A 142012-nucleotide genomic window follows, 5' to 3' on the forward strand; every position below is an offset into this window, starting at 1 on the left:
GTTCTTTATGCAAATAAGTTGATGTGAAGCTATAAAAGATATAAATATTCCAGCTCTGAATCCAACTGTGTAAAACCAAACTGTAATATTGTTTATTATAGTATAACTCATGAGAAATAATTGATAGGAATTCTGTACATTACTAAATTCTAACCCAACTCACTCATAAACACCTCACATAAAGTATTCAGTGCACAACAGTGCTATAATGGCCCAAATTAATCTCCCAAGTCCATGCTGGTTTTCAGCTTTTTGTCTGAGTGTTCTTAGTAGAGGAAATTCTTAGATCCTCAATTGGGGAGGGGGGTTTCAAGAGCACTTTATTCTAAAGTATGTCAAACAAGAATGTCAAAAGTGTCATAGGTAATATAGGAACTAATACTGGATCTAGTCTTAGCTGCCTCTCCAGCCCTAACACACCTAGCTTTTTACGTGGGTACTGAGGATTAAACTGGGGTCATAAGCCTGTGCCAAAAGAATTTTACCCATCAGGTCACCTCCCAGACTCCAAAGTTAAATAAGAAACAAGCAACTAGTGTAAAAGTGTCCTGATCAATACAGCTAAATTTATCAAATAAAAACACAGGATATTCGGGTAAATGTGAATGTCAGATAACTATTCCCTGGGCTACTCTCGCTACTCATTTGAAATTCACTTTTAACGGGAAATTCTATATTTTTCCCGCCCGTTATAAACTTAGAAGAGTGACAGGCAATGGTAATTCTGTCAGGGCCACTTCCGGCCAGTAGGTGGGGCTTCCGGAGCCCAAAGGCCTAGGTCAGCCACACTGGCTTGCCCCGCCCCGCCCCGCCCGGGGAGCCCCGCCCCTCGCCGGAAGCCGCGGTGGGTGGAGGTAGGGCTTTGGTCACCCTCGGGACCCGGGCGGCCCGGTCCGCCCCGGGTAGCGTCCCCCGGGTCCCCCGAGCTGGCTTTCCCAGGAGGCCGGGACGAGTTTCGGGCCTCCGTGCCCCGCGGGCGGCCCAGCTCCAGAGCTGGGGCCCGGGCTGCTGGGGCCCGCTTCCCGCCTCCAGGGGCCGGCGGCGGCCGCTGGGTACCGGCGCGGGCGGCTCAGCACCTCAGACCTTGCTCTTCCAGTCGCCGAGGTGGCGGGCCGACCCCTGGGCGGCCAGTGCAGACGGCCGCCATTCCCGTGTCGCTGCGACCGCGGGGGCCGCCCGAGCCGCCCACCATGCCGCTGGGCCTGAAGCCCACCTGCAGCATGTGCAAGACCACGTCGTCCTCCATGTGGAAGAAGAGTCCACAGGGCGAGATCCTCTGTCATCACTGCACCGGCCGGGGCGGCGGGGGCGGCGGCGCGGGAGTGGCGGGCGGGACCGGGGGCGGAGGCGGCTTCGGCACTGCTACCTTCGCCACCACCTCGGCCGGTCCGTCGCAGAGCAACGGGGGCGGGGGCGGCAAGCAGGTGAGCGTTCGGCCTCTCTGGCCAGTGGAGAAGAGCTTCGTGCGGTAGACAGGGCGGTGTGTGACAAGCTGCAGAAAGGGGTCCCGAACGCACGGAGTCAGCCGAACGAGACCATTCGGTTGTAGGCCGAGGACCGCTTGACCATTAAAGTCCTTGTCGTTACGTTAATAAATTGTTAGGTTGCTTAAAGTGACTGCATTGAAATTCTGCTATGAGATATGCAGGGAACTTTTGGGGTGGGGGTAAAATAGATATTTTACTTGTGCGATAAGCTCAACAAACGAATAATAGTCCCCGCCTTGGCCTCCACCCACTCCTGTCCTCTTCCCTCTGGAAAGCAGAGCCACCTCTTGGGGAGACCCTGCAGAGTTTGACATCTCAGCCCTCAGTCTTTTAAGTATTTTAACCAAGTGCATCCTCTGATCATTGTGCGATCATTATATTGGCTTTTCTTCTGAAGTTCTGATTTCCTTTTCTCTAAATTGTGTAACAGAGTAAGCAAGAAATTCACAGAAGGTCTGCTCGGCTCAGAAATACCAAGTACAAATCTGCTCCAGCTGCTGAAAAGAAAGTTTCCACTAAAGGAAAAGGGAGAAGACATATTTTTAAGTTAAAAAACGTAAGATGAATGTGGACCTTGTGTTTCTTGATCAGAGACTGGGTATGGTGGGATTTGCCACTGCTTTCTCTAATTCATTATTGAACTCAGTGTACCTCTTGGGAGCCCTTATGCCTTATTCTGGAGGGAAGGCAAGGTTTCCCAAAAGATGAGCTCTGTTGTAAGAAGCTTGCAATTTCTGAGGTTAGAAAAGCAGTTTCTGTTTTTTTTTTTTTTCTTCAGCTTTTATTTTTTCATCTGGAAAATATAAAAAAAAGTCTAAGAGAAATGTGTAATTTAGGTCAATGTGTCACAATATCTATGCAAAGAGAAATTATGGTTCCTTTGTAAATCGGTTAAATTTGTTCATTGACAATTACATGAAGTCAGGGCTCTTGATTAAAAACATTTTTTTGCTGGGTAGTGATGGTGCTAACATTTAATTCCTGTACTCAGAAGGCAGGTACAGGCGGATCTCTGAGTTTGAGGCCAGCCTGATCTACAGAACGTATGTTTCAGGACAGCCAGGGCTACACAAAGAAACCCTGCCTTGAAAAACAAGGAAAGAAAAAAAGCCAAACATTCTTCTGTCTTTTAAAGAGCGGGGCAAATAACATAATTCATTAATACCTTTATGTTATGGTAGCCCCAGGGGAAACACTGTATCTATTGGTTCATAATGAATTTGGTGATTATAAATACAAAATTTTTTCTAAACCTGATGTATGAAAGTTGTTTGAAGTCTCATGCTAGAGTCTGTTTGATAAGGATTTTTTTTTTGTTTTTTTTGTTTTTGTTTTTTTTGTACCTCTGGGACAGTGAATGATATTGTAGATATTTTGTTTATCTCAGCTTGGTTATTACTTTTGGAACAAAATGCCTCACTGGCCAGGAAACACCTTCTAAAGTAGACATATTCATTTGTAAAATGGGCCCAGGAGAAGAGTCGTAAAGATTGTAGACTCTTATTTAAATATTTATTTGTATTTTATGTGTATGAGTGTTTCTCCTGCATGTGTGTACCAGGTAGGCTCAGAGGCTAGCAGGGGCATGGGATCCCTTGGTATGGGATTTCAGACAGTTATAAGCTGCCATGTGAGTACTGTGGACTGGACCTGGGTCCTCTGCAAGAGCAAATGCTCTCCCAGGCCTCGTTCTTGTTTTTATTTCCTTTTGAGTGTATTTTTATTGTGTACATGAGTACAGGTACATATGCCAAGGTACATATGTGGAGGTCAGAGGACAGACTTCAGGAGCTGACTCTGCTGCCTTGGTTCCCACTGTCCAGCTCAGGTTGTGAGGCTTGCATGGAAGACTGTTCTCTTCCGTTTCGTCATTATCAATTTTTCTGCATATCCATTCTTGGAGAATGGCAAAGTCATAGGAGAGGCCATTTTTAGGTTGTGATAAGGTTTGTGTTGCAGTTCTAAAAAGGGATTTTAATGGTGGCACAGTGTGGCAAAGAACCCCAAAGAGTTCAGGCTTGCAACAAAGTTAAATTTTTCATTTTATATTTACCTGTACATTATTTTATGATTTCCATCCTGGCATGCACAGACTTTTAGAGCCACTGTATTTCTGTACTTGGGATGTTAATGTCTGGAAGCACTAGAGAGCTTTGTGTGTTAGCTCCTAGCAGCATAGTCAGAAACTTCACCTTTTGTTTTTCAGCACTTTCAAATTAGTAGTAGCAAAAGTAGTGGAAATATTCACCTGCTTCACATGGTGTGTGTGTGTGTGTGTGTGTGTGTGTGTGTGTGTGTGTGTGTGTGTGTGTTGTGTTGTGTAGTTTCTGGCACCAAATAACAGTGTTTTGGTTTTTTTAAACTAGATAATTCTCGTGTATATGGGGAAATGCCCATACATACTCGATAGGTACAAATGCTTTTGCATCTGTTTTCTCGTAGCCTATCAAAGCTCCTGAGTCTGTTTCTACCATAGTCACTGCAGAGTCAATCTTCTACAAGGTAAGCCTCTGGAGTCACTGAGAAAGGGCAGCTGGGCTCATTGTAGGAAAAGTCTCTGACAGGTGTGACGCTGCCTTAAATTAGAAGCAAGAACAGTAACGGCAGTAGGCATCAGGTCCTCTGTGTATATGTTGTGCTGTTAGCTTGGTGCTCTGTGGGACTCCTAGCAGTGGGAATGGGTGTGTCTCTGGCTCTTCTGCCTGCTCCTGGTACTCTTTTCTTCCTATTGAGTTGCCTTGTCCAGCTTTGATATGAGAGCTTTTGCCTTGTCTTACTTTATCTTGTTTGGTTATTGTCCCTCAAAGCCTGCACTTTTCTGAAGGGAAACAGAGAGTATATCTAGGGGAGAAGGGAAGTTTGGTGGAGGGAGGGGAATCTGTGATTCTGATGTTTTATATGAGAGAAGAATCTACTTTCAATTTTTTTTTTTTTTTAAAAAAGTCTTTAAAAGTTGACCTGGAAGGGGTTGGGGATTTAGCTCAGTGGTAGAGCGCTTGCAGGCCCTGGGTTCGGTCCCCAGCTCTGAAAAAAAGAAAAAAAAAAAAAAAGTTGACCTGGAGAGATAGCGCAACAGTTAAGAGCACTGGCTACTCTCTTAGAGGACCCAAGTTCAATTCCCAGTACCAACATGGTGGCTTACAACTCTGTGTTCCAGTTCTAGGACAACCAAAGCCACCTTCTGGCCTCCTTGGGCACCAGGAGCACACACATAGTATACAGACTTACATGCAATCAAAACAGCCATACACATAAAAACAAAGAAAAAACTTAATAAAAGTTTACTGAGTCTAGGAAATATGCTTCTTCCAGGGATATATCAGTTTATATCTCTAATATCATTCACTCTGTCTTTGAAATACATCAATTTTTATATGTAGACTATGTAAATATAGATATAGCCCGATTAGTGTGTAGATTGGCACAGTCTGCAGAGCAGGCAAACAGGCAGCTTCATAGTATCTCTCCTACAAGAAGCATTAGAGTATTAAGGGCAAACATTCACAATAAGGGTGTGTTTTTCTTTTCCTTTTTTTAAATATTTATTTATTATGTGTACAACATACAGCTTTCTGCCTGCATGTATGCCTGCAGGCCAGAAGAGGGTATCAGATCTCAATACGGATGGTTGTGAGCCACCATGTGGTTGCTGGGAATTGAACTCAGGACCTCTGGAAGAGCAGACAGTGCTCTTAACCTCTGAGCCATCTCTCCAGCCCCCAGGGTGTGTTTTTCTAATATAGTTCTTTACATAATAAAAATTAGCCTTGTAAATCAAGTTGAGGGAGTATGCAGTTGAACTTCATCAACAACAAAAAAGCTGAACAAGTATTCTCAGTTCACTTGTATTCTTAGTTCACTGTCCATATTTTTGTTGATAAAGTAAGGTCTTCCTTTGGGCCAAGCTTATAGATAGCTCTGACTTCAGTGAGGGATGTGACATCTCATTACTGTTAGGTTGGAAGACATAAAAGGAGAACAGAGATAATGCCCCTAAGGCTGGCAGGCCTGCTGTAGGCAGCAGCCATTAAACTGTCATGCAGGAGGCAATAGTGCATCAGAGCTTTCTACCTGACCCAACTGGACAAACAGCTTTGGGCACTCAAACGGGTTATGACCTTTGAGTGTGCTTATTTTTGTTAGTTCATGTGTTAGTAAAAAGGAAAGTCTGTCACAGGGCAGAGTTTCCCTTACATTTCTAGGATTTCATGTATGGTTAATTGTTAATCATAAGATAAAGTTGAGTGTGTGTGACTGAGCACACACGTGCCTGCGTGTGTGTATGTGTACTTGCATGCTTGCACACACAAGCATGTATCCTGTGGGTCAGACAGTGTGCTGAGCGTCACTGTTTTCCTCATGTTATGGATAAGGGCATTGGCTCATACAGACATGAATTAGCTTGTCCAAGATACTATGGTAAGTCACAGAGCAAGGCAGTCGTGCCAGAACCTAAGAAGATCTTGGCTTCATTGCTTTGCCAGCTGATTATGTTACTAATCTCTAATGTTTCTTCATCTGTAAAATAAAGTTTGTAAGTAGTAATTACTTCCTGATATTGTGCATGTTAAATATTTAGCAAGGTTACTAATGGATGGACGATCCAAATGGTCACCATCGCAGCTTCAGATTTGTATGACTTCTCCAGCAGTTTTAGTGTACTAGTGATATCTGTGTGTGTGGCAATGGAAAAGCATGTGGGCCATGTTATTACAAGGATCAGTTTTATTGCTATCTACTGCTGAGTTTATTAAATATAAAAGTAAAATACAGCAAAATATTCAAGTAATGTTGCAGAGAGCCAACATTTTGAACACTCTTGACAGCAGAGCTGACATCATGGTGGCAAGTTCAAGAGGTCAGTGTGAGCTTCTAAACTGAGCTGGAGCCCCAGATCAAACATGAGAGGAAGGGACTGGAGAGATTGCCCAGTGGTTAAGACTACATACAGAGGACCTGAGTTCAGTTCCCAACACCTTCATCCAGTCAGTCACAACTATCTATACTCCAACTCCTGTGGCCTCTGTGGCACCTGCATTGACCTGCTGCATTAATTAGAGTGACCATTCCTAATCCTGTGTTCTTTGACTTTTCGTGTTCACCTCCTTTGCTGCCAGCAAATGCAAACTGCTTACGTAAATGTCTTAGTGCAGTTTGTTAGGTATTTCTATTTTTCCTTATCTGCAGTTTCAGTTGTTCTGTTTTATTACTAATTATTCTATTACTAGCTATTGCTGTTAATCTCTTACCCAAATTATAATTAAACTTTCATAAGTATGGATATATAGGAGGAAAATTTGGAGTGTGTAGAGTAGCAGTATCCAAGGTTTCAGGTACTGACTAGTGTGTTACATTGTATCTCCACAGTTAAGGGAACATTGCACATGCTAGGTGTACTTGCATTGAAATTTCCCTAAGACCTTATCTTTGCATGGCTGCTTTATTTTCAGTTACATACTTGTGATTCATAGTCAGCATATGTCTGTGTGCCAGTGAAATACAAATACAGTTGTCTGTAATTTGGGAGAATCGACATTTGTGAGCAAAGCAGATAACAACACAGACTTTACCTGATAAGGATGTAGAACAGACTTGGAGTAGTAGGGCAGAAAAGGACCAGTTGATGATGGGTTTGCACTAATAAGTAGACTGTCACCTGCAGAAACAGTGTGCATTCATTGTCACCCAGGTGTCAGTCACCTCAGATACGTGAAGAAGCATCCACTAGGAGAAACTCTAGATCTGTCAGATGCCCATAGTGCCGCTGAATTACTGGAAGTATTTATCCATAATCATTTATGGTTAAACTGTATGTATCTTAGTACCTTTGGCTACTACAAAGGCCTTGTTTCAAGTAAAACACACATAGTTCCTACAGTTGAGGACCACGTGGCCCGTTGAAGATGGCACCCACTTATATGGAAGTTTTACATGTCATAAAGATCAACCATTATGATATTCAAAGGTGAAAATTTTCCATCTCAAGATCAGGGAGGAAGACCTGGGATGGATAGCAGAAGCATGGGGAGAATTCAGTACTGGGATAATCAGGTTAGTTAATTGCATATAAAGTAGAACAGGAAATGAGTATGTCATTCTGTTGTTGAGAAGATGTAAAACAGAGGACCATGGAGGAGACAGTTGTCAAGGAGTCTGGGAAATGTGGTAACACGTCCTGAATGCTGATTCTAATAAAAAGGGTTTTCATCGTGTCTTTTGAACTTATCATATCTATTTTCTTAGAATAGACAACTGGAAAGGGCAGTGTTGAGTCTATAGTCTCACCAAGCAAATGCTGATTTGTTTTTAAGGTGGTACAAGAAAACCACTGACCTAGTTAATGTAGGCACATAGCTTACAGTTTCTGCCTGGTGTGGACTTGAGCAACAAGTCATTTAACTTTTCTACAGCTTAATGACTATTAAAAGAAAAAAAAGTAGGGCTACTGTAGAGGACTTTTAGGCCAGTGGAACTACTCACAGTATTATAGCAATGATCATGGTGGATCCATGTTGTGTATGTCCCAAACCCTGGATTATAGGGCACCAAAACAACTAGGGTTAATTTGTGATGTTTGCGTCATCGTGATGTGCAGGTTCATCAGTCACCGTGAGTGTGTCACTAGATAATGGAGACACAGACAGGAGAGGATGCTGGACATATGACAGGAGAGGAGCTAGGGGAAACTCCCTAAATCTGCTTTCCATGATCTTACTGTGAATTCAGAACGCCTCTTAAAAATGAAGTCCTTCTTTTACAAGTAGTACTTTCATGATATAAAAATCAAAGAATTTGTATGAAGAAATATTTCCCCAGTTGTAAATTGTCATATATTGGTGTTATGTAATTATTTTTCATTTGGAAGGGAAACAACATCAACATAATATAAAACATTGATATTCAGACCTTTTTTTTGGAGCTGAGGACCGAACCCAGGGCCTTGTGCTTGCTAGGCAAGTGCTCTACCACTGAGCTAAATCCCCAACCCCCAGACCTTTTTTTTTTTCTTCTATTTTGAAAATTTGCTTGCTGATGAATGAATACTATTACTATATTAAATACAAGACTGTCCTGTTTTCCCAGGGAGTATATTACCAAATTGGTGATGTTGTTTCTGTGATTGATGAGCAAGATGGGAAGCCGTACTATGCTCAGATCAGGGGTTTCATTCAGGACCAGTATTGTGAGAAGAGTGCCGCACTGACATGGCTCATTCCCACCCTCGCTAGTCCCAGAGACCAGTTTGATCCTGCATCATATATAATAGGTAAGGCACAGCATCTTACATTTGGTTAATTCTTTAATACATTATAAATGAATGTGCTTGTTTGTGTGAGCTGTCATAGCAAAATGTCACAGACTGTAGGGCTTGAGCAACAGACTGTTCTGAAGGTCGGAAGTCAGATCTGGGAGCTGTTGACGATGAGCACGTGTGAGGCCTTGCTTCCTGGTGTCTCCCATGGTCTTTTTTCTGTGTGTGCACACTGAAATAGAGTGCCCCATAAAGTGTCTTTATAAGGACACTAGTCTTATCAGATAGGGGTCCACTAATTTTTTAAATTAAAATGCAATTATATTTTTTCCTTTTCTTCCTCTGACCCTCTCAGGTATACCCCACCCCATTCTTTCTCAAACTTTATGGTTCTACTTCTGTTATTGTTAATTGTTTAATTACTGTATATAGTAATGTATATTCTTAAATACGTAAATACAACTTGCTGAGTCCATTTAATGTTACTTTAAACATACAACTTCAGGGCTGAATAGATAATGGGGGTAAAGGGGGCTTCTTATTTAACTGTTCTGTTGCTATGAGGAAACACCATGACCAATTCCCTCTCAGTATTTCTTAGTTGCCTGTAGTTCTTTATCTGGAATTGAGGGAGCCCACTCTTTTGCTTTTATTTGACCTTGGTTACCTGTTTAATGGTCCCATCTCCAGCACATAACTAGACATCAGTATGTGAAATGAGGCGTGAGAACAAAGTTCAATCTAGAATAAAAAAAGGTGGGTTGAAGAGATGGCTCAGTGATTAAGAACACTGACTGCTCTTCCAGAGGTCCTGAGTTCAAATCCCAGCAACCACATGGTGGTTCACAACCATCTGTAATGAGATCTGATGTTCTCTTCTGGTGTGTCTGAAGACAGCTACAGTGTACTCACATATAGCAAATAAATATTTTAAAAAGAAAACATAAATATCATTACATACAAAAAAGTAAAGAGCATTGTAGGATATACAAAGACATTTTATATAGTTGATACTTGAATGTCATTTGTTACTGTGGGCTGGAACAGTATATACCCACTAACATGATGTGGGTAAGATGTGTTTGCGTGACCCAAGCCTAAACTGTGTGAAGAGGAACACAGGAACTAGGTTATATAGGTTAGTTATAGAAAATTACTCATGATTTCTAAAAGAACTTTCCTAATTATTTCTAAAACCTATAAATTCTTAGTATACGTCTTTCTACACAGCATACATGATATCTTATTCAAAAAATAAAATTGTTGATGGTTGAAATGGCATATGGTACTCGGTTGATCACTTTAAAGGCATTCAAAAGATAGAGTACAACTAATTCTTGAGAGACTCATAAAAATGACTAATACCATTTTGAAAGTTCAGTCTCCTTCAGTTATTTTGTACCTTCATTCTTCCTGAATTGGACATTTTCATTGTTCATTTTGTATCCTATAGGGAGAGTCATTTCTTAGTGAGAACTCTGAGGACAACTAACATCCCTCGTTATCCTCACTCACTCAAGCTTGTCATATGACTGAATTTGTGTCTAGAAACATGGACCATCAGAGGCCATGGTGTTCCAAGTGCTTTCTGGGCTCCTCACTCACTGCCTTTTCATGATCCTCAAAGTCTGGATGCTTCCCTGCCTAGATGATGTCACATGGTGACAGTCAGAGCACAGGCTCTGGACCAGACTGCTGGTTTCATAGCCCCTCCACTGGCTGCTGGTCAAGGAACTTCCCCAGTTCTTAATCCGGCTTTCCTCAGTGTGCGTGTATGTGAAATTGGAAAAACCAGCCCCACGAGGACGTTCTGAGGATTCAGAGTGTGGATATATGTAGAGTACCTAGAAGAGTACAGGCACTTCTTAAACTACAGAAATACTGGATATTTCAGGATCCTTTCTCAGTCGAGCACTGTGGGAGAGGATGCTGTATTCCTTAATCAGTTGAAGTAGAGTAGATAATGGAGTGTGACTTCCGAGGCTAACATCAGGTAGGTCATCCAAGAGTGCTTCTTCTACGAACGATAACATTTTATAAAGATGATACCTGTGTTCAAAACTGTATTTACCGTTTCACTGGCTGCCCCTTAGGGCCAGAGGAAGACCTTCCAAGGAAGATGGAGTACCTGGAATTTGTCTGCCACGCCCCTTCTGAGTATTTCAAGTCAAGGTCATCACCATTTCCCACAGTTCCCACCCGACCAGAGAAGGGCTACATATGGACTCATGTCGGACCTACTCCTGCAATAACTATGAAGGAAACAGTTGCCAACCACTTGTAGTTACAAAACCAAACCGGGGCATGCTTACTTAGCTAGTGTAAAGCTTCAGTTTTAATCCTAGAACATACATACAGATCCCAAAATAAAGCCGGATTTTCAGTTTTCTTATATTTATAACAAGATATGCCACACATTTTCTCTTTAAAACTTTTTTCTTTAAGTTTTTGAGATAGGGTCTCATATGTCGCCCAGGCTAGCTTGACCTTGAGATCCCCCTGCCTCATCCTCCTTGAGTGCTGGAATTACAGGTGTGTTAGACCATAGCTGGTTAAAGCCAGCTACTTCTTCATGAAGTTCTTACATGGAAATATGACTGGAGAAAAATTTTAACTACCCAGTAAGTATATTACCTTGCTTAGTATCTGTTGCTTTGAAAACCACAAAGTGAAAAAAGAATGAATTGCCGTCAAATACTGTTTAATGAATATTTTCCTAGGCAAAGTGACAGATTCCAGAGAAATCATTATAAACATGCAGTGTCTATTTTTCTTCATAATTTATTTCTAGGAACTCATAAAGTGAATTATATTTTTACAGGTATAAAAACATTAAGTTTTAGACTTTTTCTGTCTTTTATTTTTTTTTAACCCAGGATCTCACTATGCAGCCCTGGCTGCCCTGGAACTCACTCTGTAGACCAGACTGACATTGATCTTAAGAGATCTACCTGCCTCTGCCTCCCAAGTGCTGGGACTAAAGGTGTGCACCACCATGGCAGGTTTAAGTTTTAGATTTCTGATCAAGGACTAAACCAAAATGTGACCAGTATGTCTTACAAAGCCACACAGACTTTTTCCTTCTTTAGAAGCAGACCTTGTCTGCTTTAGTCCTACAGAAAGCAACTAGTGGGTGATTGATTAGCCCTGGCTCTGTATACTTTCATCTCACGCCATACCATTCAACTGCTTTCAGTAGACATGCCTTTGCCTGTCATCAGCTACTTCTGTGGGACTTCAGCCAGGCCTTTGGTCTACACACAGTATAGATATCCCTCCTCCTACTGAGGCAGCAGCAGCAGCCTCTGTGAGGGTAGCCTGACTATGGCTAAGACAGGGACTGGTGACTGGCTATCTTGAAAGTGACTAAAAGGTCATTAGTTTTGGTATGATGGAGGGAAGTGGGCGGGTACCTGCCTCTGTCCTGATCTATCCAGACAGACGTTTTTAGCTGTAGGAATTTATAAGGATTTGACTTGATCTTGATGATTTTCATCAGAATGCTTTCACCTTTTTCTTTGTCCCAAAGTTGGGAAGAAGCATCTTCATGTTTACATAAGGTATCAAATACAGTTCATTGTTTATACTATTAGAAATGATTTTCTAAATATTAATATTCCAGTTTCTCATTAAAAAACATTTTTACAGTGGGTTTACTTTGGATTTTTTTAAATATTTATTTATTATATGTAAGTACACTATAACTATCTTCAGACACACCAGAAGAGGGCATCAGATCTCTTTACAGATGGTTGTGAGCCACCATGTGGTTGCTGGGAATTGAACTCAGGACCTCTGGAAGAGCAGTCAGGGTTCTTAACCACTGAGCCATCTCCCCAGCCCCCTACTTTGGACTTTTAAATTTCACTTAAACCACTTAAGAAGGAAATGGGATGCTTCCCCCAGGATGGTATTAAATAGATACATCAATCTTTTGATTAATGACTCACCACAGTGCTACCTAGGAGGTTTACAGGCTTTAGTTCCAATGGTTATCCTGAACCAGTTAACGTTTAGGGGAGCCAACTCTGGGAAGCACAGCATATTTCATATGTGCTGTGACCCAAAACCACACCTAATACTAGAGCTGGAGAAGCCGAGGGAGGACTGTGCTGCTCAGGTTTTTGTTTTAGGCTGGAGGACAATTTTATTAGAGTTTAAAGAAAAACTGCAGGGCAGGAAAGCTGTAACCTGTGGCCAGCATCCAAAAGGAAGATACAGCAAGTTGTCTGAAACCTCGAAGCCCGTTATCAAGACTGCAGACAGGCAGGCATGCTGCATGTGTACCCACCCACATGCATCTCACGCACTTACCGGTATATTTTAATTACCTTCCTCTGTCTTCCTTTGCCAAAGCCAATTACTAGATATGAGACATACTGTTTGTGGTGATGGTGGCTGACTTTACAAGTTAATTCATGGATTAAGAGGATATCAAGATAAAAATCAAAGATTCTGGACGGGGGGGCTGGATCAAGAATCTAATCAGGCATTTTTGGTTGAAGGGATTAAATTTATTTGAATTATGTGTAAATGTTATGTTCTGATTAAAAACAAAAAAAAAGAAGATAATAGAATATATCTTTTTCCAAAACAGTCAAGAAGTTGCAAGGCATACAATCTGCCAGGAGCTAGAAAAACAGTGACTCTGGGTCTGTGAGTGCCAAGAAATGCATCCCTCTGAAGGAGAGCAAATGAGCTCTGCCACTGACATAAGACCATTGAGGACTTAATACAGACTGAGGGACAAAACACCATCTCTTACAAATAACCCCATTTAGCCTGCACTATTGATCTCAGATAGTCCTGAGCATTGTGCAATCACAGCACTTACCATTCTGTGATTTTATAGATTAACCAGATTTATTAAATTAAAATCTATACATCGTTCTTATAGTTACAACTTAGGGACAGACCATCAGAGCAGACACATCTAGAAAAATCAGAAGTGTATTTTATGCTAACGTTACTTTCTGTCCAGTTCGAAACACTGTTCCACTTTGATTTTTTCTCTTCTTCGGATTTTGAAAGTTTTCATACCTTAAAAAGAAAGATATTTAATGAATGAATAAGAAAGATAATAGATTCTTTTCAAATATACTTATATTTTAAGAAATGAAAAGAAAAACTAGAAAATTATAGACAATGTTAAAATTTTCAAAGTTTCAGTGTAGGAGGAAAAAAAGCCACTATATTAGACAGGATAAAATACAGATAACAAGGAACAATATGAAAATTATAACTGCTATAGTTTTTATTCAAAGACTAGGAAATTGCTAACCAGTACATAATGCATCTGTACTCAAATGGGCCATGGTTAGAACAGTGCACACTGAGCTATGGGAGGGCTTGCGATCTGGTCTGTTCTGCAGTGAGGGACACACTGCACACTAGAGCGAATGTGCTGCACTCTGAGCCTTAGAGATACCCGCACCCTGTGCTGCGGCGACTCCACTTCGGCACGGTGAACCAGGGAAAGGGTGAACCAGGGAAAGTGCAAACGCTTGGCTCCAAGCTGCTTATAGAACCTGAACCCTGTCACAGAAGTCCTCTAGAAACTGGCATTGAACACAACAAGGTGGCTCCCTACGTAGTCTACCAAATGGTGTTTAAGAAGGATGGATGGCTCAGGGGACAGTGGCTACCGGCACAGGTAAAGCACTCTACTTTAAAAATAGAAGTCACATGATTAAGGGAATTTTTGTTTCCTACTCTTCCTTTGTTTTTTTTTTTTTTTGTACAGTAAGTACACATTGCTGATGTATGTACACTTCCTTCCAAAGTGCTGCAAAGGTGAACAGGAGTTGAAGTATTTACTCTTAGACAAAACCAGGAACAAGTATTTTTTAATTAATGTTGAATCACTAACATGGAATGATGGCCAGTCATTCAAATATGCTTATATTTGAATGTATATATCATGACATACATGTGTGTGTGTGTGTGTATCACTAATACACACACATGTATATGTATTTGTTGTTTTTGAGATGTAGCCCTGCCTGTCCTAGAACTCAGTATGTAGACCAGGCTGGTCTCCATCTGCCTCTGTCTCTCTTAAGTGCTGGAGTTAAAGGTGAACCACCACACTCATTTAAAACCAGTATATTTTTAATAAATCTTATAAACTAAATAATTAGAATTAATTTAGACCACTATTCATTGTCCTATTTTTTCATTTTCTAAAACCAGTTCACTATAACTCACACACTCGAACAGATTAGTTAAGGGAAGTCTAGTGCATAGTTACTACAGTCTCTTCAGGTTCTGGGAATGGGATGATACAGGGTCTCACATATCCCAGGCAGATGCTCTGTCACTCATTTGCAGCCCCGATTTAACCATATATATTTTTAAATTAGCTTCCAAATTTAAAAAAATGTAAACCCTTCAGAACTGAAGTGAACAATATGTTTCTTACGGTTACTTACAGCTCAGCAAATTCCTTGCCTTCATCCTCATTAATGGACGGTCTCGTGTGGGCAAGCGCAGTCATTAAATGTGCCTGACTAATAGCAAAACTGGTTTTGATTGGTCCAGGCTGGTTAAGGGATTCATCCTCCTTAAATAAAAAACAGAGTAAGCAGATGTTAACTTAGGAATTCAAGAGAGAAGTGGCAGTCCCAGTGTTATTGTCAGGTTTTTCCTGAGAATACATTCTCTCTCATGAGACAATCATGGAGCAAGGATCGTCATTGGGCTGAGTCACTGGGCTGCAGCACATTGCTTATAAATATGGCTCAGTTAAAACCCAAAGAAACACATGTCAAAAAAGGAAAGGCAACTTTTAAAAGTTCTGAGAAGAAGGGAAAAGGCCATACTCCACTTTGGCTCTGGTATCTGCCTTTGATGATGCTGATGTCTGCTCTCAGCTGGTCTCTCTGCTCCTGTGTAAGGTCTTGGGAGCCTTCTTGGGAAGGTGTCCTGAACACAGGATGCTGTGTAAACAATGGGTCTTTCCCAGGAGTGGCAGGTAAGTCCTGAGTCATGGAGCTCGGTGCAGACAGACAGTGTGAGCTCTGCATGATGGGTAAAGACAAAGAGGTAGATGGAGAGAAGAGAGCAAGAAAGAGCCATGTCACTGAAGGTAAAAAATGAAAACTCTGTTTCCATCTTACATGAGAATTTCACACATGCACATAGGTATTTTTATCAAATCCATCCCATTTCCTGGCCTCTCTCTCCTGCCATATTCCCTCACTACTTTTCCTTCCAAATTCATGTCTGCTTGGTGCTGCTTGGTCTACTTGGTAGGAATACAGGCAGACTCTCAGGGATCATATCCCTCAAGCAGTAACCTTAAGTAAGTTTATGTTTTAATTCACTAAAGTTAAGCAAGTTTTTAAAAGACAATATTCTATAAACCAAGCTTCACTGATACCTGTGGTGTAAAATATCCATAGCAAAACAAACCAGCACCCATAAGATAAAGGTTTATTTCCTTTTAATGTTTTGGTACTCAGACCTACTACACTGACGGCAAGGACAGGTTCAACATGAGCCTTACTCATGTGTGCAGGGGTGTGTGTGTGTGTGTGTGTGTGTGTGTGTGTGTGTGTGTGTGTGTGTGTAAACGTGGAGGCCAGGGGTCAATGTCCGGCGTTTTTCTCAATTGCTTTGTGCCTTATTTTCTGAGATGGACCCAGACTTAGCAAACCTCAGTGATTCCCTGTCCATGTCTCCCCCAGGTTGGAACTGCAGATATGTGTCACTGTGACCAGCTGTCTACGTGGGTCCTAGGAGTCAGAGCTTGCTCATGTCTGTCTGTGCCAAGCACTTTAATGTCAGGGATCTCCCTAGCCCCTTTCTCTGATCCCCAGAAAATAGTTATGCTAATGTTCCCAGGTATTTCTAGAGAGGAGATAAAAAATAGAAAACAGAATAAACTTATAAAAAAAATTTAATACCTTCTTAGAGAAGTAGGTATTTTTATATTTTTAGAAACATGAATTATTAAAAACAAATATACAAAAGCAACCATATATGGAAAAATGTTATATACTAAAAATAGTAAGCTACTATTAATTTTAGTGTGTATATAGTAACTAAAGAGAAAAACAATGATGTTGCCCACATTTACTCTAAATGGCTTCCATGTTGATACATGTTAATTACTTCTTTTCATGCTTTCCATAAGATTCACAAATAGGCATCATTTTTGTTTCTTATGAATTTTAGACATTATTGTAGCAAATGTCCTAATATCCAGAAGTGCTTCATGACAATAAAGTTTACACTTTTAAAATCACCCAGAGAGAGAGAAAGTCCCGAGTGACCACAAGAGGGAGCCACTCCAGGTCCCTGTGGAAGCGACCCCCGTTGCTCCTGTTACAAATGTTTAACAAGAACGACTAATTGGCATAATTTAAGAAACAAACTACTTCCTTCGCAGACCGACCAAGCAGAAAGACAGAGGGGCAGGGTAGGAGATGGATGTCACTGCAGTACCACACCACATCCATCCTTACGTATGATAACAAAACTGAGCCACACAGCAACAAATGCACAGGTACCAAGTCACAAGAGGCTCCGTTTCCAAGTTCCGATTCATAGGAGCTGCCAAAGTACAGCCGGTACATATTGAATTTTGATTCATCTGGAAGGATCTCCGACATCTCGAGAGAAACGAGGGATTGATCTAAGCCACATTCTCCATCTCCAGCTGAGTCGTCGGAACCACTGCTGTGGTTAAGAAAGACCATTGAAGACAGACTGAGGTCACTGTCAGAGCTGGATCCTCCATCCTGAATGACACAGACAGTGCCAGTTTAAGTACTCCATAACTACACAGAGCAGCAGATGACATCACTCCACAGAGCATGGGAGCTTGTGCTTCCAAAGAGGCTCTCAATCCTCTCTAGATTGGGCTATACAATAGAAACATTCTTATGAGACAAGAGCTCATATAGCCTACAGCAGCCTTAGATCTGCTGTGGAGCTTAGGAAGACCCTGCTTTTCTGAGTCTTAGGATTTCAGGTGCACACCAGCATGGCTGACTTACCTGGTGCTGAGGGGCGAATCCAGAGCTCTGTGCACGCTAGGCACTCTACCAGCTGAGCTACGTGCCCACCCTTACACAGTGCAAATGTACCGAGTACCATAAAGGAGGATCAGGGTGAAGTATGGTGTAGAAAATCCACTGGCTATCCCAGTGATGACAAAACTAGGACTTAAGAGTCGAGGTTTTAGTTCATCTCCGTCTTCACTCATTTTTGCTTTTACTGTGAAATTATTTATATCTCTGTGTGTGTGTGTGTTAAGAAAGAAGAGACTTGTAAATTGGCTCTCCACCAAGCTGCCTTTCAGTGGCTCAGTGCAGCAGCTTCAGGCATTACCTGCCAAGGCCCTGGCCATCCCAATCTCTCTCTCTGTCTCCTCTCCTCCCTCATCTCTTCTTGTTCCCTATCCATCACCTTGCTCATTCTGTCTGTCTCATCTCCCCACTCCCAGTAAACCTCCTGACCTAGAGCTGTTGCATGATCGAACTTTGTGGAGTTCCTTGGCTCCAGCCTGCCGAAGAACTTTTGCCCTTTATCCTAATAGAAATCTTCAGGGCTGGGGTGTAGCTTAGTCATACCGAGTTTGTCTAGCATGAGTTAGGTCCTAGTTCAGTTCCTAGTGCCATAAAGAACAAAAACAGCTGTGACAATGGCTTGCTACAATAGCAAAACTTGACCTGGGGGCTGTGGGGATAAATGCTGTGCAAGCTTAGGGCCACAGTGCTGGAGTGCGGAGACATGTATGACCTAGATGCTCCCTGGCCAGCAAGCCCACCCTGTTTCAGACTAGTGAGAGACTATCTCAGAAAGGGCGGGGTGCTTGAGGAAGGCCACCCCACATTGCTCTTTGTCTGCTGTTGACTTGTACATGTGCACCCCTGCGTCCTCTCCACACACTTGGAACTACTTAAGAAATTTAGGACCCACAGAAATTCCCAACCAAAATTAGTGGGGGAAAATACACAGAAAAGCTTCTTAGAAAATATAGGCAAAGTCTATAATTAAACTGTCTACTGCAATAATTAAAATAAAATGCCATTGTAGAGAAAATGGTAATTCTAGGTCTGGGATATAGAAAATTCAAGATAAATGAACATCATCTTGTGTCAGAAGTAAGACTGCTGAAGAATGATGGGGTAAGAGAGGCCCCATGTCACCACAGAGACAGCCATAGGTAATGCCCGTTAACAAGCACAGAAGAGCTGAAAACCTTAGTTATCTCTATTTTTATGAATTCATACTCCTTCACTCTAACCTTTCTAATGCCAAATTGTTAATACTAAGGTAATGTTAGGGAAACATACCAAATCTTCAGAATTAAAATCTCTGTAAACCCCACATTCCACTTTTGGACTATTTACAATAGGCAGATTACAGTTTCGCCGCAGTCTGGCAGTAAGGTGCTCTCTCTCGGTGTATACCCTAGCAGCCTTCCCATGCAACTCACGTGGAGCCCGCCGGGCAGTAGCCGTCCCTGCAAGGCCTCCAGCTGTGCATTGTACAGCAGAGCTTTCAGATCCGCTCCAGTGAAGGACTCAGTGACAGAGGCCACGTGCTGAAGGTCCACGTCATCCGCCAGAGGTAGAGACTTGCTGAGGACAGTTAAAATCTCAAGACGAGACACCTGAAGGAAGGAGAACTATTACTAAACACACAACAAAGTGAACTATTACTGTAAATTGTGACTCCTAAGACATTTTTCATGCATTGACATGTCTAACAAGCTAAGCCTTCTGGGCAGTTTGTACTAGACATAAATCATCTTTCTCAGAATTGGACCCCTAAAAGGAGACATGGGTGGAGCCTTTGCTATTTAGTGGGGCTTTTCTTCCACCTTTGTCCACCCTTTCAACCCCCTAACACGAGATAAGAGAAAAAAGGATAGGGCTTCCTGCTGCTTAGGGGAAAGTTTAATCTTCCCGTCAGGATACTTAATTTCTTCTTTCTTCTTTGCACATGACTGTTTAACAAGCTGTAGCCAACAGTCCACAACAATCAAACTCTCAGGGCCTCCAGCATTTATGTGGCCGATGAAAAGTTCCCAGAATCCCAAACATCACACAATCGCAGAAACTATCTGCAGCTGGCAAAACCACACCCCTACTCGAGCACAAGGCAAATCATGGCTGCTATAACAATCTGAGGCAGCCCCACGTCTCCACACCTGGGGTTAATATGAAAGCATATTTCTATTTCTGTGTTTTTTAAAGAAGCCCAAAAGCCAACATTTGTAATTACTCAGTGTAAATTCACATACTGTGGCTATCTCCTAGATTTGGACAAGTGTGCCAACAAAGGAGAACCATTAAGAAACAAGCACACACACAAAATGGCCTATAGACTTTGACCTTTGGCCATTGTCTCTCATTCATTTATTTATTACTTTCTACAAGCGGGAGCAAGGACTGGCAGAACGAAACAAGAAGAGTTGGACCCCTTTCTCCATGAGACCTGGCCACATGCCCCCTGGCTCACTTGCTTGTGAACTGGAGGCTTCTTACAGGATATGGAATGCAGGGACACAGAGAATATTTTTTAGGTTTCTTGATTTTCTCCTACAGATCAACACAGGTACTCCTGAACAGGAGTGCATTGCAGGGGCCACATCAGACTCAACGTCTTTTATGCTCTGAGTAAACAGTGAACCAGCCTTTGCTTGCAAAGCTGTCTTCTTGTTTGTTTGCTTGTTTGTTTTTTAAAACAGGGTTTGTCTATGTAGCCTTGGCTGTCCTAGAACTCTGTAGACCAGGCTGGCCTCTAATTCACAGGGATCTGCCTGCCCCTACCCCTACCCTTGCCTCCTAAGTGCTGGGGTTAAAGGCATGTAGCACCACCACCACCACACACCACTGAGCTTCAAAGCTATCTTCTTAGGACAAAGCTATCTTCTTAGGACAAAGCTATCTTCTTAGGACAGTTGCTACCAAATGACCAGAGTAAAGAGTGTGGCATCTGCCGAGGAGAGAGTTCTGTCACCTGATCTGGAGGAGGGCAGTATACACATTTATCCAGTCGGCCGGGCCGTAACAAGGCGGGGTCAATCAAATCAGGGCGACTAGTAGCAGCCAACACATAAACTCCTGAGGGGGAAAACACTTTTAGCACGATGATTTAGTAACTTCTTTTATACTGTGTTTTTGTACAAACAGTGATTTACCCTGTAAGCCTTCTACTCCATCTAACTGTGTCAGCAACTGGTTAACTACTCGGTCTGTAACCCCTGTGTTGTCATGACCTCTTCGAGGAGCAATGGATTCAAACTCATCAAAGAAAAGAATACAGGGCTTTGCAGCCTGTGCTCTGAGGAGGAAAAAAAAAAAATCTATATTTTATCAGGGCTCCAGAGTTTTCAAACTACACACACACACACACACACACACACACACACACAGCATTGATTATAATATATAACGTAACAATGTGTGTGTGTACATAAGAAAATTATATGCGATTATCTTTATTTTCTGGCTATTTAAAAAAAAATTTTAAAGATTTATTTTAGTTATGTGTCTATACTATTGCTGTCTTCAGACACACCAGAAGAGGGCATCAGATCCCATTACAGATGGTTGTGAGCCACCATGTGGCTGCTGGAGTTGAACTCAGAACCTCTGGAAGAGCAGTCGGTGCTCTTAACTGCTGAGCCATCTCTCCAGCCCTTGGTATTTAAATTTAAACTGAGTTTTCTATTCATAATAGTGCTACTTATTTTTATGTTATGAAATCTCTGATAATTCCATATATGATATATGATAATTCCATATATTCATACAATATATTTGATCATATTTGCCTCCCATCTTCCTCTCTAAATTGATTCTTGAGAGTTTAAAATATTTGTTTAGTGATTCATACCTGTGTATAAGGTAGAGACTAAAACCCAAATCTTAGCCAATAGATTCTTATCGTGGGTAGCCATTTAAAGAAGATCTATGGGCTGGAGCGATGGCTCAGATCCCTTGGGGCTAGAGTTAAAGGTATTTGTGAGCCGCCTGACCTGGGTGCTGAGAACCAAATACTCTCTGAAGCCCTGAGCAACTCTCCTGCCCACGGTGGCCATTTTTATGTGCGCTTACTGGCTTCTGCTTCTGAGTTTCTGAGAATGCCTGTTTAATTCTTCAACCTGTTCAAAGCTAGAAAGCTCAGTATTTTTGCATTGTTTTATAGGAACACTCTGAAAAAGCTAGCATTATTAGATGCATAATATTTGGAATTATAACCTTTCTTTTTTTAACTTAACATTTTGTCAATATGTAGTCATAGACTTTTATAATAACCCTTTTTGAGACTCTATTTCTTAATTTGCATCGTAGATATTTAAATAAACATTTACCTTATTTTTACAAATTATATTAACATATTTACTATATATAGTGAAATGTTTAGAAGAATATTACAAAGTAAATTTTTACTTTAAAAATTTCCACAATTCTGTTCCCCTTGAATAATTATTTCAACTTTAAGTATTATCTTCTATATTAATATATTATCTTATGAACATTCAGAAATACAAGCATTAATGAAACTGGATAGATAACATTGATTTCTAAGAGCTATGTTAGGAGCAGGGGAACAAGAACTTAAAACTTAAAAATATATGGCGTGTATTAGGAATAACTATTTGCTTCATGTAAGAATCTAATTTGAAAGCAAAGTGTGGTGATGTAAACTTCTAATCCCAGCCATTGGGAAGCTGAGGCAGACGGACTGGAGTTCAAGGCTCATCTGTTCCATAGAGTGAGAGCTTGTCTCCACAGAAAGGGAGCAGATCTACTCTGACCTTTCCCTGAACAACTACTTAGGACTCTATGTGAGGAATATTACTATTGTAAATATAAAATAACCTCCAGAATTAACGTTGAAAGTAGTTTATTCTTGGTAGTATTTGCTGAAATAAAATCCTTGTCCTTTGATTTGTTAATTCACATAAACCATAGGTTTTAAATCCTGTTCTTGAAAAATTAGGTCACAAACATGAAGAATAAGTGCTATCAGTCAGTGTCCTCAAACACTCATAAAAGCCACCTGATGAAGACATCTCGAACAGCTTGCTCACTTGCTCCAATGTATTTGCTGAGTAACTCTGGTCCCTAGAATCAGAGGAGAGATGAAGCTGATTATAAACAACAGAGCCTTGGGTTTTGATTAAGCATGATGAAACACAGGACTTTTAAAATAGGATTGGGTGGATGTCTCGTACTTACAAACAACTGTGCTGGGGTAAGTGTCACTACTGTTCCTAGCCCTTGGCTTCTTTTGCCTGTAACATTGTCACAGATATTCTCGTGTCCTGTGGCTTTATTTCCTTTCCATCTGTGTCAAAGGGTCCCTCTTCTGAAGAGCTTCAGCTGACAGCACTGTGACCACCCCAGCTGCCCCATGCCTCCTGACTGCGGCTTTTTCCTGTTGTGCTTCCTCCCACCCAGCAGTGGGCTTTATGCTGGGTTTCTGTTTACCATCTCTTTCCACTATTAGCTTTGCTTTGCTTCTACCTAAAAACACGTTAGACCTTGTGTGCAGTAGGGACGGTGAAAGGCAGCCACAAGGGACGATAAAACTGGCCTTTACTCCTGTAGGTCTCTTCTCCCTAAAATACACTTTGCTTTTTCTCTTAATATTTACATAAAGTCTATTCACAATGGTGGTGATTTGCCTTAAACAAGAACATAAAAGGCATTCAGAAAGAGAGGTGATCAGCACTCAGTCCCTCCCAGCTATAAACCAATAAATGCAGCATTTCTCCTAGCTTCCCAAATAAGAGACACCCCACAACTGAGAAACACAGCCGCAACTGCGAGGACTGCAGGGGTGGGAGGCTATGGTGGCTCCTGGAGAGTTAAGCAGGAATTATCGTAAGACCCAGTGATTCTACTCATTACATACCAAAAGAAATGAGACCCTACGTCTACAGAAAATGTGTACCTGGTTGTTTATAACAGTGTTATCCATGCAGGCCTAATGGTAGAGCACTGTAACGATAGCTTGGAGGGTGCAGGCACCTGCCACAGGGCCTGGCAACGTGAGTTTTGTTGTAGAACCACATGGTGTGTGGAGAGAACCAATTCCCACAGGCTGTCCCATGATATGCTTGCTGTGGCACGAGTGCCCACACATATACACATACACAATTTAATGTTAACACACATGCATTGAAATGCAATGGTGAAATAACCCAAATGTTACCAGTGACGTGGCACAGGGAGGCAATGGAAGGCAATGCTCCCACAAAAGGGATGAAGAATTAACATACATGACAACGTAAAGCATTACGTGGAAGAAGCTAGGCACAGAGGGACACATGTTACCTGATTCCTAGCATACAAAATCCATAGACACAGGGATAAGATCAATGGCTACCAAGCAATGAGAGGACACGAGAATAGAATACATTAGCTTTGAGAACAGGAGGGAGAAGGCCCACTCCAGTGCCAATGAATCCTACCCTCTCCAGTGGCCAACTGGATGTTACATCAGTTTGCCTCAATTAAGAAGACAAGGGGGGAAGGCAGATGTCCACATACCTGAATACTAATAAAGTTCATCCCACTCTCTCTTGCAACCACCCCAGCGAGTAAAGTTTTTCCTGTCCCAGGAGGGCCATAAAGCAGTATTCCCGTCCTCTGTCGTATGGGTAAGTTTGCAAATAATTCTGGGTACTGAAAAATAGTAAAGTATGGCAGAGAGCAAAAATCTAAACAGAGACTGCAGGAACACAGTGTACAGAAAGTATCTTGAGGGTAATAACAGCCACCTCCCTCTATTAACAAGAACACAGCAGTAGAAAAGGGAATTCCCATTGGAGTGATTAATGGAATCCACAGAATGCATGTGTACACAGAAGACATCTGTCAGGGCATCAGAACTCCTTCTGCCTTGTTGAGTTTTGTTTGGTTTTGGTGGTAATAAAGTCGGGCAAGGCACAACCACTGAGCCACAGAAGTAAACCAGTCTTCCTTTTTCTTCAAGTGTGATTGATCAAAGGACTGTTAGGGAAACGGAGGCCAAACGCCCAGTCTTCCAACAAGCACAGTAGCACTTGTATGATTGAAGTGTGATAGCTGATACATTCAAGTATGCATCAAAGACAAGCAGAGGACGCACAGGCCATGTTACAGGCAGCCATGCCTCTCCCTGCTACACAAGTGATTAGTTCTTCTTAAATTACCAGCTTTTAAAACAACCAGCTGCCCAGAACACAGCATCCCATCTGACGTTAACTAAACATCAGCAGTATCTTTGCCTCCTCTCCTGGGCAAGCCTCTGTGGTTCATCCAGTGACAAAATCCCAACCTCACTTCTACATTCATACGAACTGGAGAGGCCTCAAGGTCAGCAGCTAGAACATGGTCTCCATATATTTGGGTATTAATGCCTGGTGCTGAAACTCAGCCTTTGATGTTGCTGCCTAGTAATTCTATGCCAATTTCTCCTCCCCTAGGCATAAACCTATGATTGTGCGCGGTACTCAGCCCATCCCAGGCCCTGACAACAACTCTTCCCAAGAGTTGCCATCCATCACAGCAACCCCAACCCTTAATCGTCTCTTTACTTTGCATGACTCCCGGATCTCACACAACTCATTTCTCAGTCTTCCTGATCTAACACACTATGCCCTAGACTCTACCTACAGCCTTCATCTTCCCAGCCACCTGGTTCACTGCCCGCTCTAAACTCTGCCCTTCCACACTAGTTCCCCGAGTCCAAACGTCTGCATAATCCCCGTCCTGTGTGCTCAGAGGACTCCGTGTCCTGCACTCTTCCTATCAGCTTCTGTTGAGATCCCAGCAGACGGACGGCTCACTGTGCTTTAGCAAATCTGAGTGACTTGAGCAAAACACAGTTAAGATATTCATGCCAAAATGGATTTACATTTACAGGCCAAGAAAATATCCAAATCCTGTTTGGTTTGGTAACTCAGTAAGTACTTGTCGATCAACTGGAAATTGGATGAGGTAACAAATAAAGCCATAGCCGTGGTTCAGGGTTTCTTCTGGCCATTGGTACTCTGTTCATGTGGGTCCATGTGTTCTCTTACCTTGGCTGGTAACTGGATAGTATCCATGAGTATCTGCCGAACTTCATGTAATCCACCGATCTTGTCCCAGCCCAGGTCTCTAGGTTTATGCAAGTTGACATTTCGCAGAGAAGCAGGAAGAAATCCACGGAGAGCCTTTTGGAAGTCTGCTGTTGTTAAAGTCAATCCTGTTTAAAAATAAACAAAATTTTTTAGGTAAGATCTCACTAGCTACGTAGCTCTATCTAGCATCAAACCCAAAGAAATGAGCCTGGAGCTCCTGAGTGATGGGGTTATAGGCACGTGCCTCCAAGACCAATTCAGTTTTAAATATACTGTCATACTGGCTGGCTACACAAAGACCCCGTGAAGCCGAATGTATGTAATTCTCGCTCTGCCCTGACTCTAGTCCCGGGGAGAAGGAGTCCAGGTTTGTACACATACCTTCCCTGGTGGGGTTCTGCTGGCGAGAGAGAGAGGAGTGTATGGCTCGGTCCACGAGAACTGTAAAGTCTCGAGCCACAAACGCCTCCGTCTCTTTAGCTATGCACTTCAGGTCCAAGTCAGGGGACTTGCTTATATCACAGCCCAGTTTATTCTTCACAACACTATGCAGAATTTCACATCTCTGTTCCTTAAGAAAAAACACAAAATTCAGATTATTAATTTTTCAAGGGTACATTTCATGAGTTCCATGTCACTTAGCGATGACATATAATCAGAGAATAGCCTCGGCGGGCAATGTCATCAGTGTGTGAACATCACAGAACGCACTTACACAAACTGGGACCGCACAGCCCTCTAGGCACCCACAGGCACTGCGGCAGGCAACTCTGTCCACTTGGCATAGCAGCTCCTAGCTGCCCTCACACAGCACGGGATCATGTACTCCCTCCCAGGTCTGAAGCACATGATGAAGAGCTCTCGAGTGGTTGAAGGTGGAGCTAACAGTCACTTAGATATCACGTGAGGCTGGGGCCCCTTCCCTTCAAAATCACAAATAAGCTCTCTGCTTCGTCCATGATCCTATCAAAGGGCTCTCTTTTTGTGTCTGGTCTAAAATTGTACTTCAAGCGTTCCTCAGTAAATTGTCAGAAACCACACTGATACAAGATTGCCATTTCTTTCTCTAATAAGGAGCATTTTAAGTAGCACTCTGATTGTTAACAGGTTTTTTTGTTTGGTTGGTTTTTGTTCCTATAACATTTCTAAAAACATATTCAGTAACCAAAGTGTAGGAGAGTTTGATGTCAACTTTACACAAGCTAGAGACATCAGAGAGGAAGGAGCCTCAGTCAAGAAAATGGCTCCATAAAAATCTAGCTGTAGGCAGGCCTACAGGGTATTTTCTTAATTAGTTGTTGATGTGGCAGGACTCAGGCCGTTCTGGGTGGTGCCATCCCTCGACTGGTGGTCCTGGTTGTGTAAGAAAGCAGTCTGAGCAGCCATGAGCAAGCCATGGGAACAAGACAGTAAACAGCTCCCTCCCTGTGCTTTTGAGGATGAATTGCTATATGGAAGTGTGAGTGAAAGAAACCCTGCTCCCTTCAAGCTACTGTAGCTCATGGTGCTTGATCCCAGCAGGAGTAGCCTTAGCAAGACAACCAATATCACTGCCATTCTTTCTTTGCTTTTTTGGTGCTGAGTAATGAATCTAGGGCCCTCACACATACTGGGCAAGCTCTTTATCACTGAGCCTCTGCTTTTTCAGTAATAGTTAAAGGGAAAGAGCTTGAATAGTAAAGGTAGAACCAGACAAGGATCGTAAAATTCTTATGTGTCTCCAGTGTGCTTGCCAGTCTGAGAATACGTCCTCCTGCTCCTGGTCACCAAATGCTTGGTGAGCGTAGGGTCCTGAAGTGGGCAGGGGTGCTTCGTCAAACTGTTAAATGATGTCTAGTTTTCAATTTCACTTCATCCTCATTTAGAAAAAATACTAACTCTAAGAAATCCATTTCCTTAGCAAGTACATAACATTTTAGATGATTATAAATTATAATTTGTGCCCTCAAACTACACGTGTTGCTCTTAAATAGCTACACAACCTCCTGGATGCAGTAACTATTAAAGTGAAAACAGTTTCCAAGAAAAAGAATATAGGGCAATAACCTGATGTGAGTTACCTGATCAGGAGGCTGGATGTGCTGGATGCACTGAAATGTGTGGACTCCTTGAGCAGAGACAAGGGAAGGATGGAGAGAGTGCTGGAGCTGGCTCGTGGCGATGAGCGCGACCAAGCTTCCCATGGAAACAAACTCTTTGATCATATTGTTCAAAGCTAGAATGAAGCAAAGGAGCATAAAGCTCGGAGCAAACCATGAGCATTTAACTGAATACTCATTAAAATGCTAACACTCATGTTAGCTACAGGACGGAACAGCTCCACCACGTATAAAACGCAGCCACTGACGTGCTGAGTCAAACGGAAGTGTAGGAAATCCTGTAAACTCACAACATTTCCACTGAGGTCGGGCACTCCTGGATCTTACAAAGTAAGTGAATCAAAACCAGAAGGACATCTTAGAAGTGAATGCTCTAGAAGGAGGGTAAATGCCCACGCTGTCATGGTTATTAGCAGAACAGGCTGTGTTCCTAACACTCCCTGAATAAACCTCTTTCTATCCAAGGCTTGGCGGACTCTGGCTGAGGAGAACTGAAATAAGCATTAGTGTAATGCATCTCTGAGTCCTGATCCAGAGAGCTGCGGCTTTCCTTTGAGATCAACTCTAGTTCATCTAATGGAAGCTACTCTTGCTATAGTTTGGTTGACCTCAGCTCTCTAGGACCGTGAGGCAATACTGTCAATTCTTTTTTTTTTTTAAAGGTTTATTTATTTATTTTATGCATATAAGTAACTGTAGCTGTCTTCAGACACACTAGAAGAGGGCATCAGATCCCATTACAGATGGTTGTAAACCACCATGTGGTTGCTGGGAATTGAACTCAGGACCTCTGGAAGAGCAGTCAGTGCTCTTAACCGATGAGCCATCTCTCCAGCCCAATACTGTCAATTCTTACAGCCCTTCCTCCCCACCACTTCCTCCTCACACTGTACGCTACAACCAACGGTGTATTCCTCGATGCAGTATAATCTCTTGCACCTTTCCCTGTGAACTGTCCTTCTTTTGCTGCCTGTTCACTTTCATCTTTCCATTAAAACTCGGTTCAGTCACCAGCATCTCTGGAAGTCTTCCTTGCAACCCTTGTGGCCTACTGCGCTCTCTTGGGGTTGGATGCTCACACACACCACACTGCACATCCCCTCACAGTGCATCTTACCACTGTCTAGTTGGTTAACCTGGCCCAAATCCTTATCTCTGTCACTTTCCATTTGCTGACTTATAACACCAGGAGATACCCGCAGGGACTCTCAAGGCACGCCCTCTGCATCCTACACAGCAGCCACCATTGCTGCCGCTATTCTGCATTGACATCGCTTCCTTTCATCTCCTGGACCTTGAGAAGGCTGAATACAAAGAAGTATTCAACAAGACCTGCCAGTGAAACAGACACAGAGGAAGTCTGTAACACAACAGCCTCCAGAAGTGAGGCAGAGCGGGAAGGCCAGTCATAGTCAAGGGATGTCCCTGCTCTTGCTCTGCCATTTTCTAATACAGAGCTGAGAATTGCTACCAGGCACTCAAAGGAACAAGCAATAAGCATGTACTGTATTCCCTGTGCCACCAAGCCTGGCAAGCTAAGGTCAGTCTCCAGGGCCTGCATGGTGGAAGGAGAGAAGGACTCCTCTGACCTCCAATAGATACACTCAGGCATTATGGGTGCCACCCCCAACTAGTGAATGAGTAATAAATAAATAAATAAATAAATAAATAAATAAATAAATAAATCTAATTAAAAATGTAAAAATTCACTTTACCACTAAGTCGAAAAATGTTGACTGACAACTGAAAAAGCTCCCAACCCAGTAGGGGACCATTACCGTGTGCAAGCCGTTGGCTCTGCACTGCTTCAGGGCTGTGCTCATGCTCTGGGGTGCTCGGTAATCCAGCAATGAGGTCCAGGTCATCCAGCAGAATGACGGATGGCTGCCTCCAGGCTGCCTCTGAGAAAGCCACCTCTAGGGCTTTTTGTATGCTTTCAAGCCTTTTTCCTAGACACACAAGATGTGGATTCAGTGTTATTGCAAGCATGGGAAGTTTAGGCTCCTCTTGAAAGCACTAGTTTATCTGTTGATATTAAACCCATGTTTTATTAATATACCAATCAAACAACTTGCTAATCATTCAATTCCTAAGTCTCCAAGGACACAAAATGCCAATGTATCACAAAGGACAGGAATGTGCTACTCTGACTCTTGTCTGTATGCACTCAGCCACACTCCAGGGCTTCAGACAGCTTATGGTTGTGAACTAAATGGGACATAGAAACATAAACCAGAGTAAGGGGCAGAGATCTGAATCAACCTAGCAATTGCCTGGAGACCCTAAAGTTCCTAGATTTCTATGATACATCTGGATTCAAGATTGCTTCAGGTGTGGTACAAAGTATTGATTTCCAAAAGACGGAAGGTTTACAGATCTGTAATCTAATGCATAAGTTTCCTGATACTTAGCTCTAAACTAAATTTTCCCCCATGGGGCTTCAAAGAAGATTGAAACCTCCTTTGTAGCAAATGAAATAAGGAGCTTTCAAAAGCTTTCTTTATCTTGCTTTAAAATATATTTTTATTTATTCTTTGAAAATTCCATACATCTATACAATGTTGTTTCTTCCTTATTATGCACTCAGAAAACACATAAGCTAAAAAGGCTGGGAACAGGGTGCTAGTGGAAACCCAGAAGCAAGTTACTTGTTCAAAGTAAAACAGTTCCAACCTCATGCTTTAACTAAACAGATAAGAACACAAACGCTAGACTTTAAAAAACACACAAGTGGGACAGGCAGGAGTAACATGTGTCTTTAATCCCTGTACCTGGGAGGTAGAGGCAGGTGGATTTCTATGAGTTCAAGGTCCTGGTCTATAGAGTGAGATCCAGGACAGCCAGGGGCTAACAGAGAAACCCTGTCTTGAAATATCAACTGCACCCCTAATACACACACACAAACCAACAAGTGTTCCAAGGTCAACTGCAATTCCTCTGGTTGCCACCCACCCAAAGCCACCCACTGACCCAGCGCATGAGTACTACCAGTTTCCAGCAGTTCATCAAAGGTGGACTCAAATGTAGCTGACTCTAAATGCTTGGAGCAGCACATGAGGTATTTCTACAGAGTTTTCACTTTAAAAAACGTGGCTTCCATCAGATTGTCGACAGAGTTTTAGGGATTTTATCACAAACATCAGGAAGACAAAGCCTTCAAGTTTCTAAAGATTTTCCTTTTTTTTTTAGCTTTTCGAGACAGGGTTTCTCTGTGTAGTCTTGGCTGCTCTGAAACTTGCTCTGTAGATCAGGCCTGCCTCAAACTCACAGAAATCCGCCTGCCTCTGCTTTGCAAGTCCTGGGATTAAAGACTTATGTCACACGCCCCGATACCCAATATCTAAGGATTTTCAATAACTAAAAGACAAAAATAAAAGTTTAAAAACCACATAACTGTATTAATAGCATTACTAATTCATTCCTGTCTACAAAAGGGGACTTGTGTGCACTCATTCCTACCTCGTAAAGCTTTGCAGTCGACCATCTCCACGTGGGCATCCAGAGCGTCATGTGCTTCCTTACAGATGGCTTTAGCTAACGTTGATTTCCCGCTTCCCTGGAAGACAGTCACTTCCTCAACACTCAACAGACTTAGTTACAGAGGTAGCTTCTGTCACTGCAGTGGCCACCAAGATTCAGCCTCATTGACTGATAGGCAGACACCAGTCCATTTGCAGTGTGGGATTCTGTGCTACTAAAATAAGGCTCTTAATCTGTTAGGCATCGTGTGTTCAAAAGAGTGCACAAATAGAAAAATAAACTCATTTCTACACTTGCCAGTTACTACTACTGATAGCATTTAAATAAAAAAACCTTTAAAAATAATACTTTGTTGATACAAGATATGATTAATATAAAATAATTTTTAAAATAAATAAATTATTATTTAATTTCAAATATTTTAAGAGAAAAGTAGATTACTTAATATCCCAATTACATGGAATAAATATTTTAATTACTCCTTTCTTAATGATTTGTGGCCATTACTGTAGCTACCAATTAATGTGGAGTACAACCTTCACACACTTTGTTTCCTGTGACAGATGATTATATGGCATGCAGTGGCTGGGATTACAGGCACATTCACTGCCCTTGAGAGACAATTCAGCTCCCAGATTGTCTACTCTGATAGAGGAACAAAAGACTCAACACTTGCTTACATTCATAATGAGCATTTTTTTCAAATACAAGCTTTGACTTTTTTTCATTCTAAAATAATTTGTAAAAATTAAAAACAAGTATACTTAGTAAAAAGGGTGAAAGACCTCAGGTGAAAACTCCCCCTACATCAAGTGTTTTCATCCTTCTAAGCATTCTGTATTTGTTACAAATGCATAAAAGCAGAACTGAAATAGGAATGTTCTTCTACTGGCTACGGTACTCTAGGAGGGACTTCAGAAGTCTGCTTTTGTAGACACAGAATAAGGTTTCTTAAGAATAGGTACTTTACCATGATAATGTAGTCTTAAAGAAGGACAAAGAATAGTTCCTATGTTTACATAAAATAGGAAAAAGAAACTAGACTAGAAACAAGAAAAGTTATTTAAATGGAGTGAAGAGAAATGAAGAGACTTTAATGTCTTTAATTGTAAAAGCATTATGGCTAACCAAGACTACACTTTGGGGCTTTTGTTTGTATTTAAAGATTATGTATAAGACTTGTTTTAATGTGTGATCTGTGTGGTGTGTGTGTGTGTGTGGTGTGTGTGCTCTGTGTGTGTGTGTGTGTGTGTGGTGTGTGTGCTCTGCGTGTGTGTGTGCTCTGTGTGTGTGTGTATGTGTGGTGTGTGTGTGTGTGTGGTGTATGTGCTCTGTGTGTGTGTGTGTGTATGTGTGGTGTGTGTGTGTGTGAGTGGTGTGTGTGCTCTGTGTGTGTGTGTGTGTGTGTATGTGTGGTGTGTGTGTGTGTGTGTGAGTGGTGTGTGTGCTCTGTGTGTGTGTGTGCTCTGCGTGTGTGTGTGTGGGGGGTGTGTGTGTGTGGTGTGTGTGCTCTGTGTGTGGTGTGTGTGTTGTGCTCTGTGTGTGTGTGTGGTGTGTGTGTGTGTGCTCTGTGTGTGGTGTGTGTGTGTGGTGTGTGTGCTCTGTGTGTGTGTGTGTGCTCTGCGTGTGTGTGTGTGGGTGTGTGTGTGTTGTGCTCTGTGTGTATGTGTGTGTGTGTGCTCTGTGTGTGTGTGGTGTGTGTGTGTATGTGTGTGTGTATGTGTGTGGGGGGGTGTGTAGTGTGTGTGTGGTGTGTGTGTGTGTGTGTGGTGTGTGTGTGTATGTGTGTGTGTATGTGTGTGGGGGGGTGTGTAGTGTGTGTGTGGTGTGTGTGTGTGTGTGGTGTGTGTGTGCTCTGTGTGTGTGCTCTGTGTGTGTGTGTGTATGTGTGTGTGTGGGGTGTAGTGTGTGTGTGTGGTGTGTGTGTGTGTGTGGTGTGTGTGTGTGTGTGTGTGTGTGTGTGTGTGTGTGTGTGCAGACCCCGTGGAGGTTGGAAGAGAGCACTGTGTCATCTGGGAGCTGTAATTACAGGTGGTTGTGAGCCACCCAATGTGGCTGCTGAGACTCAACTCTACACTCTGCAAAAGCATTGAGCATCTTCAACCAATGAAGCATCTCTCCAACAACCACACGCTGGCCTTTGGGTATGGGAAATAGCACAGCAGTGATGGAGAGTAAGACAGTAGGCCTTAAAGAGGTCAGGGATCTCAATCAAGACAACAGAAGTAAAAAGAAAAAACATCTCTAGTGTCAGGAAACAGGGTAGCACAACAGAACCTGCAGGAATCTGGAACTAAAGGAAAGTAAGAGAAAATAACATTATGCTCATAAATTTGACATTGTAGAAGAACTGGACCAAGTCTTTAAAAGCCAACAACTGTTTGTCAATCAAGATGAAACAGACATCTGAGCAGTCCTGTAAGCATTAAGAATATGCAGTCGATCGTTGCATTTAAAAAAAAAAAAAAGCTATTGCATTAAGGAGTCTCCATGCTTGGATGGGTTTGCTGCAGATATTGACAAAGCATTTAAGAATGAATCAATGCCAACTTTAAAGTCTCTTCTGCACAGAAATGAGGGGACACTTGACAGCTCATTTTATGAGCAAGTAAAACACTGAATGTCTTAGTTAGGGTTTGACTGCAATGAACAGACACCATGACCAAGGCAACTCTTATAAGGACATTAAATTGGGGTTGGCTTACAGGTTCTGAGGTTCAGTCCATTGTCATCAAAGCAGGGAACATGGCAGCATCCAGGCAGGCTGGTGCAGGAGGAGCTGAGGGTATTAAAGCCCATGCCCACAGCGACACACCTACTCCAACAAGGCCACACCTCCTAATGGTGCACTCCCTGGGCCACACCATCACACTGACTGTACATCTAGACAAGAAAGAACAGCAGCTGAAGCTGCAGACTAGTGTCTCCCATAAATGCAAACAGAATGCTAGTAAGAACACCACAACCGGGCTGGAGAGATGGCTCAGCGGTTAAGAGCACCCGACTGCTCTTCCAGAGGTCCTGAGTTCAATTCCCAGCAACCACATGGTGGCTCACAACCATCTGTAAGGAGACCCGATGCCCTCTTCTGGTGTGTCTGAAGACAGCTACAGTGTACTTATATATAATAAATGAATAAATAAATCTTTAAAAAAAAAAAAAAAAAAAAAAAGAACACCACAACCAAGTGGAATTTATTTTAAAAATATATATAGCAATACTACTAATAACCTTATCAGTAGGATAGCCACTAAAATCACATAATCTTATCAACTGACACAAAGTGGGGTTGAGAGGTGTGTTGCTGTGAACAGGAACGGCCCCCACAGATCCTGTGCTTAAGTGCTTGGTTCACAGAGAGTGACACCATTAGGAGGTGTGGCCTTGTGGGGAAGGTGTGTCGCGGAGGGGGTCGGATTTTAGGTCTCCTATGCTCAAGCTAGGCCCAGTGTGACTCACAGTCCCCTTTTGCTCGTTTCAGGTCACGATGTAGACCTCTCAGCTCCTTCTCCAGCACCGTTCTGCCTGCACACTGCCATGCTCCCACCATGATGATAATGGACTGAACCTCTGAACCTGTGAGCCAGCCCCAGTTAAATCGTTTCCTGCATAAGAGTTGCTGTGGTCAGGGTGTGTCTTCACAGCACTAGAACCCTAAGACAAGAGGGCAAATGAATTCATGATTACTTCCCTAGTTCCTAACAGGCACACATACCTAATAGGCACACACCTATTAAAAGATCTATAAAATATATAAGTAAAATCAAAAGAAAGCATAAAATGTGACTAGCTATTGAGGAGAAGCACATTTTAACTGAATACCTTTCCTCCAGTGATCAAAAGAGCCCCATTCCTCAGTCCGGCAACGAGGGCCATCAGCTGCCGAGACAAAGGGCGTCCCAGGAGACTGTGAGTGATGTGTTCCATGGCAGATACACTTAAGGAACTCACACCGCTGCAAAACACACAGATTCTTATGTGACAAAGACCAAGCACGCAAGACCTGGCTATAAAAGGCTGAAGCCTTCCTTCCTGGGCTAGTTAGTGATGTCACAGGAGTAAGGTCTGAGGAGCTTCCTTCACTTAAGCTGATGGTAGGAGACTCTCTGATGTGCAGCTTTCAGACATGTGCAACGCTGAAATGTCGCTAACGGCTGCTTGCGGGGTCTGCTAGCACACAGCAGTGCTCCCATCCCCATGGCTTTCAGTTTGGTAATCAACACTACCACAAACAGCCCCTTACTTACTGGGGTAATCAAAGCCTCAGCTCCTCTGGAGTTTCCCTTTGAAACCTAGCTTCACTGCGTCTTAGGCAAACTTGAATCTATGCTATTTCTTGAGCTCTACTATGATTTTGTTCATAAAAACAGAAAGGAAACGAAAACTCCTGAAAGTGGACTCCAAAGAGAGTCTACTTCACATTACTGCACACTGCTGCACCTCTTCACGGTTTAACTCTTTCACTAGAACAGTAGAGGTTAAAGGCTCTTCCACCCAGCATAAGCACAGAAGCTCTCATGCAAATGCGCCTGTGGCTCCCACACACAGCACATAATAAAGAAACAAGGAGGGCCACCATTTCAGGTTCATTTTTCTGAAAAGATGAAAAAAAATACCAAAAACTTGCTAATTTTTACAATAAAATAGTGAAAGGATAACTTAATTTGAAATATTTTTCACCACTCAACCAGATTTAGCTATTAAGATGCTTTTATTGGTTCCGATCACTACTGTTTTGGTCAAGTACAATGATCAGGTGATCTGGGCTAACTTTCATCTCACAAGTCAAGTCTCAAAGTAGAATCTCTAATAAAACCACTACCTAAGGAGACAAGGTCAGCTTCCTACCTATGTGAGGACAGGAGTAATCTTGACAGTTATCTCCTCATCTTTGGCATTCCTGGCCACGTAACACACGTGTACATGTGGCTGCCAGAGAGCACCCAAAGCAGTCTGTAAACATACTCATTGGACCATGGCCTCTTACCCCAAAGAGCTCAGTGTTAAAGAGGGAAGAAGAATGTCAATTTCCTCACTGTGTTCTCCGATCATGGGCTCTAGAAGGACCTACGGCAGCAAAGAAAAGTCAGTTTTACATTTCCAGCTTGTCTTTTGTTTGTTTCCTGAGTCCCAGAAAGAGAATCACCAACTTTGTTAACAGAGAAAGGAGCTGTCGAGCACCGAGAACATGGCCTGAGACCCCCTGATGGCCAGGGGCTCGAGCATGGAACACAGAAGCTCGCAGCAGGAGGACCGAGGCTGCTGGTGACACACGAGGGTGTGCACTCTTCCATTAGTGCCATAACTGTTCTTACATTTGCCCCCTTTCTGAAGGGCATCCCCTCGACCACATTTCAGAGATAAAGAAACAGTGTCTGGGTCCAAACCACTCAACTGCTAAACAACGGGCACAGCTTCGCTCCACGGCAGCAAGCAGACGTGGAGAGCAGTATTCTAAAACACTCAGACACTCCGGAAGAAAAGCAGTGTGAGCAAAGAATTTTAACAACTGTCAAAAACAATCTAACAAGAAGTGGATCAGGTGCTGCAGCGCACGTGTGGAGGGCAGAAGATTTTGGTGTGTGTGCATGTGTGTGCATGTGTGTGCACATCAATGTGGAGGTCGCTCATGAGCACATATGGAGATCAGAGGACAACTCGAGTGTGTGTGTGTGTGTGTGTGTGTGTGTGTGTGTGTGTGTGTGTGCACTTCAATTTAGAAGTGGCTTGGGGTTGGGGATTTAGCTCAGTGGTAGAGCTCTTGCCTAGCAAGCGCAAGGCCCTGGGTTCGGTCCCCAGCTCCAAAAAAAAAAAAAGGAAAAAAAAAAAAAAAGAAAGGAAAAAAAAAAAAAGAAGTGGCTCGTGTGCAACGTGGAGGTCAGAGGAGAACCTTGATGGGGCTGGCTCTCTCCTTCCAGCTTTAACATAGCTTCCAGGAATGGAAGGCAGGTCCCCAGGCTGGTATGGCAAACACATTTACCCACTGAGCCATCTCACTGGCCCCAAAATACGAACTTTAAAAACAAAAGAATCAGTCCTCTAAGACTAAATCTCCATTTGTTTCATTCGTAGAACTTTAAATCATGACCCATTTACCAGTTTATATAATCAGTGAAAAAATCTGACACTTAACAGTGCTTAACTGATTGTTTACATTTAGGATAGATCAGTAATTTGTTGAGATAAATTATAGAGTAAAATATTTAAAATCAAGTTATCCCTTACTCTTCTCGTGTGCTTTCTAATCTACTTCTGGATGTCAGCTTCCAGAGACACTCAGACTTTACTAGTCGCAGGGAAAAGCATGGCTTCATTACACATCAATAGAATAATTACTTGTACTGAGATCTTCTGCAGCAGAATGGGACTCAACACAAAAACAGTTCTTCCTTGTTCCTTCTCTTTTTCCTGAGAATGAACTATGCTCAGAGAGAACTCTTTCAACCCTATTAAGAAGAAAGTAACAAAGAGTTAGGACACAAAGAGAGAGGAAATAATTTGATTTGAAATATCAAACTTATTTAAGTTAAAGACATTCTTTGACACAGAGAACACTGTTATGTTTCACTGTTCATGTGTGACACAACTTGGAAAAACAATATTAAGAAATGTTTAGATGTTACAACTATTTCAGTAGGAAAAAACAAAGTCTCACTTTTACCCACCATCTTTAATTTCCAGCTTAATACATTCTTGCTTTGATATTATCAAAGGAAACATGGTGGTGGCAGACTCCTGTAGCCACGATGAGAACACAGCTTTTACCTCTTCTTCACTCACGTCTCTAGGCTGCCAGAGAAAAAGACAGAAGAGTAAATCAGGAATCCTAATATCTGCCGTGACCTCAACACACTTACTTTAGCATGCCTTCCCAACAACATGTAAACTCTTACCAAATACAACCGATGCAGTGTTCAGGTTCTACGCTGACGCATGATCTGCTGTGACACTTACAGGGGCTGAGGACAAACCAGCCCGAGGAACCATTTGTATAAACAGCAAAGGTTATGAGGGATCCTTTCCTGTCCACCCACTGGGACAAACACCAAACAAGCAGCTCGCCGTGGCCAGTGGTAGTCAGCAGCCACAGAGAGCCTCTCCCCAGTGAAAGGCAAAGGAACCCATCAAGGAAGCATGGGCCTTGCTTTGTTCTACTGGTCCATAGAATTCAGACAGGACATTCAGACTGCAAGTGTTTTGTATCTAAAGCAGCTGAGGATAGCAGGAGAGAAAATGCTACAGAACCTAGGTCCTTGACAACAAGGTTAACCACCCATGAGTACTTCAACCTTCCCTGAACGTGAGAAAAATTAAATAGCATATATGTTTAAGCCACTGTCCCTTTTCTTAATGCGGACCACAGTCTACCTACACACTAAATGAGTAGTGTTAATTGTTCAAAGCTCTAAAATAAATTATAGGAAAACCATTGCTAATTTTTAAAGTTTTAAAAGTTCAGTTCTTAAGAACTCATCTGACAATGAATGACACTCAGTAACATTACTAGAATAATAAAAATTCATAGAGGGTGGGGATGGTCATTTTCAAATGTGAGCACCTGAGCCCAGTCTTCAAGGTTTGGGGTGAGGAGACAGGTAGATCCTAGGGCCCTGGGCTAGCTAGTGTACCTGCCAAGTCCTAGGCCAGTGAGGGACTGTGACTCAGAAAACAAAGTGGGTGGCGTTTGAGGGATGACATCAAAGGTTATCCTCTGGCCAGCACGTGCTGTGCACATGAGCACACGCACCTGCTTGCCCACATGTGCACACATACAAATCATATAGAAAATATTGGTGCCACTTTTCCCGATATAGTAGACCTGTGCTCTCCCTTTTCTCAGACAGGTCTACTTCTGTTCTTTCCCTTCATATAGTCGCCTGCTCGTAAGCTCAGTTTAGAAGCCGATCACTACCAAGCGGAGGCTAACTAAGAAAAGGCACCATCTTCTCATGTAGCTAGGCTGGCCTTGAATTCTGCGGTGCTGAAGATAACCTTGAACTCCTCATCCTCCTGCCTCCACCTGCCAAGTGCTGGTATTAACAGGTAGGCAGCATCATTCCTCATTAGGCATCTGAGAATCAAACCCAGACTTTGTTGAAGCTAGACTAACACTCTCCCAACTCATCTCCATCCTTACTTCCAAAATATCAATTAAAAAAAAAAGAAGACAAAATACCCAGAGATGAACTGATACATTCATATTTTCTTACTAATGATTTATTTGCTTCTAAAATTAAACAGTTATTGACCCACAAACCCACATTATCACTTCTAGGTATATACCCACAGGAATAGAGAATAGAGAGTCAAATAGACACTTATACTCCGCTGCTCCCGGCAGCGTGAATCCCACGAGCCGACAAGAAGCAGCCACATAAGTCCATCGCTATTTGGATGGAGAGACAACTGTATAATGAAGTATTAGCCACTAATGACAGAATGAAGTTCTGATGCATGCCACAATATGGAGGGCCTTGAAAACATTGTGTGAAATGAAATGAATCAGACACACAAGACAGATACCGTCTGACTCCACGTCTACACACTATCTGGAATAAATAAACTCAGAACATAGAGAAGGTGTCAGGAGACGAAGGACGGGATGGGCGTCACGGTGTAATGGCTGAGTTTTGTTTGCAGTGAGGGAAGTGGTTTGGAAAAGGTGGTAGAGAATGCAGTGCATAACATGAATACAAGTAAAGCAGCTCAACGGTTCACTGGGGGATGGTTAAATGCCACGTCATGTAACTGCTACCAGAAAAGAATTACATTATCATTAACATCCATAGAAGAATTTGATACAACACAGTTTGAACTCACTAAGTTCTCTGCAGGTTGTAATCTCAGGGCTCTTGGGATGACAGGGGTGGTTTCCAGTGGAGTTATCCTGACTACTGCATGCATTTCTATGTTGAGTCTCTTTCTCAGGTCAGCTGGAATCTGCAATTTAAAAAGAATATAAATACATTCAAAGACTGATTAAGGTATTTCATAGCCCAAATACTGATACTACTCTCTCTAAATCCAAGTGAAATGATAGACTTCATACACAATCATATCATAGTGATTCGTAGTTGTTTCTGACTGCTTTCCACTTTAACCAAAACAGCATGCAGTAGGCTACAGAAATTCATCCTTGCTTTATAAGCCGGGATGTCCACCATGAAGGCACTGGCAGGGCTGGTGCTGGCGAGGCTCTCACAGGAATGCATGTGAGGAGACTCTTGCTGCATCCTCACTGGGCAGAAGAGGAGTCAGAGTAGGCATCCCCCACAATGACAACTGCTGCACTGGACCCTACGTCCTTATAACCTAATCACCCCCCAAACGTCTCATGTCCTGACACAGTCACCGTGTGGGAAGAATTTCCCACATTTGTTTGGGGGAGACAAAAACAAGAAGACTAGCAACACTGTAACCATTTGAGCCTTCTTTGTGTTTATGTGTGAAAGTTGAGAACAACTGAGAAAGCTAGAGTAGTTAAACCTAACCATGATCTGCCTTGGGTACAGTTCAATCCAATGATCACACAATATTATACTAAAAACAACTTGTACACACATTAAATTGTACACTTTAAATTTCATCTCAATAAAGATGGTCAAAAATTCTTTAAACATTTCCTTAGATATATTTTACATGTGTGTTCTGCCTGTATGAATTCTATTCTTCGGAAGCATGCTTGATGCCAATGGAAGTCAGAAGAGGGTATGGGGTCCCCTGGGACTAGGGTCACAGACGGTCGTGAGCCAACATGTGAGTGCAGGAAGTCAAACCTAGGCACTCTGCAAAAGCAACAATGCTCTTAAGCATCACTCCAATGCCCCCAAATTCTCATCTCCCCAAATACTGACAAACATTAAAAGATTAAAGAGAGACTAGAGACACGGCTCACTCCACACAGCTACTTTTAGAGGCTCACTCCACACAGCTACTTTTAGAGACTAACTCTCCTCATGTTGGCATTCAATTTACATGTTAGTAATTCAAAATTTTGGGAAGATCAAGTCCCAAGTTTCTTCCCACATTATAACCCTCGTACTAACCCAGACTTTCCCATGGTGGAGAGGCTCTAGACTTTTGGTGAACTCCGTGGCATTCTTCAGCTCCTCCAGTCCATTCCAGACTACCTTCAGCACACAGGTCTCAGCAGCTTCCTCACTGCCATCGGAGCCGATCCGCTTATGACCTGGAGACTGGGACAGTTGCTTCTCTTTTTCAGGTAACAGGACGCCCTGCTTACTTTTGTCCTGCTGTTGTTTTGGAGAATGTAGCTTAACTAGTTTCCCATAGACCACAGTAAAGCTGGGCTCCACATCAAAATATTCTTGGTCCCATGGAAATACATGGACGGTGCAGTGTTTGTGAAACACGGAGTTAGCAGGGGTGTTATGCACACTAGGAGGCTGAACTTGGCACACTCTGAAAATACTGTCTAGAGGGACAGTCTGTGACTGCATGTTTTTGAAAGCACCGAGTTCCAATGAGCCCCAAGCTGACTCTTGTTTGTTGTCAGGCCCAAAGGAAAACATGCTTCCTAGCACAGCCCACCAGCGTGGCTTCACTGAGTCACCTGGGACTTCCGGGTTTCTTCCATTAGATACAGGGACAGCCTCTGTGTTCTTATGAAGCTGCTTGGTTTGCAATTCCTTTACCGTTCCTTTCTGTTCTCGCCCATAATTATGAGCTTGTCCACGTGCATCGCCTTCTTTTGGAAATGTGCTCTCTTTGGCTTGGCGGGTCTTTGGCTGAATAAGGAGTTTGGTGTTAGTTTCTAGCCTTCCATAAGGGGCAGTTGGCATCAGAGCGACTGGGTAGAGAACAGAGCCCATTAGTACATGCTCAGCTCTGCTTCAGACCTGGCACTCTACTGCAGGGAATGACAGCAAATATTACAGCATCACCTACCAATTTGGATAAATATGTAGGTCTGCTGGTCAACCCAGATGGGAACGATGGCTTTAGGGAAAACTATTCGAATCTGATCTAGAAGGTGTTCTTCAAGGGAAATGGCGTGCAGCTCCTGGAACCAACAGAGAGCAAGGTCAGACCGTGCTGCACTCAGGTTTTCCCACCCCTGGAATCTCCACTCTTGCATTTTAAAGTTTCTTGTTACATCTGAAGTGTGCCTGATGCTATGGGACCACATGGCAGATGCAATACCACAGATAACCACTGTTGTTTTGTTTCTATGTCAAGAGGCACTACAGTCTATTTAAAATTAATTCCCCCACACACACACACCCCTCGACACCACCACACCCCTGGTGGTGGTAGTGCACACTTTCAATCCCAGCATTTGGGAGGGTGATCTCTGAATTCAAGGTCAGCCTGGTCTACAGAGTAAGTTCCAGGACAGCCAAGGCTACACAGAGAAACCCTGTCTGGAAAATCTGAAATAAATAAATAACCCCCACGGTTAGCTCATCTGTGGTTCTCATGTTATACATTAGATCTCTACCAAGTCATCCTTTAAATATGAGCTAACTTGGAATACATAGAGAAGCCCAGAGAAATCGAACAACTGATGCTTAAGATGTCCTTTAACCTGACAGTTAAGAGCACTTAGTTTTCCTTTACCAGTATCTCCCAGTCGTCTGCCGAGAGAGGCTCCACCTCAACCTGCTGGCATGAGACCACATGGGAACACGGCCTGAGAAACACCTGGGAATCAGAAATGAAACAGCACCTATAAGACTTTCCTGTATCGCTAGAAAATAAGTTATCTCTTTAGGTACGACTGTGTGTCTCTGTCTCTGTCTCTCTGTCTCTCTGTGCCTGCCTCTCTCTGTCTCTCTGTCTCTCTGTCTCTCTCTGTCTCTCTCTCTGCCTTTGTCTTTCCCTTCTTCCATGTCTCAAACAACAAATATTAAGTACTTATTCTTAGCTAGGCCTTGATATACTCAATATATCAAGTTTTTAAAAATCTTTCACAGTGAACTTTAGAACAAAGGAACATCCAAGTACAGCACATTTTCAATAACAAATAAGGATATTCCAAGAAAGAAGACTGGAGCTACAGACAGCGGTGAAGGCCACATCAGTGACATCGGTGTTGGGAACTGAATCTGGCTTCTCTAGAAGAGCGGCCAGTGCTCTCGACCACTGAGCCATCTCTTCAGCCTCTCCTTCCTTTTTATTCCGGGGAGGGGTGTGTGTGTGTGTATCTGACTACATTGCTAAGGCTGGCTTTGAACTCAAGATTCTCCTGCCTCAGCCTCCAGAGCAGCTGAGATTACAGGCACAAGTCATCACACCTGATGAACTCTGTTGGGCTGGGATGAGCATGAGGAAACACAGAGCGCCTCCCGGCCACCAGGAAGCGTGTGCTCCGCTCCCCAGGCTACCAAGGGGACATTCATGTTCTTTGGGATGTTGGCCCGGAAACCGGGAAAGGGAATAACAACTGAAATGTAAGTAAGAAATACCCAAGTTAATAAAGATGGAGGAAAGGAAAAAAAAAGAAAAAAGAAAATGAAAATGAGAAAGGAGGAGGACTTCAGAGTTCTCACCAAGACATCAAAATCCACCCTAGGAAGCTGATCCTGCCCAGGGCTATTGCCACTGGACTGTGCTAGGAAATCCCAGGCAAAGATAGGTTGGCAAAGCAAGGCATGGGTGACTTCGAAGGTCATTTTCCTGTCAAAAATGGACGATTCTAAGGGCTGGGGAGACAGCTTGCCATGTGTGCGTGAAGATCTGAGTTTGGACCCGGAGCCCTCACATGGTAAAAGCCATAAGGCTCCACGATCCCAGCCCTGAGCATGTTCCTTGCGACTTGCTGGCCAGACGGGCTGGGTAAATTATCAGGCTCTAGGTTCAGCAAGACCCCGTTTCAGTAACTACGGTGCACATGTGGGAGAGATGGCTCAGCAGCTAAAAGCATGCACCCTCCCCCAGACAACGCAAAGTTCGGTTCCTAGGACTCATCAGGCAGCTCTCGGTTCCTTGGAACTCTGGCTCCAGGGGATCTGACTTTTTCTCTGGCTTCTGTGAGTACTTACCCTCTCACACACAGCGCTCCTTTGGATACATACTTGGGCAAAAAAAATCTTACAGAAACAAAACAAGTAAAAAAAAAAAAAAAGCTAAGGTGGGGAGAGAAATTAAGAAAGACATCTGTTGGGGTTGGGGATTTGGCTCAGTGGTAGAGCGCTTGCCTCGCAAGCACAAGGCCCTGGGTTCGGTCCCCAGCTCCGAGAAAGAAAAAAAAAAAAAGAAAGACATCTGTTGTCAACCTCTGGACACTGACATGTACACACCCCCCATTTAAAAAAATAAAATTCTAGGAAAAATAGGGTACACAAAAGCCTACTGTGAGGCTTATGGACGTCTCATGAATGACCTACTTTAATTACCAACAGCATGCATAAAAAAACCACCGTGAGTTCAGAATAAGTTTTATAAGATGTGGCACCTTCGCCTTCTGCTATGAGAACCTGGTAATACAGAGAAAGGTGGCTTCATCTATTGAGACCTACAATGACATGTCACCTCCATACATGACGAGTCCATCTTTGACATTTTATGCTTATTAATTGGTGAAGTATCCCTAACTTGAAAACCTAAATTTTAAATGCTCTGGAGTCTGAAATGTTCTGAGCATGAGTTTTACATTCTAGAGCAACTTTGGATGTGGACTGCCCAATGGGTAGGATCTTCAAATGCTCCCAGGTCGGAAGCACGCCTGGTCCCAAGCAGTTCATGAACGATATACCCAAGCTACTTAGGATTCTGAGAAATTACAAAGGCAGCTGCAGAAAGTAAGACTCGGGCCTTGGGGGCTAGGCAGCCTTCTGTCTGTTGCTGCAATACGTTTACAACTGTAGAGAGAAAACGATGGAGAAAAAAGTCTGCATCTGTATTGAACATCTTTTCCTTGGTACTGTCCCTAAACAATATAACTATTTATACAGCACTGACACTGAATTAGGTTTTATAAGCCTCTCACAGTGATTTAAAGAGTACAGACTGATGCACACAGGTCTTTGTAAACACCATGCCACTGCATAAAAAGGATATGAACATCTACAGACCTTGGCATTCGTGGGTGCTCGCAGAAGTAACCCCAACTTATACCCACTGATGCCTGCACATAGAAAGGCGTGTGATACACTGTGTGCAGTAAAGATTATGGGAAACATGTTTGCGCCTTTTCTTTTTATCCTAAAGGTCTGGTTGGATCTCAACAAACAGTAACATCTATTTCAGGAAAGGGAAAAGGAAATTTTTACTTTCAATCAAATTTTAAGTGAATATTCAAATTGAATATTTAAAGTTAATGAATTGATGAACATAATATAAGTAAAAGACCGGCACGATCTTTTACTCCCGGAAAGAGGGAGGGAGGGAGGGAGGGAGGGAGGGAGGGAGAGGAGGGAGGGAGAGGAGGGAGGTGTATAAAATGGAGCCAGGGAGATGGCTTCGTGGGTAAAGGCCCTTGCTATCAAGCCTGACAGACAACCTGAATCCAATCACTGGAGCTCTGGTATAAAAAAGAAAGACTGGATTCCTGCAAGTTCTCTTCCGACCTCCAAGCATGATTTCTGACCTCCTCCTGGCCCCAGTACTCCCCGGCCCCCATTCCACCACATACACATACACACATAATAAATAATCAAACTATGACAAGAACTAAAATGAAGTTCTAAAGTAAGGAGGAAACCCAATACTCAAAAGGAAAAATAATTTCACAAAAAATTGACTGGAAAATTAACAACTAGAATACAAAGTTGAGTTGGAGGCATGTTAGAGATGAGACAGTGACTTAACAAAATATAGCTAGCTTGAGTGTCTTGTCCTGGTTATGAAAGCATACAAATGACCTCACCTTCAAAATGCCTGAACCTTAGGATGTGACATTAAAAAAAAGTGACTGCGGCCACTTGTACTTACCTGATCCCCGCTCGAGAGTCCAAGCTTCTGGCCAACTTGTCTATTAATTTCTGCCACATTTTCACTTTGATCATTAAAATGCCTGCCTTCCACCCAGCTCAAGTAGGTAGGCTGGTGATCCCCGGTTACTTCTATAGCTTGATTCTATTTATCCAAACAATGGGAGAGAAAGGGAGTTTATAACTTTTATGGTTTTTTCCCTCTGGATTCAGATAAGCACCTGTTATAATACACAAAACAAAAACAGTGCTAGAGGTAATCGTTCTTTATTCACATTCTAATTTAAAAAACAGGAATTGTTTTAAACATCCAGTAGTTGAGAAGCTAGCCACAAAACCAACATGCTCACAGTCTTACGACAGCCTTATGGATTGATTCAAGTGATTCGTAATTCAAAATGCCATGGGTACTTGGATGAATTTACACAGGCTTTCAGTATGCTTATGAGAAGAAAAAAAATTACACACATTCAGGAAAATGCTTCTAGTTTTAATAAAGTATAAATTCATTAGCCTTCAATTAAAATTTAAAAGTATAAAACAACACAGTTCAGACTTTTGAAACTCCAATCTGCTGGGGTATCTCATCTCTTACTGATCAATAGATTTATTTAAAAAGTAATAAATACACATAGTAAAAGTACAAAATTTTAAAAAGGAAATGTAAAGGTGGGCCCATGTTCCTAGAAGAAATTACTGTTAACAACTTCCTGAAATATTATAATATGCAGTTTCTTTTTTTTTTTTAGAATGAAGGTCAGCCTGAGAGAACAACTTTTGACTTTTTTTTTATTGGCTCTTTTTTTTTTTTTTTTTTGGTTCTTTTTTTCGGAGCTGGGGACCGAACCCAGGGCCTTGAGCTTCCTAGGCAAGCGCTCTACCACTGAGCTAAATCCCCAACCCCCTAATATGCAGTTTCTTAATGCTTTTTAAAGTTCATAAAACTGGCTGGGCCTGGTGGCACATGCCTTTAATCCCAGCACTTAGGCAATAGAAGCAGGCTAGTGTCTAAGAGTTCAGTGCCAGCCTAGTCTGCAGAGTGAGCTCCATGCCAGTCAAGGCTACACCGTGAGACCCTGTCTCAAAAACAAAACAAATGAATAAGCAGATAAAGGTCGTAAAACTTTAGAAACATAGTTTAATCAGGGGTCAGGGACATGGCGCTGTGATTAAGAGCAGTCAGTATAGAGAGCCAGCTCTGGTGTCCTCTGGCCTCCACAAGTACCATCACAGACACATAATTAAAAATAAATCCTGGGGTTGGGGATTTAGCTCAGTGGTAAAGCACTTGCCTAGGAAGTGCAAGGCCCTGGGTTCGGTCCCCAGCTCCGAAAAAAAGAACCAATAAATAAATAAATAAATAAATAAATAAATAAATAAATAAATCCTTAAAATTAAAAAACATTACAAAAACATAATATGTCCATTTGTGCTGAGAGTTAGATGACCAAAGTCCTCTACAGTTAAAGAACTGTACTGGCAGGGATGGTTTTTCATGTCTGTGATCCTAGCACTTGGGAGGCTGAGGCAGGAGAATTGTGATTTAAGGTTAAGTTTGGATTACATAGTGATATCCTGTCTCGAAAAAACAAAACCAAAACAATTATACTCACAGGAATCTTGGGGAATATGTGCACTTGGAGGGAAACACAATCATATGAACAGTTTGTATACTTCTTGCCAACCCTTTCCAGTCAGTGAATCGTGTATTTATGTTATGGATGAGCTGTAATATGTTTTACCCGTTTACTATGACACTACAAGCATTTTACACATCTACCGTTTCTTAGTAAAACACAGCAAGCACCTTGATAAACAGTCCTGAAGACTTCTTGTCTCGGGAAGCTTAAGTGTTATTAAATTCATTTCAAAATAAATTCATTAACCTCAAAACAGTGAAGCCAAACTCTCTCATTTATATCGAACTTCAGCACTCTACGTTTGTTTAAACAGAACAAATTACAAAGAATACAGAAGTCTTAGGCAACATGGTTCTCAAACACACTCATTAGTAAACTTCTGTACATAAGAAAATCACTGTTAGCCTTTAATCCCAGCACAGGCGGGCAGATTCCTGAGTTCAAGGCCAGCCTGGTCTACCTGGTAAATGCCAGCCAGGACAGCCCAGGCTACACAGAGAAGGCTTGTCTTGAAAGAACAAAAAACAAAAGTCACGGTTTGTCCTTTAGCTGCATAATTTTTCTCACAATTTCCAAGCAATGACGCAATTGTTTTTGCTGGCAAAGCTTTTTCAACTAAGCACCGTTTAATAAAGTAAAAGCAAGTAGAAGTCCCGGGTCACTGTCTAGGTTACAAGGGCAAATGTAACAGAGCCTCAGGCACTTTTAAGGTGGTTTCATAAGTTGCTGATATTACAACTCAGTGCCCCCTATTTTGTAAGAAAGCTTTAAAACCAGAGACATTAAAGAAAGAAATATAACGGACATCCTGAAATGTCTAAAATATCTATCTACTAGCCCACTAGGAAAAACAAAAGAAAAAAAATCAACTTTATCAGACAAGAAAAACATTTCAGTCATTTGCGTTTGGTCAAAATGTAGTCATGAGCAGCACTCAGTGAGGTTTGGCAAACTAATGTTCTAAGCTGATTTGTACATTGGATTTCATTAGAACCACAGAAGCCTTCAGTCAGACAGAAGTAATAGAACAGAGCCCCCTTCAGGAATGTAATCAAGAAGTGCACTGTTGGTTTACTTTGGCCTATACTGTGGCCATCATCTCGAAAGAAACAATCAGGTGAATCTATACATGCACATGCCTCAGGAGTGCCTCAGTCAAAGGCCTGGACTGTCTCTTACTAACAGGAGAAAACAAACAAGAAGTCTGTACAAGGAAATTTCTGGGTGAGGTGTAGATTCCCCCTACCCCAGTGTCCAGAGGAATCCTTTCTCTGTTGCAATCACAGCAAATGCTGAGCTTAAAATATACAGAGAGTGGTTGAATAGATCAACCACTTACAGATCAGGCATGGTGGCTCATACCGTTAATCCCGATGCTCAGGAGGCAGAAGCGAATGGACTTCTGTGAGTTTAAAACCAGCCTGACAGAGAGTTCCAAGCCAGCCAGGGCTACACAGTGAGCCCCTGTAATAATAGAAAACCCAGCAAGAGGTAAGGGTTGACCAGTATGATCGAGAACTTCTAAGTTAAATATCTACTTGGTACCTAATCCTTGACTAAGGACTTGTGTGAAGACATATTTGAAACAAAATAGTATGTTAACAAGTGATACACGCACAGCTATTGGCAATGGAGATCCACAGAACTGTGTGGGAGAAGTATTATACTATTGTTAAAGGCCTGGGTTTATAGGAAAAGAAAGAGACTTCGGTGGGGGCAGGCATAGAACCAGCGAAAGAGCAGAGTCAGGAGTGTGACCAGTCAGGCGGAAAACAGCAGCAGGCTAGTGGCGCTGACACAGTTCGGGCAGACAAGAGAGAAAGGTATCTGCGTGAAAATGGAACCTGCCTCGGACTTCTAGCACCTCTGGGTAGGGAAACGACAGATAACTCAGGTCCTTCCACTGTTAACCTTTCATGGTTCTATAGCCATGGCTCTCGCCTCTGAGTATTTAAGTAACCTGAAGATTTATGACATCTTTAAAAAAATCTGTTCCTCATAGATTCTGGTTCAGTAAGTTTGAGGAAGAACCAGAATATTTGGCTCCTGAAAACCTTGAGGTAAATCAGATAAAGGCCATTGTTGTAACCCTTCCTCCCATTAACTGCATATCTGTGTGACATACTTAGGGCTTCAGCTCAAAAGAAATAATTCAACCTATTAATTCCCAACACATGAACCTTTCTGCTTTAATACTTACCTATATGCCTTCTAGCCCAATTTGTACTAGATGTTCATGTTAACGTGATACAAGCTAAGTTATCTGAGAGGAGGGAACCTCAATTAAGAAAACGTCTCCATAAGATTCAGCTTCAGGCCAGCCTGTAAGGCATTTTCTTAATTGGTGATTGATGGGGGAGGGCCATTGTGGGTAGTGACACTCCTAGGCTAGTGGCCCTGGATTCTACAAGAAAGCAGGTCAAGCAACCCTCCATGACCTCTGCACCAGTTACTGCCTTCAGTGTCCTGCTTGAGTTGCTGTCCTGGTTTCCTTGTGGAAGTGTGAGTCAAATAAACCCTTTCCTCCCCAAGCTGCTTTTGGTCACAGTGTTTGATTGCAACAGTAGAGACCCTGACTAAGACACAATTATTCTGGGAATTCTAAATAACCCGAAATGAAAAAAGAAATGGTCCACTTAACTGTTTCAGTAAAACAGAGCTGTCACTTTAAATTTCTAAAAGTTGAGTTCGAAAGTTCATCATGATGAGCAATTATATAAATTATGGACAGTTTATAGCTATCATACCATTAACTGCTAAAAATGATGATCTCTAAACAAAATAAAGGTCATAGTAATACTACACAAAAACAGGACATAAAACCATATGTTTTTATAGCTCCACATTTCTGAAAACAATAAGGATTAGATGTAAGTAGGCAAGTATTAGTTATTTCTAGGCATAGGAATTATGGGTAACTTTTATCTTCTTTTAAATAATTTTTGTTCTGCTGACAGCAATTTATTCCAAGAATAACATTTAAACTTCAAAGATACCTTTGAACCAGTTCTCAAGAATACTTAGTATCTCAAAAAAAAAAAAAAAAAAAAAAGACCAAGACTACGGAATTCCTAAACATTGATGAATCTAAGGGAGCAACATATTAGGCTCAAATTCTTAGTTACTATAAGGAAGCATTTTTCTAAACTCATGGAGTGGTGAATTTATTCCTATAAACTCATTAATTTGGGATTTGAAAGTACATTGAAAATCTCCATCAGAAATGACAGGGAACAGTGAACTAAGCTGGAATTTGGTGACAGTGACTGATTCCTTTTAGCCAACAGAAAGCGAACTAGACAGTTAAAGAATATTTAATATTTGGTGAAGACAAACTAATTAACAATAGGAATAATTCCGATGAAATTGGTGTGTTTTGATAGGCGGACTGTAAAAGCAAGATAAATCAAAGAGGAAATAAAGGTGGAATACAAGTCATTTCAAACTCTTGGATATTTCTTTTATGAGCCAGTATTCCGCTACCAAGCACCTAGGACTTTAGATTTCAAATAGTCTAACCCCATGAATACACTCAAACTAGAGAGTCTGTGCTCACTCTTAATAAAACATGGAGGCTGTCTCTCCACCGATGGAGTAATCCTGGCTTCGCAGGTGAAAGTACGAGGTGTGAATAATTCCATTGCCTTGTCACCCCCCCACCCCTTGTGGTGTCCGAAGTCCTCCTAAGCAGGGAGAGCTGTCACTTTATTAACCTTTGGCACAGGTTGGAAACCTTGGTAATCTACCAATCAAGTCTGCCACTCAATGCTTCTATGGCTGCACTGGCAACTTGTTGGCAGGATAACGCTTTAGCAAAACCAGTAAGAGCTCTCTAGAGCTTTCCATCCTAGAGTGAGGACCGCTTCTGAATGCTGAGGCAGAACCCTAGTATGTTCAGTCTGGTTTAACCGAGTTAAAAGGGTGCCCAGTAGGGTCTGGGGATGCACTAGTCGGGGTGTAGGTGCACACACTGCCTCCCCACGCCATGCCCGCAGAGGGCCCTCGCTCACGCCTCAGTGCGGGTTCGGTGGCAAACACTGTCCGGACCGGGAAAGGTGTCAGCGAACACTAGTCCCACAAGACATCGATGGTGTCCGCGTCCGGTCATCGCGTTACCTGCAGCAGGTGAAGCTGGGCCACGAGGTGCCGTGGCAGATGGAGGAAGCAGTCCCGAGCATTCGTGAAGGCCACCGTCACGACCGCCCCACCAGACCCCGCACCGGCTAAGCGATCACTGCTCCACATTGTCCCAAGGTTCAACTCTCGCCGGAGAGCCGAGTCCGCCGGCTTCCCGTCAGGCCAGGGCGTCGGAGCCCGAGAACATCGATCGGGGCCGCCCCCCTCTTCACTCGCCTGACCGCTGTCACTCTCGGATCGCTCCTCCGAGGCTCTAGGGGGCGGCACATCGCTCGTCGAAGTCTCGCTCTCCGGAAACAATCGTCGATGGGGTCGATCCTCCAGCCAATCCTAACACGCTTGGCCCATACTGCTCTCTCATTGGACACAAAGGAGCACCGCTGGCGGATGTTGTTCTGGCGCGGGGGCTTGAAGCCGGCAAGATGGCCTCCAGTGACGGGAAACCCGGTGGCATATTCGACCACCACGTCCAGACAGCTGTGTGTGACTCGCGGGCCAAATACAGGGAGGGCCGACGCCCTCGCGCGGTCAAGGTAGAGTGACTTGGGTTCCTTCTCTCTCCTCGGCAGGAGCATTAACTTCCTGTCAGCACTAGCTCTCCATGGCCTGCCTCCATAAAGGCACGGCAGGGATGCTGTCAAGTCCATCTCTCAGTGGAGGGGGCACGAGGAACAAAGTTTATCGCTGTTGTCGGTTTACTGCTTACTCCACGATTTTTAGCTTTGCATCCTATAATACAAGGACAAGGTCTCACAGGACAAGCCCTGTTAAGTGACTGTTTACATTAGCTTCTCTGGGGTCAACTTTGGGAAAAGACGTCTGTTTAGTCAGATACCCTTATGTGGAGTGTGTTATTCTTTAGGCAGAAAGAGTGACAGTTTTGTGTGTATGTTTTGCAGACCATATTGAGCAGAGTATTTCTTGTTTTCAAAGCTCCATTTAAAAGAGGGATGGGAAGACAGATTTGCCATAGGCTTGTTTGAAGAGTACGTTTAACGGGCTCTCCCCCGACTTTAGGTATATACCATCAATTTGGAGTCTCAGTACTTACTAATACAAGGAGTTCCTGCAGTGGGAGCCATGAAGGAATTAGTTGAGAGATTTGCTCTCTATGGTGCGATTGAACAGTATAATGCTCTAGATGAATACCCAGCAGAAGATTTTACAGAAGTTTATCTCATTAAATTTGTGAAATTACAAAGTGCAAGGTATGTACAAGTTAAGCAGAACTCGCGTCTTCTATTCCTGTTGCCGTCATTTCGGCCTCAGGATTTCCCAAACAGACCCAAATCACATGAGCACTTCTCACTCTCAGTCTTCCTGATTTGGGGGTTGGGGAGCAGGGTTTATTTGAATAGCTTTAGCTGTGCTGGAATTAGTTCGATAGACCAGGCTGGCCTTGAACTCAAAGAACCCTTTGTCTCTGCCTCCCGAGTGTTGGGTCCAAAGGTGTGCAACACCCCATCTCGCCTTCTGGTTTAGTTTTTACCAGGCCTCACATATGCAGTCAGTCACTCTAACAGTGAATGATATCCCAGCTCTTCCTTCTGATGTTCGAAAGGCTGACTTTACAACACTTTTCCCATCCTGTGCTTGATGGTTTCTGAACCTGGAGTGTGGTAGATTTGGGAGATGAGGAATTACATTTGAAGCACATTTCCAGTCCTATGGCTTCCTGACTTTGGAGAATTTTATTCCTGCCAAGCACATTTTTTTTTCTTTTCCTAAAATCCACAGGGCAAAAAGGTCTACTTCTTGAGGTTCACTGAGGAAGGATGAAATGAAACAATTTATGTAAAAGGATTAGACTGGTACCTCCTATTAAGAGTAAATATTAGAGCCAGGCAGTGGTGGCACAGGCCTTTAATCCTAGCACCTGGGAGGCAGAGGCAGGTAGATTGAGGTCGAGGCCAGCCTTGTCTACAGAGCTAATTGCAGGACAGCCAGAGCTACCCAGAGAAACTGTGTCTCCAAAAAAACAAACAAACAAACAAAAAAAACCAAAAAACAAAAACAAAAAGTAAATATTAGTAATGACAGTTCTTATTAGTATGGTTCTATGTTAATCAACCTTGTATTCCAATAAGACTGAAGTCAACAATGCTTTATTTTATGTTAACCCTTTGGGTGGGGGAGTGTGTGACTGTAGGTGGGTGCACGCCTGCGTGTGTAAAACTTGCTATGTAGGCCAGCTGACTAGAACTCAACTTCCTCCTGAATCTGCCTCCCCATCCCCACCAGGTTTAAAGACATGTACCACTACAGTGTACTCTACCCTATGTTTTGAGACGAGACCCTTATTGAAACTAGAACTCATGGCTAGATTGGTTGGCCATCAGGCTCCAGTGGTCTTACCTTCTCTATCTCGCCAGCACAGGGATTATAGGCACAGTACGGTGCCTAGTTTTTATGTGCACGCTAGGGATCTGAGCCTAGCTACTCAAGCTTAAACAAGTACTTTTTCAACTGAGCAGTCTCCCTAGCTCATGTTAGCCATTTTTTCTTTTTAATCATTAACATGATCTAAACCATATCCTTCTCTGGCTTTTGCCATTTATAAATGTTTTGGTGGAAAAGGGCTTCAAATCCTCTGGCACTGGAGTTACAGGTGGTTGTAAGCTATCCAAAATGGGTCTGGGATTTGAATCTACTCTTCCCAAAATCAGCAAGTGCTCTTATCACCCACCTAATTATCCCTCCAGCCCCTGTGTTTCTTTTGTTCGCTACTCCTAGTCCACCACAAAATCACTTGACTTCAAAAGGCCATGTGCCTTTTCTTACCAAGTGGGCAACTCTTCGTGGTATAGAGAGCAGATTCTCTAGCGCCTTGTATCTCTACAGACCCTGATACAGTTGGCTTTGGAGTCAGCCATCTGAGTTGAATCCTAGTTTTATAGATGAATGTATGTGACCCAGAATTTCCCGGTGCCTTGGTTTTACCATGAGATGGTTATGAGATGTCAATTTAAGTGGCACACTTGTGGCTTTGCATGGAGTAATCGCTCAATAAACATTAATCATTATCTGTAGATACAGAAGTACTTAATTACTTACAGTGCTTGGTTCAGCATAGGTGTTCAGCATTTCTTTTTTAAACATTATTATTTCTCTTATTTTTATGTGTATGTGGCGTGGCTATTTGTTAATTGTTTTTGAACCATGTAACTTATGCATTTCTTTAGCATTCTCTTTAAGTTATGCATTTCTTTTTAGGATAGCTAAGAAAAAGATGGATGAACAGAGTTTCTTTGGAGGGTTACTTCATGTGTGCTATGCTCCAGAATTTGAGACAGTTGAAGAAACTAGAAAAAAATTAGAAGAAAGAAAGGCTTATATTTCAAGAGTTACTAAAAACCAAGGTATGGAAATATGGAAAGTCTGTGTTAACAACTCCTGTGTGTCAGGCACTGCTAGGTATGTGTGTCATTGTGGAATTCCTACTCAGTCACGTTCTTCGGTGACTTGAACTGATGGGGTCTGTGCCCCACTGTGGAGTCTGGGCCGGGAAGGGAGCAATGTTGATTCATGGAGATTGCCTCTGGCATGGGAGAGTTAAATAGTCGTAAATGGTATTCAGTAGTAAATAGGGTAAAAGGATGGCAAGGTAAGCCAGGCTACGTTTAAACTTAGGCAGATAAATTGCCACCATACATTTAAAGAGCTGTAAGTCCTACAGAGTAACCAGAGTTCCAAGGTTTTAGTGAGAGAGATTAGGAAAGTAGACAAGAAGCAAATTATGAAGCCTTGTGTCCCAGGCTAAGTGGCCCAGGGTTTAAACATGAAGGCAGCAAGAAGCAATTGTGGTTTACAGACTGGTTCTACATGTTGCTCATTATGGGAAACTAACAATTTTTGATCAGCAGCAAGTTTTATTATTTTTCAAGTGGCTCCAGAGAAAAGTAAGACATTCTAGATAGATGAGTAGGTGACACTTGGCAGTATCCCATGGAATCCTTTCAAAAAGCCTTTAAGCCTTATCACTGTATTCTCTGCTCTAGAGGTACCATTTTAGGAGTAGAGCTTCTTAGCATTTTAAGGTTTGTTTTTAGAATTTTAAGATTTTGGATGTTCAAAATGATTAATGATTTGTTTCCCTTTCCCTCAACTTGTAAAACTATGACTGTAAAGACTATTATGTGACCAAGAAGAAACCAGTTCCAGAGCAAAAAGGAACAAAAGATTCTAGACAAGACTTCCATGCACATATGCCTGGATTTTGTACACCTGCTTTAAACACATCTCCCAAGAATCCTTCAGAGAACTCAAGTCCTTGTCTTCCTTACTCTTGTGAATTCCCTTTATGCTATTTTGCCTCCAAAAGCCCATGTTCACCTGGGGAGCACACGGACAAAGCGTCAGACTCCTGCAATAGTGCTAGGAACCGTGGTGAACTGCAGAAGCACCGTGACCACAGTGCCTTTCCCCCAAAACTACAGATGAACACTTACAAAACTTCCGTCCCTTGCTCTAGTGTGCAAGAGGCCATTGCTACTTCACAGGCAGTTGGCAGATTTATGCCTAGGACAACACAGCTGCAGGAGAGGAAAAGACGGCGAGACTGTGATCGTGAACTTGGAACTTTTCTTGAAACAAACATAAGCAGTAACGAGGTTTTGATTGGACCTAAGTTACCAGGTATTCCCACAGTAGATCTGCAGGATGACTCCTTGAATACAACGGCAAACTTAATTCGGAGTAAACTTAAAGAGGTGAGGTTTTTTGTTTTTTTGTTTTTTTTGTTTTTTTTGTTTTTAATTAATTGTGAGACCAACAACTTGATAGGAAATTTGGAGGAACTAAAACTTTGTAATTATTTGGTTTTGTTATCTTCTAAAATATCAAATTTGATCAATATCTATCTTTTTTTTTTTTAAGTCATTTCATTTTATGTATGTGAGTATACTGTCACTCTCTTCAGACACACAGGCAGGAAGAGGGAGGACATCGGATCCCACTCAGATGGTTGAGAGCCACCATGTGGTTGCTGGGAACTGAACTCAAGCCCTCTGGAAGAGCAGTCAGTGCTCTTGACCACTGAGCCATCTCTCCAGCTCCCTTTACAGTCATCCTTGACTTAACAATGAACAGATACATTTTATGTCAGTATAGGTACAAAATGCTAAATGTCCAGTCAATCAGACTATGACAGCTGATTCCGGATACTGTCTTTCCTCCCTTCCCTATTTAAAGCCAGCTCCCTAGGTAGTAATAGCATAAGCAAAAATTGACAGTTATAATTGATTATTTCTCTTAAAATTCAGCTAACTGCAGATTACATCAGAGTCAAATATTCATAAAAGGAATGATTTTGATCAATCACTTAATTTTGTTGGGAACCGAACTCAGGGACTTGTGTGTTGGGCAAATGCTCCATCACTGCCGCATCCCCAGCCCACAAAGTGAGATTATTAAAAACTGAGTCTGTGCCTGCCCACACTCAGTTGTGTGTGTCAAGATCAAAGCTCTGAATAGTTAGAGATCAGATTGTCTAACCCCCGTTCCCGTTATTTACTTTATTTTCCATTCTGTAAACACAAAAGAAAGTTAACAGTTGCAGGAGCTTGTGAAAGCTTTTTGTGGAGTGGGATGGGCCTCAGAATCATTTCTGGAAGGCCGTAAGCATTTTCTTAGTTAACTCCCTGGTCAGCCCAGCTCACACGGGGGCTCACACGGGGGCTCACACGGGGCTCACGTGGCGCCCTCTTGTTCTGCAGTGTGATTGGAGAAGTGATTGGAGAGGAGGTGCTTCTCTGTCTTGTTTTGGTTTAGAGTTTTGTTTCCACCTAGTTGAAATGGTAAAGTGTATGAATGTGGTTTTATTTTTAAGTCTCCCTAAGTTTTTCGATATATGCCAGCACCTTACTTCCTTCTGGTGCACTACACTGAGGCACACAGACTCGTGGCTGTCTCAGTCAGGACCAACTGCATTTAAGTGTAAACTCTACATCCAGAGAAATAACAGGTCAACAAAAACATACTTCATATACTTAACCACAACTTCTAGTATTTTCCCATCTCAAATCAAGGTGGTCTTATCCTGCCTTTGCCCTACTATTAAGTTATTTTTGGTAATGGAATAACAACAATGTATTCAGAAGCCATTGCAGCTGAGATCTCTGTTAGCCAGCCTGGTCCACCTAGTAAGTTCCAGGTCAGGTCAGGCCAGTCAAAGTTACACCTGTTCAAAAATAAACCAAACAACCTGTAAAACCAGGATTTTATCTGTATCCTGCTGTTTCTGGGCTAAGGTGAAATCCCAATGTTGTTTCAATTTGCATTTGTTTGAGGTGAGATAGCATCCTAATCTGTTCTTTTGCATTTCCCTGTTGCTAATGATGTTGGACATTTTCAAACTTGTGTTGGCCATATGTGTTTCTTCCTTTGAGATCTGTTCAGCTTGTTAGCCTGCTTATTGACCGGATCACTTGTCTTTAGTGTGTAACTTTCAGCAGTTCTTTGTAGATGCTCGACATGAAGGCCTCATTTGTGTCATTGGGCACAGACCCCCCATTGTGCAGGCTCTTTCACTCACGTTCCTGACTGTGCTGCTGTGCAGAAGCTCCTCAGTTCCATGTGATCCCATTCGTCAGTTTGCTCATCATAATCTGTTCCTTTACAATCCATTTCAAAGATCTTTGCCTAGTCTCTTGAAGTGTTCTTCCTGTTTTCCTCTGGTAGTCTGAGAGCTTGTTACAGTCCTCAGTACATTTTGAGTGTGTGTGTTTGTGTGTGTGTGGTGTGTGGTGTGTGTGTGTGTGTGTGTGTGTGTGGTGTGTGTGTGTTTGTGTGTGTGTGTGTGTGTGTGTGTGTGTGTGTGTGTGTTCTCCATGTGTTTTTGATACCCTTGTCAAAAAATGTTGTAGCTGTGGCTATGTGGGATTACTTCTGGCCTCTGTTCTATCCCCTCTGCATTCTTGTTTTTATCCAGTACTAGGCTGCTTTTGTGTCTTAGTTAGGGTTTCTAACGCCATAACCAAAAAGCAAGTTGGGGAAAAGGTTTATTTGGCTTATTTTTATTGCTGTTTATTATTGAAGGAAGTCAGGATAGGAAATCAAGCAGAGCAGGAAGCTGGAAGCAGGAGCTGACGCAGAGGCCATGGAGGGGTGCTGCTTATGTGCTCGGCCTACTTTCTTAGACAACCCAGGACCACTGGCCCAGGAATGTACCACCCACGATGGGCTGGACCCTCCACCATCCATCACTAATTAAGAGTGCCCTACAGCCAGATCATAGGGAAACATTGCGTCAGTTATGACAGACTGGGCAGCACATCTATCTTATCACTGTGGCCCTGTCATCTGACCTAAGATACTGTTCCATCTCTAGCTTTGTCCTCACTGCTTGCTATGGCTTTAACTCATTATGAAACATTCCTACTTCCATAAGACGTTTAGGGCAGTTGTTTTGTACCTTTATAGAGGATTTCTTTGATTCTTCGATAAGGATTGTGTTTGTTCTTCAGATCACATCATCTTCACAATATTAATTCTGCCAGGGCCAGAGAGATAGTTCACCAGGTAAAGATACTATCCACAAACCTGACCACCCTGAGTTCAATCCTCACTCTACATGTTTCCTCTGGCCTTCATATACATGCTGTGAGCACATATATATTCCCTTGTGCACAAATAAATGAATAAATGTAGTTTTCAAAGTTAATTCTGCCAGGGGTGGTGGCTCATGTCTTTAATCCTAGCCCTTGGGAGGCAGAGGCAGGCAGAGCTCTGAATTTCAGGCCATTCTGGTTTATAGAGCTAGTTCTAGGCTACACAGAGAAACCCTAGAAACTGTATCTCAAAAAAACTTGAGAGAGAGAGAGAGAGAGAGAGAGAGAGAGAGAGAGAGAGAGAATATGCCTGGGGCTGGCGAGATGGCTCAGTGTAGAGATGTTTGCTCCCTAGCCTGACCACCTGTGCTCTGTTCTAGCACCTACTACAACAAGTAGTTCTCTCACATCCCTGTGTGCACTGTGCTGTAAGCGAGATGGGGCAGCATAACAAGTATAAATTGTTAAAATCCCACAATAATCCAGAAACATGAGAGGTTATGCCATGTTCTATTTCTTCTTCAGTGTCTTTTCTCGCTAAGAGTTTGACTATAGAGGTCTTTGGCCTTCTGGTTAAATTTATTCCTGGGCTTAAGTGTGTGGTATATATGTGTATATATGTTCATGTATGTGTGCACATGGTCTCCTCTGTTACTTTTTTTTTTTTTTTGAAGCAGGTTCTCTCCTTTAACCTGGAGCTCACTGCTCGGCTGGACTGCCTGCCAGCAGGCTCCTGGGACCCTTTTGTGTCTGTCACCAAGGTTGGAGGTTTAGGTGTGCTCTACTGCACCTGGCCATTTCCCAGATGCTGGAGAGGAGAACTCTACTGCACCTGGCCATGTCCCAGGTGCTGGAGATGAGAGCTCTACTGCACCTGACCGTTTCCCAGGTGCTGGAGGTCAGAGCTCAAGGCTGCATCTGCATGGCAAGCACCTCACCAGCAGAGCCTCCCTCCCGAACTATTTAGTTTTGTTGTTTATTGTGAATGGAATTTTTTTTCTGATTTTTTTTTCTTGGCAAGTTTATTGCTTTTACAGAAAAGCTGCTGTTTTTGTTTGTTGAGTTTATATATTTTTATGACAGTGCTTATCATAGTTTAGCATTTTCTGGTCAGATCTTTAGAGTCTTTTAAGTGTAGAGTTGTGTAGTCTGAATAGAGATCACATGATGTCTCCCTTTCCTCTGTGTTATTTTTCTTGTCTCGTTGCTCTGGCATAGACTCACAGTATCATAGTGAATAAGAGTAGAAGAGGGGACACTTTTGTCTCTATCCCTGATATTAAAGGAAATTCTCTGTCTCCTCTAATTGTCTACTGACATAAGCATATAATTCCTGTTCTTGAGGCTCAGTGTATTATTTATTGATTTACCTATGTGGAATCTTCCTGGAAATCTTGGAATGGAACTGACTTATTCATAGAATGAGTCAGGTAATATTCCTTCCTTACTCTTCTGCTTTTTAACCTAGTTTGAGGAGCGTTGGTATTAGCCTTTCTTTAAGCATTAGTGGGATTCAGCAGTGAATCCATTGGACTTTTACTTTTCCAGGGACTTTTATTGATGCTTCACTCATAGATATATTTAAATTGGTTGTATCAAGTTAATTTTAATAGGTGGTATTGTTACCCCTGTTGCCTAACCTTTTTTGTCAAGTTAAGAAAGCTTTATTTTCTGTCAGACAGGGCTGCCTCCCTAGTGTGGGGATTGAAAGAACAGCAGTGAACATAGAGGAAAGTACAATTTACATAGCTTAAGGTCGGCAAGACTAGAGTACGTGGGACTCCGTAGAACATCTAGGGGGGGAGGTGCATAGTGCGTAGTGTGTCCCATTCCAGAAGTGTGCCAAGGGGTAGTCAGGTCCAGTTCACAGAAAGCAGGCTGAGTCATGTAACAAGACGGCTTCTAATCCTAATGGGCCAGGCTTGTCCATCAATTATGCCTAGGAATTGATCCATTTCTTTTAGACTTTCCAGAATTTTGAAATATGTTTTCAAAAGAATTCCCAAATGATTCTCTTAATTTTACGAGAATCTGTTTTAACCTTCCTGGGTTTTTTGGCTGGCTGGCTGGTTGGTTTGGGGTATTTGCTCCCCTACCTTCTCTCCCTCTCTCAGTTTGTTAATATTACATTTGAAAGGAACCAAGTGCTTATTTGGTTGGTTCTATGTGTTGTCCTTTTAATCTAAATTTTACTCATTTCTGCCCCATTTTTCCTGACTGTTGCTGCTGACTGCTTAATGATCCTTTCTTCTTTTTAAACCAGGTGACTTCATCTGTGCCGAAGCCTCCGGAGGACAATGGTGAAGATGTGTGTACAAGTCACCCACGAAAACAAAGAAGAAGAATCTAGCTGGCCAGTGGGGAGTTAGTCTTGCCTTTTCTTTCTTTTTTCTTTTGAATCAGGGTCTCCCTGGAGAGCCCTGGCTGGTCTGGAACTCGCTATGCAGACCAGGCCGGCCTTGGGCCTCTGCCCCTGAGTGCTGGGATTAAAGGGTGTGTGCCACCACACCCAACTAAACTGGTATTTTCTGGAGAGATTCTCTTTTATGTCCGACCCATTCTAATTCTTTCAGGCATCTTACTACTGCTGTTGTGAAGTGTTTCCTCTTAAACTGTCTGCAGATATTCCGTCTCTCTCAGTTCTGCACTCAGGGTGGCAGAGACTGTTCTCTTCACTCCACAGTAGTTATGACAATATGCAAATTGACTGAAACGGACATGCAAATGTGATGCAAATAAAGGAGATCAGGGTCTCACTTTAATTCAAGTGTTGAGCGGGTTGTGCTCAAAACTAGCAGGGGAGTTGTTTTTGAATACCAGAGCTTCGAAATGAAAGCAGGTCTGTAAAGAGAAAGTGCCAATAAAACGTTAAAACAAAGTTGATAATAGAAACATATATAATGTAATTTCTAAGACCAATTTATATCAACTATGGTGATGTTTAAAACTAATGAAGTTTGGAAATTCTAGATTTCTACACTATCAGCATATCTGTGTTTTTTCTTCTGTCAGCAGACCACTGTGTAATTTTGTTAGGCTGTTTCCATTTTCTTTTCTAGGAAAAAATAAACTGAGAAGACACGTGCTACACTGTGCTGTGTGCGTGTCATTTCTCGTCCTAAAGGGCCTCCTTCAGTGGGTTGTTTCTGACTGTGTGGAGTAAGGTTTGACTCGGTTGCTATGGTGCACTGATCAGCTTTGCCAGGCTTCTCAGTGCTGGAACCTGCCAACCAGGGGTTACGTTCTGCATGTATGAGAAGTAAGTGCACAGATTGCCGTGCTGAAATCTCAGGTAAAAGACACCTGAACAGCCGACCACACACGGAGCTGGGCAAAACAAATGTCATGTGGATCAGGCCACTCACATAATAAAGTTCTGGGTGTGTGTCTCTATACCTCAGGACCCTGATCTGTGAGTGTGAGGAGTGGCCACCAATATGCACCATAGTGGCCATGAGAGGAAAGAAGTAAGCATGTGCCACGTCAAGCTGGGAAGGAGGAGGAGGAAGAGGTGGAGGCGGCGGCAGCATCTTCAGGAGTCCCCAGCAGTGGAGGTACAGAGGCCACACTGCAGTGTAACCATGGGCCCTGGCACCTGTCAATTAGGCTAAGCTGGCTAGACAAGAAGCTCCAGGGTAATGCTGGAATTACAAGCACACTCCCCCAGGCCCAGCCTTTATGGGTGTTGTGAATTGAGATCAGGTCCTCTGCTTACTGGGAAGCCCTTGAGTAACTGAGCTGTCTCTCCCATCGGCAATCAGTCTCTTGAGATTAAAAGCCTTTTACACATTGGTTGGCTGGAAGAGGTTCTCACACCTTATATACTTGCTCAACCTGTGTGTTCCTTCTTCAGTGCTCCATCATGTAACAAACATAAGATACTCTGGTTTGGGTCCAGTAAAGTGTGTCTCCATACTGACAGAAGACAGGGATTATGTGTAGCCAAAGAGGTAACAAAGTCTTAGCTATAGTAACTGAAATAGTCATGTTTGTGGCCCTAAACTGGAATGAGGCTAATGACTTTATGACTGTCTTCAATTTGGCAATGGGTTGAGGCTACAAAGGCAAAAGGCTATTGTGCATTATTTTCTAATCCTTTAAAATTTGTCCTTAATTGGGCCAGTGAGATGGCTCAGTGTATAAAGGCATTTGCTTTGAAACCCGACTACTTGAGTTCAATTCCCTGGGACCCACGTGGTGGGAAGGGAGAACAGACTCCTACAAATTGTCTTCTGACCTCCACACAAGCATTATGGCATTTCCTAGATTTGGTGACTACTGCTATGAGACATCATGTCCAAAAGCAAGTTGGGAGGAAAGGGTTGATTTGGCTTATGTTTGCTCCACATTCTTAAGTCCATCACTGAAGGAAGTCAGAACGGGAACTCAAACAGGGCTGGGACCTGAAGGGAGGAACTGATGTGGAGGCTGTGGAGTGGTGCTGTCTCTGGCTTGCTCTTCATGCCCCGGGGGTAGTACTACCCACAATGGTCAGTAAGAAATGCCCTACAGTGGACCTTATGGGGACATTTTCTTAACTGAGGCTCCCTGCTTTCAGATGACTCTAGCTTGTGTCATGTTGACATGTGTAGCCTACGCACACATGCTCGCACACGCACACACACTTTTAATAAAAAGTTTCCCTCATCTACTTTAAGGTCTTAGTCTGTGTAACTCTACCTTTGCATCTGGTAAACATGGTCCAAACGCCTCCAACAAAAGACCGTCTTTTCTCACTGCCTTTTCAAAGTCTTCAAAAGAGATCTTGCCATCATTGTCATAATCCTAGAGAGAAAGATGATTTAGTGGTAAATGATAAAGCCTTTAATTTTACCATGGAAAACTAGTTATCTAGACTGCTCTAAGTTCATTCTCTTGAAGACACTATTCACACAAATCTACGAGGATTTATGAGTAGAAGTCACTGATTTATTATTCTAACTAGTCACCTTAGCGATATGCAGTGTAGGCTTGTCAATTACACACACTGGAATTGGGGAATAGTGTAAAATATTGGGGAAACTATATTAACATACTGCCCCCTTTGCAATTAAATAACTAATATGTCTCATTTTTGAGCATAATTTTATTCCTCAAAAGGCCTCTTATTTGGGAGCTCATCAAGCAGAAAGGACAAGGCTCCCCGAGTAGCTGTAGCTCCTGGAGTAGCTGTCCAGGGAAGACTAGAGTCATGGACTAGAGACTGCAGACTCCTGCTGGAATACCAGAGGGCTGGGATCTAGGGATGTATGGTAACAAGCACAGTTCTGTGCACCTGCGTTACAGGAGGAAATGAGTGTAAGTCCGTAAACTATTCTGGACAAGGCTTTAAAAATCATGTTGTGTAATGTGCAGGGAAGGAGGGATCTGTATGTGAATTGCAAATGCCTTAGGCTGATGCTTCAGATTGAATAAGATGCCCTTGATTTCTCACTTTTGTGCTTAAGTTCAGAATCTAATTTACAGGAAAGCATGAGTAGCCATCAGAACAAGGGGCAGCCCATTACCATTTCTGTTCCAGAAAGGAGTCTGGGAACCTGTCGTTAAGAAGAAGGTATCTGCACTCAGCCTGAGCAGCAGCTACTATTTCTAAAAGAAATACTCTTCCACACAGAGAGAACAGAGACAGACAGACAGGCTCACAGTGTGGCCCCCCCGCTGCTCTTGAACTTGAAATCCTTAGACAGAATGGCAAGCATGCACCACCATGCCTAGCTGTTTCTTCTTTGTGCTTCTGAGTAATGTCAAAGAGTTTGTCTGGCCTGCTCAAAACAGTATAGGCTCCTTCCTCATAAGAGTGGACGCCACTATTCCGGTAATAAGGAGCCATTATTACAAGGCTTTATTGCTATATGAATTCAGCACCACAATTTCTGTGCTTCAGTTTTCCTCATCTACAGAGTGAAGATAAGGATTCTATGGATAAAATGAGGAATACTAGGGAGGGCCCCGAAGGCCTGCTATATAGTAAGCACTCTCTAAGGGTCAAGTGTCTTTCACTGCTATTTTGCTGAGATGAGGACTTGATAGATTGAAAGAATGAGGTCATGAAGACAGAAAGAAGCACAAGGTTTTACATCTACTGGATCAAGCCTCCTCCCAAATTAATAAGCTTCTACTGATAGTGGTAGCTTTTAAAATATCTTAGGTAACGATCATTTAGTCAGTGGGCCATCCCCTATCTATTGAGCACCCACTTTCAGTGAAGCACTGTTGTGGGTAGAGGAGGAAAACAGAGAGAAAGCAGGTGAGAACTCCCACAGGGAAGTTGCTCGTTGTGGAGAAGCGGCCATTGCTCGCTCCGTGGCCTTAAAATGCAGCAGCTAGCTCCGTGAACTCAGCGTGAGGCCCAAGCTTACCATCTTCTTCAGGCTTATTTCTACCAAATCCTTTATTCCTTCTTCGTTCTCTTCTTCAGGAGAGTTGTGGAAGAGACTACTCTTCAACATGTCAAAAATTTTTTCCCGGGAAATATAAGCATCTCCACTTAAATAATAAACTTCAAAACAGACTTTATAAGCCGTAGGAATCAAAAGTTGAACAAACAAAACATCATTAGTTATTTCAGCATAATAAAGAACAAATATACAACTACTGATCTGATCCACTATATGACAGACATTTTATAACAAAGAGCTTCTTGTTGAATTTCTTTCCACAGGATTAAGTTCCCTGTGGTGGTTTGCATATGCTTGGCCCAGGGAGTGAGTGGCACTATTAGGAGGTGTGGCCTTGTTGGAGGAAGTGTGTCACCGTGGGGGTGGGCTTGGAGACCCTCCTCCTAGCTGCCTGAAAGCCAGTCTTCTGTTTGCCTTTGGAACAAGAGGTAGAACTTTCAGCTCCTCCAGCACCATGCCTTCCTGGATACCATCATGCTTCCCGCCATGTTGGTAATGGACTGAACCTCAGTACCAGAAAGCCAGCCCCAATTAAATGTTGTCCTTTATAAGAGTTGCCTTGGTCATGGCATCTCTTTATGCAAAACCTAACTAAAATGTACCCCTTGGCAGGTGAAAGAACAGCTCACAGTTCCTGCATTTGGGCTTTGAAAATGGTTTCTTTTTTTTTTTTTGGTTCTTTTTTTTTTTTTTCGGAGCTGGGGACCGAACCCAGGGCCTTGTGCTTCCTAGGTAAGCGCTCTACCACTGAGCTAAATCCCCAGCCCCTTTGAAAATGGTTTCAAACTACAATAAAGGAGGTGGATTTTTATTGACCTACCTTTGTGTTTTTACATATATGTGTTTACATGTGTGTGGTATGTTTGTATTTTCTGCATACAGACTATAAAAATGAACCACACACTTTTCTGCATCCTTGGATAATGGTTTATACACACACACACACACACACACACACACACACACACACTCTTAGAGTGAATGAGGTAAGCTCCTTGGGGTCTGCCCTTCTGCCCTGTGTTCAGAACTCTCTCTGGAGAGTAGTGTTTCTGTCTTCCATCTCAGATGACCTTATTGGGAAGGTGGCAGTGAAGTAGCATTTCTGGAGTTTATTAATAGTCTAGTTAAATGTTTTGGCAAACACCAGAAATATAAGCTCGAGTGTCAGATGAGTTGGGTATCTCTGTTAAATTCCTCCCGTTCGCAGCATAGCATACAAGTTGAAGAACAAGTCTCCTGCAGAAACAGTGTTCCCCTAGAGGAACTCCTAACATGTGTAAGAAGACTTTTAGGAAGCGGGATTGGAGAAGACATCTTCCTCAGCGTGTTGCTATTGACCCATGTAACTCTGCTCAGTGCCGCAACTGTATGTCCCCAGCAATGAGCGTTCCCACAGGGACTGACGACCTTGACACAGCCATCTGATCCTCAGTGAGACTCATGTGAGAACTCTGCAAGGTTGGAGGAGATGGAGTGGAGTGGGGGATGGGTTAGAGTGGTTGCTTTAAAATGTGTGAGGCCCTAGACTCAGTCCCTAGCACTGCAATCCCAAACCCTGGAGAGTGGGAACTATCCGCATTACCTCATGAAATATTAAATGGGAAGAGAACTACAAAAGAGCATGAAATTATTAAATGTCACAAGTTCAGCTTCAAAACGCTGTATATAAAAGTTACAATTCCTTTAGCTTAGACATATTTTTATTAGCATATCATGTGTATGCATCTATGTGAGTGTATGCCTTGTTTGCAAGGGAACCTGCAGAACCCAGAATACAGAGGGTATTCAATCCCCCAAAGCTAGATGCACTACAGGCAGTTGTGAGCCACCCAATGTGAGTGCTAGGAACCAAACTTGGGTCCTCTGGGAAAGCTGCAAGCACCACTATTCTCTCTTCTCCAGGCATTTTCTTTTTCAGTGTCCCAAATCAAAATTCAAGTGAAAGCGCAAAAGGGATGCACATTGGCCCAACTACAAAGAACTCAGCAGTCTTTTCTTAAGCAAATGGATAATCTGGGCAGTTGGTTCCCCTGGAAACTGGTGTCTAAAATGATCTTTAATTCCATTTCCAAGAGTCTACACAGGGAATCCTGACAGCTGAAGTAAAGCATAAGGAATGGACATTACCCTGGTGGGGTGGGAGCTGGGGGAGCGGAGAGCGAGGGTGTGGGGGGTGGGGAGGACCAAAGCTACAGAAGGAGTAAAGTATAGGGAATGGAGGAGGGATGGAGGAGGACGGACCAGAACTATGCCCAGTGTTCCTCCTACTTAGAACACTCCTACTGGGCCTAAACTGTCTTCTGCCTCCTCTCACCTCACCCCCCACCCCAGTCATAAAGACCAGGAGGATATTAATGTGTGGGCTGTTAGGGTGGGTTGAGCTAAATCCCCAACCCTGCACCAACTGATTTTTAAAAGCGTTGTTTTGTTTTTACAGAAACCTCACAAATTACACATGTGGCATTCGGGTAAACCTGAATCTACGTTCCCAGGCTATGGCTACTCCTAGTTATCTCACAATAAACTCTCTCCTGTCCTTTTCATAGCGATGGCTGTCACCACCTTAGCATACTGAACACAGGATTGATGGTCATAGCACCCAGTCAGTAACCCCTTCTTACATCTCATCTTCTCTTCAAAAGTCCCGCGGAGAAACACAGCCAAGCCTTTAATCCACTCTTGCAAATTTACATGGCTATCACCGTCTTTGTCAAATACAAAGAAAACTGAAAAAGAAAAGGAATCTGTAAGTTCATTGTAGCTGTATTTAGTTGTAATTGTTTTATAATGCCTGCCCAAAGTTTAGATAGAAGACTAAAGAAGGGGGAGGGTGGGGGGAGAGGGTTGGAGGAAGGGGGATTGCTGGTGCTGTCTTTTAAAAGAATCTGAATGACTGGAAATGTGCTTTTCCTCCTATATGTTTACATCAGAAGAGTCATTCCACACAGTGAGCAATAACAGTCTTCATTTGTGATGTTTTACATAGTTTCTAGGGTCAAGAAAATCCTTGGAGGTAATTAATGCATAATTTTAATTTTCAAACATAAAAAGTGAAAAGTGGTGAAAAAAATGTTGTAGAATTTTTGCAATATCACAAAGTAAATTACGTGTGTGTGTGTGTGTGTGTGTGTGTGTGTGTGTGTGTGTGTGTTTACAAACATGTTGGGTGGAGGTCAAAGGACAGCCCGTTGAACTGTGGAACTGGTTCTCTCCCATTTTACCAGCTGAGCCATCTTGCCAGCGCAATTTTTAAAGTTATCCATGAAACTTCATCCTATAGGAAAATTCAAATGTGATTTGTCCTTTGGAGATGAGGGATGTATTGATATTCGGATTATGGCGATGATTTCAGGGCCTGCATGTGTTGAATCTTATCAAAATGTACATTTCAATGATCTACCACAGAATTTAACTTGGTACATCAATCCTTTCCTGTTTTAGATATCTAACTTTTTAATATTTCCAGTATAAGAAGTCATCATTTTTTTGTCCTGACACACTTCTATGATGAAAAAAAAAAAGCCAATTAATGATTTACATTGGTGGTGTATACTTTCATGATTCACATCTGTGCTGTGTACTTTTGTGGTTAAAAGTCCCCAGTTGTTTATCCTTAAAAAATAGATTCTTGGGCTGGAGAGGTGGCTCAACCATTAAGAGCACTGACTGCTTTTCCAGAGATCCTGAGTTCAATTCCCAGGCGGCTCACAACCATCTGTAATGCAATCTGATACCCTCTTCTGGTGCGTCTGAAGAGAGTGACAGTGTACTCACATACATAAAATAAATAAATCTTAAAAAAAATAGATTCTTTAGTCTAATGGTAATAATTTTTCAAAACTCCTCTGCTATGAGCTACAGAGTCCTGAGTGGGTTTGTATTAGGAACTGGCCTTACAACCGTCCTGGGCTCTGTTTCCAGTGCTCTCCTACCACAGTTATTCCTCTCTAGTGTGGCATTCAAAGTCCAGTCTCATGAAGAGGACATGCAGAGCAATTCAGTTTTGGGTTTGTGTGTTTCGGTTTGCTGTGACTTCTTACCCCTATTCATCAGCACATCATTAGTCATTCCAAAAAAGTTCTGTAGAACCCCTCGGAATGCGTTGCAGTCCAGCTTGGTGTTATCAACCTTCCCAATAGGGCATCCCGCCAAGCTATAGAAAAGCTGTATGAGACATTCAACTTCAAACTTCTTGACTGTAAAATGAGAAGAAAATTAAGATGTAGATTTAGCCATTGCAGCTATTAAGTCATGATGCCAGATGGTCATACATGGTGAGTTTGTTATTGGTGCCAGATGGTCATACATGGTGTGAGTTTGTCATGTTGCCAGATGGTCATACATGGTGTGAGTTTGTTATTGGTGCCAGATGGTCATACATGTTGTGAGTTTGTTATTGGTGCCAGATGGTCATACATGGTGTGAGTTTGTTATTGGTGCCAGATGGTCATACATGGTGCGAGTTTGTTGTTGATGCCAGATGGTCATACATGGTGTAAGTTTGTTTTTGGGTAGTGTAGTGATGGTTTCTACTAGATCTGCACCCTTCAAACTGGAAATTTGGAATATTCACATGAGGCTCCTTATTGACTTAGAAAGTGATGTTTAGGGCTGAAGAGATGGCTCAGTGGTTTAGAGCACTGACTGCTCTTCTGGAGGTCCTGAGCTCAATTCCCAGCAACCACATGGTGACTCACAACCACCTGTAATGGGATCCGATGCCCTCTTCTGGTGTGTCTGAAGATAGCTACAGTGTACTCATATACATAAAATAAATTTGTTTAAAAAATAAAAAAGGAGGGGCTGGGGATTTAGCTCAGTGGTAGAGCGCTTACCTAGGAAGCGCAAGGCCCTGGGTTCGGTCCCCAGCTCCAAAAAAAAAAAAAAAAAAAAGCGTAAAAAAAAAATAAAAAAGGAAATCAATGTTTAGACACAGGTGACTGTGGTACCACCAGGACAGAAAGCAGGCATTTGGTCTGGGGTTGGGGATACTAGACTTTAAGCATCTGACTGTTTCTGTCTTTTATTAAGATTTATTTTGGTTTTATGTATATGTAGAGAGGTATCTTCCTAGCATGTGTATCTGCACCACATGTGTGCATTGCCATTGGAGGCTAGAAGAGGTCATCAGATCCTTGGGAAGTAGTTGCAGACAGTTGAGAGCCACCATGTGAACTGAGCCTGGGTATCTGCAAGAGCAGCAAGTGCTCTTAAGCACAGAAACACCTCTTTAGCCCATTTCCATCTCTTATCCTAAACTGGTAAGACTTGACTCTAGTGCATTCTCTAGGAACGGCTGACTATTGTCCTGGGTGAACTCAGATTCTTCGGTCTCAGAGTGTTTAATTCTGTGATTGTCTTAGTTAAGGTTCCATTGCTGTGGAGCGACATCGTGACCAAAACAACTATTACTAAGTAAACAGTTTACTGGGGCTGGCTTACAATTTCAGAAGTCCATTATCATCATGGTGGCAAGCACGGTAGCTTGCAGGCAGGCATAGTGCTGGAGGGGCCAAGATTTCAACATTTTGATCTGAAGGTAGCCAGGAGGAGGCTATCTTCTGCACTGGGTGGAGCTTGTCCATAAGACCTCAAAGCCCACCCCTCAGTGACACACTTCCTCCAACAAGGCCACACCTACTTCAAGGCCACACCTACTTCAAGGCCATACCTACTAATACTGTCATGGGCCAAGCAAATTCAAACTACCACAGTGGCTCAACAGCTACTTGAGAGAACTAAAATATGGGGTGAGGGCTTCTTGTCATTATTTTTGATCCTGTTTGTGGAGGAAGGTGAGGAGAAAGGAAGAACAGTTTTAATACTATCTTTGGGATGATTTTAAGTTACCCAAATGAAAGCAGTACAGGGAATACTCAGTTTATAGGTGGGGTTCTATGTAGTTTGAAGAACATTGTTCCTACGATAGTGACTGATAATCGAGGGTATAAGCAACTTCAAAGTTGCCTGATAACATTTATTTTGTAGACTAAATTAAAACATGTTTCTCAATATAATTTCATACTATACTAGTGCAGCCTTGAAATAGGGTATAATGGCTAATTTTTCTTCAGTGTCTGGAAGGACACCCATGAGCCAGTGAGCAGATAGACTGGATTCCTGCCCTCAAGGTGGTTTCAGACTTGTCAAGAAATACATAAGGAGCTGTAGTATGGCTCAGGGATAGAGCACTTGCCCAGCATGTTTACTCTCTAAATCTTAAAACAAGTGTGGATGCAATCGGGGATTTAGCTCAGTGGTAGAGCGCTTACCTAGGAAGCGCAAGGCCCTGGGTTCGGACCCCAGCTCCGAAAAAAAGAACCAAAAAAAAAAAAAAAAGGGCTGGAGAGATGGCTCAGCGGTTAAGAGCACCCGACTACTCTTCCAGAGGTCCTGAGTTCAATTCCCAGCAACCACATGGTGGCTCACAACCATCTGTAAAGAGACCCGATGCCCTCTTCTGGTGTGTCTGAAGTCAGCTACAGTGTACTTATATATAATAAATGAATAAAATCTTAAAAAAAAAAAAACAAGTGTGAAGAGTTAGATAAATGAAGTCTAGTAAATCAAAAACCAAAGGAACAGAAGGATATTCAAGTGGGGACGGTGCTGAGGGACTACTATCCAAAGTAGAGGTATCATTGGAACGGAGTCGTTAAAGGACCAGGCACTTACCTGGAAGGCAATTTGAAGGCGTGGGGCTTCTGAGTTCAGAGGCAGATGGGCCCATGCTGGGACATGCTGTCAGATCTTACAGACAATGCAAGCTTACCAAACAATCCTGGCTGATAACCAGCCTTGGATTTAAGGACAACCACTTTCATACTACATTCGTGAAATGATTTTTGAATGGAAGATCAGCAATTTGTATTCTGCTACATGATCATAATAACCTTTCTAACACACACACACACACACACACACACACACACACACACACACTTACACACTTTTTCTTTTCTTTTTTTTGAGACAAAATCTCACCATGTAGTCCAGGGTGGCCTGAAATTCTTCATCTACCGCCTCAATCTTCCAAGTATTTGTGGTACAGACATGGGCATTTGCCTCCATATGTGACTTTTTCACTAGAGAAATGAGGTCTAAGAAGCCTTCCTTTAAACCTACTGAGACTTGCCTGGTGAGGTGAGGCACACCTTTCAGCCCGGCACTTAGAGGAGAGAGAGGCAAGTGGATCTCTGAGTTCAAGGCCAGCCTTGTCTACAGAGTTAGTTTCAGGCCAGCCATGGCTACACGATACCCTAGTTTGCAAAAATAAAATAGTGAGTTTTTTTTTTTTTTTTTTTTTTTTTGGTTCTTTTTTTCGGAGCTGGGGACCGAACCCAGGGCCTTGCGCTTCCTAGGCAAGCGCTCTACCACTGAGCTAAATCCCCAACCCTGAGATTTTTTTTTTTTTATGACTGTTTCCACTAATGTGAAAATGAGACCCTACAATGGGGGGGGGGGGCAGATTTCAACTGGCAATTGTCACATTGCTGTTTCCTCTGACTTGAACCACTCCCTCTTGGAGGGTCATTCAAACCAAGGAAGGACATGGAACTGATGAGGTTTAGAAGTCTGAGGAAACTCCTGAAACTTTTTTATTTATTTATTTATTTTTTATTTATTTTTTATTTATTTTTTATTTATTTTTTATTTATTTATTTATTTATTTATTTATTTTGTGGTTCTTTTTTTCGGAGCTGGGGACCGAACCCAGGGCCTTGCGCTTCCTAGGTAAGCGCTCTACCACTGAGCTAAATCCCCAGCCCCCTGAAACTTTTTTAAACCCTTTCCCAAGGTTATGTAGGTGGTAGCAGGTACTGGAAAAAGGACTGTCCCACTGCCTGCAAGTTGTGCTCCACCAGGCACACCAATGTTTGTTTTCTTCTTCCTTGACAGTTTCATGTATGTAACAAATTGTAGTCTCTCTCACCTGCCATTACTCACCCAGACCCACACTGATACCTTTTCCGACTTTCATGTCCTCTGTGTGCCTGCCCCACTAAGTTTAATTAGGGTTGCTTGTATGCCCATGCCTGGGAGACTGTTTACCTCCAGAGGCACATGGGTAACTTACCAATGGCTAAACCATGGAAGAAAGTGACACCCCTTCCCCCAGCCATTAACTGCCAGTAGACCCTCAGGGGCGGGGCTTGTGAGCCTCTCCCTTTGTCATGATGAAGTGCTGATAGGTCTCCTCACTGTTGTCTGGTGTAGGTAACCAGTGCTGCATGAGTTCATTGGTGCCTCAGCAATGTCACGTCAGGAAAGGCATCATTTGTAATGCACCTTCCCCCAACCTCTGACTCTTTATTCTTCCGTCTCCTCTCTCCTGCAATTCGATGTTGCTTGACCCTAGAACGGGGTGATGTAGATGACCCATTTTGGACTGAGCAGTCCATACGATTATTTCAGAACTTTGACCAGTTGGGAATCTCTACATAACTGCTGCTATTGCAATAGCTTTTTTTTTTTTTTTTTTTTTTTTTTTTTTTTTTTTTATGAAGACCTAGAGCAGTACTAAATCTCTGTAAACATTTAGTATTTAGAAAGCAATTTGACCATGTCCCACTTAGCCAAATGAAAGCAGTGGGTTCCTCTTTAGGTACTATGATCTCCCTGCCACCAGCTCCTGATCAAGTGCACAATACCAGGAATATGTCCCAGCCTCTCGAGTAGGCCTTGACTGCGATTAGAAAATGGTTACCCCCAAAGCATTCATGTCATTACCGCAGCAGTGGACAAATCCTTCCAGGGCAGTTGTTAATGTAAGTTAGTATTCACAGCTAGGTGAGAGTGGTGACAGCTTTCTTCCCCCTCAAGTTTGCAATAGAACCTTCTAGCCAGCAGGAAGGAAGCAGCCAGTGATTCCAGCCTGATTTCTCTAAGTCCTGTGACCAAAACATGGAGTCTCTTCAGCAACAGGTCTTACCATCACATTCTGCTGTAAGCCAAGAGCAATGGCGGTAGCATGCATTATTTTGGGGCTTCTATAACCAACCCATCATGGGCGAGTATCCCATACCTGGCACTGGGATCTTTGTTAAAGAATAAGGCTTTTGGGAGGAACACTAGGGGATGTAAGCTTCAGTCACTTTCCATACTAGGGTAGGCATTTTGGTGAGACATCCACCTTTGAGTCATCTACATTCCTGTAAGATCCCTCACCTGCATTCCTAAATACTCACTGGTTCTTCAATATGTTGTAGATACCTTAGACATAGGTGTCTCCCCATGAAAAATCACACATCAACTTGGCAGAATCTAGATCCACCTAGGAGATAAAGGTTAACTGAGGTGGGAAGACTCACCCTAAATGTGGGCAGTGTCATTCCAAAGGGCGAGCTAAGCATCAGCATTCATGTTTCCCAACTGTAGGTGCAATGTGACCAGGTGCCTCGCATGCTTGCAGCCAAGTCCCCTTAGATTGTGAACCAAGATAGACCCTTCCATTCATACATCCCTTTTGTTTGGTATTTGTCCACAGGGCACTACAGTGGCTTTACAGGCTGGGCCACATAGGGGATGCAGCTGCCCCAAGGGAAGAAGCATAGATGGTTTCTTCTATTGTGAGCATGTTATGGTCATGAATAGGTTGAAATGATTTATTCTTGGTCTCGAGCTCATGATCCTTAGTCTCCCAAGTGCACGGGTGGTAGGTGTGTACTGTTACACCCAGCTGGAGTAAGCTTGAACTGAATTAATAATTGGTCAGCTTGGACACTGTTTTCAAGGTTTCAGAGTTATGTAAGAGGTGCAAGGATAGTGCAGAGTTCTCATCCAAATCCTTATGTAGTTGAAGCTTATGTCACTATGGCACTTGGTCAAAGCTGATCACTGTGTACTATTTATTCCTAATGATAGGCCTAATTTTATCTTAGTAATTTTCCCACTAATGGCCTTTTAGTGTTAAGATCCAGTCTAGGACAGCACAGCTAGTTGCCCAATGTCATCTAATCTGTTGTTTCAGTTGTTCCTTGGCCTTTCATTGTTTAGCAGTTTGGGTCTCATGTGTCTTGGGGAGTAACGCCACAGAGATGTGCTGCTTCTATCAATCAACATAAAGTCACGTATGTGGTATGGTTTGAGTGGGTTCCCCTGCTATATGTTGAAATCCTCTTCTCCAATGTGACAGTCTTAAGAAGTGGGAGCCTCTTCTGAAGTGACTGTGTCTAGTACCCCTATAAAACAAGTTGCCAGTAACCTACCAGCTAGAGAGCACCATTTGATCTCCTTGGATTTTGATTTGGCAGCTTCTAGAACCATGAACAGTAGATTTCAGGCTCACCTCTTTACTAGCTCCTGCCCAGTGAGTTCTGGTTATTTTTACTTCAGAAAGCAGCATTGAGATTGCTACAATTGTAGTGCAGCTTCTAAGTCTTCTACAGAGTGTTAAGGAGGAAATATTTCCTATGTATACACTGGCATGTTATTTTGTCTCACAAATGCTAGAGGTGGCCCTGCTGTTAAGTTTTGATTCAAATATATTAAAAACTCATGAACACCAAGAACCAAAGATTTGGATCTAGTACAAGGGCAAATAATATTAAACTTTCCCCTCCCTTTATGACAAGTGGATCAGAGATGCAGTCCATAGTGTCTCTAGCTTTTGGCAAGGTATCCCAATCCACTCTGGTAATCTCTCCTCCCCATTGCCAAGGAAATCCTGGATAAACTCTGCCTTCTGCTTAGTTCCCTGCTGCCCAAGCAAAGGCAGCCACCCTCCTGGGTTTTCTCTTCCCAAGAAATCTCTTGTGTGAGGCTTGTTGTGCAGTGTGATTTTGGTATTCATTGGCTCCCTATGCCAGGATACCTCCTATCCGAGCTGTGACACTTTTGCTTGCTTGGGAACCCTCCCTCTGCTGGAGAGAGCTGTAATGCTTCTGTGGGGAAGCCTTTCACTCCAGAGCTGCAACACCTAGTCACTGTATCTTTTTCTTTTTTTTTTTTAAAAGATTTATTTATTTTATGTATATGAGTACACTGTCGCTGTCTTCAGACACACCAGAAGAGGACATCAGATCCCATTACAGATGATTGTGAGCCACCATGTGGTTGCTGGGAATTGAACTCAGGACCTCTGGAAAAGCAGTCAGTGCTCTTTCCCGCTGAGACATCTCTCCAGCCCCCCTTTTTTTTCTTTTTTCTATTTTTTGGAGCTGGGGACCGAACCCAGGGCCTTGCGCTTACTAGCCAAGCGCTCTACCACTGAGCCAAATCCCCAACCCCTAGTCACTGTACCTTAATACTGCAGTGAAAAGTTCAATGTTCAGTTTGCCCTCTAAAGACTCCCTTCATCTAGGTGACTGTACCTCTACAGAGATTTTTGGTTATACTGATAGGGTATAGATAGATCCTTCTATTATACTCAAATTTGACTGCTTATCTCTTGTAACTCAGGTTTGCCTTGAATGCCATATAATTGAGGATGTCCTTGAATTTCTGCTCCTTCTGTGCCTACTCTCTTAAGTGCTGGGAATACAGGTGTGAGCCACCACTCCCAGTTTGTGTGGTAGGGATCTAACCCAGGGCCACATTCGTGCTTAGCAGGCACCCTACAGAGGTTTGTCTCCACTCCATCATCTATCACTTTTCAAGAAAGAGATGTGCAGGTAGTCTACTACAGAGCTGTGAGCCCAGGGCTCCTGCAGTCACCTCTGCAAGAACTAAGTTAGTGACAACAGGATGCTAAACACAAGTCCTGTGAGAATGCAGCTTGCACAGCCAGGGGGGGCCAGTATTCAGAGGTAATCTCCTGCCTCCATGCCTAGATTAAGAGACAACTGTTATTGGAAAGGAATTAGAACTATGCCTTCAGCACTGTACCACCCGACAGACCTTCCTGACATGTTCATATCCGTGATGCTCGGTTTGGTAGCCATCGTGCATAGGTGGACACTGACCCCTGAGAAGTGGCTAGTGTGACCACAAAGAGGGCATTTTAAATGCTGACCATTTACAAATGGTCACAGACAGCTAGTGCCTACCCAACTGGACCTGGCAACTCGAGAAAGTAGTGCAAAATTAATAGACACAATTTACACTACCTGTAGAAAACAAAGCATGCTAGATAGGTAGGGAAAAAAATGGCAACAGTTGTGTTGTAAAGATTTCCTTTGTGAGGTCACTAGCTTTTTGAGGGTCTAAGAGTCACTTAGTAGCAGCTGTTGACCTCTGAAAACCTTTACATTACTATTAATAGCAGAAGCAAAATTAGTTATGAAGTATCAACAAAAAGAATTTTATGGTTGGGGTCACCACAACATGAGGAACTGTATTAAAGAGCCACAGCGTTAGAAATTGAGAACCATTGCTCTAAACCAAAGCCCAGGAAAGTTCTTGCCTAGAATGCAGAACACCAAGAGAAATAATAAAAGTCCAAGTTCTCCTGAGTAGCCTAAGGAAAACCAAATTGCTTCAAGCCTGTTATGTGAGGGCTCACAGTACAGAAGGCCACCAGCACTGCCTCCACCGATGTAAAGGGAGGACTTGCAAATTAGGACAATAATCCTTTGTGCAAAATATCTGCATCTGACAACCTGTACCGACTCTGTCACCAGCAGAAAATCTAATGTGTGACTTCAGATGGCTAACTTTAAGGGTTGTTTCTCTGTGAGAATCTCTTACCTCAATAGGTTTGTCTGTAATCCAAGTCTAAAACAGGCAGCTGCCAGACCAGGGCACCAGTACTGTGTTCATTTCTGTCTAAACCACAAAAGGGAGCTGGGAGGCACAGCTGGGTATTGTGAACACAATTGAAGAATTAATGTCAAAACCTCTGGAAAAGAAATGCTGCAGTTCACTCCTTTCTTCAAACAGTATCTTTGCAAAAGACTACGTACAAGATATGGTACTGATCAATCATTACAAATTTGTATGTAATTGCTTCCAAGTAACAAATTATGGGATTAAACAAGTATGTCAGATATAGCTAAAATACTGTGATTAGAGCGAGGAATTAGATTTTAAATGTATACAAAGTTTCCTTTTCAGTGTTGCTATGACAGAAACTGGACTAAGGAGGCGTGCAGTTGATAAAGTACTTGCTGAGCACAGACTGATGTAAAGAATCCCAGCACTGGAGAGGCAGAGACAAGAGGATCCCTGTAGTAAAACTAGTGAGCTCCAGTTTAAGGCTACCTTAAAAAACACACGATCGAGCAAAACAGCAGACACTCACCAAATCTGCCCCTCCCAGTCACGACATATACCTCATGTGCATGTGAATGCATGCCTGTGCCATGTACATACAAGCAACCATCAGTGTTTACTGTATTTCTTTGATACTGGCTAACTTTACAAAGTCTGAAGGGTTATTTAAGAATTAAGTAGTAGCAGGGTAGCAATAAGCAGTGCTTGGGGGACTCAAGCTATTTTACAAACCCCTGAGAAAGCAAAGCCGAGTGAAGCTTATGAAGGTCAATGTTGTGTCCATCCACCTGAAGTCCCAAGGGAGATGCGAGTAAGTGTTTGAGACCGGGTGAAGTTAAATAATGCCAACTGCCTAGAAGACTGAAAATTACCACTCAGGATCCATCTAAGGAATAAAACTCTCAGGACTACACCAAAAGTTTCCAGGCAAGGATTAACAAAATTGATGTATCAAGTTCAGTTAACAGGCAAATACTTGTCACATGAAAAGCACCACACTATTAGCACTTTTTGTTTTTGTTGTTTTTTTGAGACAGGGTCTCACTATAGCTCCACTCCCCTGTATTCTCTTGTACACAAGGTGGGCTTTGAGCTGAGACCAACCTGCCTCTGGAGTGCTGAAGGAGAGTTGCACACAAGCCGTGTCAGAGTGGAGGTAGACAAAGTTCTCTCCATTTTACAGTGGAGATCAAACTCAGGATGCCAGATGTGTATCCTCGCGCTTCAAGCTCCTTTACCCACTGAGACATCTTGCCATCCCCGCCCTAAACAATTGTTATCTGTGGTTTGTCTTTTTAAATCTTATTAGATATGTGCACAAGCATGTATGTATTGAGGTTGGAGAACCTTTGGGAATTGGCTCTCTTCCCACCGAGGGTTCCCGGAATCAAAGGCCATCAGGCTCAGATGGTGAATCCTCTCATCTCCTGGGCCATCCTATTGGCTGAGCCATCTTATTTTTTTCCATTAATTCCTTGAAGTACAGCAATCTGAAACTGAGTTTTGTGCTAGAAACCAGAGAACTGGTCAAGGTGAACACCTATAATTTAAATTCTTATTGTCAACAGAATGAAATCTATGCTCTGTTGGCAGATTCTTTACATTTATGACAAACATTCTCCCCACATGGGTTAATGTGCCAGGGCATCTGATGGCTTGAATGTTTCTAAGTGCAAGTGTAATGGTTCACTTGTGTATTTGTACTTTACTTTTAAAGTAGGCCATTGTTGCTTTGTGTGTGGTAAGCAGGTCAAGGACAGGTTTTTGGACTCAGCTCTCATGGGCCCTGGAGACTGAACTCAGGTCTACCAGGCTGTATAGCAGGTCCTTTATGACCCAAGCCATCTCTTGGGCCTCTTAACGACACCCCCCCCCCTTTTTTTGAGACAGTGTCTCACTATGTAGCCTTCCTGAACTATGTAGACCAGGCTGTCCTCAAACTCCTCCTTCTGCTTCCTGAGTGCTGGGATTCAAGGCACGGCCACCATGTGTAGCTGTATTTTTTTTTTTTAAATGACCAATAACATTAAAAACGGACTCTTCGTGTATGGTTCCAGAGCACTCACTGATGTCCAATAAATCTCAACTAATCCATCAGCCAACCTCTCCCTGAATCACGGTGCTGAGGCAGTGTTAGGGCTCTGCTGGGTACTTACAGCACTTGACAGTTTTTCTGAAGGACTCCACCAGTTTCTTCAGAGCCCTCTGCTCCATCACAGCCACTTCAGCTCGTGGGTTTCAACAGTCCACCTACAAGCTTGAGTCCCAAGTTGGTACTAACTCTACAACTCCAAAACAGAATGTGGCCATGGCAACTTCCCAGCAACCAGACAGAACGTTCTCAAGCAGGTTGAAGATGAACGGATGGACCCTGCTACTCAGTACACGTGCAGCAAACTTATCTCCGAGGCTAAGCCTCATGTAAAATGGTATTTCATACTATTTCAGTGCAAGTTAAAACTTTTCTTCCTACTTGAACATATAATCACAAAACCTTTCTTTAGATGGCCATAATTTCCCAAGCTGTCAATAGCTCCTCTGAAGGCTGCCACCTAATGTCACCAAGCACCTTCTCACGAGAGCCACACAACCTCATACACAGTTTTTCGAACATAAAACCCACTTAATTGCTTCCGATTTGGACCTAACAGTAGGAAAACATGGTCTGATTGCTACGCTGGCTAAAATGTCCACTGTCCCATTTTATCTTTGTTGGGAGACCTTGGAAGATCAGCTAAGCTTCTAGGCTGTGTCGGCCTTCACAGAGATGAGGCAACACTAAAACTATGGTTACAATTTAGGACATAATATTCTTTTCTGAGTGTGGTAGTTCTGCCCTACCAGCCTTATGATCTACTCCTGAGGTACAGGTACACATATCCCCAGTCCCTCTAAGTTTTCAATAAAATAGAAAACAACTTCTATGACAAAGCAAGAGGAGATCTCAAAATCCTCCTTATAAATATACCTGAAATCTAAATACCAATGGCTTGAAATAGAAATATGGCAAATTTCTTATGTGAGGCTACCAGCTAAGTCTGCAGACAGCAATTCACATTGACTGTCCCTGAGGCTATACCACTGCTTACATGAAAGGAAAGAAGAGCAGGGGTTAGCACAGCTTGACTGAAGGCACAAACCTGTATTTTGGATAAAATAAAGTTTGGATACTCTTAGGGTACTAAAACAGCTATGAGCAAACAAAGGAATCCAAGTGACCAAAAAGGCTAGCACTGGTGTCGAGCCAACACTTCTACAGATTTCCATTACTTTCCAACAGTTATCACAGTGCCACCTTTAAGAGGCGTGTCAGGTTTGTAAAATCCGTATAAAAATCATCCAAAAAAGGAAAGGGGCAGGTGTGGTGGAGGAGAGAAGGTATGTTATTAACTTATGTATCATCATAACCATGGAATTAACATAGGGGCAACACCCCACAAATATCCCCTTTATGTCTATCAGGAGACTGCTAGGGTCACCAAACACCAACCATGAAAGGTGTGTTTCAATCAGCAGACTCTGAAAAAGACACAACCTCCCATCAAATCACCCATTTTCCATCTGTTCTAACAAACAGCTGCTTCCTACAGGCTGTGGCTGTCACACTCTAGAAAAGCCCATAACCTGCCCTTATACATTCAGGAAAGGTGACAATCAAATGACCCAACAAGCTTTTTAAGCATTTGCATAAGCATCAATTTTGAAAAAAAAAATTGGGGGGAGGGGTGATATAATATATCCCTCAAACCTTTTATATCTTATATTATCTTTAAGCAGGAGAATGTAAGGGACCTCCTAAGAAACATGCTGTTTTTATCACTAAAAGCCTGAGGGTAGCTGGGCAGTGGTGGCGCATGCATTTAGTGCCAGCACTAAAGAGGCAGATGCGGCAGGCAGACCTCTGAGTTCAAGGCTAGCCTGGTCTATAGAGCAAGTTCCAGGACAGCCTGGGCTAAACAGAGAAAGCCTGTTTAAAAAAAAAAAAAACAGAAACAAAACAAAAGGGTGCAGTTACTTTTGTAACTACCTGTAACCCAAAGGGAGGTAAGAGCACAGCTACTCTAAGTGAAAGAGCTGTTTACTCTGCCTCTTCTCCTGCCAAAATGTTCTGTGCATCCCCCACTTTAATCAGCACAGCCTCTGGGACTGGCACAACTGTGCACTGTTCTATTTCACAACCTGATTGTATAAGTGTACAATGAAAGTGACTTATCAAGTCCTTTTAACACTCCTAATCATTCAGCAGACACGAAGCACAAAATCGTAGGAAACACCACACAGGAGGAGTTAATGTAATTCTCACATAAGTAACATGTCATAACCTGTTATTGATGTACAAAGACAACAAACTTTTAAAACAAGTGTTTACTAAGATTCTGGCAATAGCTTTATGTAACAAGATACAGCATACCAGGCCTGCCACTCAACTTGTTTGTGGTAAGTCTCAGCTTCAATATGAAGCCGTTAAAAACAAAAACCAAAAGTCCTGCTTTTTACATGCTAAATATCTTGAAAGTGTGCCATTAAACATAGTTATGAACTTAAGACAGCAAGAGTTAGTTAAAAGCTAAACACTGCAGCCTAAACAAAGTTTATACAAAACATGAAGTGTCTATCACTGGCTACGTAGAAATCTCCTGACTGGTTAAAACTTGTGTAACACATGCGCTTTACAACTGTCAGCTGTCAAGCTCAGAAAGTACCAGTGTCTACTAAACCATCCCTCTCCAAAGCCAAAGTGTAGTCAAAATGAATTCAAATGACGCAACACAACGTAACCCTAAAAACATTCAGTTATTATTGATGTGGAGGTAATTCCAGAGCTTTGGGGGCTTTCTCATGCTGCAAAGGGCCGGGTACCTCTGGTTCATTCCAAGCAGCATACGACAAAGTCTAAGGATGTCATTAACCTCAGTCAGGGCAGGACTGACCGTGCCCAGCTCTGTCCTCCCAGGAAGCATGGCTACTGTGTCCACAAAAGTAGGATGTGTGAGATCAAAGGCACGCTGTTCTGGTAGCTAAAGAGATAGCAAACCACCCCCTCTTTAAAAGCTCCTTCCCCAAGTAAATCAAAGCATACGTGGGGAAAAATTAAAATATACTTATCTACAGAGTAAGGATTTTGAAATATTAATGAAATCCCTACTTTGAAAATCTTTACTAGAGTCATCTCGTTATTTCTGGTTACATCTTAAAAGATGGATCCAGATTCAGTTCCTGTTGATTTATTCTTAAGTACTTCTAGTAAAAAATATTAGCTTTATTCCAAATATCTTAACCACTAGTATGACTGCAAAGTACTATCTCCCAGAGTCACCAAGCACTGGAAGAGGAAAAGGTGTTCAAGCAGCAGGCAACATTCATGGCCCTTCACACAGCGGAATCCAAGTGACTACTGACTAGTCCAGGACAAGTCTAAAAACAAGGGGATTCATGCACGTTACTAAGTAAGTCATAATCTTCACAGTTGAGAGCTCCTTTGACATTGCACTCTGTAAGGACCCTGGTCTTCTGGATGCTACGGCGAGTCTGAGCTTGAACTGGCAGCCTTCTTTTTCTTCTTCTTGCTGTGTTTCTTATGCTTCCTTCTCTTTTTAGCTTTGTCCTGTAAAGACAGTACCATAGCGGGTGTTATTACTGTGCCCACTGAAAACCATGCCGATTAAGAACACCATCCATCATTTCTACATCTCAGCTCCTTACTATAAACCACACAAGCAAGCACACTGGCTAGCACTTTCCAGAAAAGCCTCAACAACCACAACTATGGGGACAAGGAGTTCTCTCTGGGTCTCAAAGACAGGGAAATAACTCTTGAGTCAATGGCATATTAGCAGCTCCCAACAGAAACTTCTACAGAAAAGACTACTGGATCATGCTACCAATTACCACATTTCAAGGAAAAGGAACTAACTACAGCTCTAGCTCTGATAAAGGAAAGACACGCAGCAGGACACACCTGCTTTGTTGAGATGGCAGGTTTTTAAGGACACAATAGGTTTAAGTTGGAACATTATATTAGTGGGTTTTTTCTTTTTGGAGATAGGGATTCATACAGTCTAGGCTGGTCTTGAATACGATGTCACCAAGGATGACCTTGAACCCAGTGCTAGGATTACAGGCACACATCACAACATCCAACCAAATGCCTCCTTTTTACAGGGAAATTGCTGCCTAGGAAAAGTATTCCAAGTGTTAGTGGCTTAAAGGGTGCTGGATTTTGCTGAGCTCTAAGTCCTCTGGATGCATCTGTTGCAGAAGGCAAAATTTCAAGAGGCTAGAGTCCAGGTAAGGAAGGCAGAGTTCCCTCCCGCCTGCCACTGCTACAGAAGAATCTTGAAGCTTGCCCGCTTGGAGGTACTGTTGAAGATGGAGCCACAGCTCCGTGCATGGCGAATACTCTATCACCAGGGAACAGCCAGCCCCCGAGGGCTTTCTATTTAAAAGCATGCACTTAAACATAATTACACAGAGAAAGCCAAGATCTTCACTTGGAGCACTTTCTTACTGTGGTGCTGGCCCAGGAAGCACCCAGCACACGCACACTCCCACTGAGTTTCATCCACAGGACCATGGGTCTTTAGCTACTCCATTCTCCACATATACACTTCTACCTATCTCATACTGTACTGTATCTTCAAGAACTAGACTGTGCCTAGTGGAGATGCTGGTAACAGACAGCACTATAAAGAACATGAGTGCTAAAGTCTATGCTAGACCTAGCCAAATGTTTTTCTAATTAATCAATCAAAACTACAGTCCAAAATTATTTTCCCACTCACAAAATATAAAAAGTGATTCAGAATCATGTATACCCAGGTGAAGCTGGTGTTCCAGAGGCAGCCCTTACATTAAGAGCTATAAAGTTCTAGGAAATGGTTAACCAGGATCTACGAATGAAAATGTGCTCATTTTTTCTTTTACTTCTCCTTAGGAAAGTGCCTTCAAAGGCCACTTCCTACACGTAGACAGAGGAGCCTTACAATACTTCACAGATATGGTCTGTACTACTCTCTGAAGGTTATCAGCTATTTTCTTTCTTTTTTTTTTTTTTTTGGCTTCTCATTCATATACATCCCCCCTTTTTTAAACCCTCTTCTTTCCCTTCCTATCTATCAATTTGCATAATGGCAGGGTTGTTTTTTTAAGTAATTTGGTAATTAGTTACCCATTCCATGTTGCCACTTCTAGTATATTTCTCATTGCAGCTAATATTTTTAGAAGCCTTTTATTATTCAAGGTTTGGCTGACCTGTAAAAAATCTCTTTCAGAAGACTGAGGTAATCACCTATTTTATTTTAGCTTAAGAAAGTTAAATAGGGGCTGGAGATTTGGATCAGTGGTTAAGAGCACTTGCTATTCCTGCAAAGGATTTAGACTCAGCTCCTAGCACCTATAGGAAACCTCCAGTCCCAGAGGATCCTTTGCTTTTCTGCACCCCACGACTGACACACACACACACACACACACACACACACACACACACACACACACACACACACACACACACACACCCATCCTCAGGCAAACACTCGGACAGGGAAAAATAAAACTTAAAGTCAGATAAAAGTTGGAGTATATGTAGGGTGTATTTAAATTTATAAATCATATCATTTTCTAATTCTATCTTTATTTATTTTGCGTGTCTATGTGTGCTATAGTACACATGGAGGTTAGAGGACAACTAGTATCTTAGAGATCAAACTTAGGTTGTCAGAAAGCTCCTATACACTCTGAGCCAATTCATCAGCCCCCTGAACGTCTATTTCTCCCCCCCACCCCCCAAGATAGGGTCTCACTGTGTAGCTCTTGCCTGTCCTAGAACTTATTCTGTAGACCAGGTTAGTCTTGAACTCACAGAGATTCACCTGCCTCTCCCTCTGCCTCCCAAGTCTTAGGAATAAAGATGTGCATGGCTCTGCCCAGCTCTGAACTATTTTTTACAGTAAGATACTGCAAGGGGCCTAGGGATGCTTGCTTCCCTTCCTAAGCCAACTCCTATCCAGTAAGACGGGTGATAGACACCATATCTCCCCGTCACTGAGTCAATGTTTCATTGGAGCAAGTGGGCCTGCTGTTGTCTATAAAAACACAAGATACTTGCTGTTGTTCTCTCTCGCTCTTCACCGCTTTTCTTCTTTTTCGCTTGCACCTTTTGTGAACAGAAGACAAACATGGAATTTGTACTTAGTGCATTTTAATCTTATACCTAATATATATTATATGTCCAAGTCATATGTAGAAAATTTTGATTATAAAATCACATTTTTATGACTCCTGTTATGTATCAATAAAGTTTCAAAAATAAAAAAGCAACAACTATAACTTAAGATTTTAAATGTCTCTAAGAATTTCCTTTGCACTCACTGCCTTTTAGCATCAAAACCAACCAGTGGGAGCTGAGAAAAGTATAAGGCAGACAGTACCTGAATCTTAGCTTTAGTTTAATACTATCAGTGTTCTATACTGCCAAACACGTACATTGTACTCCATATGGAGCAGTGGGTCAAATCTTTGTAACAACTATATCATTTGTATTATCTTCTGATCTATTAAAGCCTGGTGCACTAGACTGAAATTAAATTCAAAGTTGGCAAAAGTCCACGCATATTAAATGTTAAGTACAAATATATGATATTTTGTTAAGCTTTCCTTATTGTATACTGGATAAATGTTAAACATAGCAGTCCTAAAAGATAAAAACTGCCTAAGCATTCAGTTGTGTGGCATGCCTGTTAGATACCTACATGCTGAATACATGACACAAACACATGAACATGGCATGTCGATCTAAGGGAGACTAAGGATTGAAGGAACAGACAGAGTAGACACTGCTTGCAATTGGGTGGCAGCTCTCTGAGAGCTTGTCTAGATTTTGTGTACATTCTGGAACATGACTGATGGCAGAGATTTCCAAAGGCCACCTGTGAGGTGCCATCCAGCCTGAACTGGAGGTTTTAATCTTCTGAGCTTATCAAACTCAAGCTCTCTCTCACACCATCAAACACAGTCTTGTCAGATTATACACTGCTATTTACTTTGGTTTCTTCTACTAGGGGACAGTTAGTGTATCTAGTTTACATTAGCTATGAGTCGCATTTCAAAGAGTGTAAAACCAACAATGACTAGGCAGATGAGGTAGCAGGTGTGACAGGTCTCAGGGCCACTGTCACAGGCAAAAACCAAAGAAGTAACAAGGAGACTGGCACAAACAAACAAGGAAGGTACAAATATGAGAGAGAAGCGAGCTAAGGGACAGAGTAGACAGACAGAAAGCTGGGCAAGATAGATGCCAAAAGCCAGGAGACCAGAGAGGCAAGACTCAGGAAAGCATCTCCTTTGGCAATGGCCAAACAGTGCGTTTAAGACTAAAGACAGAGAGCACACATAGTCCTTCTTTTGTCTTTAACCATGACTGGATCTCATATGACATTGGAAAAGCATACAAAAGCCTGGTTAATTATCAAGTTGACAGCATGTGATATCTTCTGGAGGAACTTTAACACTTACTCCTTTCTTTTTCACTCACCTCTCCACAGTCTGACTCTGACAATGACTCAGATGACAAAGGTTTATCCTCATACATCTTTCTCTTTTTGCTGAGTCCTTTAGTGTCCTACAAAAATAAATAGATGTATCCTGATGAAATAATACTATGCCAAGTAAACTTTACGGTTCGTTTCCACACTGAAAAGTTTATGTCCTGTGTGTGTCTACCTGTCAGCACATGTGCATGTGCAGCAGTCAGAGAGCCAACGCTGGACGTCTACTCTCTCCTGCGACTTGGTGGGACTCAAGGATTCAATTCAGACTGTCAAATCTGCACCATGACACAAGCCCCAAACCTTATGCTTTAAGGTACATTTAATAATTCTTCTAATTATTACAAATCACCCATTTTTTAAATTTAGAATTTTTTGCAAATGATGACTTTACCAGAATTTTTTTTTTTCGGAGCTGGGGATCGAACCCAGGGCCTTGTGCTTGCTAGGCAAGCGCTCTACCACCGAGCCAAATCCCCAACCCCAGAATTTGTTTTTAATTCTACTACAGCAATGCTTTTATTTAATAAATTGAAGCAACTACATATCCACTCAGATCAGTATTCTCAACTTGTGGGTTGCAACCCTTTTGGGGAGGGGGGTCTTCAGAAAACACAAATATTTATATTATAATTTTTAACAGCAAAACTACAGTTATGAAGTAGCATTGAAAATAATTTTATGGCTGGGGGTCACCACAACATGAGGAACTGAACTAAAGGGTAACAGTATTAGGAAGACTGAGAACCACTACTTTAGAAAATAATGCCTTTCCTTAAATTAACAGATGCAATTTTTAGGTCATAAGAAATCAAGATGGTGGGAGATTTAGGTATTTTAATCCTTTTGTTTCTACTCAGGTTCATCAGAAAAGAAAATCAGTGGGTAATAACCTGTTATGATTTAAAAGGATGTCTGTATAATAACTTTGATATATTTAGAGTATTATATTTTTAAAAGATTTATTTTTACGCATGTGTATGTATATGTATGTGTATGTGTGTGCGCATGCCCATGGAAGGTATCCATGGAAGTCAAAAGAGTCAGATTCCCTGTAGCTGGAGTTGTAGGTACTTGTTAGTCACGCAATGTGGGTGCTGTGAACCTCAGGTCCTATGGAAGAAAAGCAAATACGCTTAACCACTAAGCCATCTCTCTAACTCCTATATCTCCAATCTCTTTTCTTTTTTTTTTTTTTTTTTTTTTTTTTTTTTTCGGAGCTGGGGACCGAACCCAGGGCCTTGTGCTTGCTAGGCAAGCGCTCTACCACTAAGCTAAATCCCCAACCCCTAAATCCTATATCTCATTTTGAAAACATCTTAATTCTGGGACAGCAAAATGGCTCAGAACATAACGACCACCAGAACTCACATAAAGGTAGAAGCAGAGAACCCATTTCACAAAGCTGTTTTCTGATCTACATATACAGCACAGTACACAGCATCATTCCCCCATACCATGTGCACAGATGCATGTGCATATATACACACAGTAAAATTCTTTTATAATGTACTTAGAGACTTAAGTAGACATTTTAAGAACTAAAAATTATGCAAACAACTAGTACAGCCAACAATTCAGAAATGTAAATTGAAAATTAAATATATCTACCTTCTGAGAACCTAGAAATTATAGTCTTAGATATGCATGAAAAAATTAAGAATAACACATAGGAGCAAAAATAGTTAAGACTCATGCACTGAATAGAGCCAGAGAGAGCTCAGTGATTAAGTTGCTGCTAGTGTGAAGACCCAGGTTCAGTTTGCTGCATCTACATGGTGGCTTACAACTGCCAGCAATTCCAGTAATGAGTATCTAATGCCCGCTTCTGGCCATCTTGGGCACCAGGCATGTACATAGTACATATGCACACATATAAGCAATATACTTAAACACATAAAAATAAATAAGATCTTTAAAGTTAAGGAAGAAATATGCATTGCAACAGTCTGCACCACTGAGATCTATAAATAACTGGTGGCTAGAGATGGCTCAGTGGTTCAGAGCATTCACTGCTCACGCAGAGGACCACGCTCAGTTTCCACTCCCATAACAAGCAACTCCACTCCAGTTCCAGGAGATGCTGTATCCTCTTCTGGCCTCCACAGGCATACACCTGACTATACACGGTGCACACAAACTCATGCAGACATACAGATAAATATATCTATAAATCTTAGAGAGGGAAAATATGCTGGGCAGTGGTGGCACACACCTTTAATCCCAGCACTTGGGAGGCAGAGGCAGTCGAATCTCTTTGAGTTCCAGGCCAGCCTGGTCTACAAAGTGAGTTCTAGGACAGCTAGGGTGACATGGAGAAACCCCCTCTCAAAAAACAAAACAAAAGAAGAAAAATGAGAATAATCTAAAGAAATAAGTAAATGGACTATTGTAAGCAAAAGAAATAAACTTGAAAACATCAAGGATGTCAATAGTAACCCTGAATAAAAGCTAGTCCCAGAACTTGCCACTATTTTGAAAAACCACAACACCAAATGTTACTATGAAGACATATATTTAGGTGCTAAATGTGACTAAGAAGCATGCATGTCAATTTGAGCTGCTTCGGAAGGAGTAGCAATTTTAAAACAGAAAACAGTCAGAAACAAATGTAAACCATTTATTAATTCCAGCCAGTCTGAGGATGGCTGTTCTGAGGATGTGTGTCTGTGTGTATGTACGAGATTCTGTATGTCATACTTTCAAATATTTAAAAATCATAACACAAGGGGTTGGGGATTTAGCTCAGCGGTAAAGCGCTTGCCTAGGAAGCGCAAGGCCCTGGGTTCAGTCCCCAGCTCCAAAAAAAAAAAAAAAAAAGTGCTCGTCACTGCTGTGCAGTTTATTAAAAAAAAATCATAACACAGCTGTTTCAGATTTTTACTATGTATTAAAAAGTTTTAGTTGCACATAGACTTTTCTCAAACATGAAAGCAACCATTATTTTATAATGACTTTGACTATCAGAAATAACCACATTTCTACTTCTATCAGTTAATATATATCAATCAGCATTAATAATAGAGAAGTCACAGTGGGAATCATGTAGACAGCCCAACTGCTGAGGAAGATCCCAGGAATATGAGGCTAGCCTGGACACCTCAGTGAGCCCCGTCTCATAAATAAATAAGTTCATTACATTACTATGACATGCCATAAGAAAAGAAACCCCTTATTGTGAAAAGTGACCCATCGCTGTTCATCTCTTAAAGTCATTAAGTGCTGCACGACAGCCTACCTTAAGGCAATGTAAAAATAGTTACCTTTTCTCTTTCAGTTATATCCTTTGACTTCTTTTTCTTTTTTGAACCATCCTAAACAAATATGCATAACTTTTAAATGTAGAAAATACAGTGTTAAGTATAGCCCTCCCAAAAGTTATTTGATTCATGACTAATTTACTTCAGTATTAGCATTTTATTCACTGAATAAAACCTAAGTTCCTGAGGGGCTGGGGATTTAGCTCAGTGGTAGAGCGCTTACCTAGGAAGCGCAAGACCCTGGGTTCGGTCCCCAGCTCCGAAAAAAAAGAACCAAAAACAACAACAACCTAAGCTCTCCTAAAAACAATACCCATGTGTTTATTTTAAAATAGGGATTTATGCCACTGTCTTTGTCTCTGGTGGCCATGTGCATGGGGGGTCTATAATCCACATGGTTTTCTGCTATCCACCAATCTGACTAGCCTACCATCCTTATCAAGAATTTTATGTTATTCCCTTAGTTCTAGTGATTAAAATCTGTATTAAAAACAACTTCGTACATGTGCTGAAAGGACTAAATGAATTAACCATCACGGGCCTACACAGATCCTACCACACAGCAGGCTTCTCATGAACACTACGCTAGCTATCACAATCATCAGACTGCAATGATTAAAGACTCAAGAGATTACCAACAGTCACTGAGTACTTTCTACACAAGAAATCTTCCCAGGGTGAGTGGAGCTCTTTTAGAAACCAGAATAGGATCCTTAGTTTCCTGAAGCCCCAGTGTTCCATGGTGTCCTTTCTCTCTTTCATTGGTATTGAAGATTGAACCCACAGCCTCTCTTGTGACTACCAGGCAAGCTCTCTAGCACATTTCTCCCAGGGAATAAACAAGTGTAACTAAGTAAGGTGCTGGTACTGTATGCCACTGACGACAGTCTGGCAACTACAGTCAACACTTTTCTAAACCACTTCACACTTTTTAAAAGACTGTTCAATGAGAGTTGAGTCAACTGTACTTGACTTCTAGTTAGTACAGAACAAATTTAGGTAAAAAGGAAAACATACTGGGCTAGTTATCAAAGGTAATCAGCTTTTTTTTTTTTAACCTAGAATTGCAAATATTATTTTACAAACAAAGGAAACACTATCATGGAATCATACAAACATGCATATGAAGAATAAAGGATAAAAAGATGCTACATGTACAATATTAAATACACCTGTCGACTGGTGCAGAACCTCAAAGTACAAAAGTCAAATGTGGCTGGGAGTGGTGGTGCTAGTGCACCCCTTTAGTGCCAGCACTCAGGCTGCACAGGAAGGCAGGTTGGATCTCAGTGACTTTGAGGCCAGCCTGATCTAGGTCTATACAGAGAAAAACTCTGTCTCAAAAATCCAAAAATGAAATCAAATGTGCTTTCTAACTGAAGCGCTAGACAGGAAAAGCAGACAGGAAAATGGCTGTTTTTGCTCTCAGCAGTCCAGGGCTGAGTCTCACCTTGCTGTCTGAGTCTGAATCCGACACGGAGGTCTCCGGAGACTTATGGCAATGGCTCTTCTTTTTCTTCCTTCTTTTTGTTTGCTTTTTATCCTACACAAAACATTTTTACAAGCATTTGCTTTCTGTTCCAGAATTTAATTAATCCGTTTAACTAATATAAATGTAGTAATGACCAGAGCATAATGAAAGGGCCAGCTTATAAACATAAAATTTCCTCAATTTATATTTATAACATATACCACTATTCACTTTCTATTTAAAGTGTCAAGTGATCTGAATTATAGGCATGTAATTCTAAGCAATGAGCCAACAACATTTTAGAATTAAAAAAAATTATTTTCAGTGAATAAAGCAAACTTAAAAAATATACATCAATATCTAAACATCTCATGTCATTCATATATGGATACTTAAGTTATGAACAATTAATTGAAATAAAAAATCAACATGTGTAGGAGCACCTGCCCCTCTGACAATCAAGGAGGTAAATTACTTCACAACCATCACAGCAAATCTTACCTCCTCCTCAGAATCTGAAGAACTGCTGGAAGAATCAGAGCTCGATGAAGAAGAAGATGAATACTTGACCAAGCACAAAACAATTAAAGCTTGTGAGATGCAGGAATTGGTTTCTTTTACTAAGTCTCTCAAGCACTTAGTGAAATCAATCTAGTGTCTAAGAAACAGATGCCATATTCACAGGATTTAGAAACTAAAATATCAAAGCCATTTCCCTCCCACAAAAGCTCAACAAAGCAACAACATGTGCAGCAATGAGCAGCACTGTCCTCTGCAGCAGCAGCAGCGGCGGCGGCAGCGGCGGCGGCAGCAGCAGCAGTAGCGGCAGAGACACTCCTAGGGTAGAGGACACTAACACTTCTTTCATGTCACCCATCCCAGCCAAAGGACCTGTGGGCTGCCTGACGCATCTGCAGTCTAAGTCAGTTTTAGCGCACAGGGAAATCAATCGTTCTTACTGTCTCATAGGCCCTAGCTGTAACATTTAGACAATAGAAAACTTTTGCTCACCCTACCAGATTTCTTCTTTTCTTTTTTCTTTTTCTAAATGAAAGAAAACACAAGCCTGAGTAAGTGGATGTGACTCTCAAATGAATTTATTAATACAGCATTATGAACCAATGGAAGAATGACAGTAAACTAAGTGGCGTTACCTGTCGCTTTTTGGATGAGCTCTCATTTCCACTTAATAGTTTTTCTCTATGTTTTTCTAGTTCTTTCTTCCAATTCTGCAAGAAGGTTCAAAGACACAATTGTAAGTTACCATTCCCTTTCCACTTGCTTATCTCAGCTTCCTGTTTTTAAACAAGAGATGTACTTATTTTCACTTGTGGACATGTCTGTGTAAGATGTGGTTTCTCTGTGTAGCCCTGGCCATCCTGGAACGTGCTTTGTAGACCAGGTTATCCTCGAACTCAGCTATCCATCTTCCTCCACCTTCTGAATGCTGGGATTTTTTTTAAAAGATTTTATTTATTATTATGTATAAGTACACTGTAGCTGTCTTTAGACATACCAGAGGGTATCAGATCTCATGACAGATGGTTGTGAGCCACCATGTGGTTCCTGGGAATTGAACTCAGGACCTCTGGAAGAGCAGTTGGTGCTCTTAACCTCTGAGCTATCTCTCCAGCCCTGAATGCTGGGATTAAAGGTGTGTGCAACAACACCTGGGCTTTAAAAAAACATTTAATAAAAAAAAGTATGTTTGTAGTGGGTGGGCATGGGTGTACTGTGCTGCGGTCTATGTGTGGAGGTAGCTCTCTCCTTCCATGTTTAGGTAGTTCTGAAGACCAAACTCAGATCACCAGGCTTTCACTTCAAGCAAGTGCCTTTACTGAGTCCTTCTTTTATCTTTATTAGAAAGTATTCATTTACTAACAAACCTGCCTCTAAATATTTAACAGTAACATTCATAAAATATAGAGCCCCTTAATTACTAAAGTACAATGATCAAACTCTTGGCTTATTAAAGTAAAACAGTTAACATAGGTTTCATTTTTATTATACGGAAAAGATCAGTCTATTTCTTTACGAAATGCTATTTACCAACCTCATTCATTTTCTCTTCAAACTCAGCCAAAGCCTTGGAGCCCTTCTTTTTCTTTTCCAGCTGCTCCTTCACTTCCTCCCTTAGGAGTAGAGTGATATATACAATGTAAGTGGATGAATAGAAACAGAACAGTCTGTAAATATTATTTTAATATTCTAAGACTCCCTTTCATATTGGCAGTTTGCAATCATGTAAATCACCATAATAAAGCCCACTGGGTGATACTAATCACTCCTCGTTTAAATCTAGATTGCTTAAATATTTTGATCGACTCTCAGAACAACCTAACAGGTACTTCACTCTATAGCATTACTGAAGTTCTAAGACAGTAAGACATCTCAGACCACAAACTTTAAGCTTTAAGATGAACCAAGTCAACTCTATCTTATTCAACTGCTACATTCTGCTAGTAAGATCCATGATATAAAAAACTTGACATGTAGGCAGAAGGCTTGAAACAGCCTACCTTTTAGGACCACTGTCCTAAGATGGGCATCCTGGAACTGGGATTTTGGAGAGATCTTACCATTCATTAAGCTGCTCTCATTAAGAGCAGCTAATTTTGCCTAAACTCTCTGTGTGTGAAGATACAGTACAGTTTAGGCTGATGTCTTCTTTATTCCAGGAATGTGAAGTTTGAGTATGTAACAGCAGAGGCTGACTGACCAACAATACAATCTTGGGCAAGAAAATGCCAGAGATAACTGCCCACTGGGCTGGCAGTGTCCAGCATGTGCTATCATAACTCTGCTGGGACTTACATGTGCCTTGTGTGATTCTATTAGGAAGAGCCTTGAAACCTTGCCTGGCCTCTTCAACAGTACCTTTGGTTGCCATTAGCAAGATTATCTGCCAAGACTCCTGTGAATGCTTTATGAATTACGCAACCTATGGGTTGTTTTAAAAAGGCCTGTTTGAACATTTTCCCTTTCAATTCCATTCCTCTTCTCATATTAAAGCCAAAGCAGCACTTTATGTGGGAACATTTCTGGAATGTTGCAGTGGTTAAGAACAAGACTTAACCACGTGAGAGGAGGTGGACAGTGAGCTGCAAGGACTCCCTATAACATGATGAGCATCGACTCCAGGTGCCTGCATATAAGGGTAGCAAGACATTTTAGAGGGTAGGGAAGAGAGGACAAGAAAGTTTTCCTCTGAGTGCTTTTTAGTTGTGCCAGTTCTCAAATGTCTATTCTGTTTACTCATGTGAATCACATATTCAAAACCAAGCACATGCTAAATGTTACTTTAATAGATTACCCTGACGAAAAATTACCTCTAGATGAATCAAAGACCTCAATGTGAAGCCAGAAACCTAAAACTGCTACAAGAAAGCATAGGCTGTGGCTTACAATACAGGAACAAAAAACGGTGTTCTGAACAGACTCTTTGTCCAGGAATTAAGACCAACGATCAACAAACATGCTGTTGCATATCTGCAGAGCAGAGGAAACAACTGAATGAAAAAGCTCACCAAGAATCTGTCAGCTGTACTTTTCATAGAGGATCAATATCCAGATATACAAAGAAACTCAAAAAACAAGGAAACAAACAACATAAAAAAGGGCGTGATAATGCTACCTGAAGGAGCCACAGATTATATACTGGAAACCTGCATATATCATATACAGATTATATACTGAAAACACAGGACTTGGAGGTACTGAGCTGGGACTGACCTGGGAGCCTCCTTTCTGGGGGCTGGCTCTCACAGTATCTGAAGGTGCTACGCAAGCTCCCAAGGGAGCAAAGGCAGTGGTAAAGCCCATGGATCCTAAGCAGAGGGCATATTGCCACTGGTACAAAGTGCACCTTTAGCTTGGAGGTAGCCACCAGATGTCTAACTGGACTTAAGACCCATGTAGGGGGAATTCATAATACTGCAAACATAGCCAAAAACTTGTGGCTGATGAGGTCACAGACTCTGGAGGAGAGCTGAGGACCGCCATTTATCCAATAAAATTTCTAACTGCATTCTAAATATGTACCCTTATATCCAGATAAGGGTCGCTCTTCCCTCAGTAGAGAAGTTTTCTCTGCAACAACACTACAAAGACCCTCAACTAGTCAGAACACAGAGAGTAAGTGCCCATGGGTGCCCACCCCAAGCTGGTGCATCTACCATGTAACCTCTACACTTAAGGCTCAGGGACAATTACAGAAGAGTTGTGTTGCTGTAACATTATACAAAATGCTGTTTTTCATCCCGCACTAGATCCGGCACTGTAGTGCCTGCCCTAAGATATCTGGTAGAAATCTTCATCTCAGCAAAGCGTCTCACCCACTTTGTTCCATCCCATCTCTCTGAGTCTGGCAACAATCTCTCTACCCATCTAGTTCCAAAGGCAGGTTGCCACCATGCCAGACACACACATCCCAATCCCATGGCTGCCCAGTGTCTCCAGTCACTACATACTCTCTTAAACTTAAATCGCCACATGAAAGAACACAAAACACAACAACCTCTGATCCAATTGATCAGATATAATTTGCTCATCTAGACATACAGAGCCCTGTACACATCCATTCCTTAAGAACACTCACAACGTGTAAATGTGCAGAGAGGAACCTTCACATCCACCTCCACGTTCTCTCTGCTGCTCCTCCCCCCTCGCTCCAGTCTCCTCCTCTCTCTAAAACTTCTATCCCACCCATCCTCGTTCTATCTTGTACCTGCCTACACCTGTATGGCATCCCACAGAGTAGCAGAAAGATTTTAAGAGTCGAAGGACCAGGATGTCCATTGAGAGACAGTAGTGTTTTCTAGACATGACAGGGAAGCTGCACCCATGAAATCACCACAATTTAGAGATCTGCATAATGAAAACAGTAGATGACAAGCCAACTGAATGAAGATGCTATAGATATCCCAGGGGTGGGGGTAGAAAATGAGTATGAGTCAGTTTTCCTTAGGGATGAAATGAACTTCTTGAAAGGTCATCCCCCAACGTGGACAGCCTTGAACACATGTGCATATGAGCAACACAAAATGAATGCAATTCAATAGGGTGCATATATGTTTAACAATATCAAAGAAGTCCCAAATTAGAGAAGGTGTAGGAAGGGAAAACAGAGAACTGGAGGCGGGAGAGAGAAGAATGGAAATTATATAAACACAATACTTATGGTTGAAACTCTCAAAAATCAGTAAAAATCACTTGTTATCTGTCAAGTGCTCAATAAAGGCAGCAAGGTTAAACTTATAAACAGGTAAACTGAGAAATACCAGGTAGGCCTTGGTCGATTCAGATAATCCTGGATTGTTGGTCCTGAAGACTGGATTGGACCCCTTGACCGAGCCATTGCTATTGGATTCATGTAGGCCTTGAGGAAAGAACAAGAATTAATTCCATTAAAATAGCCACTATGAAAAGTCACTTATATCTAGTAGTAGTATTATAAATGAATCGATATCCATAAATGTTAGTGGGTAAGTAGTTATTCCATATAACACATGTTGCTGAACTTTACCAGACAGCTGATGAATAATGATCCTTTCACCTACTGAAGCCTTGAGGGTAACTTTTTCTAAAACTCAGTAACCCATGAGGGTGATCACACCATGTTTACTACTAAAGAAAGTAAAATGAGCTAACTTACTGTTAATTCTCCTATTCCAGGAAGTACTATGTCATACTGATGGCAACTTTATTCCCAAATTAACTTCAAAATTAAATGACAATCAATAACAAAAATGAAGACTTCATAAAATGTGGCCAAAGTGACACATACCTACAATTCTAGTACTCTGGAGCTGTAGGAAGGAAGGTAAGGAGTAGCTACATGATACTTATCTCAAAACAAAACCAAAACCCAAAATAATTCTTAAAAACTTAAAATGTGTATGGATATTTTGCCTGTATGTCTGTCTGTGCACTGAGTACATACAGTGCCTGTGGAGATCATAAAAGGGTATCGGATCCTCTGGAAATGGAGTTACAGATCATCTTGAGTCACTGCCAGAATCAAACCCAGACCCTCTACAAGAACAGCCAGTGCTCTTAACACCTAAGCCATTTTCTCTAGACTCCCCCCAAATTAAAAATGTGCAGGGGAAGGACATTACCAGACAAATAAAAGACAACAATTTGCAGAATGAAAAAACCACCTGTAAGGACTTAAAATAGACATTCCTCCAAAGTTACACTGACAATGGCCAAAAACACAGGTAAGAATGTTCAGTATTACTAGGAAGGCTCTACCAAAAACTAGAAAATCACAAGGGCTGTTGGAAGACATCGGGGCTCTTTGTACACTGTTAGTGAGAGAATAAAATGGAATAGCTGTTGTAGAAAATAACTTGGTTGTTTTTCAAAAAGTTACGCATAGAATCACCACATGAACCTCCAATCACCATGTCTAGGTACCACACATACCCAAACAATGCAAAGCAGACTTTAATGGCACATCAGTGTCCACGACGGCTCAAAACAATACCCCACCCGATTTCTAAAGACCCAAATTCTAATACTGTATCCAGATGGGTCTAACTGAGGTAAGACAAATTCAACAGGACAGCTTCACAGCTCCACCTCTGGGAACATCTGTAAGAAGCAAATCCATAAAGACAGAAGACAGAACTGAGCTTATTAGCTAGAGAAACTAGAGAGATATTGTTTCATTAGACACAGCTTACTAGGGATTATGACAATTTTGGAAATGGACAGGTGGTTGTAGAACTGTGAATGTAGCTAATGGCATTCAACTATGCTCTAAAATGGCTACTGTTAGTACTCTTTAATCCCAGGAGTTTAAACTGTGGAAGAGGCAGGAGGATATCTGTGAGTCCAAGGCCAGTCTGGTCTACAATACCAAGTCCAGGCCAAAGACAGTGAAACCTGTCTCAAAAAAAAAAAAAAAAAAAAAAAAAAAAAAAAAAGTAAATGTCATAATATGTAAAACAAGATATCAGCCTCCACCTCACACCAACTGAAATGCTCAACAGAGGCAGCTGGATGAAATACCCAAGAGTATATGTTTACATAAGAACAAAATGTGCTCAGAGATGGGGAGATGACCCAGGATCTGATCCTGATACCCCATCTCTACTTTCTGAGTAACGAGATCATGGACATGTACCAGATCTAATTTTACATGGTGCTGGGAATCACACTAAGGCTTTGTACCTGCTAGACATGCACTCTACCAGCTGAGCTACATCCTATACCATGCATAAGAAATCAATAATTAAAAAAAAAAAGATGCTCTCTCTGTATTTTACAGTTACTATAGTAAGATAAACACACAGTTCAGAGCCCTCATCCAAAAACACTGACACAAAATAAAGCAATAGATTTGTGTTTAGTGATGGTTTCTGGCAGAGATGTTGATTTCCTAAAATCTGCTGTAGATGTAGATCTGCTTGTTTTGAGGCAGGCTCTCCCTAAGCAGCTGTAGGCTGTCCTGACTCTGAGTGACCCTGCCTCACCTGATGATTACAACCATGCACCACCATACTTGACTCAGTTTCAACCTCATATTCACTTTTCCCAAGTTTAATTCAAGTTGATAAACTCTTCTTTCTCCCCTCTATCTAAATGATAAAAACTTAGGCTAAACAAACCTGAAAGCTCTAGAACAAAAAGAAGCAAACACACCGAAAAGTAGTAGATAACAGAAAATAATGGAACTCAGAATAAAGTCAATAAATTAGAAACAAAGAAAGCAATACAAAGAATTAATGAAACAAAAGACTTGGTTGAGAAAACCAACAAGACAGACAAACCAAACCCTTAGCCAAACTAACTTAAAAGGCAGAGACAGTTTGAAATGAACAAAATCTGAAATGAAAAGGAGGGCACGACACCAGACACCACGGACATCCAAAGATTCAGGAGTTCTTAGCTCAAAAACCTGAACTCCACAAAACTGAAAAATATAAACAAAATAAATCATTTTCTTGGTACATAACACTTAACTTACCAAAGCTAAACCAAGACAATCTAAATAGATCTAAACCTCTAAAGAAATAGAAGCAGTCATTAAAAGTCTTCCAACAAAAAAAAGGCCCAGGGCCAGATGGTTTTAGTGCAGAATTCTACTACACCTTCAAAGAAGAGCTAATTCCAATACTCTTGAAATTATTTTACAAAATAGAAGGAAAACTGACAAACTCAATTATGAGGCCACAGTCACCCTAATACCACACAAAGACTCAACCAAGAAAGAGAATTAAGACCAAACTCCTTATGAACACTGACGTAAAAATACTAACAAAATATTCACAAACAATCCAAGAACACATCAAAAACATCATACACCATGAACACACTGCTACAGGAGACAGTTCATGAACAGAACACCAATGGCTCAATCACTAAGATCACAACTAATAAAATGGGACCTTTGAAACGGAAAAGCGTCTCTAAGGCAAAGGACACCATGAAAAGAACAAAACAGCAACTACAGAGTGGTTCACCAACCCTGTATCTGACAGAGGGCTGACACGCAAAATATACATAAAGGAGTCAAGAAACAAGACATCAACAAACCAAATAACCTAATTAAAAGATGGGGTACAGAGCTAAACAGACAATTCTGCAAACGAATCTCTAAAGCTCAAGAAACACTTTTAAAAAAAGGTCAACATCCTTGTCACCAGGGAAATGCAAATCACAACAACTCAGGTTTCATCTCACACATGTCAGAATGGCTCGAGAACTCAAGCCACAGCTCAGGCTGATGAGGATGTGGAGCAAGGGTGACACCCCTCTAGTCCCAATTTGAAAGCAAACTTCTATAATTCTTTGGAAATCAATTTGGTAGTTTCTCAGAAAACTGGAAATAGATTGACCTCAAGACCCAACTACACCACTCCTCAGCATATACCCAAAAGATGCTTCACTATACCACAAGGACACATGCTCCAGTATGTTCACAGCAGCTTTATTCGTAATAGCCAGGAACTGGAAACAACCCAGACATCCCTCAACCAAAGAATGAGTAAAGAAAATGTGGTACATTTACACATGAATATTACTCAGTTATTAAAAACAGCATCATGAAATTTGCAGGCAAATAGACGGAACTAGAGAAGCCCATCCTGAATGAGGTAAGCCAGACCCAGAAAGACAAACATGGAATGTACTCACAGGTAAGTGGACATTAGTTGTAAAGAAAACCCATTCATTCTACAATTCACTCATGAGCCTCGAGAGGCTACATTAGAAGGAGGGCTCGAGGGGTGGGGGAGATTGAATCTCAGTGAGAAGGGAAATAGACTAGATATGGGGGTAAATGGAGGGGGAGGACTGGAGACTGGGTGGGGGATGGGCCATGGATGGAGCAGGAGGGATGATAAGGGCGTATGGAGGGAGACAGTACTAGGAGAGCTGGATGGGAGCATACCCCTGGGACAAGCTAGAAACCTAGGACTATGGAAACTCCCAGGAATCTTTGAGGGTGACTCTAGCTAAGAGTCCTTGTTATAGTGAATATGGAGACTGAACCAGCCATCTCCTGTAAGAGAGGCAAGACTTCTAACGGAGGGACAGGGACACCAATCCAGTCATAAAACCTTTGACCTACAATCTGCTCTGCTGTTCTGCCTATAAGATGTGCAGGGGTTAAAAGATGGAACAGACGAATTACCCTAAATGCACAGAACACATGAAACTCAAGACGGATGACCAAAATGTGAACGCTTCACTCCTTCTCTAAAAGGGGAACAAGAATACCCTTGGCAGGGGATAGGGAGGCAAAGTTTAGAACAGAGGCTGAAGGAACATCCATTCAGAGCCTGCCCCACATGTGGCCCATACATGTACAGCCACCAAACTAGATTAGATGGATGAAGCAAAGAAGTGCAGACCGACAGGAGCCGGATGTAGATCGCTCCTGAGAGACACAGCCAGAATACAGCAAATACAGAGGCGAATGCCAGCAGCAAACCACTGAACTGAGAATAGGTCCCCCGTTGAAGGAATCAGAGAAAGAACTGGAAGAGCTTGAAGGGGCTCGAGACCCCATATGTACAACAATGCCAAGCAACCAGAGCTTCCAGGGACTAAGCCACTACCCAAAGACTATACATGGACTGACCCTGGACTCTGACCTCATAGGTAGCATTGAATATCCTAGTAAGAGCACCAGTGGAAGGGGAAGCCCTTGGTCCTGCCAAGGCTGAACCCCAGTGAACGGGATTCTTGGGGGGAGGGTGGCAATGGGGGGAGGATGGGGAGGGGAACACTTCTAAAGAAGGGGAGGGGGAGGGATTAAGAGGATGTTGGCCTGGAAACTGGGAAAGGGAATAACAATTGAAATGTAAATAAGAAATACCCAATTTAATAAAGATGGAGAAAAAAAAGGTGGAGCAGAATTTGAGGGAAGGGCCAACCAATGACTGGTCCAGTTGAGACCCATGCCATGAGTAGGAGGGCACCCCTGACACTATTAATGTTATTCTGCTATACTAGCAGACAGGAGCCTAACATAACTGTCATCAGAGAGGTTTCACCCAGGAAATAATGAAAACAGATACAGAGACCCACAGCCAAACATTAAGCGGAGCTTGGGAAATTCTATGGAAGAAGGGGAGGAAGGATTGAAGGAGTCAGAGGGTCAAGGACACCACAGGAAAGCCTACAAAATCAACTAACGTGGACTCACAGGCTCATAGAGGCTGAGCTGCCAACCAGAGAGCATGTACGGGAAGGACCTAGGCCCTCTGCACATATGTAGTGGTTGTGCAGCTGGGTCTTCTAAAGAAGGAGCAGAGGGGGCTGGAGAGATGGCTCAGCGGTTAAGAGCACCCGACTGCTCTTCCAGAGGTTATGAGTTCAATTCCCAGTGGCTCACAACCATCTGTAAAGAGATCCGATGCCCTCTTCTGGTGTATCTGAAGACAGCTACAGTGTGTACTTATATATAATAAATAAATAAATCTAAAAGAAGAAAAAAAAAGGAGCAGAGGCTGTTTTCCAGTCTGTTGCCTGCCTTTGGATCCCTTTCTGCTATCTGGGTTCTTTTGTCTAGCCTCAATAGTCTTACTGCAACTTTGTATGTCAAGGCTGGTTCATATCCATGGGAGGCCTCTTTTCTGAGGAGAAGGGGAGGAGGAAGATGGAGGGAAAGGAGAACCTGTGATCAGGATGCAAAGTAAATAAATAACTTTATATAAAAAAAAAAACTTAGCCTAAAGGAAACTACTCGTAGGTTAATTTTAAGGCCTCTCTTACTATTTAACATTTGTTGGACTTTATAACAAAACTTGTAAAAATGACCAACATTTCTACCTATCTAACAAATGTGACAGACTTGCAGATTTTCTGGCAGAGTAAACAATACAAAATCACCACTAAAACAATACTGCCTAATTACTTGGATGACCACAAATCTCTAAGGGAAGTTTCTTACAAGTAGGAAGGAATATTAGAATTTCCTAATGTTAGGGATATTTAAAGAATCAAGAAAATATATGAGTATCAAACCCAATGCAAAATACAGAGACACTGTGTGCACTTGTGTAACCACAGGCTGACACGTGGTGCATTCCTCAAATGCTCTCCACCTTTTTGAGATTGGGTCTCTCACTGAGCCTGGAACTCAAGAATTTAACTAGACTAGCTGGCTAGCAAGGCTGAGATCCTCCTGTCTCTAACCCACACCATTCTAAGATTAAAGATGCACACCACTGTACTTGGCTTTTTTACATGGGTTCTGGGGACTAAGTCCTCAGGCTTGCATGGCAAGCACTTTCCTAAGTCATCTCCCAATCCCAGAACTTTGGTTATTTTGTTTTTATATAAACTATACTCTCAAATAACAGAATTGTCAGCTCACTAATGATGCTGCTGATTCACACCACAAAAACTAAACCCAACATTTGTAAAAAAACAGTATGGCAAATATATATCATGACTTTTTTTTTTCGGAGCTGAAGACCGAACCCAGGGCCTTACCACTGAACTAAATCCCGAACCCCGACATTTTTTAAATTTAGGTGTATGAATCTGCTTGTGTATGCACCATGTGCAAAGGTGTCACTGAAGGCCAGAAAAGGACATCAGATCCTTGGAAACGGAGTTACAAGTATTTGTGAGTTTTGAGTACTGGGAACTAAACCCAGGTTCTCTGCAAGAGCACGAAATACTCTTAACTGCAGTCATTTTAGTAGTACCTAATGGTAAACATTTTAAGTTTAAAACTGTAAACTTATAGGGGTTGGGGATTTAGCTCAGTGGTAGAGCGCTTGCCTAGCAAGCGGAAGGCCCTGGGTTCGGTCCCCAGATCTGGAAAAACAAAAAACAAAAAACAAACCCTAAAATTATTTCCAAAGAGTGCAACTATAGAAAAAGACCATCCCAACTAAATTACCACAATAGCAAAAAATGAAAACACCTGAACCATCATCAAATTAGGATTCATGAAATATACTCGTGTGCCCCTAAATGAAGTATTATGTAGTCACTGAAAAGTAGATCTATAGTTTTTGTGATTTGGAAAGACTTCCAAGGTTCTGGAGAGAAGGAAAAAAACAAACAAACAAAAAACACCGTTGCAAAAAAAAAAAAAAACAACAGCATTTGAGTAAATAACAAAATATGAACATACATGTACACCAAAATGAGGAGATACTCCCCTCAACTACTTTATTTTTGTAAATATTTATTTTTGATTGTGTGTGTTTGAGAGTACATGCACTCAAGTGCAGAAGCTTGTAGAGGACAGAAGACAGCGTTAGACCTCTTGAAGCTACAGTTAGAGATGGTTGTGGACCATCTGATGTCAGTACTAGGAACCAAATCCTGGTCCTCTTCAGGAGTATATATGCTAAAGATTAAGTGAATCCACTACAAAAGAACACTAAGGGCTGGGGAGATGGCTTCGCAGGTAAGAGCATTTGCTTTTCTTGCAAAGGATCTTGGTTCAGTTCCCCAAACCTCTATTTCCCAAAAGGGTAGCTCTTAACTGGCTGTAATTCCTATTCCAGGAAATCTTACACCCTCTTTTGGCCTCTGGTGCCTTGTGCCAAGGGAGATCAGAAAAGGGCTAAAAATGTTCTGGAAAAGAATTATTAAGAGGCTGTGAGCTGCCATCAGGCGCTGGGAAACAAATCTGTGCCCTATGGAAGAACAGCCAGTGCTCTTAATCACTAGGCCATTGCACTCACTCACCTTGATCATTTTAAATACTGCAACCCTGGGGGAGAGATGCCTCAGTGAGTAAAGGCATGTGCTTCCAAGCCTGAAGGCCTGGGTTTGTTCTCTGGGACCCACACAGTGGACAGAGAGTACTGACTCTGGAAAATTGTCTCCTGGTACACTGCACAATCCCCCTCCCCACACACACGTACAAAAGTTAAAATGTAATAGAAATTACAAAAACAAATACTTTGACTTTCTAAGTCACACATTCATATTATTCATGTCTGTGGCTCCAAACTTCTGCATGAGTTCAAGTAAAAGAAAATGATTTGTTATTGTAACTCATACTATCAAGAATATGAAGCGAGCATCCAGAAAACAACAGGTACAAAGGCACTGTGGGCTTCAGTCCTTTACAGACACCAAGTACTAAAATGGCCAGCTAAAAAAGCCTCTTAAGGAAAAAAAAAATTCATAATGTAATCTGTGATCCTGGAACACCATGTGTCAAACAATGTAGGACTGTAACAACAGTACCCTGGGTCTTGCCAGATACTGGTAACAGGAGACTACCCATGTGTGTGAATGCAAGTAGGCAAGCTTTCACACAGGCACAGAACTCTCTATCCTTTCTATTCAACTTTTCTGTGAACCCAAAGCTTCTCTAAGAAGGGCTGGAGAGATGGCACATGGGTCAAAGTACATACTTCTAAAGGACTCAAGTTTGGTTCTCAGTAGCTTCAAAGGCTGTAACAAAACAAACTCCACTACAGAACAAAATAAAAATTACCATTCAGGAGAGAGAAAGATGGCTCAACTCACCAAAACACTTTTATACCCAGCCTGATGACCTGAGTTTGATCCTGGTAATCTACACGGTAAAAGAAAAGTCCCGGGGCTGGGGATTTAGCTCAGTGGTAGAGCGCTTGCCTAGGAAGCACAAGGCCCTGGGTTCGGTCCCCAGCTCCGAAAAAAAAGACCCAAAAAAAAAAAAAAAAAAAAAAGAAAAGTCCCTGGAAGTTTCTTGCTGGTTCACTGTGGTAGGTGTGCACACATACACACAAAATAAATAAATATGAATAAAACCAAAACAACTGTTCATCATGAGATCTAAGGGGACTTTCTGATTTTAATTTGTATCTGTGTGTCCCTGTGTCCATGTGAATGGTCACAGATATCAGAAGTGGGCACTGGCTCTCCTAGAGCTGGGATTACAGAGGGCTGATGTGGGTGCTGGGAATGCAAGTTCAGTCCTCTGCAAGAGCAGCACATACTAGGTCTGGTGGCTCTTGTTTTTAATCCCAGTACTCCAGAGACAGAGGCAGGCACAGGACAGCCTAGTCTACAAAGTTCCAGGTCAGTTGGAACCAAACACAGAGACCCTTCCTCAAAACAAGCAAGCAAGCAAGCAAACATTAATAGAAAGGAAGGGAGGGAGGGAACCTGTGCTCCTACCCTCCAAGCATTACTCCAGTCCCCTAAAGGTTTGGTTGATTTTTTTAACTGCCAATCCTGCAATCTTTAAAACCATGAGGGCATAATCAATGTAAGAAAAAGAACTGGATTGCCTCTCAGACAATTTCTAGAGAAGAACAACAGCTAGTATTTTCAGAGGCAGACACTCAAAATCTAGTTCTGGAAAAACTATGGAGCTAGTAAAGAGACCAGTGATTGTGGTGGATTGAGGGACAGGTGAGACTGAAACAGAGCTTTCAAAGTGGTGACAGTGTTCGGTCCCCAGCTCCGAAAAAAAGAACCAAAAAAAAAAAAAAAAAAAAAAAAAAAAGTGGTGACAGTGCATCATAATGGGTGGTATCATTATTAATGTGTCCAAAGACACACTATGCACAGTATCACAGGATGGGATCCTGTTTTCCTGAAACATAGTCAGTTCACCTGTATCTCTACAGTGGAGGATGTTGATAATGGAGAAGCTGTGTGTGTGTGGAACCAGGATATATAGGATGTGTGGGTTAAAAGCCTTATTAAAGTGAGACTCTGGGGAGAGGGGAGGGATCCAGATCCATGAGGTACTGAACCAAATACCAAATGATACAAGTTATGGTCAAGTTTAAGCATCCTTGCCCTGCCCTCTATGTCTCAGATCTCCCTTACATCTACAACTCCCACCTTTTGAAAAAATGTTTTCAGTCTTAGAATCTTTGAAGTACAAACAAAATGCTACCAGAACATATTGTGGGATGACAACAGAACAGTACAGAGCTGTCAAAACGCTCCAGTAAACGAAACTAATTTTTATGTTTTGAAAATGACTTGAGGAATATATAAATGAAACTTTCCAGTAAAATGAAACAGTCTGGATTTCAGTAAGAAACTATAATGTCTGTAAGCAATCCTATAATCTTTAAAATCACGACAGCATCATTAATAACAACAAAGCAAAACTGTCTCCATTCCTGGTGAGGTGATTTCTACCTGAGAGGACACTAAAAGAACCCAAGCACTAGGTCGAACTTAGGATGCCCAAGCACATAGAGCATTTCAACACTATCCTATGATCCAGTTAACGCGTGGTCTCGTCCTGAAGCCAGGAGGAAAGTACACTCCTGAACAGTGCAAGCAAGATTCGCGACCACCAAGCTTCCATGACGGAATCACAAGGCACTAAAACGGACGTTTTTGTTGTTTTAAAGACGGGGTGGCGAACACTATCATTTCCCAGGCCGATTTTTATAGGTACCCGCACGTTCAGTTGGGCAGTTGCCTTTGTGGTCAAACTGTGACTAAGGAGGTCCCCCCATTCCCACAGGTAGAAACTTGGGTTCAGAAGTCACTAACTTCCGAGGGCACAGGAGTCTAGAGCACCCCAAAGCCATCATTCCCGCACCCCACCCCCATTCCCGCGGTTGGGCTGCGCTGGGTCTGGGCCTCTCTGCACAGACGGCGCCGGCTCCGGTTCCGTGCTCTCAGCCCTTACCGCGGCGGAGCGGCAGGCCCAGGGCCCGCAGAGCACGACGCTGAGGACCAGCAAGGCGCACGCGCACCGCACGGCGCGGGGTCTCGGGGCCCCAAGTGCGACGCGGCCGCCAGCCCCGCCGCGACGGGCGACGGCTTCCGCTCGCTCGCCTGCCGTCCGGCCCCCGCCTCACTCCACCGTTTTCCCTACCGAATACTCACCACGCGATTGTCTCGCTTCCCCATGGTGGCCGGCCGAACGCGCGTGAACCCACAGGGAAAGCAGGCCGGAGAAGAAGCCGAAGCGGCCCGCCGCAAGTCTTCTTACCGCCTCTATGCCCCGCCCAGAGAGCGGCGCCCTGCCAATCCGGGGGACCGCGCACGCCACGGCGCCCCCTGGCGGTGTGGAGGACAGACCAGCGCTAGCGACAGCCCGCGGGTTCCCAGGAGCTACAGCAGGATTCTTGTGACCCCACTATGTGTACCCCGCCTCGCCAAGGCAGCTCACTCCATTTGGCCTTGGCTTTCTTATGCGCTGAAATACTCATTCTAGGGGGAAGCAAGATTACTACTATCCCTACTGTGCCTGCGCTGGTACACTGTTGAAAATAAAGTGAAGACCAACACAATCTGGTCCTAGAGACTTGCTTAAGGAATTTGTGCTCTAAACTTCATTTATTCATCACCTGTGAATTTTTTTTTTTTTTTTTTTTGAGACTGGGTTTCTCTCTGTAGCCCTGGCTGTCCTGGAACTAGCTTGGTAGACCAGGATGACCTTGAACTCATGAAAATCCACCTACCTCTGCCTCCCTGGAATTAAACAGATCCACTACCACCCGGCAATTTCTGTTATTGGTTTATTTTTTTTAAATCATCTACTTGACATAATTACTATTTAAGAACACTTACTGCTCCTGCAGAGGACTTTGGTTTAGTTCTAAGTAACCACATGATAGTTCGTAACCATAACTCCAGTTCCTGGGTATCCAATGCCCTCTTCTGACCTCTGTGGGTACCAGGCACACACACTGCACACACATACATGTAGGCAAACACATAAAATAAAGCTGACAAAAAATTTGTCATAAAACTTTTAAAAAATGAGTCTGGGACAAGTTAAATATAGTTAAGATGTAACTTATCCCTATCTTTTAGGGGTGTGTTTCTAAACTCGCAGGTTAGACTTTACTGCTTTGGTGCTATGGGATTATCTGCACTGTCCCTAAACTGCAGAAGTGGTCTAGACTCTAGACACTAATACACCATACTCTGAGTATTTACAGGGTTGAAAAAAGTGCCTTGTAGATTCATGTCAACACGAGAGCATAAGAAGATAATTTAAAATTGATCAGAATCCTTTTTGGATTTTTAGAAAATGGAAATATGGGACTTTCATTATATTGAAGAAAATCCTTTAGCCTTTTCCTGGACCTCCTGGATATGACCATAGCATAGCACCTGGGAGGTTTAGGGTTGGTGGGTAGAAGTCATGAGTTCAAGGCTATCTTGAACAACAAAATAAATCCAAGTCTGATCTGGGCAACTTGGTTAGACATTGTGTAAAGTAAAATTCAAAGGGAACAAAAAGACTGGTATGAGTTTCGGGATGCGTGATCATACTGGGAAACCTGAGATTGTGTTATTTATTTAAAAACAGTTGTTTCTAGTTGTGGTGTGGCCTAGCCCTTGTACACATCTTTAATCCCAAACAATGAAGGTACAGTTAGTTTGTAGAAGGAAGCACCCATGTTTGATAGTGATGTCTAATTGAGCGGCAGACAAAGTGATGAATCAGAGAAAGATCTGACAAAATAGTATATGCACAGCTCTCAAGAGAAAAGAGAGGAAAGGGAAGCTACTTAGGAGAGCAGTGCAGAGAGAAAGAGAGGACAGAGGCAGTTTTATCCTGAGAGTTTTACAGAGACTGGTTGAACAGAGAACAAGCTAGACACAAGTGAAAATGGAATGAATCACGAGAGTGAGAAGGAGCCAGAAGATTAGAACAGATTGCCAGAGTTAGTTCGAGGCCAAGCAGACCAATTCAGTCAGAAACTGAGAGAAGCCAGTTGGAATCAGTCAGCTTGGAGATGGATTTAAGCCAGAACAGCTGAACTGAACCAGAGAGGGTGAGTATTTTCAGCAGTAAGTCTCAAAGCCTGTTAAACATTCTAGGCCTATACTAGATTGTATAGAGGCTGGAAGCTTCCAGGACTAGACCTAGGTTATCAGACTGAGGTAGTAAACATCAGAGATGACATTTAATTCAGGGAAATAAAAGTTACATATATAGGTAATAAAAGTGGCAGTGATGGATCATTTACCTAGCATGTGTGAGGCCCCACATCTAATCTAGTACCGCAAAGAAAACCACCTTTTTCTCTCTGAGAGAGAGTCCCTCCTTTCTCATACTTTGGTGTTGAAACAGATATTCCAATCTCCACTTTCTTTCTTAAAATGTTCCTGTAATAGTTTGGATGTAATTGGCTCCCCTAGGCCTGTAGAAAGTGGTGCTATTAGGTGTGGCTTTGCTAGAGTGGGTGTGGCGTTCTCCTGCTGCTGCCTGTGGATCAACATGTAGAACTTTCAGTTGTTCTTCCAGCACTACGCCTGCTTGTATGCGGCCATGCTTCCCACCATGATGATAATGGACTGAACATCTAAAACTGTAAGCTAACCCCAATGAAATGTTTTCCTTTATAAGAGTTGCCTTGGGGCTGGAGAGATGACTCAGTGGTAAAGAGCTCCCACTGCTCTTCCAGAGGTCCTGAGTTCAAATCCCAGCAACCACATGGTGGCTCACAACCATCTGTAATGGGGTCTGATGCCCTCTTCTGGTGTGTCTGAAGACAGCAACAGTGTACTTATATATAATAAACAAAATAAATTAAAAAAAAAAGAGTTGCCTTGGTTATGGTGTTTCTTCTTGGCAATAAAACCCTAAGACAGTTCCCCAAATCTATTAAATGCAACCAATGGTGGTTCTTCCAGTACCACTCAGTACTGATTGATCTTGGGGAACCGGTCTCATTGTCCACTGTCGATCTGGTCTCAAGACTTTTATTTCTGTTTCTTCTTCCTTATCCCTTACTTCCAACTTAAGTTGAGGATTAACCACCTTCGCTTTGCGCCTGAGGAGAAAAGAAGATTCTATGAGTAATAGCCTATTCTTTCTTTGTGGTTCACTGATGGTGCCCTGGGCACTTAGCAGTCAGTATTTCCAGTAGCCCAACTGGAGAGAGAGGCCTGAGAAAATGGGGAGTTTTCCCTTTAGCTCCTTGCTTTCACTTTCCCCCCCTCAGCTTGCTTGACACAATTCAACAGGAAGATTCGTTGTTTCCTTTGGCTATCTTTAGCCATCCAACGACCCAATCCTAGAGCAGTTATCTCAGTGGAGAACAGATAAACAAGAAAACTAGCCAGGACACGGTGGAGATAATAAAGAAACATCTGGGGCTGGTGAGAGAGGTCTTCATAAAACCTACATCAATCCAAGTCTTCCCAGAACAGAAGTCCTAGTGAATCTGAGGGAAGACTAAAGAAATGCCTTATATACCACCCACACACGTGATCTGCTAAGCAACACACTTCCCTTCTAGCAGTGAATTGCATGCTGTCTCAAACGCCTAAGGCATAACCATGAGATTGCATCTCGTCTTTCAGCTGAGAGTAGAGGGCAGGGAGAGCCAAGCCATTTGCTTCTTGTCTCACGGTGACAAAGCAGAGCTGCTGAGCATTTGAACACAAGTGTGTCAAACGTGAAAGTACATGTTTCTTTTTTTTTTTCTTTTTTTTTTTTTTATTAACTTGAGTATTTCTTATATACATTTCGAGTGTTATTCCCTTTCCCGGTTTCCGGGCAAACATCCCCCTCCCCCCTCCCCTTCCGTATGGGTGTTCCCCTCCCAACCCTCCCCCCATTGCCGCCCTCCCCCCATAGACTAGTTCACTGGGGGTTCAGTCTTAGCAGGACCCAGGGCTTCCCCTTCCACTGGTGCTCTTACTAGGATATTCATTGCTACCTATGGGGTCAGAGTCCAGGGTCAGTCCATGTATAGTCTTTAGGTAGTGGCTTAGTCCCTGGAAGCTCTGATTGCTTGGCATTGTTGTACTTTTGGGGTCTCGAGCCCCTTCAAGCTCTTCCAGTTCTTTCTCTGATTCCTTCAATAGGGGACCTATTCTCAGTTCAGTGGTTTGCTGCTGGCATTCGCCTCTGTATTTGCTGTATTCTGGCTGTGTCTCTCAGGAGAGATCTACATCCGGCTCCTGTCGGTCTGCACTTCTTTGCTTCATCCATCTTGTCTAATTGGGTGGCTGTATATGTATGGGCCACATGTGGGGCAGGCTCTGAATGGGTGTTCCTTCAGTCTCTGTTTTAATCTTTGCCTCTCCCTTCCCTGCCAAGGGTATTCTTTTTCCTCATTTAAAGAAGGAGTGAAGCATTCACATTTTGATCATCCGTCTTGAGTTTCGTTTGTTCTAGGGATCTAGGGTAATTCAAGCATTTGGGCTAATAGCCACTTATCAATGAGTGCATACCAGTATGTCTTTCTGTGATTGGGTTAGCTCACTCAGGATGATATTTTCCAGTTCCAACCATTTGCCTACGAATTTCATAAACTCGTTGTTTTTGATAGCTGAGTAATATTCCATTGTGTAGATGTACCACATTTTCTGTATCCATTCCTCTGTTGAAGGACATCTGGGTTCTTTCCAGCTTCTGGCTATTATAAATAAGGCTGCGATGAACATAGTGGAGCACGTGTCTCTTTTATATGTTGAGGCATCTTTTGGGTATATGCCCAAGAGAGGTATAGCTGGATCCTCAGGCAGTTCAATGTCCAATTTTCTGAGGAACCTCCAGACTGATTTCCAGAATGGTTTTACCAGTCTGCAATCCCACCAACAATGGAGGAGTGTTCCTCTTTCTCCACATCCTCTCCAGCATCTGCTGTCACCTGAGTTTTTGATCTTAGCCATTCTCACTGGTGTGAGGTGAAATCTCAGGGTTGTTTTGATTTGCATTTCCCTTATGACTAAAGATGTTGAACATTTCTTTAGGTGTTTCTCAGCCATTCGGCATTCCTCAGCTGTGAATTCTTTGTTTAGCTCTGAACCCCATTTTTTAATAGGGTTATTTGTTAACCTGCGGTCTAACTTCTTGAGTTCTTTGTATATTTTGGATATAAGGCCTCTATCTGTTGTAGGATTGGTAAAGATCTTTTCCCAATCTGTTGGTTGCCGTTTTGTCCTAACCACAGTGTCCTTTGCCTTACAGAAGCTTTGCAGTTTTATGAGATCCCATTTGTCGATTCTTGATCTTAGAGCATAAGCCATTGGTGTTTTGTTCAGGAAATTTTTTCCAGTGCCCATGTGTTCCAGATGCTTCCCTAGTTTTTCTTCTATTAGTTTGAGTGTGTCTGGTTTGATGTGGAGGTCCTTGATCCACTTGGACTTAAGCTTTGTACAGGGTGATAAGCATGGATCGATCTGCATTCTTCTACATGTTGCCCTCCAGTTGAACCAGCACCATTTGCTGAAAATGCTATCTTTATTCCATTGGATGGTTTTGGCTCCTTTGTCAAAAATCAAGTGACCATAGGTGTGTGGGTTCATTTCTGGGTCTTCAATTCTATTCCATTGGTCTATCTGTCTGTCTCTGTACCAATACCATGCAGTTTTTATCACTATTGCTCTGTAATACTGCTTGAGTTCAGGGATAGTGATTCCCCCTGAAGTCCTTTTATTGTTGAGGATAGCTTTAGCTATCCTGGGTTTTTTGTTATTCCAGATGAATTTGCAAATTGTTCTGTCTAACTCTTTGAAGAATTGGATTGGTATTTTGATGGGGATTGCATTGAATCTGTAGATTGCTTTTGGTAAAATGGCCATTTTTACTATATTAATCCTGCCAATCCATGAGCATGGGAGATCTTTCCATCTTCTGAGGTCTTCTTCAATTTCTTTCCTCAGTGTCTTGAAGTTCTTATTGTACAGATCTTTTACTTGCTTGGTTAAAGTCACACCGAGGTACTTTATATTATTTGGGTCTATTATGAAGGGTGTCGTTTCCCTAATTTCTTTCTCGGCTTGTTTCTCTTTTGTATAGAGGAAGGCAACTGATTTATTTGAGTTAATTTTATACCCAGCCACTTTGCTGAAGTTGTTTATCAGCTTTAGTAGTTCTCTGGTGGAACTTTTGGGATCACTTAAATATACTATCATGTCATCTGCAAATAGTGATATTTTGACCTCTTCTTTTCCGATCTGTATCCCCTTGATCTCCTTTTGTTGTCTGATTGCTCTGGCTAGAACTTCAAGAACTATATTGAATAAGTAGGGAGAGAGTGGGCAGCCTTGTCTAGTCCCTGATTTTAGTGGGATTGCTTCAAGTTTCTCTCCATTTAGTTTAATGTTAGCAACTGGTTTGCTGTATATGGCTTTTACTATGTTTAGGTATGGGCCTTGAATTCCTATTCTTTCCAGGACTTTTATCATGAAGGGGTGTTGAATTTTGTCAAATGCTTTCTCAGCATCTAATGAAATGATCATGTGGTTCTGTTCTTTCAGTTTGTTTATATAATGGATCACGTTGATGGTTTTCCGTATATTAAACCATCCCTGCATGCCTGGGATGAAGCCTACTTGATCATGGTGGATGATTGTTTTGATGTGCTCTTGAATTCGGTTTGCCAGAATTTTATTGAGTATTTTTGCATCGATATTCATAAGGGAAATTGGTCTGAAGTTCTCTTTCTTTGTTGTGTCTTTGTGTGGTTTAGGTATAAGAGTAATTGTGGCTTCGTAGAAGGAATTCGGTAGGGCTCCATCTGTTTCAATTTTGTGGAATAGTTTGGATAATATTGGTATGAGGTCTTCTATGAAGGTTTGATAGAATTCTGCACTAAACCCGTCTGGACCTGGGCTCTTTTTGGTTGGGAGACCTTTAATGACTGCTTCTATTTCCTTAGGAGTTATGGGGTTGTTTAACTGGTTTATCTGTTCCTGATTTAACTTCGATACCTGGTATCTGTCTAGGAAATTGTCCATTTCCTGAAGATTTTCAAATTTTGTTGAATATAGGTTTTTATAGTAAGATCTGATGATTTTTTGAATTTCCTCTGAATCTGTAGTTATGTCTCCCTTTTCATTTCTGATTTTGTTAATTTGGACGCACTCTCTGTGTCCTCTCGTTAGTCTGGCTAAGGGTTTATCTATCTTGTTGATTTTCTCAAAGAACCAACTTTTGGTTCTGTTGATTCTTTCTATGGTCCTTTTTGTTTCTACTTGGTTGATTTCAGCTCTGAGTTTGATTATTTCCTGCCTTCTACTCCTCCTGGGTGTATTTGCTTCTTTTTGTTCTACAGCTTTTAGGTGTGCTGTCAAGCTGCTGACATATGCTCTTTCCTGTTTCTTTCTGCAGGCACTCAGCGCTATGAGTTTTCCTCTTAGCACAGCTTTCATTGTGTCCCATAAGTTTGAGTATGTTGTATCTTCATTTTCATTAAATTCTAAAAAGTTTTTAATTTCTTTCTTTATTTCTTCCTTGACCAGGTTATCATTGAGTAGAGCATTGTTCAATTTCCACGTATATGTGGGCATTCTTCCCTTATTGTTATTGAAGACCAGTTTTAGGCCGTGGTGGTCCGATAGCACGCATGGGATTATTTCTATCTTTCTGTACCTGTTGAGGCCTGTTTTTTGACCAATTATATGGTCAATTTTGGAGAAAGTACCATGAGGAGCTGAGAAGAAGGTATATCCTTTTGCTTTAGGATAGAATGTTCTATAAATATCCGTTAAGTCCATTTGGCTCATGACTTCTCTTAGTCTGTCGACATCACTGTTTAATTTCTGTTTCCATGATCTGTCCATTGATGAGAGTGGGGTGTTGAAATCTCCCACTATTATTGTGTGAGGTGCAATGTGTGTTTTGAGCTTTAGTAAGGTTTCTTTTACGTATGTAGGTGCCCTTGTATTTGGGGCATAGATATTTAGGATTGAGAGTTCATCTTGGTGGATTTTTCCTTTGATGAATATGAAGTGTCCTTCCTTATCTTTTTTGATGACTTTTAGTTGGAAATTGATTTTATTTGATATTAGAATGGCTACTCCAGCTTGCTTCTTCTGACCATTTGCTTGGAAAGTTGTTTTCCAGCCTTTCACTCTGAGGTAGTGTCTGTCTTTGTCTCTGAGGTGTGTTTCCTGTAGGCAGCAGAATGCAGGGTCCTCGTTGCGTATCCAGTTTGTTAATCTATGTCTTTTTATTGGGGAGTTGAGGCCATTGATATTGAGAGATATTAAGGAATAGTGATTATTGTTTCCCTTTATATTCATATTTGGATGTGAGGTTATGTTTGTGTGCTTTCATTCTCTTTGTTTTGTTGCCAAGACGATTAGTTTCTTGCTTCTTCTAGGGTATAGCTTGCCTCCTTATGTTGGGCTTTACCATTTATTATCCTTTGTAGTGCTGGATTTGTAGAAAGATATTGTGTAAATTTGGTTTTGTCATGGAATATCTTGGTTTCTCCATCAATGTTAATTGAGAGTTTTGCTGGATACAGTAGCCTGGGCTGGCATTTGTGTTCTCTTAGGGTCTGTATGACATCAGTCCAGGATCTTCTGGCCTTCATAGTTTCTGGCGAGAAGTCTGGTGTGATTCTGATAGGTTTCCCTTTATATGTTACTTGACCTTTTTCCCTTACTGCTTTTAATATTCTTTCTTTATTTTGTGCGTTTGGTGTTTTGACAATTATGTGACGGGAGGTGTTTCTTTTCTGGTCCAATCTATTTGGAGTTCTGTAGGCTTCTTGTATGTCTATGGGTATCTCTTTTTTTAGGTTAGGGAAGTTTTCTTCTATGATTTTGTTGAAGATATTTACTGGTCCTTTGAGCTGGGAGTCTTCACTCTCTTCTATACCTATTATCCTTAGGTTTGATCTTCTCATTGTGTCCTGGATTTCCTGTATGTTTTGGACCAGTAGCTTTTTCCGCTTTACATTATCTTTGACAGTTGAGTCAATGATTTCTATGGAATCTTCTGCTCCTGAGATTCTCTCTTCCATCTCTTGTATTCTGTTGGTGAAGCTTGTATCTACAGCTCCTTGTCTCTTCTTTTGGTTTTCTATATCCAGGGTTGTTTCCATGTGTTCTTTCTTGATTGCTTCTATTTCCATTTTTAATTCCTTCAACTGTTTGATTGTGTTTTCCTGGAATTCTTTCAGGGATTTTTGTGTCTCCTCTCTATGGGCTTCTACTTGTTTATTTATGTTTTCCTGGAATTCTTTCAGGGATTTTTGCGATTCCTCTCTGTAGGCTTCTACTTGTTCTCTAAGGGAGTTCTTCATGTCTTTCTTGAAGTCCTCCAGCATCATGATCAAATATGATTTTGAAACTAGATCTTGCTTTTCTGGTGTGTTTGGATATTCCGTGTTTGCTTTGGTGGGAGAATTGGGCTCCGATGATGCCATGTAGTCTTGGTTTCCGTTGCTTGTGTTCCTGCGCTTGCCTCTCGCCATCAGATTATCTCTAGTGTTACTTTGTTCTGCTATTTCTGACAGTGGCTAGACTGTCCTATAAGCCTGTGTGTCAGGAGTGCTGTAGACCTGTTTTCCTCTCTTTCAGTCAGTTATGGGGACAGAGTGTTCTGCTTTCGGGCGTGTAGTTTTTCCTCTCTACAGGTCTTCAGCTGTTCCTGTGGGCCTGTGTCTTGAGTTCAGCAGGCAGCTTTCTTGCAGCAGAAAATTTGGTCTTACCTGTGGTCCTGAGGCTCAAGTTCGCTCATGGGGTGCTGCCCAGGGGCTCTCTGCAGCGGCAGCAACCAGGAAGACCTGTGCCGCCCCTCCCGGGAGCTTCAGTGCACCAGGGTTCCAGATGGTCTTTGGCTTTTTCCTCTGGCGTCCGAGATGTGTGTGCAGGGAGCAGTCTCTTCTGGTTTCCCAGGCTTGTCTGCCTCTCTGAAGGTTTAGCTCTCCCTCCCACGGGATTTGGGTGCAGAGAACTGTTTATCCGGTCTGTTTCTTCAGGTTCCGGCGGTTTCTCAGGCGCAGGGGTCCTGCCGCTCCTGGGCCCTCCCCCACGGGAGCCCAGAGGCCTTATACAGTTTCCTCTTGGGCCAGGGATGTGGGCAGGGGTGAGCAGTGTTGGTGGTCTCTTCCGCTCTGCAGCCTCAGGAGTGCCCACCTGACCAGGCGGTTGGGTCTCTCTCTCACCGGGTCTGGGAGCAGAGAGCTGCTGCGGGCCGGGCACATGTTTCCTTTACTACCTCACACTGTCATTGGTGAGGGCAAGAGAGGACTGAAAAATTGCCTTTCCCATAGACTGTGACAGACTTCCCACTGAAGAGCTGAGAAGGAAGAGAGACAAGCTCGGGGTTAAAGGAGCTAGATATAGCCAAAGTATGACAGCATGGGGCGATAGACTTGGAGGGCACATGGGGCTGGAGGAAAAAGACGACTTATTTTATTGTATAGTCTGAGTTTTGAATAAGCATGTATATTGGTCCACCAGTAAGCCCAGTGCTCTGGAGATGTAGACATGTTCTTCTAAGCAAGTTAGAGAGCTAGACTAGCTGCCTTGGCGAGCTTTGGGATCAAGTGAGAGACCCTGCTTCACTCATAAATGTGCACACACCCGCATACATGTGAATGCACACATGAACACCGCTCTCTCTTTCTCTCTCATACATACACATGCATCAATAAAAAGGAAACACATTGTTCATGTGCTGTCTGGTTTTATGTTGATTCGACACAAGTATAGTTATCAGAGAGGAGTGAGCATGAATCGAGAAAGTGCCTCCATCAGATCAGGTTATAGGTAAGCATGTAGGGTATTTTCTTAATTAGTCCTTGATATGGGAGGGCCCAGTTCATCATGGGTAGGGCCACCCCTGGGCTGGTGGTCCTGAGTTTTATAAGAAGCAGACTGAGCAAGCCATGATGAACAAGCCAGTAAGAAGCACCCCTCCACAGCCTCTCCATCAGTTTCCACCTCCATGTCTCTGCCCTGTTTGAGTTCCCGCCCTGATTTCTTTTGATGGTAAACTATGTTGTGGAAGTGTAATCTAAATAAACCCTTTCCCCCACCCAAACTTGCTTTTTATGCTTATGGTGCTTCAAAAAACAATATAGAGCCTAAGTAAGGCAGTTCAGATTATGAGATACTCAGCAACTGATAATGTGTAAATATGACAATTCATATTGTTCAGTGTGTGTGTGTGTGTGTGTGTGTGTTTGTGTCTGTGTGCGTATTGTGTGTCTGTGTTTGTGTCTGTGTTTGTGTGTGTGTGTGTGTGTGTGTGTGTCTGTGTGTGCATGCTCTTGAATATGTTCTGGCGATTTTCTGAAAGTTCTCCACAAAGTTTCCCTGGTGAGTACCTCAGAGTACTGTTAATAAGTCAAGAAGGTAGACAGAGGGGGGCTGGAGAGATGGCTCAGCGGTTAAGAGCACCCGACTGCTCTTTCAGAGGTCATGAGTTCAATTCCCAGCAACCACATGGTGGCTCACAACCATCTGTAAAGAGATCCGATGCCCTCTTCTGGTGTATCTGAGGACAGCTACAGTGTACTTATATATAATAAATGAATAAATCTTAAAAAAAAAAAAAGAAGGTAGACAGAGGAGTTTTTAATCGTTCGCAGATCGCATTGTTTTCTGAACTACTCCGCTGACTCTCCTTGAGGATCCACGCTTGCCAAGTATCTTCCGGATGCAATTTCGCTGTGTGGAGTTCAAACAATGACACACCGATATGATAATCTGTGCTCTTAGGCACTTACGTTTCTTACTGTACAATATCTATGAAAGATTTACGCTTAGGGAACGCAGGCCATTGAGGAGCGAGCGGTCATTTCATTTAATTAGTTTGCCTTTTGTAAGCCCAGTTTGAATTCTTTTGAATTCCCCTCTAAGGGCAGGAGAAGTTACCAAGAAAGTGAGTCAGAAAGGATAGTTTCCTGTGCCCATTAGAGCTTCAGCTGAACCAATGGGTTATGGCTTTGCTGTAATTTCCCACTTGTTCCATTCTTGTAGATGTGACTCATAAACTAGGAAAGTCACTGGTCAGATGTTTCAGATTGGCTTCTGTTAGCCATAAACAAGACATCTTCACGTGTATTAAGTGTCAGTTTTATCATGGCAACGAATGAGTAGCATTTTTCAGCTCGTAATGTAGTTTGAATTTTGACAACTATAAATTTGTGTAATTGTGGCCACAATCGAGCAGTCAAAGATTTCCATCTGTCTAAATTCTCCCTGGTGCTTTTACACAATAAACTCTGCTCCCTGTCTTCCAGTCTGTGCAAGCCACCAATCTGTTTTCTGTTGCTGTGGTTTTGCCTTTACAGGAACTTCCTATGAATGGGTCAGTGTTTACGTTTATGTCTTTCTGTGTATGAACTTGTGTGCATGTGTGAAGGAGCCAGAAGTTGACGCTGAGTGTTTTCCTCTGTTCCTCGACACCTTATGGTTTTGGGTTTTTTTGTTTGTTTTTTGAGACAGGATTTCCTATTGAACTTGGCATTCATGGATTTAGCGCGGCTGGCTGGCCAACCAGCTCTTAGGATCTTGTCACAGCCTTGCCCTTCCAACATTGGAATTATAAACTTGCCCGGTTTCAAGTTTGTCTTGGGGATAGGCATCAAGTCTCATGCTTGCTGAGCAGGCAGGAACGTTAGCAAACAAGCCATCTCCCTGACCCCTGAATAGATTACACAAACAAATACACACACACACACACACACACACACACACACACACACACAACTCTATGTTATACTAATAGTTCTTCCTTTAAAAAAATGTATGTGTAGGCAGAGAGCCTTCTGGTCGTTGTACATTATGAACACTGTTGATGTACACTATGTTTTGTAGTAAGTACTTAGATGTTGTATTGCTGGGTTGAGTTCTAAGTGTATCCCTGACCCCTGATCTCTTTCTGAAGTGTCTGTAACACGGGACACCAGCGTTGTCCAGAGTTTGTTATATACATGTAACAACGCTTAGATTCACCAAGATTTCTTATTCTAGCCACCTGTGTGGTGAAGCTCATCGTTTTTTGTTTTTTTTTTTTCTTTTTTTCTTTTTCTTTTTTTTTCCGGAGCTGGGGACCGAACCCAGGGCCTTGCGCTTGCTAGGCAAGTGCTCTACCACTGAGCTAAATCCCCAACCCGAAGCTCATTGTTTTACATCACATTTGCTTAATGAGATGCAGGCCATCATTTCGGGTACTCATTAATCTCATCTCCTTTCATTTTAAATCTGCTCACTTAAAAAAACTGAATTATTGAGAGGGCTGCACACTGCCATGTGGCTTGAGGAAGACCCACAGGTTCACCGGCTGAGTGGCCCAGCATCGAGAGCCCCTGTGATGTTCAAATGTATGGTGTAGAGATGAGAGAAAGAGAAGCTGACTGATCTCAGCACTATGAAGAGAGGCTGAACTGGAAACAGGGTGGAGAGGGATAGTCTGTTGTGAGTATACTGTGCTGTCCCCTGAGGCCAGACTGAAGTGCTGGCCAATGCTGCCACATCTGGGTCTGTGGCCATAGAGCAGCAGGGGTCTGTGTTGATGTCCGGTGGCTCATGTGACCACCAAATACTATGCTGAACATCTGTGTTCTGGGCTGCCACCTGGGACCGTGTTGCTATCCAAGGGCTATGCCGAACTGGCTCTTCTCTTTACTTGCCGGAGCATTCAGGAGAGCTGGCTCCCAGCACTTGTCTGCCATGAGGTGCTATGATCCTGGGAGAGATGTCCTCCCCACCCCTCACTCCTTGATGCCTCTGGCAGGCAAGAGAACTGATCCCAAGGTCTTGAGAGCAAGGCCCCTGCCCCTCAGTGGCTGCGGCACAGTAGAGCTTTTCCTCAGTGCGGCTGAGGAAAGCAGGCTCCGCCCCTCACCTGAGCAGCACAGTAGAGCTGCCCCTAGTGGTGAAGGCTCACTGGAGCTAGCCCCAGCATCGGAGAGCCGGAGAGTTGGCTCCTCCCCTTACCTGCTGTGGCATTGGGTTAGCTAGCCAGGGCCGTGCTGGAGAGCTCGCCCTAGTGGTGTGGACATAAGAGAGCTGCCGGGCTGACCAACTCAGCTACCACCCAGGTCCAGATCCACGGCTTTGAATTGGCCAACCTCAACGGCTACCCCAGCTATGAACTGCGGAAGTTACTGGAGGGGCCGGTCCTGACGATCCAAAGCTGCAGAATCTCCATGACACGGGGCAGCATCGGGATACCCCGAGAGGAGTCCCACTGAAGATCCAGTATTGATAGTGAAGCAGAAGCCAGAGGCCTCAAACCAGACCAATGACTCATTGCAATGAACCTTTGCAAGTAAAGATGTGTGGACAAAAGGGAATACTGTGTGGCACCCTGCGACACACTACAGCTTCTATGACGAGCTTATTAACCTCTTCATATTTTTAGTTTTAAATTTTCTTTTGTGAGAAGGTTGCAAGGGCAGGGGGCTGATTCGAAGGGATGGGAAAATGAGTTGGGATCAGGGTGCGTGATGTGAAATTCACAGAGGATCAATAAAATGTTAAAGAAAAAAGAACTAATGCTCTGAATTCATGTGATTTATCAGATATACTCTGCCTTTTCCTGTCAACTTGTTGGTTTCCTCTTTTTTTTCTTAAATAGTTTCTTTCAAATTGCTTAAGTTTTGAAACTTGATGCAGAGTACCATTTGCTAATAATTTATGTCCCACCTTGTGAATCTTTGCCAAATCCCAATCACATAGGTGTTGGTTTTTCCCCAAGGCCTTACGCCTTCAGTTCTTGTGTTTAAACCTCTAGAATCCTGAGTATAGCAAAACTGACAGAGGGGTTTGGGTGGGAATACTCATTGATTTGTTCAATAGTACTCCCTTGGCACATACACACATCGAGTGCAAATTCAAAAGCTAAAAGCAGAGTTCACCATGAGAATATAGGTAGTTTCAGAGTCTGAGCAATTCTTGGAAAGGAGCCAGAATATATCTATTCATTCTCTTTTGTCCATAGGTTTCCTGTGCTCGGTGCACATGAGATAAGGCCAATGGTCGTCGGGATTTGCAGGGGACGGGTTAGGTATATGAGATTGACAGTACAGATTGGCTTGGTCCCAACTCTGCCGAATGTTTGCTCCAATTATGTGTCCACAATGGCCTTGATAGAGCAAGCTGGTCTCCTGGGACTCATTTGCTCTTCTCCACAGAACAGGCGTGGTGGTGCTTTGCGTGTCATTCCAGATGTGGTTATCAGTGTAACAAGCTTCCTCTTTTTAAGATATATTTCTTTTTTATTTTATTTTTATTTTTATTTTTTAAGATTTGCTTATTTTATATGAGTTCACTGTCACTGTCTCCAGACACACCAGAAGAGGGCATCAGATGGTTGTGAGCCACCATGTGGTTGTTGGGATTTGAACTCAGGACCTCTGGAAGCACAGTCAGTGTACTTAACCATTGAGCCATCTCTCCAGCCCCGATGTATTTCTATCTTATGTGTATGGATGTTTTGTCTGAATTAATTTAAGCACACCACAAGTGTGAAACTCCTGTTGGGGCCAGAAGGGGACTTTCAATCTCCTGGAACTGATGTGAGCTGTCACGTGGGTGCTGGGAACCAAACTGTAGTGCTTTGCAAGAGCAGCAGGAGCTCTTCATTGGTGAGCCTCCTCTCCAGGTCCCTCTGTCACTTTTTAAGTTGTTTTTACTTGGCGCGGGTGTATGTGTATATTTCAGTGCCTCCAGAGGGTGTTGGATCCCTCGAGCACTGGAGTTACAGACCCAGCGGTGGGAGCTGTCTGACATGGTTTTGAACTTGTGTCCTCTAGAAAACCAGCAAGTGCTCTTGATTGTTGAGCTATTTTTCTATCCCCAATGAACTTTTTTTTTTTTTTGAAACAAAGTCTCACTATGTAACTATGGCTGGCCTGGAACTCACTACGTAGATCAGGCTGTCTTTGAACTCACAGACATCTGCCTGCCCTCTGCCTCCCCAGTGCTGGAAATAAAGGTGTCCACCACCAAGCCTGGGAAGAGCAGGCTTCCTTTTATTCTTCCTCCCCCCCCTTAATTAATTAATTCACTTTACAACCCAATTCCAATCCCCCTCTCCTCCCAACCTTCCTCTCCCCCAGCCCCTCCCCTCCCCTCCACTTTTCTTCTGAGAAGGAAGAGGGCCCTCTCCAGGTACCAACCCACCCTGGCCATCAAATCATTGCAGGACTGGGTACATCTTCTCCCAGTCCAGTCAGGGGAACAGGATGCACAGGCAGGTAGCAGTTAGTGACAGCCCAGTTCCAGCTGTTGAGGGACCAGCACGAAGACCAGGCTGCACATCTGCCACACGTGTGCGGGGAGCCTAGGGCCAGGTCATATATGCCGTTTGGCTAGTGGTTCAGTCTCTGGGAGCCCTTTAGGTTAGGGTTCAGGTTAGCTGACTCTGTTGGTCTTCGTGTGGAGTTTCTATCTCCTTCAGGTCCCTCAATCTTCCCAAGTCTTCCACAAGACTTCTGAGCTCTGTCTACTATTTGGCTGTGGGTCTCTGCATCTGTTTCAGCCAGCTGCTGGGTACAGTACTCTCAGAGTACAGCCATGGTAGGCTCCAGTCTGCAAGCATGACAGAGCATCGCTCGTCTTGTCAGGGGTTGGTGCTCGCTGGTGGGGTGGCTCTCAAGCTGGATCGGTCATCGGTTGGCCATCCCTCTGTCTGTCCTCCATCTTTGTTCCTGCACTTCTTATAGGCAGGACAAATTTTGGGTCAAGAGTTTTGTGTGTGGGTTGGTGTCCTTATCTCTCCACTGGGAGTCCTGCCTGGTTATAGGAGGTGGCCATTTCAGGCTGACAGGAGTTTCAGCTAGAGTCACCCTCATAGACTCCCGGAGTCTTCCGCATCCCAGGTCTCTGGCATGTTCTAGAGATGTACCCTGCCAGCCACCAATTTCCACTCACTCTCCTGACCCCGACTCCCGAATTCTCCTTCTCATATCCTCTCGCACCCAGCTCCCTCCCTCCATCCACCTCTAATGACGATTTTTCCCTCCTTCTGAGTGAGAATCAAGCACCCTCCCTTGGCCCTCATTATTTAGCCTCTCTGGGTCTATGGGGTGTATCATAGATATTCTGTCCTTTATAGCTAATATCCAGTTACCAATAAATACGTACCATGCATGTCCCCCACGGTCTGGTTTACCTCACTCAGGATGGTATTTTCTAGTCCCATCCATTTGCCTGCAATTCTCATGATGTCACGATAGCTGAGCAGTATTCCATTGTGTAAATGAAACACATTTCCTTTATCCGTCTTTTGTCTGAGGGACATCTGGGTTGTTTCTGGTTTCTGTTTGTTATGAATAAAGCTGCTATGAACATAGCGGAGCATGTGCCCTTGTGGTATAGTGGGGCATTTTGGAGTATATGCCAAGGAGGTGGTACAGCTGGGTCCTGAGGTGGAACCATTCCCAATTTTCTGAGAAACCTCCAGACTTATTTCCAGAGTGGTTGTACAAGTTTGCACTCCCACGAGCGATAGAGGAGTGTTCCTCTTGGGAGGAACGACTTCTTCACGGCATTTGGTCCTAAAAGCATCTAGCAGTGAGAATCAAGGGATCTATTTATACACCATTTTGAAGAAAATGACTCAATTCAATCAGGTATCACTGCAAATGCCCATTGTTCATGAAAATGGAATGCTGTGATTGGCCGGCTACACAGGAATTCACCTCTGCCTCTGCTGCTTTGAGTGCTGGGATTAAAGGGTTTACTACGCCTCCCCAGCCAAAGTTCAACTTCCCAATGAAGATTAAATTCTTGGCATTACAGCGGTATCCATCAGGAATACTTCCTTTAGTAACTTAAATAAGGGCTGGAGAGATGGCTCAGCAGTTAAGAGAACTGACTGCTCTTCCAGAGGTCCTGAGTTCAAATCCCAGCAACCACATGGTAGCTCACAACCATCTGTAATGGGCTCTGATGCCTCTTCTGGTGTGTCTGAAGACAGCGACAGTGTACTCACATATATTAAATATTTAAAAGAAAGAAATTTAAATAAAAAGTACAATTTAGGGTCTAAAACTATTAAAGGCATATCCAAAATGGGAGCTTCCAGGTGATTCTTGAGGTCTAATTTAAGCGCATCAATACTCTTCACAACAAAGGGACTGCGGATCAGCAACTGGGTACCATTTTTGCTTCGTTGTGTAGCATCTCAGTTTTATCAGTTTCTCATAAGCTCAGAGTCAAGTAAAAAGAACCAAACTCCTTTGTATTGACTCTGACCTCAGCCAGACTGCCCTGTACACTCACCTTCTCAACCAATTCACGCCCTACTTGGGTTGTGCCATCAGCTCTAGCCACACGCACTTTTTTTTTTTTTTTTATTAACTTGAGTATTTCTTATATACATTTCGAGTGTTATTCCCTTTCCCGGTTTCCGGGCAAACATCCCCCTCCCCCCTCCCCTTCCTTATGGGTGTTCCCCTCCCAACCCTCCCCCCATTGCCGCCCTCCCCCCATAGACTAGTTCACTGGGGGTTCAGTCTTAGCAGGACCCAGGGTTTCCCCTTCCACTGGTGCTCTTACTAGGATATTCATTGCTACCTATGGGGTCAGAGTCCAGGGTCAGTCCATGTATAGTCTTTAGGTAGTGGCTTAGTCCCTGGAAGCTCTGGTTGCTTGGCATTGTTGTACTTTTGGGGTCTCGAGCCCCTTCAAGCTCTTCCAGTTCTTTCTCTGATTCCTTCAATAGGGGACCTATTCTCAGTTCAGTGGTTTGCTGCTGGCATTCGCCTCTATATTTGCTGTATTCTGGCTGTGTCTCTCAGGAGCGATCTACATCCGGCTCCTGTCGGTCTGCACTTCTTTGCTTCATCCATCTTGTCTAATTGGGTGGCTGTATATGTATGGGCCACATGTGGGGCAGGCTCTGAATGGGTGTTCCTTCAGTCTCTGTTTTAATCTTTGCCTCTCCCTTCCCTGCCAAGGGTATTCTTTTTCCTCATTTAAAGAAGGAGTGAAGCATTCACATTTTGATCATCCGTCTTGAGTTTCGTTTGTTCTAGGGATCTAGGGTAATTCAAGCATTTGGGCTAATAGCCATTTATCAATGAGTGCATACCATGTATGTCTTTCTGTGATTGGGTTAGCTCACTCAGGATGATATTTTCCAGTTCCAACCATTTGCCTACGAATTTCATAAACTCGTTGTTTTTGATAGCTGAGTAATATTCCATTGTGTAGATGTACCACATTTTCTGTATCCATTTCTCTGTTGAAGGGCATCTGGGTTCTTTCCATTTTCTGGCTATTATAAATAAGGCTGCGATGAACATAGTGGAGCACGTGTCTCTTTTATATGTTGAGGCATCTTTTGGGTATATGCCCAAGAGAGGTATAGCTGGATCCTCAGGCAGTTCAATGTCCAATTTTCTGAGGAACCTCCAGACTGATTTCCAGAATGGTTTTACCAGTCTGCAATCCCACCAACAATGGAGGAGTGTTCCTCTTTCTCCACATCCTCGCCAGCATCTGCTGTCACCTGAGTTTTTGATCTTAGCCATTCTCACTGGTGTGAGGTGAAATCTCAGGGTTGTTTTGATTTGCATTTCCCTTATGACTAAAGATGTTGAACATTTCTTTAGGTGTTTCTCAGCCATTCGGCATTCCTCAGCTGTGAATTCTTTGTTTAGCTCTGAACCCCATTTTTTAATAGGGTTATTTGTTAACCTGCGGTCTAACTTCTTGAGTTCTTTGTATATTTTGGATATAAGGCCTCTATCTGTTGTAGGATTGGTAAAGATCTTTTCCCAATCTGTTGGTTGCCGTTTTGTCCTAACCACAGTGTCCTTTGCCTTACAGAAGCTTTGCAGTTTTATGAGATCCCATTTGTCGATTCTTGATCTTAGAGCATAAGCCATTGGTGTTTTGTTCAGGAAATTTTTTCCAGTGCCCATGTGTTCCAGATGCTTCCCTAGTTTTTCTTCTATTAGTTTGAGTGTGTCTGGTTTGCCACACGCACTTTTAAAGGATAATAAACAGATAAGAGCACAGTGAAATACACAGCAGCATTTTGTGAACTCTAAGTTTTTGCAGACCAGTAGAATCCCCTGTAACCTTCCATTGGGACTTGCCTTTATTTTGTCTAGGCTACAAACTGCATTTAACTTTCAAGCTCTGAAAGGAATGTTCACGATGGGTAATCAAAGCCAAGAATTGTTCTTAAATAACAAACACGACCTTCTGGGACCTTCCTCATCTATCTGTTTTCCTCTAGAAAACATGGAAGTAGGACCTGGCTGAACTCCAAAGGGCAAAATCTGTGACAAGTTACAAGGATCTCAGTGGAATCGAGCACAGGAGATAACGGAAGGATCTATTTGGGCATAACCTTGGAGGAAAGGATCCAGGAACGTTTGCGTATGCGGGCATCCGTGTTCCAGGCTGTACTTTTCTATAGGTTATGGTACTAATCCCCTAACTCCAGGCCATGTCCTGGATCTTCCTGCCCTTACCTGCTGTACTGGCTGGCTTTGTGTGTCAACTTGACACAAACTGGAGTTATCACAGAGAAAGGAGCCTCAGTTGTGGAAATGCCTTTACAAGACCCAGCTGTAAGACATTTTCTCAACTAGTGGTCAAGGTGGGAGGTTCAAGCCCATTGTGGGTGGTGCTGTCTCTGGGCTGGTGGCCTTGGATTCTATAAGAAAGCAAGCTGAGCAAGCCAGGGGAAGCAAGCCAGTAAGAAACATCCCTCCATGGCCTTTGCATCAGCTCCTGCTTCCTGACCTGCTTGAGTTCCAGTCCTGACTTCCTTCGGTGATGAAACGGCAATGTGGAAGTGTAAGCTGAATAAACCCTTTCCTCCCCAACTTGCTTCTTGGTCATGATGTTTGTGCAGGAACAGAAACCCTGACTAAGACACCTGCCTCTTTCTCTGTGGGCCTATACATATTTGGAGTACTTGTCCCTGTAATCTGCAAATCCTGGTCTTTGAGTGTTCTCAAGACTCATTTCTGCAAACCCTCTTTTGTCCCCCATACACTCGTGGGGGAGGCTGGAGGTCAACATCTGTGTCCTCTGCCATTGCTCCCCACTTCTGGAGACAGGGAGGGTCTCCTGAACTTGGCCGGCTGACTGGTCAGATGGTCTGGCTCTTTTGAGTTCTAGCGTGGTATCTGTCTTTGCCTTCTTGGAAGCAGAATTAGAGATGATTGCAGGTGATCCAAACTCCGGCCCTCATGCCAGCGTTTTACTGACTGAACCGTCACCCCACTCCTCAGGGAACCTCACTAAATTTCTTTCCATGCTTCTGTAGTTCATACACACGGGTGTGCAGGTATGTGCCTGGGTGTGCCACGAAGGCACCGGATGTCCTTCTGTGCCTTACTCCTATAAGGCAAGGTCTCTTGCAAACCTAGAGCTTACCTGTTACATTTAGGCTGGCTGCCCACCGGATTCCCAGATCTACCTGTCTTCTGCCATCCAATGCTGGGGGTGGGGGGTGAGGTCACGGGTACAAGCAGCCATACCGAGTTTTTTGTTTTTAATGTGAGTGCCGGAAGTTTTAATGTGGTGCCTCATGCCTGCATAGCAGGTGCGTATCCACTAAGGCATCCCCTCAGTCTATGAAACCCTTGCTCATCTCTACCTTACTAGTTTGGTGATAGAACCCTTTTCCACGGTGCTGTCTCTCAACTGCAAGCTCCCCAGTGTTGCCTCCATTATTTTTTTCCCATGTAAAGCATTTAGCATAGTCAACTACTGAGCATTTGTTGAATGAATTGTAAACTCAGCGAGCTGCTTCTATGCAAAACACAGTCTTGGTAAGGAATCTCGTTTTTAAAAGCCCTACTACGCATGCCATGCTCGCATATGCACTATGCGATATGTTACTGCAACGCAGTCACTCAGGTTAACGACAGGAACAGCCAGCAGGGCAATCCGCCTCTAAGGAAGGAGTCTGAAATTGCTGTCTTTATTTGCTACCAACATGTTTTTATTGTAAGAAATACAAAAGGTATGGCAAATGGACAAACCACTCTCTGGTTTGGTTTCAACCAATTCGGCTGGCACGCAAGTGAGTCCAATGGATAGTGACATTTGAACAATGGTTTTGAAAGGCAATGAATTCAATGACCAGACAATAAATACATAAGTTTGCGTTCTAGCACCCAGTTAAGACATCCAGTTTCCAAAGGAGTATTGATCTGTAACCCTCCCATTTCCTGCTGGTTTCCTCTCCTGCCCTCTGATATAGAATGAACACTGTAGCTCTCCCTCTCCAGGGAAGTCCCACATTAAGATGCCTACGGGAAACCTGGAGTCACCCCTTACCTGAGCTGCTTTTAAAGATGGACATCTACGAAATCCCCCATGGCTAGAGGTTGTAGCCTTTGGGTGACCCCGACAATCATATGCCTCTACTTTCCCATTCTTTTAAGTGGGAAGGGCTTGGATAAACTGACTAGTATTTTCATCAGGTTCAAGGAAGGGAGCAAAGGCCTTCAGCTCAGGGCTTTGAAGGGGAACTTAGAGATATCTTTCTATCCTTTCCCTCAGGTCCTTTCCCTCTGGAGGGCTGTATGGAGTGACACAGGTCTACTTGGCCCATTCACTTGTTTGCTATATGTAACCTAGGTCATTTTTCTGATGGCTAGTAACCCGGAAAGGTAAGGTTGCCAGAGGAGAGATGCCACATTCACCCTCGAATACAGCACAGGGTTCATAGACCCTTCAGAGAAAGTTCTCAGGTGGACCCCGGCAGGCCAAACCGGCAACTCCATCTAGAGGGCCCAGAAAAGGGCAGAAGCAACATCAACACAAGGACTCCTGCCCACAGGCTTTAAGACCGTGCTCTAGGCAGTGACTTCCCACAGTGCTTCTCTGACCCGCTGAACCCAAAGCACCAAAACAGAGTATTCTGTAGCAGTCTGAGCAAATGGAATGAGAGCAATTATGCACCCGGAGGGAATGCGCACCTGATGTCTGCACCGTGAAATCCAAATAGCAGAACAAGTTTCAAGTATGAAGAAGCGTGGTGAAAGCAGTGCCTGTGGATGGATGGACAGCCTACAGCAGCCTGGAATGTTTGTCTGTTTTTTAACCTGGGACTACAGCCAACAATGAATGCTCCGCATGATGACTGGGTTTAAAGATCAGGATGTACAGAAATATGCTTGAGGGCATTTCTGACTGACATCATGGGTACGTTCTGTGCCCAGCATCTGGTTTTATCTCTTGTTGACTATGGGTAGCCAAAGGCAAAGTGGGGGTGGCGGCCAGGCCTAGGCAGGCATACTTGATGCCGAGAGCATTTCGCGTTGCATACCTGATGCCCAAGTCTCAGCCAAGGAGGTGGGGAGCACCGAAGGGACAGGTCAAGGGTCGTGGTCGGGAGCACCTTGGGGAAGGAAGGACGAGATGCAGGACCTGGTAAGTACAGTGTGAGGATGCTGGACTCTTGGGGCTGGCTTACACAGCCTAGATTGCCATCTAAGGTGTGTGACCTCTACATGATTTCAGTCCGGAAAGTGGCGAGTTCAGTGTCCAAATGAAGACTCCTTTTTACCTTTAAACATTTTCTAGTCTAAGAACAAGTCAAAGGAGAAAGCAGCTTACTGTGTACTACAGCTTTGTTGAGGCCTCTAGAAGCAAGTTTTAACAAGTCCCTATGGGAACACAGAAACAAAACACACCTCACAAAGCAGAACATACTTCTACACATCTAGAAAGGACAACCCCGTAACAGTCTCTACTGTTAACATGCATCCTGGCACTGGCCAGGTCATGCATGGTCATGGCACTGGCGCCCTAACACACACTACTCTTCTATGCCTAACACTTGCCCATTAACCTTCGGTTCAGACCAGAAACAGCAGAAAGGCAACTGGCTTTTGAATGGTTGGGAATCCCTAGGTTTTTATTACCAGGATGGACTGCTTCTGTGTACAGCCAAGTTGCCTGAAATCTGAAAACACAGTCAGGAAGCCTCAAGTCATAAGCCGCCAGTTCTGTTCCTACAGAACACCCCTCATACTGCTCCCTTCTCCACAGTACCATGTATTCCCACCACTGCACAGGACACCTACAGGGGTGGGGGGTGCTAGATTGCTTGGAGCAGCTCTTTTCACACAACCGGACAGGAGGCAGCACCCAGACTCCTGCTCTGCCTAGAGTTCACTGTGCAGGTCACCTGGTACAGTCCCTTAACAAAGGCAACCTCTACATGCTACTTTAACATTTGATATAAATAATGTCACACTATGCTAAACAGACCTCTGCCAGGGGCAACGGCTACAAGTTCCGGTGCTTTGCCTCTTTTAATGTAACGGCACATCTAGACACCAAAAGCATTACGCCTAACCTACTGAAATCTAGCAATCATGTTAAAAACTCACGCAGCATGTTGTGGGTATCACTGAAAATTTTGTTGAAGACTGTGATAAGGGACGTTAAATCCAAGTCCCAACATCTGCCTTTAGTTGCACTTTCGCAGGACTGGTGTGAGGCTTAGCAATAAATAATATACATGAATAATAATAGAAATAACTTATGTAAATGTGGAACTTGATAAAGAATTCCCCATCTGCTAAGTGCTGTTCCAATGCTATTAATTCCATGTGCTAATATATTTATTACTGTTCATAGGAAAAATAATGAGTTAAAAGCAAGAACTGAAATATACAAGAATATATTGCTGCAAATAGGACCACAGTGGAAAGACACTTGACTTGAGGGCTAGTGTCAAGAAATGGATCATTGCTGGGATCTATTTTAATCACCCAGAGACTGATGGTCAAACTCAAGAGATGCCGGCGACCACAGGAATATTGCTGGCTAATATGTGTTATTGCATTCCATAGAACTAAAGATTAGAAAACTTCAAGTAGAGTACAGGGTCGCCGTTCCCCCCCCCCCCCCAGCCTTAGCTCCCAAGAGAATCTGGCTGGAACCCTGCCTGAGCTAGAAATTAATAGAGCTACACTTAATTCCTGACTGCTCAGTGCTTGGCTGTGCGTCCCGTTAAAAACACCAATAAAGACATTGTGTGACCTGACGATTCACACGAAAGCTTCCTCCAAATGGGAAAATCCTCTTTCTGTTCAAGGAATAATTTACTCATTACAGGAGAAAAAAAGAAGAAAGTAGAAAGTACAGGGTTTTACACACTTTTGCCAACTGAAGTAGAAGGATTTTTTTTTTTAAAAAAAAATGAAACATCTTCAGGGGTATTTTTTTTCACCATGCATTTATCAGGATAGAAAAACAGAAATTATACATTTTAACTAACCAACCCCCCCCTCCCCAAAAAGAGCAAAACTTTGAGTGAGAGACACTTGATATAGGGCTTGCAGAATAGCAACCCTCGTCTCTACACTGGGGTTAGCTAGCGAGTAGCAAGCAAACTGTAATTATTGTCCGAGGACAACTATGTGCTTTTCGAGCACCCTGCTTCCCAAGATGGCACTGCACATGGCTCTGAGATGCAGCGGGTCACTGGTCCTCCCACAACATCCTGCTGGATCCAGATCCGCTGCCCCACACCCCTGTCATTCAGCCGGGGTGGGGGGTGGGGGTGGGATCAGGTTCAGGAACTCCAGCATGGTGGTAGAGAGCACAAACCGGTGTGTGTGTGTGTGTGTGTGTGTGTGAGTGTGTGTGAGTGTGTGTGTGTGTGAGAGTGTGTGTGTGTGTATGTATGGTGTGTATGTGGTGTGTGTGTGGTGTGTATGTATGGTATGTATGTATGTGGTGTGTGTGTGGTGTGTATGTGGTGTATGTGTGTGTGTGTGTGTGTCTTAACCTGAGATCTGCTTCAATGAGAGCAGAGGGTTGAAAGGACCAAAGAGTTCTCAGTGCCTTGAGCACCTGGTCTGTGTAGCTTTTTGATTCCGTGTAAATAACTGAGGCCTGCCTGCCTGTCTTTCTGGAGTGAAGTCAAGCAGGCTCTGTGTGTGTGTGCGTCTGTCACTCATGAGGAATAAACTGCTTTCTGCAGCCGTGAGCCCACAGAAACTGAAATACTGTGTCTGTTCATCCCCAGTGTACTGTTACTACTGGTTCAGGGGGGCTGGGTCTCTGAGGGGGAAAAAAGGTGAATTTAAAATGTAGTATAAAAGTGACTTCGAGAGTAGAAAAACCAAAGCCTTATGCACATTCCTTTCTAAGCTGTTATGTTCATATGTATATAAAACCCAAAGTTTAGGAGTTGGAATTTAAGAGTTTGCACTTGGGTTTTGTCATTTCTAAGGAAACTGTCCTGATCACAGATGGTTTCAGGGAAGTTTTTTTAGTTGTATGTCCTAGAACTGCAATTAATTTGAGTGTATCAAAAATGTCCCTTAAGTAATTGTAAAGGCCTGGGTGAGGGCTAAAGAGGTGGGAATATCCTACTGGATGTCCGTTCAGTTAACCAACTTGCCGAAAACCCTAGAAGGAAGCATCAGAAAGAAGTAGTTTGGTACTTCATTAGGAGGATTTGAAAAATCAAACTGAGGAAAACCAGTCAAAATGGAACCCCTCTCTTTCAGAAGACAGGAGGTCAAAGGGGTAGTTTCAGCTTATTTCCTTAAACAAGAACAAAACCAAAACCAAGACTGAGTTGGGGTTGCTTGAGCTACGCAATCCTAGCTTGAAGAGGCGGGAGGCAGCAGGTGCCAGCCAGGCCTGGCCTGCATAACTGGACGGAACCCATCTATAGGAAGGCAGCTGGTAGGAGATGAAGGCCTATGTTCTCATGGGTCTGAGGGACCACTATTACTAATCATTCCAGGACTTACGGCTTCGATTGCTTTCCCATTGTGAGGATGAATGTATGAGCACCTTTCACGGGAAGCCCACGGATGTGAGCATGAACATTACAGAGGACTGCTTTTTTTTTTTTTTTTTAATTTTTTTGGATAAGGCTTATATAAGCTGTCCATCCTCAGCCTGCACGAGAGGCAAAAGCCTTTTAAATTTTTATTTATTTTTTAATAGTGTATATATAGTGAGTATAGCTTCAGATAGCTGTTCTCTTCTTATGAATTGAGGGAGGAGTGCCAGCAATTTCTGTGCACCCCTACAGAATGTGTATTTTGACATACCCAGCCCATAAGTGCTGAAATTTTTCTTAGAATATACTTAAAGGCAAACGTATATGGCTAGAAACACATGGAAAATTTAAAATGACCTTTCAATATACGGTTCCTACTTTTTTGGTATTTTTTAAAGATTTGGAAATTATACAATGTCTTTCATTTCCTGTCACAAGCAGGCAAGTATTATTCTGATGGCTATCAGTATGTGCTAACACAAGCGTCACACTGGGATGGGGACTTTTAATGTTATTCTTTTCTGAACTCTACTGTAATGTGACAAAAATGTGCTTTAAGAAAATGTGAGCCACTTCTGTGCTTCTCATAAAAAATAGTCAGCCGGCATGGTGGTGCATGCCTTGAGTCCTAGCGGGTAGATCTACACGAGTTCGAGGCTAGCCTGGTCTACACAGTGAGTTCCAGGATAGCCAGGGCTACACAGAGAAACCCCGTCTCAGGAAAAACAAAACCAAGACAAAAAACAAAAACAAAATCGTGTTTTCTCCAGAAGAGCAGTTCTTTGGACAGAAGACTGAAACAACTGTGATGTTAGAAAGTTGACATGATTTAACTCCTGCAACGAGAATGGCTGTGACTGGCTTTAATAGTGACAGCTTTTAAGAGAGCAGCTATGGTTACTTAAAAAACAAGCTTAGGACATACTTTAAAATTCAAAATGTTTGCTATTGACTTCCTCAAACAAGTTGGCTAGCGCCCCGTTGCAGGCCGGAGGCACACACACCTTTCTATTTAAAGGAAAGTACTGTCTTTGAGATAGCAGCACCCAGTACATCCTGGAGTCTTCATTTATACTTAGAATGACCACGTGGCGATTCTATTTTTTAACTGAGCTTCTGAGCTGTTTTTAGTAAATCACTTGAGGCTAAATTCAAGTCTACCGGTCAGAGTGGGTCCTGAGAGAAAAATCATGAAAATCTGGGGGTGCAGAAATGGCCCCAAGCTAACTGAACAGTTCCTCCATTGCTTGAATGTCTGTCTTCTTTAAAGAGGGACCAAGTAGGAGGCTGCAGCCCACTGGGTGCTCTCAGGTACTTAGGGACTGTGTTTCTAAGGCTGGCTGGCTAGAACTCCTTGCCTGTGATGGTTTGGGGGCCTAACTGGAGAACCGGCCTCAAATCCTTTAAGAGGTTGTTAGAATTGCAGCCGGTCCTATAAATGCTGGAGTCTTTGGAACCAAACACTGAACGGAAGCTACCAGGCATAATCTTGCACTACTCCTACCGAAAGCTGCTTCAGCAGATCCTCAGGCAGTAGGGTCTCATCAGTGAAATCACTGGATAGATTCTGACAAAGGCATGTGAATGGACGAGGCCGTATAAGGATGCGCTGGGTAAACTCTTCAGTCTACTATATGCTTCTCTGTGCTACTAAGGACCCTAATGGCAAGTCTCCTTATGTGAAAATTGGGGTTCAGAGGTGTGAGCCCGATGTAGAGACATATATCCAGAGAGCACCTATAAGGACGAAGAGCTGGGGCAGAGATGTGAAGTCAGATATGCTGGGGTGCCCTTTCCGCACCATCCCTTGCACAATATGCCAAGTTTCTATTACCCAAATGTTTATGCTTTGAAAATACTACTCTAAGCCAGGGGTGGGGTGAGGGCGACAGCTCATGCCTTTAGTCCAAGCACACTAGAGACAGAGGCAGAGGAAGGATCTCTGAGTTTAAGGCTAGACTGGTATACTGAGCAAGTTCCAGGACAGCCAGGGCTACATAGAGAAACCCTGTCTAGAAAAGCCAAAACAAACAAACTAACCAACCAATCAAACAAACCCAAAAGCCAAACACATAAACACACACAAACACACACAAATCTAAAAAACCAAAATCAACCTCCCACTACCCCACCTCCCCAAAAGCCAAAACAAAACTATTTAGAAATGAAGTTAAACTCTATACTTGAAAACTCTAGAGAATACGGGAAGATTCCGGTTTAGAAGAGCTGTATTTTTTCTTGAGCAAAGCTAAGGAAAACAACTTTTTTTCCTTTCTTTCTTTTTCTTTTTTCTTTTTTGGCTAAAGCGAAACCCTCAAAATTATTTTCACTTTAGCACATGGATGCTAAAATAAAATGGACTAGGCCTTGATGTAGTGAGTTTTATGTTCCATTTCCAGGTTCTAGCAAAAATGTCTCTATTGTGGGCCTTGTTCAATGACAAGGCAGAAAACTCACCCTCCAAGTGGGACCTAGAGTAGACTTTTGTCCCAGAGGCTCTGGGCTGATTTCTGTCTCAGGTTTGACAGTGTTGACAGCACAGCCTAGTGCTGGAATGACCAAGTGCAGAATATTTTCGCGGCCTATCTTCTGTCTTTTTAAATTTTGCTTTTGGAAAAAAAAAATCCTGTTCCTTGAGATACTGAATAGGAAGAATGTAATGTCATAAAAAAAAAAAATCCCAACCTCCAAAGCTCTCAGGAAAGACATCAAATTCTTCTCCATACAAAGCAATCACATGCACCTTTCAGCGGCAAAGAACCCAGTAAGGCTCCATAATATATATAAACACCATCTGAAGCCTATCCTACTGTGTGAAAGAAACATCAGCTGCCCTTTCAGAGTTCTACACTGAAACAAGATCTACCTTTTACTCACATGCACTCAGACACGATTCAAAACGCAGCTGAACTCCCCCCAAAGCTGCTTTTCTACACATTCTACGGAGCGGGGCCAGCTTAGCACTCAGCCGCGGATAATAAGGCAAAGGTGGCATGGACTGTACAGGACCCAGAGAGAACAGTGAAGTACAGTTGTTTACAGGCTAGGTTAGCTCTGCAGAGAGCAGGGCTCAGCACGAGGCACCAGAAAAAAAAAAAAAAAAAAAAAAAAAACCACATCCTGGGGAATGGACAGAGAGGTCACTTTAGAGAGTAAATAGTTATCTCTAAAAGAGGGGAAAAGGCGTTCCCTCAGACATTACTTACAACATACACTATAGAAATAGGAGACACCGAGTGACAGTTGGTTGCGATCTATGTGCTGGGTGCACGCAGAGCAAGCATTCTGCGCTGCCTACGGGACCTTGGTGATGGCGTGTGGGAAGACTGCGGAATCAGAGCCATTTGCCCAAAGCCAGGCCCTCTGCAAAGCATTCGGTTAAAGACGGTATGACGGCAATTGGCTGGGGGCAGCTGGGCGATCTCTCATTAACAAGGCAATCGCAGGAATATTAATTAGAAGCCGTGGTGGTAGGTGGAGAGAGCTAAATGGTGCTCCTATCTCTAGTCAGAGCAGGAAGCGGTTCCCTAAAACCAAGAACAAAGTAACAAGAGATGCAAGGAAAGGATAACATTTCAAACCAGAGAACATAGGCACTCGATCTTTAAAACCTACCTGAGGTACACTCACTCTTTAAATCTATCGCAAGTAATAAGATGCTTATAGCATCTTTCCCAAAAGAAACAATTAAGTACTTACTGTACTGCATACAGCACTCAGGACACATAAGTTCAGCTTTCCAAAGAGTAAATAGAAGAATCTATCCCTTAAACAGTCACTTGAAAGATACTGGGGTTCCCCTCCCCCTTTTGTGGCATCTAAACCTTTATTGTTTATTGCTAGCAAAAGCTTTTGGACAGGAAGGAAATGCTGAGGACTTAGGCTCGCTCACCTTCCTCACTGGACAAGACTCCACTGTGAATCACCTTTCACTGAACAAGCCCTCGTAACTATCAGTCACCTCTACTCTTTCTTTAAAATTCATTTATTCTTCTTGTCTACGAAAAAGTAACACTTTACGAGATCAGGGATCTTTCTCTCTCCCTTCCCCCGTCTCTTACACACACACACACACACACACACACACACACACACACACACACACACACACACACTCACAAGTACCAAAGCAGGCCCAGCAGCTGCAGGCAGATTACATCATAACTCCGCTGGGCCTGGATCCCCATTCTACACTGGCAGCATTCAAGGTTAGAAAACGAAATGGCAGCACAATTGGTCAGCAGCTTCTCTTCTGGAAGTCTTCCAGGTTCTTGAAACAGACAGACAAACAAACACGTGTATGAACGTAAAGCTGCAATCGCTCTTGCATTGATCTCTGAACAGTAAACTAGGTGGTTTCCTTGGTGAGGCAGAGCCCACCCAGAAGCTGGCAGCTAGAAGGGTCCTCAGCCAGCAGTCTGTAACTGCTCTGCAAGGCTTGCCTGGGGGACACCAGTGTGTTCAGATGACGAGCTAGCGGCATCCCCGGGGAGCCTCAGGCTGTGTTCAGCTCCGAGGTGCTCTGGCTGGACGACAGGTGAGAATGCAGGTTGTCCTTGTATCTCTCCAGGTCTTGGAAGTACGGGTGATTCAGGGCGCCATAAGCGGATATTCTTTTAGCTGGATTAAACGTCAAGCATTTCTGCAACCAAGAGAACATGTGGTGTGAAACCTATCTCGGCAAATAATGTGCGTGAACGCTGCACCTTGGGGACACAGTCTTGGAAAAGGCGGCTAAAATTTCTCCACAGTTCTGCTGGAGGAGCAAAATCACCAGCAGGACAGTGAACTAAATTAAACAGCAGGACGATCAATGCGGCGGCCGTAAAAATAATTACTCTGATTACCTGATATCTGACCTTCTGGAATTACGACTTATTCAAGGGTTGAATACTTTCGGCAGGCTGGGAGGAAGAGTCTCTCTCACCTTTCTTCAGGTTGCCCTTGACCACATAACTGACCTAGGCCTTCGATCATGCTTCTATTTGCCTCCATGAGGAAACATGGCTCGAGGTTCTGCTGCCTCTCTGGCCTTGGCAGCAGGGACCGAACCCAGGGCCTTGTGCTTGCTAGGCAAGCGCTCTACCACTGAGCTATATCCCCAACCTCCACACACATGTTTTGATTGGCCCGCAGTCTGAATCAAGAGTACACGCTCCTAATTCAGGAGGTTAATAACAGACTTATTACTCACTGGGCTCTGACTCCAAGAGCAGAGCAGTGACAAGGAAGGGCCTTCTGTGTCTGAAGGAGGGACATTATGCACAATGAGGAGTTTGAGTTTCAAAATACAAAGGTGCTTGTTTTTTTTTAAAGGGAAAAAGAAACCCCTTCATTTTAAGTATGAGTATACGTGTCTCTGTGTGTAGGAATGTGTACATGAACCCAGGTGCCTGTGGGGCCCAAATATTGTCTCTGGGGCTGGAGTTACAGGCTGTTGTAAGTTTCTTGATACAGGTCCTGGGAATTGACCTTGGACCTTCTGCAAAAATGATACATATTCTTGAGAGCTGAGACACCTCTCCAGCTCTAGGATCTTAGTTTTTAATGGGATATCTTATATGTGAATGGCACACAAAATACTTATTCAGTAAATCAATCACTACAAGTATCATTAGTTGGTTCTCTGGGGGGAGAGTTTTGCAAAGATGTGACTAGCACGTTGCTTCAAGTGGCACGAAACTTTAAGGGAGGAAACGAGAGTTTTCGTGTCAAGAAGCTTAGGCCCAAGGAACCTGGAGTCTTTCTGTGTCCAAATACGCCTTCAAAATAAGGCGTTGAGAGCTGGGTTAGAAAGACAGTGCGGAATCGAAAACCACCAGCAGGAAACAGAATCCACTGAAAAGAGTACAGCCTCCCATGTCACGTGGTTGAGGGTTGAAACACTGCTTGTCATGCTGTCCCAATGGCACAAGCCGACAACGTTCCAGGAACTTACCAGAAGGAGGTCTTTGCCTAGCTCGTCGATGTCTGTCACAAACTTCTCGATGGGTTGGGCAGATTTGGAGTGAAAAGCCTGTCTGGGAAGAGCAACATCCCTAGGCCAGTCTTCTTCTCCTGGGAGTCCGATGACGCTAGAGAAGAACCAGACGGGAGTGTGAGCACTAGTAAGCACGCGGAGACCTTCCTTACCATAGCTCAGAGCGGGCAAATGCTATAGGGCAGCATGGGGAGAACCTCACCTTGTGACAGAAAGGACTTCTCATTTACCCTACTGCCACACCGCACAAACT

General features: G+C 42.8%; 6 protein-coding genes and 1 long non-coding RNA gene across 23 annotated transcripts in view; 3 read left to right on the top strand and 4 right to left on the bottom strand.

Annotated features, from left to right (window-relative positions):
- The first annotated feature begins 824 nt into the window (after positions 1 to 824).
- Positions 825 to 12389, top strand: Gatad1 (GATA zinc finger domain containing 1). 2 transcript variants are annotated; one of them, XM_087658580.1, is made up of 5 exons: positions 825 to 1424; positions 1918 to 2043; positions 3930 to 3989; positions 8571 to 8754; positions 10634 to 10742. In XM_087658580.1, the coding sequence occupies exons 1-5, from the start codon at positions 1191 to 1193 to the stop codon at positions 10687 to 10689; spliced, it is 660 nt and encodes a 219-aa protein (XP_087514706.1). In that variant the 5' UTR covers positions 825 to 1190; the 3' UTR covers positions 10690 to 10742. The 2 variants fall into 2 exon arrangements, with proteins under 2 accessions (XP_087514706.1, NP_001386581.1); NM_001399652.1 differs by lacking the exon at positions 10634 to 10742 and adding an exon at positions 10833 to 12389 and having other exon boundaries at positions 871 to 1424.
- An 842-nt stretch (positions 12390 to 13231) lies between these two features.
- Pex1 (peroxisomal biogenesis factor 1) lies at positions 13232 to 52222 on the bottom strand. Of its 4 annotated transcripts, none has more exons than XM_087658582.1 (24): positions 52046 to 52222; positions 46291 to 46510; positions 42976 to 43059; positions 42304 to 42418; positions 41442 to 42205; positions 40216 to 40335; positions 38061 to 38184; positions 37732 to 37841; positions 36383 to 36462; positions 35218 to 35350; positions 31375 to 31471; positions 29694 to 29864; positions 27877 to 28031; positions 26198 to 26387; positions 25775 to 25941; positions 24261 to 24395; positions 22765 to 22829; positions 20897 to 21039; positions 20716 to 20819; positions 19187 to 19363; positions 17253 to 17483; positions 15561 to 15758; positions 15171 to 15301; positions 13232 to 13779 (listed from the first exon to the last, which is right to left on the bottom strand). In XM_087658582.1, the coding sequence occupies exons 5-24, from the start codon at positions 42195 to 42197 to the stop codon at positions 13695 to 13697; spliced, it is 3372 nt and encodes a 1123-aa protein (XP_087514708.1). In that variant the 5' UTR covers positions 42198 to 42205; positions 42304 to 42418; positions 42976 to 43059; positions 46291 to 46510; positions 52046 to 52222; the 3' UTR covers positions 13232 to 13694. The 4 variants fall into 4 exon arrangements, with proteins under 4 accessions (XP_087514708.1, XP_087514707.1, XP_087514709.1 ...); NM_001109220.1 differs by having other exon boundaries at positions 13237 to 13779; positions 46291 to 46434; positions 52046 to 52174; XM_087658581.1 differs by lacking the exon at positions 24261 to 24395 and having other exon boundaries at positions 46291 to 46434.
- Positions 25845 to 41012, top strand: LOC147994731 (uncharacterized). The gene is made up of 2 exons (XR_015686353.1): positions 25845 to 25969; positions 34877 to 41012. It is a non-coding gene; the product is annotated as an uncharacterized LOC147994731 (long non-coding RNA).
- A 233-nt stretch (positions 52223 to 52455) lies between the features above and the next one.
- Positions 52456 to 62701, top strand: Rbm48 (RNA binding motif protein 48). Of its 2 annotated transcripts, NM_001024246.1 has the most exons (5): positions 52456 to 52599; positions 53084 to 53274; positions 55280 to 55425; positions 56195 to 56775; positions 61877 to 62699. In NM_001024246.1, the coding sequence occupies exons 1-5, from the start codon at positions 52489 to 52491 to the stop codon at positions 61961 to 61963; spliced, it is 1116 nt and encodes a 371-aa protein (NP_001019417.1). In that variant the 5' UTR covers positions 52456 to 52488; the 3' UTR covers positions 61964 to 62699. The 2 variants fall into 2 exon arrangements, with proteins under 2 accessions (NP_001019417.1, XP_087512586.1); XM_087656460.1 differs by lacking the exon at positions 53084 to 53274 and having other exon boundaries at positions 52459 to 52599; positions 61877 to 62701.
- Positions 62339 to 81831, bottom strand: 1700109H08Rikl (RIKEN cDNA 1700109H08 gene like). 2 transcript variants are annotated; one of them, XM_087659684.1, is made up of 6 exons: positions 80819 to 81831; positions 70052 to 70207; positions 68633 to 68737; positions 65973 to 66124; positions 64294 to 64398; positions 62339 to 62454 (listed from the first exon to the last, which is right to left on the bottom strand). In XM_087659684.1, the coding sequence occupies exons 1-6, from the start codon at positions 80874 to 80876 to the stop codon at positions 62377 to 62379; spliced, it is 654 nt and encodes a 217-aa protein (XP_087515810.1). In that variant the 5' UTR covers positions 80877 to 81831; the 3' UTR covers positions 62339 to 62376. The 2 variants fall into 2 exon arrangements, with proteins under 2 accessions (XP_087515810.1, XP_087515811.1); XM_087659685.1 differs by lacking the exon at positions 70052 to 70207 and having other exon boundaries at positions 80819 to 80953.
- A 1181-nt stretch (positions 81832 to 83012) lies between these two features.
- Positions 83013 to 109336, bottom strand: Fam133b (family with sequence similarity 133, member B). Of its 10 annotated transcripts, none has more exons than NM_001024799.2 (11): positions 109211 to 109336; positions 98215 to 98312; positions 94989 to 95067; positions 94090 to 94164; positions 93947 to 93979; positions 93437 to 93499; positions 92915 to 93007; positions 91468 to 91518; positions 88192 to 88278; positions 86767 to 86814; positions 83013 to 84267 (listed from the first exon to the last, which is right to left on the bottom strand). In NM_001024799.2, exons 1-11 carry the CDS (start codon positions 109232 to 109234, stop codon positions 84181 to 84183), a joined length of 738 nt encoding a protein of 245 aa, NP_001019970.1. In that variant the 5' UTR covers positions 109235 to 109336; the 3' UTR covers positions 83013 to 84180. The 10 variants fall into 10 exon arrangements, with proteins under 10 accessions (NP_001019970.1, XP_087514096.1, XP_087514102.1 ...); XM_087657970.1 differs by having other exon boundaries at positions 93437 to 93458; positions 109211 to 109325; XM_087657976.1 differs by having other exon boundaries at positions 86763 to 86814; positions 93437 to 93458; positions 109211 to 109325.
- A 21603-nt stretch (positions 109337 to 130939) lies between these two features.
- The window catches only part of Cdk6 (cyclin-dependent kinase 6), a 192320-nt gene continuing 181247 nt past the window's right edge, over positions 130940 to 142012 (bottom strand). The window contains 2 exon segments of one of the 2 annotated variants that reach the window (NM_001191861.3): positions 130940 to 140421; positions 141718 to 141853. In NM_001191861.3, coding sequence (NP_001178790.1) covers positions 140275 to 140421; positions 141718 to 141853 — 283 coding nt within the window. In that variant the 3' untranslated portion in view covers positions 130940 to 140274. 2 annotated transcript variants of the gene reach the window in all.

The sequence above is a fragment of the Rattus norvegicus genome, chromosome 4 (genome assembly GCF_021556685.1).
Source record: "Rattus norvegicus strain SHRSP/BbbUtx chromosome 4, alternate assembly SHRSP_T2T, whole genome shotgun sequence".
Classification (NCBI taxonomy): domain Eukaryota; kingdom Metazoa; phylum Chordata; class Mammalia; order Rodentia; family Muridae; genus Rattus; species Rattus norvegicus.

Bases quoted from the DNA above. Each gene is read 5' to 3' on its own strand.
- Gatad1 (NM_001399652.1), top strand. From the start codon at position 1,191: ATGCCGCTGGGCCTGAAGCCCACCTGCAGCATGTGCAAGACCACGTCG. The intron at 1,425-1,917 runs GTGAGCGTTCGG...ATTGTGTAACAG, and splicing joins GGGGCGGGGGCGGCAAGCAG to AGTAAGCAAGAAATTCACAG. The intron at 8,755-10,832 runs GTAAGGCACAGC...GCTGCCCCTTAG, and splicing joins TCCTGCATCATATATAATAG to GGCCAGAGGAAGACCTTCCA.
- Pex1 (NM_001109220.1), bottom strand. From the start codon at position 52,174: ATGTGGAGCAGTGATCGCTTAGCCGGTGCGGGGTCTGGTGGGGCGGTC. The intron at 46,435-52,045 runs GTAACGCGATGA...TTGGATAAATAG, and splicing joins CCCAGCTTCACCTGCTGCAG to AATCAAGCTATAGAAGTAAC. The intron at 37,842-38,060 runs GTGGGTAAAAGT...TCTTCTTAATAG, and splicing joins TAAGCTGGAAATTAAAGATG to GGTTGAAAGAGTTCTCTCTG.
- Rbm48 (NM_001024246.1), top strand. From the start codon at position 52,489: ATGGCCTCCAGTGACGGGAAACCCGGTGGCATATTCGACCACCACGTC. The intron at 53,275-55,279 runs GTATGTACAAGT...ATTTCTTTTTAG, and splicing joins GTGAAATTACAAAGTGCAAG to GATAGCTAAGAAAAAGATGG. The intron at 56,776-61,876 runs GTGAGGTTTTTT...TTTTTAAACCAG, and splicing joins TTCGGAGTAAACTTAAAGAG to GTGACTTCATCTGTGCCGAA.
- 1700109H08Rikl (XM_087659684.1), bottom strand. From the start codon at position 80,876: ATGGAGCAGAGGGCTCTGAAGAAACTGGTGGAGTCCTTCAGAAAAACT. The intron at 64,399-65,972 runs GTAAGCTTGGGC...CTTTCTCTCTAG, and splicing joins AAATAAGCCTGAAGAAGATG to GATTATGACAATGATGGCAA. The intron at 62,455-64,293 runs GTAGAGTTACAC...TTCTCTTTACAG, and splicing joins CATGTTTACCAGATGCAAAG to ACCTGCTTTCATTTCGAAGC.
- Fam133b (NM_001024799.2), bottom strand. From the start codon at position 109,234: ATGGGGAAGCGAGACAATCGCGTG. The intron at 98,313-109,210 runs GTGAGTATTCGG...TCTTTCCTCAAG, and splicing joins GGAAGCGAGACAATCGCGTG to GCCTACATGAATCCAATAGC. The intron at 91,519-92,914 runs GTGAGACTCAGC...ATATTTGTTTAG, and splicing joins ATTCAGACTCAGACAGCAAG to GATGGTTCAAAAAAGAAAAA.